This window comes from Aythya marila (assembly GCF_965140915.1).
Source record: "Aythya marila genome assembly, chromosome: 27".
In the NCBI taxonomy this organism is placed as follows: domain Eukaryota; kingdom Metazoa; phylum Chordata; class Aves; order Anseriformes; family Anatidae; genus Aythya; species Aythya marila.
Window position 1 is genome coordinate 617,466 of NC_139068.1, and position 142,316 is coordinate 759,781.

Below are 142,316 nucleotides of genomic sequence, written 5' to 3' on the forward strand. Positions count from 1 at the left end.
GATCTGGTGATTACAGCAAAGAGCAAACTGGGAGCTGGGGATGAAACCAGAGCTGGGAAACATTTAAGCTTTAATCTTGGAAACAGCTTCCTGATAGTAGATTTATGAGCATCAGGAATAGTCCCTTTGCAAAAGGCTAGAAGCTCTGTTGCATGGGGCTTTAAAAACAAGACTGAATAAGAGAGGAAGCAATAGACATGAGGAATGGATTTTGCTTTTACCAAAAGATGGATAGGACCCAGTGGATTGCTTCCAGCTCTGGCTGCTCTGCTCATACATAACCCAAAAACATCTCACACCTGCCTTCCATGACATTTGCCCATGTACACAATTAACCAGCAAAGGTTGTCAGAACATTACTGCACTGCTATGAAAGGCATCCAAACAAATGTCACCAGGCCAAATTTCTATCCCCACTCTCACCCACTGCAGCTGTAGAGGTAACATCTCAGGGCTGCTGCAGAACCTTGTTTTTCAGCTAATGCCTGGGTGTAGTAGCCAGAACCAAGGGCTTGACACATCCGATTTTTGTGTGGGAGCCCATGGAAGGTGTATTTTTGTTAATACAGGCATCTTGTTTGACTTGGACGTTGAAGTAGCTGAACTTTTTCTGACTTGGCTACTCTTGTATATATATCACACTTCCCTGTAATCAACCTTTCCTTTTTCCCCTGACTTGGCCTTTTCCTTTATGCTATTGGGTATTGGTTTGCTCCAAAGCTGCTCTAGTGCTGCTGCTGGATGTTAAGCCCAGCTCTGGCAACCAAAGCACTTGCTTGCCCACAGAAGTGGCCATTTGTTTCCCTGCCTGCTGACAGCCTCATCACCACCAGGACACAGCAAGGGGTGAAAGAGCTGAAGCAGCCAACAAGCAAAGCACATCCCTGTATTTAGCAGAGATCCTGACTTCTTCCACCTCAAGATGCTCAGCTACATGCAGCCAAGCCCTCATGGCACCACACACAAGTAATTGTGTTGCAGCACGGCATACAGCACAATGCACGTGCGGCTGGCTCCAACTGGATGCCCCACAGGCTGCCCCACAGGCTGCGGCAGCACTGGCCATGCCAGGGGCTTTGTGCTCCTCTCACAGCCTCTACCAGGGTCTGACAGAAAGCTTGCCTGAGGCTTAGTCTCATAAAGCCACTGCACCAGTACCCTGAGAGGAGATGAGATATGAAAGTCTGACCTCAGCGGAGTACTGCAAGTCAAAAGCACTCTGACTTCAGGCTTGCTGCCCCAAGAAAACATCAGTGAAATCACTTCATTAATCCCCAGGGCCTCATTTCCTTCCTTCCTTCCCTCAGCCAAGTTGAAGCTTAAAATAGTATTCTACATTCCTCATATTTCTCTCCAAAACTAATTAATATCCAATCAGCTAAAAGTCCCTCTCACAGCAGCTTGTCTCAGTCCTGCAACCTGCCCACCCCCAGCAACAGCCTCAGCAGAAGCACCCTACCAGGTTCCCAGATCCCCCCAAAAGACATTTCTGATGGAACATCTGGAGATAACTGCATTAAGGCAACAGAAAGCAGGAAAACACCCAAATTAAAGCCCCACGTGCAATTCTACCCCTGTCCTATGTGCATACACAACCCTTGCATGCCCATAAACACACTGCAGTAATCCTCCAACACCACAAGAACAGCTGTTTGTCACCAACTTCTAGCAGCCCCTGAAGGCAGAACCACAAGGTACCTTCTCCCTCCTCTGGTTGGTACCTGTGCTCCAGCAGAAAACAAACCATGCTCCTGCCAGCTCTCCTGGGCTCACAGCAAGGAAAAGGCAATTTCTTATTCTGACAAAAGGGTCCAGCAAGGCCCTTGGGCCAGTGCAGGGGAAAGAAAAGAAAATGGAGATGTTCCTGTCTTCATCTAGATTTCACAGATATTTCTCTCCCTTTTGGCAGCCAGGGCTAAGCACAAATCAATTGAGAAGGCTGCATGGATAACACATTACAGCTGCAAGAAAGGGATGGGAACCTGAGCTGGAAAGGAAGGGAAGCAAAGCCTCCTGCAGGAGAGCTCCCATGAAGCATCAAGCCCCACACTACAAAGTATTTCTTATTCAAAACCCAGGGGTACCATGTACACATCTGGAGGATTGCAGATGCTTCTTGCATGCAAGGAACACAGACCAAGAAAGGCTGTAACAAGTGCTGCAAACACACGGAAAGATACAGCAGCAACACAGGAGGGAGACATCATATGCGTGTAAGTCTCTCACTGAACAGAGGCTTTACACAATGGTTTATTTTTAAAGCCCCAACTTCCACCCCCAGACCAAACACAAGGGCAGAATCCGTACTCCAGCCAGTCTCTGGAGCACCAGCCATGCACACAGTTAGGGACAGCCTCCTCAGCACAAGTACCAGGAGCACAGAGCAGCACCACAGGCCTGTGCTGTTTTACGGTGGCTCCAGCCCATGGTGGAAGACAACCCAAATCCCCAGGGACAAAGTGGCCTTGTCTCACATTCCACTGTCATTTGCACAGCCCAACTGGTGCAGTATTTTTCACCTCTTCCCTCTGACAGCCACCCACAGGCAGCACACCCAGCACCTCCCCTGTGCCAGCCCCAAGACACGACGAGACCAGGGGCACCTCCTGCTCCTGCTCCGTTGCCATCACCAGCCCCATCCCTCAGGCCACAGCAGCAAGGTCTTACTCGGGGGCTGGGATGCAGAACAGAGAAATCCACAGCAGAGCTGGGAGAGACAGAGCGAGTGCAGAGGCCCTCTCAACACCCAAGGGGCCAGCACAGCGCCAACCTACAAGGCAGGCACAGAAGCCCCAGCAAGCCCAGAGCCTCCCACCAGCCCAAACCTAGCCCCTCGCAGAGAGCCGCAGCCTACCACCCCGCAGCAACCCGCCCAGCCCACCACAATAAAGGCACCCGGCCCCAGCCCGGCCTTTTATACCGACACCCGGTCACGTGACGTACGTCATCGCCGCGTGCGGCAACAAGATGGCGGCGGCGGCAGGGGTGGCTGCGGTGCAGGCGCGGTGGGTGCAGGGCTGGGGGTAGCGGCCCCGGGACTCCGTGAGGGCCCGGCTCGGGCCCTGGGGTCCTCTCGGTGGGGCGGGTTGGGAGCGGGCTGCGGCCCGAGGGGTCATCAGGGCTTCCCACCTCTGGTGCTGTTTTATGGAGTGTGGGAGCGGGACCGGGGACGGTTCGGGCTCCTCACGGGCTGTCTGGGGCTGCAGGTTCGTTGCCTCCAGGGAGCGGTTCCACGCCTACCTGAGGGCCAGCGGCGAGCATAGAGACGACGGAGAGGCTGAGGAGGAGGAGGAAGAGGAAGAGGCTGGCAGTGAGCAGAGTGAACCCCCTGCGAAACGAGGGAGGCTGAGCGAGCATGGCCTGGGTGCAGAGAGCCAAGAGGGTGTTGGGGAAGGGGAGAATGTGCCTGCGGAGAGGAAGCGAGCCCGGGGGCAGAACAAGAGCAGGCCGTGCATGAAGCCGAACCACTACGAGAAGAGCAGGCTGTGCCCATCAGTAACACAGGTACGAAGTGGGGTCCTGCTCAGCTTTGCCCATGGGGGTTTGTTTATTTTTGGGTCTTGGAGAATGCATTCTGGAGGATTGAAGGCAGAGATTGAAGCAAACTCCCAGCAGGAAGGCGCTGAGGCAGAACTGCTTCAGTTGACTTGTTGGGAGAATGTGTAACAGGGTGAGGCTGAACAGGACAAGGCAGCTTTTCCAAGGCCATAAAGCTAAAACATCTCCTCAAGTACTCAGTATGCCCCAGCATGTTCTGGAGAGCAGTTCATGGCATTCCCAACATCATCCACGGCCTGACAGATGTTCACTGCAGTTTTGTCCCCTCTCCAGCCTGGGGTGGACCCAGGCTCACGTCAGTGGTGGTAGAAGGTACAGGCATGCATGTGTGCAGGTGGAGGGCAGAGGTTTTAATCTCCCCTTTTACTATTTTCAGGGCTGTGCAGATAAGTGCTACTTTGGTCCACGGTGTCGCTTCCTTCATGACATCAGTGAATACATGGCCACGAAGCCGGCTGACCTAGGGCACAGCTGCGTGCTCTTTGAAACCTTTGGCAAGTGCATTTATGGCATCACCTGCCGCTTTGCCAAGGCCCACCTCGGGGATGGCTACCAAAACATCATCAACACAGACCTGACCAAGCAGTGGGAGGGGAAATCACTGGTGAGAAACAACCTCTCCAAGGACCTCCAGCACCAGCTGCGCAAGAAGAAATTTAGCTTCAAGAAGGCTGATGAGTACCTCCGCAGTCTGGCCAAGCCCCACAAAAACGGTGGGAAGGGAGGCAAAGCCCTGGGGTGCTCTGCAGAGCATCTGGAGGCGTCCAACTGCACAATGCCCCAGGAAGGCCTGGGAGACACCCCAGAATGTCTGGTGCTACCAGAGGAGGGAGGAGATCCCAAACAAGCTGCCTTGCAGAGTCCCATCCCCATAGAGGGTGAGGGGGAATGTCCCATCAAAACAGCTGGCTTGGTGACAGATGAAGATATTGTAAAGCTGCGGCCATGTGAGAAGAAGAAGGTGAGCAGTGAGAGTTTGGTCAAGGGCTGCTGTCTCTCATATCCCTGTCTAGTGGTTGAGATTGTCCTTAGGAAGACAGAAGAGACAGCTGGGTGAGAGGCAGGCAGAGGACAGAGCTGCTGTCCCCATGTTAATGTCATGAGAGGGGAAAGGAGTGGGCAGGTGAGCTGTTGGGACCATGGCAATGTTATTGGAAGGGTGAGAACTGAGATGAGATTCAGCCCCTTGAACGTGAAGGAGAGTAGGAGCTGAGCTCAGTGAGGGTGGAAATGATCTGCAGGGAAAGCTGGGGCTGGTAGATCTGCGTGTACTTCATGGTGCTCTCAGGCCCAGTATCACCTCCTTCCCCTCACCTCTGTCATGGTGTCTGTTAGCCAGTCTAGCATCCTGCTAAATCTCGAACTGCTTTGAGTTTTCTCCAAGCTGAGCAGTGAAAACAATTGAGCAGTTAAAGTTTCTGGTTCTTCTACTGAAATGTCAGGGAACAGTTGAGGTTCTTGAACAAAAACAGTGATTTTCTGGGTTTCCACTGAGTTTTTTTCAAGGCAGGTGATAAAATCACTGATTGGAATCTCCTCTGGTTTAACCACTGCTGGTTCAGCTCTGTTAACATGCTCCTCCATCCCTGGTTATTTTCCAGTTGGAAATCCAAGGCAAGCTCTACTTGGCTCCATTGACTACGGTAGGTAACTAAGTCAAAATTCGACTTCACCACATTTGGAACAGAGCAAATCTCCTGATTAACCTGTCTCTTTCAGTGTGGTAACCTCCCTTTCCGAAGGATATGCAAACGCTTTGGGGCAGACATCACCTGTGGAGAGATGGCTGTGTGCACAAACCTGCTTCAGGGCCAGTCCTCTGAGTGGGCTCTCCTGAAACGGCACCACACTGAAGACGTTTTTGGGGTGCAGGTAACTGCTGTCATCTTGATAGCCTGACAGATGATATTTCAGTTCTGAGGAGAAAAGTTGCTGCTTGAACTCATACAAACTGTCCCCCTTTGGTAGCTGGAGGGAGCGTTTCCAGACACAATGACCAAATGTGCAGAGCTCCTCAACCAGACAATTGATGTGGACTTTGTGGACATCAATGTTGGGTGTCCCATTGACCTGGTCTACAAGAAGGTAAGATGTTCTGCAGCACGTCCTGTTTCTGTCAATAGATACTTGTCTTTTGCCTCATCACCTGCTACCTTATCTGCTCCTGCCAGTTTGATCCAGACCTTCCAATTCACTTATGGACTCCAGTGAGGAGGCCCATAAGCTGTTCAAAGAGCAGAGGAGGATTGGCTGTCTCTTCTGTCTGGCAGCAGGCAGAAGCCAGGAGGGAAAAAGGTATCTTTGTTGTTGAAGCATCCCCTTCATCTGAGTCTGGAGAAGTTACAAGTTTTAGTTACATTTCCTAAGTGGAGGGCTGCTTCTTTGTGCAAGGAGACTCTGGTGCAAAGTCTTCACAGTGCCACCTTTCTTTCTCCAGGGAGGAGGCTGTGCTCTGATGACTCGGACCAACAAGTTTGAACAGATTGTCCGAGGGATGAACTTGGTGAGTCAGAGCACCTGCTATCAGCAGGAGAAAAGCTGGTAAAGCAACCTCCTGCCCCAGCCTGGCCTCACTCTGCCCTCTCTGCAGGTGCTGGATGTCCCACTGACCGTGAAGATACGGACAGGGGTACAAGAAAAGATTAATGTGGCTCATAAAATAATCCCCAAGCTCCGGGAGTGGGGAGCATCCATGGTGACGGTATGGGGTTACTTGCTGTGACATAAAGATTGTTGGCTGGTGTCTGGGAAGCTCTGCTTGCATATCAGCCTAGAGCACAATGTGGGGGTGACCTTACCTCTTCCCCACAGCTGACTAGCTCTTCCAAATATCTTTGATCATCTGTGTACTACCTTTTAGTGATTTCTTCTAGTAAGACAAATTCAAATGCTCATATATCTAGGACATTGTCCTCGATTGTCTTGAACCTTGTATCTATTACAAAAGGAGATGGCTGCTGCAGTGCTTTGAAACAGAAACTTCATTCAACTAAGCTACATTGTGGCAGGGCTGGGGACTCGCTTGCATGGGGATGAGTAGTTCCTACCCACAGTGAATATTCCGTTTCACTGCAAATTGTCACTTCTTGCTCTGGCTTGCAAATAGCCCAGTCACTACTCAGAAAGCTTCCAGCGCTTTCTCAGCCCTGCTAACCACTTCTGTAGCCCAGTCTGTTAGCAGCTGGCTGGACTGTACACCTAGAAGAATCCTTTACCCCATCCTGTTGGTGTTGCTTTTGTTGAAGCATATTCCTCCAGTGTCCGCGTCCTACTATACTTCCTTTGTGGCTTTTGGTGAGGTCTCTATAACTTCTTTCCCCAGCTTCATGGCCGGTCCAGGGAACAGCGGTACACAAGGGTTGCTGACTGGGACTACATAGCAGAATGTGCTAAAATAGCAAGCCCCATGCCTCTTTTTGGTAAGTGTTGCTGGTTTATTGGGTCTGAGATGTGCTGCAATATCTGGTTTGAAACATATTATTTTAAAAACACGCACAACAAAACACAGGCCCCCAAGGACATTCAGCCAGGGGGAAAGGTTGGAGTGTCCCTACCACTGCCCATGACTCCACAGAGGGAATGAAGTGTGTGAGTCTTGTGCGTTTCAGTTTTGCGGATGTGCTTGGGGCCAGAAGTGGTGAGGACTGAGCAAAGCAGGAGTGGAAGGGACAGGCAGGACACAAAACAACTTTTTAGCAGGTGCTTTCTCCTGTGGGCACCGTGGCACAGAGAGTCCTGGAGGGTAGGAGTCAGGAAGGAAGAAGAAGAGAGGAGAAGGCTCTGTTCCTCCTTGTAATGGGAACATTAATCAGAAACATTCCTGCAAGTCTCTAAACATGAGTCCTGGAGCCTCTTTGGACAGTGTGGCTCCTGGACACAGTGTCCGTTCTGAATTTTATCCCATGTCTGGATTATCTCATCTTGACTTGCCCTGGTGCATCGCTTTGACCTCTGGCTTCTCTCTCCCTTCTGCACAGGAAACGGTGATATTTTGTCTTTTGAAGATGCTAATCAAGCCATGCAGATGGGTGTTTCAGGAATTATGATTGCAAGGCAAGTGGCTGTACTTCTTCCCCTTTGCTTCTGGGCCCTGTTGATGCAGGAGTAAGAAATCAATTAAAAAATATCTAAACTAACACAAAACACGAGAAAAGTTTCCTCTTTGTGTAATTACTCTTTGAAACTTGGTACAGTCAGTGTATCTGTGGGAACTCATAGCAGCTTCCTGTTGAAATTGAAAGCTTTAAAGTAGCACTGGCTGGCAAATAAGAGCTGGAAAATCTTTTAAGTTGGTTGGCGTCTTCAGAAGCATCAGTCACAGGAATAACGATGCACATTTAATTTTGCTACAGAGGAGCGCTCATCAAACCATGGCTTTTTACTGAAATTAAGGAACAGAGACACTGGGATATTTCCTCCAGTGAGAGATTTGATATCCTTAAAGACTTCACCAACTATGGCCTTGAGCACTGGGGATCAGATACTCAGGGTGTTGAAAAGACCAGGAAGTTCCTGCTGGAATGGCTCTCATTTCTGTGCAGGTAATTGTGCCCAGCTGGGAGAATCTTTTCCACAGCAAGGCCACACCCTTTGAACAGCAGCACACAGTGTCATTAGCATTTATATTTCATTGTAGGTATATTCCAGTTGGATTATTAGAACACCTACCTCAGAAAATCAATGAGCGGCCACCTTACTACATTGGGAGAGACTATCTGGAGACGCTGATGGCAAGCCAAAATGTGGATGATTGGATTAAGATCAGGTAACAAAGCAATGCATTTCACTTAAATTGCTAGGTTGTGACATAGCAGAGCTCCACAAAGTCCCTGTGTCTGCATGCATCTGCCAAAGAGCAGTGATGACTCCTTCCCACAAGCTCAAGAGGCTATAAGAAATCAGCAAGGGTTAACTGGTGCTTTAATTGGAGGTTTTAAGCAAGCTTGGAGTTGCCATAAAGAGCTTTCAATCCCTGCGTCTGCCTCAGCAGCATTCAGTACCTGCTGCAAATCTAGAACAGCTGACCTCTCTCATGACACACTGTTCATCCTGGGACAATCGTAGGAACCAACAAAGGAGAGTGCAGTGATGGGATGGTCAGGCTTTCAGCTCTGTCTCTCTGCACTTTGTGCAGACAGTCCCGCTCGGCCAGGCTGCACAGATGCCAAACAGGAAAGCAGCCCCAATCCCCAGTTCAGAAGAACAGAGCATATCCCCCATTTTTCAGCATCTAATTTCTGAGTTTATGCAACAGAATGCAGGCAACTGCTTTTCCCCACATCTATGAGACCTCAGGTACTGGCTGGGAAGTGACTTAATAAGCTCACAGCCAGCTAAAATGAGAGCTCAGGCAGCACAGCCAGCTGCTATTTCCCATGTCATGGAAACAGATTAACAAAAATAGAGCATGGCTACAAGCTTCTCTATTTTTTGCTAATCCTCATCCATTTTGTTAGTATTGGGAACAGCTGCCTAAATGCAAATTACATTGAGTTTTAATCAGAATTTTAAAATGCCATTTTTCAAGCAGAACCTGCCCACACTAGGCTGTGCAAAACTTTGTAACCTGTGCTCTTTGCAGGGCCATGTAATAAACACAGCCATAAGAACTCACAATTTTGGATCAGATTAGGTTTATTTGTTAAAGCTCGCTTAGGAGCTGCTAAGGAGATTCTAACCCAAATCAGGAGTTCTCCAAGTCCTCTTTTGAGCTGTAGACTCACAGCTTCTCTCTATGCAATTATATGCCATGCTGGGATACTCTCTGCCGACATGTCTTATGGAAAGTTTTAGTGATGCTATGTTGAATGAGCATCCAGGAAATACATTAAGCCTCCTTGACTATACAGAAAATTACTCTGCACTGAAAACATAATGTGGGTTCCAAAGTGTGAAATAGTTGAAGTCTTAAGCTAGGATAACTCACAATAGCACTGGCTTACATCATTTTAGGATCCAACCTTAATGCTTTTTGGCACTAACAGAGTTTTGGCTCTGCACAAGCACAGCAAGAGGTGGGGAGGAGCTTTCAGAGGCTTGTGTTGATTCTAGGCATGTGGTTGCCAGCAGTGAGGCTGGCATTTGGATCACCAAACTTAGAAACCCATTTTGGCATTGACTCTCAGTGACTCCCCAGCAGCAAGGGCATTGCCAATACATGGAGCTTGCATCCCTCCCGTGCCGTGGTTCAGGTTAAAGCTCAGTGCTAGGGCAGTTGCATGCAGCAACACTTCACATTTTCAGGAAGGTAAAAGCTTGATTTGGATACGTGTGGCTGTAGTAACCATTGCTGTAGAGCCAGGGGGCCATGCAGGTGGGTAGCAGTGGCTCTGCTGTACTAACATTACTTTTTTTTTTTTTCCTTCAGTGAGCTGCTTCTGGGACCTGTTCCTACCAACTTTACCTTCCTGCCTAAACACAAGGCAAATTCCTACAGATAGGACTGATGAGGCTGTTTCCTATGGCATCAAGTCAAGGGAAAGCATTAATGTGGTGGGTGCTCAGCTACGCAAAGAAATGAAATAAAGTTTTATGTTTTTAGAAGTGTGGTGGCTTTCTTGCCCTGAGCATCATTGCCTGCCACAAGTTGCACAGCAGATGGCCTTGCACTTGTGTAGTCTTGCAGCCAGAGGTGCCTCACTGACAGAGCAATCTGTTTAATTAACAGGATACAGGCCAGAAGAGATCTTCAGCCTCCAGTTCACAGTGGGAGTTGTCCCAATCACCCCACTCCACATGCTCTTCACATTGTGGGAGCAAGAGGCCTCTGTTCCTACCAGGATATCCTTGGTAGTGCCAAATCCTTGTAGGGGGAAGGGTTGTACTGACACAATCCCTAGGGGTCCTGTAGATAACAAACAGACCCAGTGTCCCAGCATCTGATATTGTGCAGAGTTCTGTCCCTTCCTGGGAGCAGGCACAGGCACTTGCCATTTCTTGGATGTCAAGTGCCATGGGGAAGCATGGCGCCTCCAAGGGCTTTGCTGGGGGAGGGGGATGCAGAGCTGCTGTTTTTTCGTCAAAAACATTTCATCCTTTTTGTACAAAGGATGAATGAAAGCAGGGTGAGTGACACCGCATACATGACCTTCCCTAGCTCCCTCAAGGTCTTTCTCTAGGTTTGGATCACTTGAACGAACACAGCATGTGAAGGCTGCCAAGTAACAGAAAACAGCCACAAATGTACTCACTCTGTGGCATGAGGACTCACTCCATGGATGCAGCGTGTCAATGAGGGGCAGCCACAAGCCAGACAGCTCATGTCCATGACAGCTCAGCTGAAGCAGCTTGTTCCTTTTCCTCCTAAAAAGCCTGCAGCTCATGCAAGGTAGAGCCATGCACCACAACAGTGGGTATTTCTTTCATGCTCAAAGAACATAGCTGTTTGAATGAGCTTCCTGAGCAAGCAGTGCTGAGTGGTTTTCCTGGTGGTGATGAGCAATGTTCACATGCTGCCTGGCATCGTTCTGCCACCAAGGAGCTCTGGCAGAGCTGAGGTTCAGGGCTCACAGGGCAGCGGAGCAGGTGGGAAGGAGCATACAGACCCCATTAGCTTCCCCATGGGTGGGTACAGCCTCACTGGACAGAAGGAAACAGAATGGGACCTCCAAAAAATGTCTTTTGAAAAGCCACAGCTGCAAAATTTAAGCCAGGCAATCCTCACAAGGTGCCTTGAGCTGGGAGCACATGGGGAGCAGACACATTTAGGGGCAGTGGGTTCAAGGGCAGAGACAGGGTGGGAGGACAGGTTGCCTGTGGCTCAGCCCAGTGCTCCTGGGCAGCTTTCCAAGGCAACTCTTGCTCAGCTGACACTCACACACTGATGCCAAGGCTCGCACCAAAAGTCATTAAATTAATGACATCCCTGTCCCAGCCTACATGGGAAACCTGTGCACCCATGTGCCTGGTGGAGGCTCTGGGCACACTGGAGGGTGGAGGCTGGGCAAAGTGGCAACAACAGACTTCTTAACCCAATGTCGCTCTGTGCCAGGCAGCAAACATCCCCACCAGCTCCACAACATCCTGGAACCCTAGATGGGGCTCCACACACAGCCCCAGACACGCACAGCCCTGCAGTGGGTGCAGCACCTGCGGGACCCTCTCGGACGTGTCCCCAGCGCTGCCTGGCTCACCCTCAGCAGCCCACAGCCCCTGGCACAAAGGCTGTGACAACACCTTCGTTTGTCTTAGTTCTGCAGCAAAACTTTTGCTACTCGATAGGGGCTTCATCTGGGGCACACGGGTTCACAAGCACATTGAAAAGAAAAAAAGTGAGGAAAAAAAAAAAAAAAAAGGCAGCACACGAAGAGGGAATAAACAGCATCTTCAGAAATATCTTCTAAAAGAAAGAGAGTGGTTTCCATTTCACAGCCAGTTTACCAACAATCTTGAGCACCCGTGGGTTCGCACAGGCAACAACCCCCTCCAGCACACCCAGGCAGGGGAGGACCAAAGCTCTCGGCACCGCAGCCGGGCCGCCGCTGCACAAAAATCAGCAGCAAATGGCAAATGCAGGGAGAGGACACAGCGGCTGCAGGGCGCTGCTGCTGGGGACTTCACCAGCATTCCAGCAGCTGCAGACAGTGCGAGCGCTCCATCTCCCGGCCGCGCCGCGCCTGCACCCGCTGGGGGTGTCCCCAGATTGAGCTCTGCCGGGCCATGGGTGCCCTCTCCCCCGCTCCGTCCCCACGCCCCGGACCTTACCAGGCTGTTCCTGTCCCCAGCAGCCCCGCGCTGTCCCCACGCATCCCGCTGCAGACCCCAAAGGAGACTCACAGGTTGCTCCGGGCTGTATTTCATGAGGGCAACAAGCCCCAGGCTCTGCCCTATTAGCACCCTACAACTGCCTGCAGGTGTGGGGGCACCACGGCCCCGATTAACCCTTTCTCTCCTTGGGGAAGTTGGGGGGTGGGGTTGGAACACGGCAAGCCCTCACAGTCCTTCCTAGGAGACCCACAAACAGAAGCAGCCAGACCCTGAGTCGTAACCAGCCATGGCGCTGCCAGCCCCATGGCACCCACCCCGCGGCCACCAGCGCCCCCAGGCACCCTGGCCCCTTCAGCCATTCATCCTCACCCAAAACTTCTACCCTGCAGGTAGGGTCCGGCCCTGCAGCCCACAGATGCCCGATGGCAAACTTTGCATCCCTTCCTCCATCGCATCCTGCCCTCCTCCTCTTGCCCCCACCCTGGTTCGGGAGGTGACTGATGGTGGTTCCTTGTCTCTCTCTCTTCCAGGCTTGCCTAACCCCAGACTGGAGCACCCCTTCCAGGCACCCCCAGCTATGGTGGCACCCAGCATGCCCCGGGCCCCCCCTCCAGGTTTGGTGTCCCCGTGTCTCCAACAGTGTATGGGCTCAGCAAGCCCAGGGCAGCCTGGGGAGGGAGGAGAGGGGGATGTCCAAGGAGCATCCCCCCCCCATTCCCCAAGCTCCTACAGCTCCCACCTGACCCCGCAGGTCTCCAGATGGCTCCATGTGGCTGCTTCTTCGACCCCCGCGTCTTCCACATAGAGTGGACCACCACCAACCTCCCCTCACCAGCAACCTTCACGCTCATTGGCTCCGCTTCGCTGCCCAGCACTGCCCCACGGGGTCCCCAGAGCTGCGAGGCATCCCCAGCCTGGGTTCCCCCCCTGCAGCTCTTCATGCCCTATGACCCTCAGGGAAAGGTGGCGGTCCCTGCTCCCCCAGTGATGCCACCATCCTTCCCCAGCTTCCAGCACCTGGAGGGTCAGCTCCAGCAGATGAAACTCTCCAGCACAGCTGTCCCCATGGAGGCATCCATGGGTGGGGGCACCCCCCTGGGTAGCAATGACCCTGAGGACAGCAGCATCCCCCTGAATGGTGACAACCCTGCTGATGGTGACACAGCCCTGGGCAACTCCATCATTCCTCATACCCAAGCAATGGGACATGCCCCAGAGAGCCCCATGTCGCTGCCTGAAGAGGTGCTGCTGGAGGAGGCCATGAGGCTCTTTGACTGTTCTCTGGGGGCAGGGGAGTGCAGCCAGGACAGTCCCAGCAGTGTCCCTGTACCTGAGGACCCCAGTGACACCAACAGCTCCAACCCCTGCTATGATATCAGCTCGCTCTGGCTGCCCGAGGAGATGCTCTCCTCTGACTACAGCATCCCCGAGGCCTCCAATGCCATCCTGAGCATGGAGCACCTTGAGGAGATCAGGCTGAACCTGGAAGAGCCACAGTGGGACCTGCCACTACTGCTGTCACCACAGGACAACGCATTTCGTCCCAACACCAAGCTGGAAAAGCGAGGGAAAAAGCGGCGGAACAGATCATTGCCAAAAAAAGGCAGCAAGCCCAAAGCCTCCACAGCCAGTGCTGGGGTGGGAGGGCAGCACTAAAGCCATTGTAGGGGTGGGAGGGACTGGGATAAGGAGGAAGGGGATAAGGATGTAGTAGGGTAGCTTTTGTCTCTCCCCCCCAAAAAAAAAAAAGTTAATTATTCAGAACTTCATAGGACTCCATGCCTGTGGGGGTGGAGGAAATGCAGAGACAGCAGGAAATGGCAGAGGTACAAAATCAACACTGAGCCCCAAATGAGAGCCACCAAACCATCCCCAGGATGAAGCCATAACCACCAAGGCAGACAAATGTAGAAGGTGGACCTCCCAGTCCCTTTGGGAGGGGGGAGCTCTTTGGTGGGACAAGCCAGGACAGACAGGTACATGCAGGACTCACAAACACAGCCCCACATTGGAAGTAGCATCCCCAGTGCTGCACTGAGCCCCTGCAATGAGAACAGGGGAAAAAATAAATAAATAAATGCTGTACTGCCTTCACATTGAGCACAGCCAGTATCCTCTCTTGTAGGGGCAAGGGTCAATACAAAGCCCTTATAGACCTCAAGGTAATTCCCATTCTTGGGTCCCACCAGACTCAGCTCCAGAGCCTGGCTCATCCTCACTGCTGCAGGAAAATAACCCCAAATGACCCAAAGAATGGCAAGGGATGGAGTTGCTGGCAGGCAACTCCCTTCTTCCCTTGTCTGGCTGCACCTTGGACAGCCACAACACCAGGAAAGTAAGGAAAAAGACATCAAGGAAAAAACATCCTAAATAAATCACTGCCACAACCAGAAATTGCCTGGAAACTTCATCTCACTTTATTGAACATTTCACATCCGAGCTCCACAACCTTACACCAATGCATGCAACAGCACCTTCAGGAGGCAGCACTGTCCTGCCATGCTCATGCAGGAGCTCTCAGTGTCCCCATTGTCACTGGCCCCAGGGACATGGGGGGACCCAACATGACAGAATCCCGGCAGCACCACCCAGAGCTGGCCTGGGCCCTGGCAGGAGTGGTGGCTGCTGGCCTGAGCATGGCACTGGGTTCTTCTGGTGCTCAGTGTCTCAGCTCACACCCTGCTCTGCCCTGAGCATCCTCAGCCCCAAAACAGCTGCACTGCCACCGCCCACGGCTCTCTGGGCCACAAAGTTATTCTTCTTGACACAATAAGGAAAAACAAAACCAAAAATAATCCCCAAACCATAACACAAAGGAGTCTTAGTGCTTGAGGACAAGTTTTCCTCTCCCAATGCTTTTGTAGAAGCCCTTGGTGCCATCAGGCCCATGTGGCAGGCGAAGCACACCAGCACAGAGGCCGAGGGACTCTGATACCTGCTTCACAGCCAGGGGATTGCCAGGAGGTGATTTGGCATCCAGAGAGGGGCCAGGGGTTGTGCTGCCACCCCAGGGTGTCCACGCACCTACCCCGCTCCCCCAGCCAAAATCGAGGCCCTGGGAGCTCTCAGGGCTGGAGCCAAGGCCAAAGCAGCCACCAGTGCTCAGCTCTGTGGTTAGTGGAGGAAAGACCTTGCTGGCGAGGAGCGATCTGGCAAAGGTGTTGCCAAAGGAGCCAGGCTTGAAGCCACTGTGGCCATCAGGCCTGGAGGGCGTTGAGAGGAGAGGCAACGAGGCCTGGGCCGTGTCTGACTCCAGGGAGCTGCATAGCAAGGAGTCCTCAAGGCTGTAAGGGAACATCTCAGCCGCCGCTGCCTGTGCCTTCCATCCCAGCGTCTCCTCCACTGCCACTGCCTCCCTCTCAGTCACACTTTTCTTTGAGCCCTTCCCTGAGAGCCGTACCACCCGTATGCTTGCGGAGCCAGGGCGGCTCAGGTCCTCAAAGGCCCTGCGGGCACTCTCCAAGCTCTCGTACTCCACCAGTGCACAGCAGCGACTCAGCAGCTCGGGGAAGCGCACTGTGTATTTCCGTACATCTGAGGGCAGCTTCCTGCCCGGCCGCAGGATGCGGATGGAGGCGATTGCACCAAAGGGGCTGAACATCCTCGTGATGGTCTCGATGAAGTTCTTCTGGAGTGGCAGCAGCATACCCAGCTCCTGAGGCAGCGGGTCCCAAGCCAGAAGCAATTTGCTGGGGGGGATGCTCAGCAGGGACTCTGGGAGGGGGACCCGCCGCCTCACTTTGGTGCCCTCCTCATTCACTTCCAGCAGCTCCGAGAACTGTAGGGCGTAAAGTGTGAGCCGCCAGTCGCGTGTCAGGTACTTCACCTGTGGTGAAAAGGAGGCTGCTGCATTCCCTGGCAGTCCAGGCAGGCTGCAGCCCCCTCACCCCAAAGTCACAGCAGGGCAATGTCGCCCTTCACCCAACTACTGCTGGGGATTAGAGAAGATTCCCAAGGACCCCAGTAATAAGCCACAGCTCCCCTGTACTCCATGCCACCAGTGCTTCCTCACAGTGCTCTCATCCAACTAAGGCCTCCACGTGGAGGCTGCCTTCTGCCATAACCAGCCTACCTTCTTGAAGGACGTGAGCAACTTGATGCTGACAAAGCCCATCTTGTTCTTCTGGACGTGCTTCAGGAGGAAAGCATCCTTGGCGAGGTTCTCGTCAGAGAGGTAGAACTCTACCTGGGACACAATTCTCCGGACCAGCTGTGGGTCAGGGACAGAGTAGCTGCAGTCGAACAGGTCAGCACCCAAAGCATTGCTCACATCACAGAAGCTCCTGGGGGAGCAACAGGGACACGGGTGTGAATTGGTGGCCTTCAGGATGCACAGCACCGCCCTGTCCCAGCAGCAACAGCACAGGTGGCAAAGGTGCCAGGAAGGCCTAGGCCCATCGGCCTGGGAGCCACAAACCTAAACCCATCCCAGATAAGGGTCTTGGGATAAGCACAAAGCAAGACTAGGGCTCACCCCCCACACACACACACATCCCCATGGCCACACACCCACTGAAGCTCTTGAAGAAGTCATCCTGGCCGAGCAGGGCGAGTGAGCGGCTCCGAGATGGAAGGAGATGCAGCCCAGGGAAGGAATTTCTTTGCGCTGGCAGAGTGGTGCTGCAGCCAGGCTGGGAACCGAGCCCCAGGGCCACCACAGAACTACGCGATGACATGGTCCTTCATCTGGGACACCACACAGAAGGGTGGTGCTGGGGTGGTTTCTGGTCACAGGCAGCCCCAGGGCAGAGCACAGCCCCTGGGCGGCAGACCCAGCCAAGGGATGGGGGAGAGGGGGCAGCCCTGTGCCGTGCCCTTACCCGCTTGACACAGTAGAGGGGAAGAGTGGGAAGTCCTGGCACTACATCCTAGAGAGCTGCAGGCAGCAGACCCCCAGCCCTCCCACCTCCAAACTAAGGCTCCTAAAAGACAGAGGAGGAGGAGGGAGAAGAAAAGAAAAAAGAGAAAGAAAAACCCCTGGGGGGTTCTCAGGCTGCTGGTTTATAAAAGCAACTGACCAGAAGGGGCCCAGCAGTCAGGACCATGACTGGCTGAGCCCCACGAAGCGCCAGCTGAAGCATATCTGAGGGTTAAGCAGCTCCAGCTGAGCCCCATGAGCTCTGCAGGTGCTGGGATGGGGAGGCAGAAGAGGGGCAGGCAGGACCCCACTGCAAGAGGCATCTCAGCTCCAGCCTCAGTTTCCCTGTCTTGTGCAGGGACAGTAACAAACACGCACAAGGAGGGTTCAGCCCTGGGCAGTGCTCAAGCTCCTAGTGCTGCCAGGGTGACAGACAAAGGTCTTCTGCCTTTTACCCCATGCCAATGAGAGGAAGCAGAAAATCCCCTAAAAAGGGTTGAAGCCTGGGCCATGCAATCCCCAGGAGGAGTGACACCTTGGGGCAGGATGGCCCACGGCTTCAGTAAGAGGTGGGGAAGGAGGCTGGGGATGAAACTCATCCCTGTGGCTTAAGCCTTTGATAAGGGCTGCCCACCTCTTGATGGGGCCTGATCCAGCTGCACCTTAGCCCATCTGTCCAGAGGGAGAGGGAAGGGAGCGAGAAGAATGCAGGGAGCCTTCCCCTTCCTGAGGCATTAGAGCAGGAATGATCCCGTCCTTAATCACATCCCTGTTCCCCACCTCCTTTCAGTGATTAAAGAAGAAATGGGACAACCACAAGTATTGTACAGGCCTGAGCATTTCATATATGTTTATTGCTATTCAGGTTTAGTTGGGAATTTTGTGCACGTGGAGTTTAGGTGGTTATCCAGACTCCTTGCACGGTGCGGCACTGTTCCAGAGCATCTTGCTTGCATGTCCGTGGTGAGCAGGAGGTGGCTGGCTTCAGTCGGTAGGGGCTGCAAAGAAGAGCCAATGCACCAGCTGGAGTTTTCACACTCTGTGGGAGCAGGGGAGTATAAGACTTGGTTGCTCAGTTGTTTTTTTTGACCATTTGATCTCATCGGCAGGATCTGAAGTGCAGACACTGACCCAGGGAGTATTCATTGTCATTATTTACAAATATATCCAGCTTTCTCATTTGTCTCCTGCTACTTTGATATGAGACATTTACAGACAGACATCACCCTGACAGACAACAGCACAGGACAGTAAGAGGGAAAGATGTGCCACTGTACACACTTTCTTTTTACTTTCCAATAGCATTTTTTTTAAAGTGTCACAAGTACCTTAGTACCACTTTGAATGAGTAAATATTATATTTGGATAGAATATACTCTGATATGCAAATGTACACGAGGCCCCTGGAAAAGCTTACATCAAATGCTGTATAAAACATCATTACAAATAATTATAATAAAAGCTATTTATGACACAGCATTTATTCAGACAGGTTTGCCCTGGGGCTTTGTTTTTGCAGTTTGGCTTGATGACAGCCCCCCCACCAGCCCCACCATTAGCGACCACATGGACCTCATGGAATCAGAGCCCTGCCTCAGCCCTGCAGGAGCCAGTGCAGCAACAGCGTGGGAGCAGGAGAAGCGAAGCAGCAAGGGAAACGCCACTGTGGTGCTGAGCATGGTGCTGGCCAGGGCCCACAGAGAGCCCCTTGCTGCTGCAGGGCCAGGGCTGAGCACTGCAGGAAGCAGGCACACTGCCTGCCCTAAGGCACTGCGGTCGCACACCCCTCGCCCACTCCCTGGACACAGGCCCACTATTTTTGCAAGACTTCAAGCAAGAATTGTACAGAACCTGCTGGGAGCTCAGGGTGTGGGATCATCCCTTCTGCATGGGTACCCTGGTGAGGATGGGGATACCCCCATCTCATGGTCATGGGCATCAGAACCAGCTTTGTGGCCAGCTGCTGCGTCCTCAGAGTTCTTTGGTATCTTGAGTTGGCCTGACAGTGTCCCAGGATCATTCACAGATGGAACACACAGCTGGCAAGACACAGGTGCAGTGGGGAGTGCTCGTCCCATAGTCCCATAGTCCAGAGCATGTCGTGCACTGCTCAGCAGGGACCAGGTCACGGCACAGCCTGGAGTCCCACGGGTGGGTTCATGAGATGCACAGTATGTGTGTGCCCAGCACAAACGATTTGGCAAAGTCAGAGCCAGGACAGCATGTCTTGAAAGTCTGTAGGAGAAGGGTTAGGCATTTTTCCTTCGTCTTGGGCACTGATTGGTTCAATTTTGTATCACAGTGAAGTCTGAGAAGTGGGGAAGGAACCCAAACCACCTTCCCTGAAAGAGAAAGCCTCATGTGCCCCTCCATCATCCCCCCGTTTGGCTGGGCACAGCCTCTCCTCACCAGGCACATCCAATTCATCATGAACCATGTAGGCTTTCCACTCTCTTTAGCAGACTTTTACCTTCACTCTCCACTCAGCAGCCATGCTACTGCTGCTGCTGGCAGAGAGCAGGGGGCAGGCAGGCGTCCATCCCACGCACTCTTCGCACACGGATGAAGCACAGCCCCCTCCCACCGCCCACCCCGGCTCACCACCCACAGCCCTTCCTCAAACAGCAGTAAACATATAGAGAAACTAAGAGGCACTAGTAGCACAGACCCGGGGAGACTCAGGCTTGCAGATCAAACCTCGTCCAGCCAGAGAAAAGCCAAGTCCCCGTGTTAGATCTCCTGTAGCGAGTGGCCAGTGTCGCTGCGTTCTCGCTTCACAAGTGGCTCCCCCATGCTCCGGGAATCCGTGTCCACCTCACTGCCCAGATCACTGATGTCATCTGCAAAGGACAGGGCTCAGATTCAGAGCGGTCCCTAGGGACAAGAGGTCCTTTTTCCCAATGGAGTGGGGTGGAAGAGCAAGCACAAGGTTCCCCCTCCCACAGTGACTCAACCCCGGCCCCACAGGACTTCCCTCAAGGGAGAGGAGGTACCTTTGTCCAGCAGTGTTGGGGACATGGATGTGAGGTCACTGAACTGAAAGAGAAAGGTGTTACAAGTTAAGTGAGGATTATGGACGCCCAAGGCACCTGCTGGCATCTGTTTCCAAGCAATTCTAACAAACAATTTAAACACTCAGGAGAAACCACAAGCAGTGCCAGTGGCAAAAAGCAGAAACAAAAACAACCACTTATTTTGGGGATAAGTCTGCCGCTCTCATTTAAACCTCTGGGCAAATATACAACACAAAAATCCAGGACAGGGTCAAGTTCTTGGAAAAGGGCATAAGGAGAAAGTGTTCTGTCTCCCACGTCATGATCAAGTGCTGCCACAAACCCCTGGCCAGGGCACTGCACAAGGATGTTGCCACTTCTCCAGCTCTCTGCACATCAGGCAGCTGCTCAGATGTGCCAGTTTTCACCCGTCCTGGATTCTACCAGCACTCCAACTCCACACAGCTCTATGCAAAGTCCTTTCATTCATTCCAGGAAAGTGCTTTGGCTTGCAAGGCCACGGTACCAACTGATACCAGAGAGCTGGTGACATATTTGGTTCTGGAGATGTGTTGTCTCCCTCTGTGGTAAGGTCTGAAACTAAAGTACTGTAACAATAATGCTGGAAAGTCATGCAGCGTTGAGCAGCAGAAGGAACTGAAGACAGCAGGAATTTCGTGAGCAATGGAAATGGAAGAATGCAATTCAGTGTCTTTTGCTAGGAAGAATCAGCCTCCTCCTGGAGAACAGAAATACTGCAAATGTTTAATGAAGGAGAAGCAAAACCTAAGGGATGAAAGCCTCCCACAGCTAGGTCTTGCTGGAAGCTACTCTCTTGTTTTCATGTTTCTTTAATATCAATGAAGACAGAGGTTTTGCAGGGAATAGTGGGAACAGCAGGGATAGTGGGAATTCACATTCACATTCATTTCTTCTTTCCATGGAAAGAGGAAAACAGGATGAGCTTCAAGGAGCAAATGAGATCAGTTTTAATCTAACAGTAGTTTCTTTATTGCTTTCACGGGTTGACCTTTTAAATCTGGGCATTTCAGAATGAAAAGTTGAAAGCAGCTAGGCAGGACAGGACCTGTTTGCAAACCAGACACCATGCTTACTGTCTGACTTGTAACGAAAAAAATAGAAATAAAAATAAAAAACTGAAAAGCCAAACACCTATCATTTATTCCTCTTCTTCACATCAAAAATTGAGAGAGTGGCTGACTGTGCATGTAGCTCTGGGGTTTGCAGAGAGGTCTGAAGAAGTTACATGCACAGAGCCAATGAAAATTGTAGGGAAGGCAAATTTTGGACATTTTGCTTTTCGTTAGGTTTTGTGTTTGATGCGACTTAGCTATGGCAGGACCCCTAAAATCAGGGTTGGTACCCAAAGATTACAGAGAGAAGTGGGTAGGTCAATTTCCTCCCTCCTCCAGGCCTCTGAATCCCAGCTGATGCTCATCTGCCCCAAAAAGCATCAGCTCAGGTTTTACCAATCCATGAGAAAAGATGCTCAGGTAGCTGGATCCTTCTGCCAAGCACTCAAAATACCTCAGTAAATCCTTCAGCAAAGATGGTTATAAAACATGTTCAGGGCACAGTGCTGTTTGTGAACCAGTTATGCCCCTTTATGCACTGCTTAGTTTGGGTTTGTTACTAGGGAATAAACAATTCTCACCTCTCCCATTACGGCAATTGGCGTCTCCCCTGTTGCCTGGGCAACACGATGCTCTACCAGATAAAACATGTATTCATCATAGAGCAGGCGAATCAGGTGGAAGGAACCAAAGCTGGCAGCACTGCGCAAGGTGAGGTCACGGATCACCATGGAGCTGGAGAATGGACGGGAAACAAAATATTTGGGATGTGCTTTACACTTGCATCATGGCTGATGTGAAGTTTTTGACCCTGAGGGTACTATGGGACATGGTGCTCTATTTCTAAAGAGTATCAAAAGCACTTTAAGAAATAAGTTGATGGAGCATCCTATCCCCATCCCAAAAGGATACAGGTGACAACACTCCTGTCTGCACCAGGGCAGAGCAACAGTCAACCAGAGTTTCATGGGTGTAAAGAACTTGGCTTTGGCTTTTCAAGAAACATATTTACATGCTCTAGGCATGTAAATATGCCCTAGTGCCACAGAAATATCCCCAAAATGAGAAAGAAAATGTACCTATAGAAAGACCATTTCAACAGGAACTGCCTGGCTGCCTTTGGGAAGCTGGGACTGCCCTCATGATGCTTCAGGACTTGAGTAACGACATTATCCAACCAACTAGCCCACTGGTCCAGGGAGCTCTGCTGCTGCAGAGTGAGCTTGAAATCCTGCTCCAGCTTCTGTACCATGCCTTCCTCGCACTGGCATACCCATGAGGCTTGCTCCTGCTCGGGAAGAAGGGCTGACAGTCACTCATGCAAAGACTTCTATTCTACAGTTTTTGGTACTTCCCAGCCCAGGAATTTAACTTCATTTCTAGTAGGCAAGGACTCCAAACCAGCTCTAAAACGCATCTCCTCCAACCTGTCCTGATGTAGTGGGTTTACGTGGCAAGATTTTGGTAGCAGGGGGCCATAGGGGTGGCTGCTGTGAGAAGAATCCAGAAGCTGCCCCATGTTAGATAAGGGCCCTGCTGCTGACCAGAGTCAGGCCAATAAGTGATGTTGTTTGCACCTCTGTGAGAGCATATTTAAGAAAAGGAGGGAAAAAAAAAAAACAACTGCTGGGGAACAGCAGCTGGGAGAGAGAGAGGAGTGATGAACAGCCTTGCAGGCACCAAGGTCAGTGAGGAAGGAAGGAGAGAGGTGTTCCAGGTACCAGAGCAGAAGTCCCTTGCATCCTGTGGTGAGGACCACGGTGAAGCAGGTTGTCCCCCTGCAGCCCATGGAGTACCACAGTGAAGCGGGGTTCCACGCTGTAACCCATGGAGGAGACCATAGTGGAGCAGGTGACCCTGCACAGACAGAGGCTGCAGCCTGTGGAGGACCCCTGGCAGGAACAGATTCCAGGCCAGAACTGCAGCCTGTGGAGAGGAGCCCACGCAAGAGCAGGGGTTTGGGGTGAGCTGCTGCCCGTGGGGGACCCAGGTTGGAGCAGTTTTCTCCTGACGGATGGACCCCGTGGTATGGACCCATATCTAGACCAGTTCTTGAAGAGCTGCTGCCTGTGGGAAGCCCCTGCAGGATCAGTTCGAGAAAGACAGCATTCTGTGGGAGGGACCCCACAGTGCAGGGGAAGAGTGACCAAGAAGGAGCAGTGGAGACGAAGTGCTGTAGACTGACCACAGCTCCCATTCCCCCCCATTCCCCCATGTTGCTCAAGGGGAGAAGGTGAAAAAGGGCGGAGGGGGACAAGGTGTTTTTGTTTTCTTTCCGTTGTTTCTCACTTCTCTAGCTTGTTAGTAATAGACAATAAATCTTACTATCTCCCTACTCTGAGTCTGTTTTGCCCATCACGATAATTGTTGTGTGATCTCCCCATCCTTATCTCAACGCTTGAACCCTTTGTGTGGTATTTAATTCCCTTTCCCTTTGAGGAGGGGGAGTGAGAGAATGGCCATGGTGGAACTCGGCTGCCCACCCAACTAAAACCTCCACACCTGACCACAGTACAATATTATTATTAGAACTATATTATTGTTGGTAGTAACACTTATTACAGAAGTTTCTTAGTACTTTCTGCACTGTCTGCAATGAGATGGCAGACTTACCTGGACAAGTAACAGCAAAACCTTATGTTAAATTGTTTACCTAATTGCTTTTTTCATATTGGAAATAAGATGCTGTTTAGTAGCAAATGGCCTCATTAGAGAGTCCCAGTTCTTGGAAGCATGGCCTGGGAAAAGATACTGTAAGTTACCTGCACATTGGCAAAGTCAACCCGATTGAGATCACTGAGCATCTGGTTTATCTGGGAAGTGTTCTGCAGCACCGCACGAGCAGCCTGAGCCAGGTGGTTCAGGGATGTGTATCTCCGTAACGTCTGTGCAAAGGCACTAACTACCCCAACCTGCAGCAGAGCAGAGCACACAGGACACCATGACCAGGATGCTGTGGTTCTCAGGGACAAACTTTTCTCAACGCTGAGCTCAAGCATGCAGCACACATCAGCTGGCATAACCTGCACAGTCTCACCCACCCTGCTGTCTAACATGCAGACACGCACTCCCCAACAGCACTTTTGCAGTGTCTACTGCATCTTGAAAAACAGCCTCTGCATTTCTTTTTCTTTAAAACTAGAAGATTTCACATTCTGCGTCCCACATTGGTAAGCTAGGGACAGGCTACCAGAATCCATGGTGTTATGAGAGAGGGAGTAGGAGCCTTATATTCAATCTCTGCAATGCCATTCAGTCTGTGAGGTGTCCTGCACTTTCTAGTAGGAGATTATCATTCCAGTGCAAAGATTTTCTTCCAGAAAGCCTTGTCTGCAATTTCAGGGCATGGGGATGGCTCAATAGACAGAGCATCATTGGCCTCTGTTACAAAAGAATTGCCCCACCTCTCTCCCGCTCCTGGTTCAGAATTATTCATTACACTGTGTTAGTTTGGAGTACACGTAGCCAAACCCCAGTAGTGATTTCCAATCACTGTGGGAAAGCTCAACATGCACACACACTCAGTTCATCTCCCTGACCTGCAACATGCTCCTTCTGCTTACCTTTGTCTGGACAATCTTGGGGGGGAATTCACTCATTGCATTCATCAGCCACCCTTCCAAACTCTTGGCAAAATTACGGATCGCCTGTGTAAGTGTGCCTGCAAAGAAGTCTGCAGAGTTACAAAGGCTGTTCCACATTGTCTTTTATAAACCGCTTTTCTAGCTCAGGACTGCTGTGGAAAGCACAGCCACTGATTTGGTAGCTGCAATCTCAATCCAGCATCCTGGAAATCAGCCAGGTCCCAAAATGCAGTCATACAGTTCCTTTTCTTATTTGTGGCTCAGCTGAGCAGTTTCCAAATGTTGAGACATGCTCTTTAAAGACACGCATGTGCCCCAGCATGCAGACTGACTGCAGCAGCTCAGAGGGACATGGTTCTACAGAACTGCCCAGCCCAGCCTGTGGCCAAGCTGTGGTCTTGGGGAGGCTGACGCACACTCCTCAGTGAGCAGCCAAATCAGATGGAAAACCCTCCATACCCCACCACTAATCTCCCAAATGAAAGATGACCCCAAGTTTCCAGGAGGTGCAGTAGGGGACAACATGGTCCTATGTAAACAAAAATACTGTCTCCAAGGAAACATCTCACAAGGATTAGCCACGCTTACAACAGCTTGTGGTGCATTAAGTCTTTGATTTTACCTTGACTCATAGCCAAAGCAGGAGATGTGATATGCAATGAACCAAATGAACCTAGGAATTTCCAGGGGCCACAAAATACTGGCTATACAGAGCAATGCTGCAGAAGGTATAATGCTTTAGCCAAAAAACATTAGCTTGTATTCAAAACAAAAAAGTCTAAATTAGCTTCTACAATGGAAATCTTTGTGGCAAGTGGTAGCCAGCTAGCATGAGTCATGGACTGCTGTTCTCCAGACATCCGGTGACTCAGGAACAATCCAGCAAGGAGCCAGAGCTGAGCAGGAGGCAGGACTACCCATGTCCTCCCAGTCTCACTGCAGATACTCACTGGGCACCGGTCGGAGCACATCTGGGATGAGAATTTCCACCAGGGCCTGGTACAAGATGTGATCGCAGCTTCTCATCCACTTGAGGATATGTTCATATTTACACAGAGTGATCAGCTTATCTTTTGGGAGGGTTCCTTCGTGTTCTTCTTCACTGCATGAAAAAAGGAGGCAACATCAGAAGGCGGTTCTCCATGTGTTCACACTTCACCTGGATTTCTAATGTCAGTTTTCAGCAGGAAAAAAAAATCACATTTCTTTCAAAAGAAGATGTCGGACTGATCTTTGACTCTGCAAGGACCTCTCTGTCTATGCATTCAGACCTCTGACTGCAGTTTTACCTCAAATATGTATCTCCTTGTGCTTGGCCTCCCTTTGCTTCCTCCATCTTCAGTCTCACTTGCCTTTCACAGCACACGCATGTTGATGTGTTTCTGGCAACTGTCCTTCAGCACAGCTTCCTTAGCAATAGCTGCAGCTATTTGCAAACCCTTCACACCTTTCTCCTCTTCCCTCTGCTCTAAACTGCTCTGTTGCAAGGCTGACAAATGTTTGCAGCCAGTGCTGTTTGAGCAGATTAGCCATTGTTGATAGACACTACGAACAGCTTCAAGGTGTTTGGCACCTCTAAATGCAGAATGCTTTCATAAGGAAAAATAGTTGGGGTTGTGATGAGAACTGAGCAAATTGTCTCCAGCTGAATGAAGTCAATCGAGTCAGCATTAATTTCACTTTATAGATGTACAGAAACTTTTTATGCATGATTAAGGCAGAAGATACTTGGTTAAACAACAAGCAGAGGAAACTGAATCCTTAATGCACTGCCAGAGCACCAAGAGCTGCTGGAGCTATTAAGACACAACACTGGGAACTGGGAACTTGCAGGGAACTTTTCCCATGCATGACATCAAAAAAATTAAAGCCATCCTTTGACATGCTATAAGGAGGTACTTATATCCTCTGTCTGAGCAGTTTTAGTAAATGAACTAAACAGGCATATTCCTAGAACACTCACAGCCACCAAGCACCTGAACTTTCTGTTAAGTGGAACCAGGTACTGCATTTTATCATACTCAGCTTGGCACTTTGATAATACTTCATTTTTATGTTTGTATATATATAAAATGGGGGACAGAATGCTTTCTTTACCTATCTTGATTATTACTGGCATGCACAGCTACTAGAGCACACTGCCCTACCAAGACATGCTAGTTTAGACAGAGCTCTGAAGAAACACTGCCTCCAGTATCCACGTGAATCTACTCGTACCTAGCACAGCTCTCTGCTGTGTTGCCATATGCCTTGCAGATATACCCTTAAGTAAAAAGGTTTTTGAAACCATCAAACAGATAGCATCCGATGCACCAAAATACCCATCAGATAACATCTATTGAGAGCAACAGGGCCATATTCTAGAGATTATTATGGGGTATTGCCTTAATATTCAAACTTTTACCATTTTTCTTCTGAATATAAAACATCAGTATCTGAAATCTTTGTATAATTAGTGTAAGTGGAAAACATAATTTTTCAATACACATTTTAACAAGAAATCTTCACCTTTTCAATTCTACTTCCACTTATTTCCCTTCCCATCTCTTGGCAGCAGACTACCAAAGCATAAAGGAAGAAGAAGGCAGTTACAGTGAGCCAGACAAAAATACAAAGCCAGGATCAGAGTAGCTCAGTTTGTCATTATCTTCCTCAAGACATGAGACACTTAAAGATTTGGACAGCCACCCAAACAAGCAAGCCAGCCTAGTTTTCACTAAAACCTCAGTGTCTGAGATGTCATGCTACACAGATATTTAATGGCACAGAATTATAACTTTCTGTTCCTGTTGAACATTTACAAAAGCAGTATCCCATTCTCATTCATCTAAATTCTCCCTCTATTTTGGATCAGCATTTGTTACAGGAGGCATAAGGAATGTCATAGATGTACATCAACACAACAGATGCTTTCCTCTGAGGTCTTCACTTTGTATGGACACCACAATGTTAAACTTCTGACACTCTTTATAATGATTCTGCAAGGAAGAAAATATTTTCAAATCCTACAACGCATTCAAAATGTCTAGTGAAGCTGAAAACACTTCATGCATTTTTAAAAGATAAAATATCACAAAAAGTGCATCATTCAGAAATAATCAAAGTACCTGGATGGCAGGGCAGTAGAGCTATCACTAGATGGTGTTTTAGGACTCCAGAAGGATTGCCACAGTTTCTCAATGTAATGAAACTGAAGGTTCATTACAACATCCAAAGTTGCCTAACAACAAAGAACACATCTCATTAGCTGTTCTGTTAGCATCTTGTCACATAGTGTCAGCATAAATTTCATGTGCTGCCATTTAGATTAAATAATTTACAAGAAAAACAACTGGAAGTGCATTGTTTTAATAATCAACGTAACACAAAACAGGTCACAGAATGAAGAAACAACATTAAGTGCAATATCTGAGTTGCAATACCTAACAAATCACACATTCCTTGTGATGTTTGAGCTTTTTCTGACAGCAGGATGTGAGAAGAGCACATGAATAATGTCCCATATAATTTAATAAATCAATTAAAAATATTCAAAGTAATCACCTCGCAGTGGCGCCTGTAAAGAAGCTGCAGAGTCTTCACATCATTCATGGTGACCCCTTCTTGTAAGAGGACGTTGCCTAGATCAGGGGCTGGGAACTCAGGAAAGACATGGGTTACATCTGGGGAAAAAGATGGGAAAGATGTCCAAAATGAAGTGCACTCAGTTACGCAGGACTACAGTCAAGTACAAGATACTGCTGTCACTGGTGGCTGTCTTTCATGTTTCATCTGCTGATGAAACTGGTGAAATGAGACTGATATTCTAGTACTTCACTGGTTCATACCATTACAATGGGCAAAAAGTAAACAACTGCAGTCCATATATTCAGCGTGGAAAGGAGAATGGTTTCTTTCTCTTTGTAATAAAAGAAACAAGAATACATTGTCCTAATCTAATGTGCTTCCCATTATATTTTCTCCAAAGCCTGAAAAAGATTCTTTGGAAATTTGGGAGTACAATGGACAATACAACTGGACAGCTGATATATCAGGAGTGCTTTTATTTCAGATAACGCTTAGAACTGGAGATTTTGTATCTCTACTGGAGATTCGCTTAGAACTGGAGATTTTGTATCTCTACTGGAGATTATGGAAACATGTAGATCCATGACCAGCAAAACCACAAGCAGAACCTGTTTTCCAAGCAGAGGCTTGGTATGGATCTTCTGTAGTCAAATGAACATTGCAGCCTGCTCTCCTGGTGGGGAGATCAACAGAATCGTTCTGCTTTCCCTACCTGCCTGCTTTAACAAAGCTCTTCAGGACTCATGGCTTAGATATCTCTACTCCTTCCATCTAATTTATTTAAAATTGCTCTGAATACATTTTTGGAAGGAACTGACAGACCCGATGGCTCAAGGAAGAAGGCTTCCTGTGGGTACAGGAGTTAGCAAACAAACACAGCAAACATGACATTATAAGAGCATATTAGACTACTGTAGATTTTTTAGAAAAAGAAGAAACACAGGGCAGCCAGGGGGTCCTGGGAAAGGCCTTCCTTCCTTTTAGGATTATAACCCCAGACATGAGACACTGAATCCAGCAAAGCAGTCTCCTCACCTATGAACTGCTGATGATGCTGACTTTGAGCAGCAACCGACTGTTCCGGCGTAGTGTGCAGGTTGCTGTTGGATCCAGTTTCTGCCATGCCATCCATCTTCTGCACTGGTCTGTACCTACATTTAGAGCATGCCTTTGTATTTACACAGGCACAAGCAAACACATACACGCTACTTTCACAGTCATACTGTGAAAGACAGGGACACCTACAAAGTCATGATGCTGTAGAGTGCATATTTAAGAAGTTATATGCACTTATCATGTAATACATGAGGTTACAGTCAAGGCCAACATTTTGAGGGCAGATCATTTATATTACCAGCTCAAGACTGAGAATGAGAACCTCCTTTTGCAAAGTTCTCCCTGGGAGAGGATTAAAAGGGTTAAGAAGTTTACCCAAGGTGACAGAAAAAAAAAAAAAGAAAAAAAAAAAAAGAAAAAAAGAAAATGAGAAGCAGAGCTGGAGTGGGTGCCAGAGTACACACTCTGGAGCTGATTTTAGATTTGCTTTCTGTTTAGGAACTGAAGAAATGAATTCTTCTGCTCCTTCTTCACTTCAGCAAGAACCAGAAGTGTCAGCACTTCCAGGAGACGGTTCCAAATTCCTTCGCACGTTGTGTTTTTATTCAAGGTTGCTCAGACACAAGACTACCTGTCTAACTTGCACTGCTACACCAAAAAATAATAAAATAAAATAAAATAAAATAAAATAAAATAAAATAAAATAAAATAAAATAAAATAAAATAAAATAAAATAAAATAAAATAAAATAAAATAAAATAAAATAAGATAAGATAAAATAAGATAAAATAAGATAAAATAAGATAAAATAAAATAAACCAACACAAGCCACATGTCCTTTCCTCTGATGAGGAACAAATAACTCCAGAGCTGAAGTCTTAAACTACTGAGTCACGGGGATGCAGTGAAAAGCAGTACATACCATAGTAGTCTCTGCAGCAGCAGGCTGAATTCAAGCCACTGGCAAATAGAACAGGCAGATAAATGCAGTTTGGCAAGCCAGAATTTCCCTTTGACCCTTCCAGTACTCAGACTGGCCAGTACCTTTTTAACAACTCAGCTATGGGCTCTGGCACTTCAGCAGCACTCGGATTTTCCCCATCCCAATGTGCTCCCTCTAACACCAAGCACACCCAGCCCCAAGGGGCCAGGAGCTCCTACCTCTGCTTCTGGTGGATGGGCTGCTGCCTCATGGCCATGTACTGTGTGTCCTCCTGCAAGCGGTTCAGTGGAGACTCTGGCTTCAGACGGATCCCATAATAATGATATTTTGAGTTTCCCCTGCAAGTATCAGCGTTGAAATTGCTCAGTGCCAGCAGGTCAATGGGAGCAACACCACAGCCCTGCAATTTACTCTTGGGCTTGTTTTGACAATACACACACTTCTTACAGTGCACGTTTGTTTGCTGCCAAGCGTTGCTTCAATGGCTGAACTAATGAATGCCATCACCCCATGAAATTTAGAAGAACATGTCGCAAAGTTCAGTGACATCCACACTTAAAATCTGGCAAAGTTTGTTCCAAGTAACCAATGGTAACTAGAGAAGGACTGACAAGTGTTACAATACAAAGTATTATTAAACAGAATGACAGAGACCTCAAGGGACACTTTGCCCTTTGATTAGAGTTTAAGAACTTGCTTTCATATAAAAACAAAACTTCCATCTTATCTAGAGTTGGATGAAAAACAAGCCTGACCGAATGGTCAACTATAATAGGAAAGCCATCTCTCTGTTGCATGCACTTTTGCAGCAATGGCAAGAAGCTTTGATCTGCTTTTGTCTTGAGAGTTGCTCGTTTTTGCAGTTTTGTAAAAAAATGGAAGCTTTTTGTAAGCGAAAGTGGCTACACTTCTTTTTCCATTGCTGGTCCTTAAAGCTGCATTCCTCGGGAGAAATTCTTTCCATCCATCACATCAGACAGATGTGTCAAATCAAAGTTTCCCAACAAAATAGAATTTTTCAAGTCCACAATGGTGGACAGCTGTTTCCATATTTATGGAGGTGTATCGTACCTTTTCAAGCATCCACATTTTGAATTTTAAGTGTTTTTGTTGTTGTTGTTTATCAACAACTTTTCAAGGTTAACCAAAACCATTTAGTGATGGACTTTGGGATGCCATGGTCCAAAATTTTACAAAAAGAGTAAAATATAATAAACGCCTAATATTTATGCCACAGGAGATAGATATAAAAATAAGTTTAAAATTCTAAGAACTGGCCATCAGTTGCCTTACAAAAACAAAACAAAATAGGCACTACTAGATAATTTATAACAATATAGAATGATACTAAAGTAAGCAGCATTATCATAAGCTGAACTAAAACGCCCTGCAATTTCCACAGAGTGTTTTTCATTCCAATCTTTTATTCTATCTTTCAGTGAAATAAATTCTGAAATACCAGAATGCTGCTGGTCAGAAACTCCACTTTCTGACTATTTTTGTTTCCAAGTTCAATAATCTTTTAGGTCACAAAACAGAAGTTGCAGGATTCTAGGGCAGCTGTTGGGACTTTTAATTTTTCCTTCCTTGATAGGTCTAAAGAATTTTACTCCTCTGAAGAAATTACTTCAGAGCTCTTATACTTGAACCCATCTACAGAAATTCAAAGTTTCCCCTGCTCTTCCCATGACTGTTACCTCCCCATTCAAGCTGTGGAATGCTCCAGACACATCTGGTTTTGTTCTCCTCCTGAAAGCCTAGTCATTCAGGCTTGAATTTTATTATAAAAAGTTATACAATCAGAGCAATCACTGTTTCTCTAGTGTATTAGCTACTTTGTAAAATTAGAAGCTGGGATAAAATGCAGAGTCAGCTGTACGGGCTGTGCATATACTTTGGATGTTCCCTTGAAGGACACATGCCTTTGCAGCAAGTATACTTTCTTAAGTTTTCCTTTTTTTGTAACGCTATATGGAACTTTGATGTTTAAAACCAACAGTTGTCACAAGATTCAGCCTGCTGCTTTGTGAATTTCAGAAATAAGCTATCTAAATCTGTGCTGGGATGACTGCACACTTTGTCTGCATCATGGTTTTGGACACAGGTTCTCTTCCCACTTGTGACAGAGAACTTTCCTGGGAGGAACCGCTGCCCTGCAGCAGAACACTGGGCTCTGCAGCTGACAGTTGCAATCATGATCAAGAGGGACTTCATCTTTGTGAGACAGTAATGGAATGAGAAGCAGCCTGGGTTCAAATAAAATATTCTTAGACTCCTTTGGAAATGGGGTTAGATCAAATTCAGATGTGTGACTGGACAATGTGTTGTCACCAGAGCCCCAGAACATGTCTGAAATTAACTTTATTGTCAAACTTCTCATGCTGCTGATTCACGTTCAGAAAGTAGCTTTCCTTCACAGGACACAGAAATTACTTCTGTGCTTTAGAATAGCTTTTTTTTTTTTTTTTTTTTTTTCCACAACACAACGCTTGGTAATTTCTATACATCTCAGAAGAAAGACCTGTGCCTGTGAAATTACGCTTGGTAGATTTTCAGTGGATATGAGAGAAATTGCAGATTATGCAAGATCAGTGCAATGATTTTTTTTCTGCAAAATGTGAGGCCACAGGTTCTGTTATTGAAAGCAAACCACAGCTCCTGAAATTAGCAGCTGTATTAAATGTATGCTTTTAATTAACCCCTTCTACAGGGAGCAGTACAGTGCTCTGGCAGCCACATACACGGTAGGGGAAGGCAAGGTGCAGCTGAGTTCAGGAGCTTGCCACTCCTCACTTCTGACAACCCAGCCAGCATCCCTTGCCTGCTTGCACCTTGCTACCAGAAGCACATTGAGAATATCTCCAGCTCATCCACTGGCTGCAGGACAGCGTTTAAAACACTGCAAGATAACAATGGACTTGACTGGGGTCCCTGGAGCTTCCCAGCTCTTTCAGAAGTAATGGCACAAGCAGCAGGAAAGGGGAAGAAAGCTGCTTCCCTGTTCACCACTCCATACCAACCTGGTTCCCAGGCGGCGAGTCCTCAGCCCCATGAACACCGACCGGATGAGTTTTCCGAAGGAAGCGGCATTCACCGGGTCCAGTTTGTGCTCCTGGCAGTGCCGCAGGTAGTGGTTGTACAGAGAGCTCCTGGGAAGGCTAACGCCTTCCGCTGTCTCATAGTTGTCCAACAACCACTGGAGCTTTAGGCATGGAAGACATAAAGAAAGAAAGAATATGAGAAAGTCTAAAGAGGGCCAGAACAGGCTACATAAAACAACATGGATGCTTAATGTCAGGAGCACGTATCTGACATCAGGAGTTCAAGAGAACTTAACACTGTAGTTCATTCATATCAGTGATATTTATGCCAGCTACATTTTTAAAAGAGTAAAAGGACACTGACCAAAGCTAATAACCCAAACGAAATGTTATCAGATTTTGCACTAGCACAAAAATCTGCCTTCCATCACAGTGTCCATCTTGCACTTGGATTAACTCATGTGGGGCAAAAATAAATCTGTAAGAACTCATGTTTTCCAGGAATGAAGATTTTAAAATACTACCTAGGATGAATAAATTTTAGGAGAAACAAATATGCTGCAAAGGTTTTATTAATTTGAAGATTGGCATATTTGCAGCTGTTCCTCTACCAATAAATGGTTAACAAACGAAATTTGACAATCTGAGGGGATCCTACTTATTATTTTTAACAGAATTATGGTCTGAACTTCCTCTGACATTTCTGTTGATTAAAGTTTGCAATTAGATATAAATTATTTATATCCAGACAATCTGAGTGAGCAGGTCAGGCACAAAATGGCAGCACAGGAATTAAAATACAAAAAGACAAAAACCCAATCTCCTTTAATTGGCTAAACAACACTTTCAGTATCAATAACACAAGTGTTAATATTAAGTGAATTTTTGAAGGAACTAGATTTACAAATGGATTAAAATCAATAGCTTTGGTAGGAGTCCTTTCACTGTCAAGGATGTTTGGGATTAACATTTTTAAGACCTCTCTACATGCAGACCTCTACACATGCGTGCATGTACAGGAGGTGTAGCTCCAACGGATGCAGCTGTATTCACACCAGATTAGTGGCAAGATAAAGTCAGATTATGGATGTCAAAATATTGTCTGCATCATCTCCTTTCAACAAATAATTCAAGCATATATTGTAGTTAAGCATAAACTCAGAAATTGGTCTAGAAATCAGTGGCATTTAACCATATACATGGATGTAAAAGTTGGCCTGTGCTTAAATCCTTCCCACTCATACTGCAATATCTGGCTTTGTTCTATTAATTTTCCCTTGGTGAAACTTTAGGGTCCCAATTCACCACTATATACCTTGAGTTTTATATCAATAAATCTGTGAAAATACAACCCGTAACATGCAATGGCATCTCTGACACCTCACTCAGATGAGTTATTTTCAGTTTCTGTAGTTCACATCCAACTTTGCTCTCATACAAATCCTTTTGAGCTCTAAGCTATCAGCACCCACGGACAGACGTTCTGTGTATTTGTCATTCACATACTCAAATTTAAACTTCTGCTATGTCAAAGGAGCTGAATTCAAAGACATACAGTTAAAACTATTTTGTTCATGGTTTGGCTTTGATGCACAGTGTGCTGCAGTTGCAATGACCATGTCCATCATTTGTGGCGGGCCCTGGAGCCCCCAGAGCTGGAGGAAGAAAAACCTCTTGGTTGCTGCCCCCGTCCTGCTTCTCACCGAGCTGCACATCCCCTTCCCACCTTCCTCCAGTCACACATCCCCTAGGGGCTGCAATTCACAGCCGGATAGCTTTCTGAAATCCAAAGGCCATATCTCTAAGAGGTGGCGTTTGCTCGTATGGTGTCCCTTCATGCTCCTGTCTGCAGGAAGAGGCATTGCTGAGTGCCCCTGAAAGGTCACTCCGGAGCTCCACCCTGGGGCTCCAATGGACCCATCCATTAAGCTGCCTCTAACAAAAGCAAACCCCAGTGTTCATTACATAAAAGACCAGCAGGAGCTCTGTTTTTAATTAGTCTACATCCATGCTTGTTTTGGCCCATCTCCTGTGTTTAAAAAATTAATGATTAAGAAGGTTCATTGTTTTTAACCATTTGTTTTACTTTCCTATGGAAGATAATGAATGTGAAACAGTTATTTCTACTCTTCTAAACCTGTTCTAATTCCAAGCCTTAAAAATATATTGCATGTTACTATGGGAAATTCAGATATAGATTAAGCCCTCTCATTTAAATTTGATCCTGGACATTTTTACTCTAATCCTAGAATATTCCCTTCATCTTCCAGCATTCTTTTTTTCTGCAAGTGTCTTTTAAAATTCCTTTAAACATTACAGAGCTTGACAATACCAACTCTTGCTATTGAATTGGAATTTTATTTTGAAATGCACAAAAGGAATTAAAAAAGAAATCTGTCAGACTATAAATAATTTTCAAAACATGATTTTTGCTCTTCCTGCATTAATAATAACATACTGGGCACTTAAAATGAGAACATTAAATATTCTTCCCATTTGTATTCCTTGTTCTGTTTACTTTTTGAATTTTGCTTGGTTGTGACAATGACAAGATACTTGAAAGTTTCTGTTTATATTACGATCAGGTTCCAATAAAATCACTATGCAGCTGTATGCTGCTTTGTTTGTGTTATAAGCACTGCAGGGGAACATTTCCATTTTATTTTTACTTAGTCTTTATTTCTACTGAGTGTCTGTTTTGATTTAAAAAAACAAATCTTTAAAAAAAAACCTTGATCCGAGGAGGGCTCTTGAAGGGTGGAAGAAGGGATACAGAGGGCTGCTGGAGAAAGGAAGAAGGCCCAGGTTTTGAGAGGTTTTGTTACAGATACTTCTGTGAAACCCAACATAGCAATGAAGACACACGCTTGTGGTGCATGTGCGGGGGGCTTCATCTGGGGCTGGGAAGTCCCCCTGCCATCTGGCTTGGTCTGGACCCTGACCCACACCTCCTTTTTGCTCCCTCTCTCCCTTCTGCAACTGAAGTTCCTCAAAACCAATCATTTGTCTGAAACGTCTCTTTTCTAGACCCACCACCACCGGTCACTGCCTTTTGAACAGGTCGCTGAGCGCCGAGCCCAAGCCACCCTGGCAGGTGAGCTGGAGCTGCCATGCTCACCTCCTTCCTCCCCCTGCCGAGGGACAATCATTCCCTCTGCAGGCTCTTCCTCCTCTGCTGTCCAGTCTCCTTTCAGGTGTTTCCACCTAGACGCCATTTGGGGATAATATCCTTGCCTCACTAAAGTCAGGGGAGAAACTGCATTGGTAGTACTTGCCCCTTCCTGCCTAAGAGCCCAAAGATGTGTTCATTCATTTATTATTTTCACAAGCAGTGTGGAAAAAAATCATTTTCCTCCTCCTCCTGTGAATGCTAAGGATACCCAGGGCCCCAAGCAGGTACTCCAGTGCATCCACTCACTTCTCTATGTGCCTAGTTTAGGCACTCCTGTGAAAACTGCAGTCACCTTCCTTCAATTTCTTTGCATCATCTGCAAGCTCATAATTGGTGAAGAACCAATCCTCTGACCCAGCGCCTCTGGAGTACACTTGTAAGTAGAGCTTTTTCAGTAACAGTAATAGATTGACATAATTTCATTAAAAACATCGTGTGTCACTAGGGTATTAACAATGGCTTTGGCTTCTAAATCTGATATTTAAGTGCATTTAAATAACCTCTCAGAGTTTTTGAGGCTAAATTATTAAGAGTAGCTCCTTTTACCATGGACTTTGTATAACAGTGTTATGTAAAAAAAATCACTTTTGACTGAAATACCTTTACTTTCCCTTTTTAATTTTTTTAAACTAAGATTCCTGACATGAAACATCTGCTGATGGCAACAAAATAAACTATTATGCTAAGAATTCACAGATTAACAAAATGTGAAGTTTAAAATGAAGGGCAGAACACTTCATGGAAAATTCTGCTCCATAGCCACACACCTGTGAAGTAGCTTCTTTGCTTTAGAATTTGTAAGGGCACTTAGGCCTTACACCAAACTCTAAGCAGTGACCTGGGCAGAGAGACCTTATGTTCTTTACTTCTACCCTGCAGGACAAAGGTGGTGTAGATCTGATAGGAGGCTGGATCTGGCCCCAACTCCAGCCTGCCTAGCCTGTGGTCAGACAAAATCTGTTTTCTGTCTTCATTTTCTTTCCTTTGTCCTTTTCCTTTTTTTTAAACCTCCCTCAATACCATACCGCTACCTGCCCCGTCCTGTTCTGCTCTGCCCTTCTCTGCAATGTGATGAACAAGAAAAATCTGCAAAACGATGCTACCTGTAGCCAAATCTGTGTGGCACTCAGGGGCACAGCACAGGTGCATGAGCACAGCCACAGCCTAGGAAGGGAAGTATGCGCATGTACGCTCAGAACAGGAACTAAAAGCCTGGTGCTGCAGTTTTATATTTCCCCAGCTACAATGAGAAACCTTTGATTTCCAGAACTTGGAAATAAGGATCAAACTCATCCAGGAGCCCAGGCCTGAAGTTTGGCATCAGCTTAAGATAATCAGACCATTAGGTTCAATGTTCCTTTAATTTTCTCAGGTTATTTCTCTAGGGTTATTTCTCTAGGACAAACATACCCAAGAACGATAACATAATTGTTATCATAAGGATATATAGCATAAGGAAATTTGTTAGAATAAGGAAGTACCACTTTGTGCATTGTGAGTTATCGGAGCAGAACATGCTTCAGCCTAATCCAAAACACAATGAAGAAAAGGCAAATCCAATGACTTCAATAGGATTTGAATTAGACCCTTTAAATCTGACACAAGCATGTGCTCACCGTTAAGCATTACTGCGTGGGAGCCATAAACCACAATGCAGAAGTCCCTGATTAGGCCCAGTAGAATAGTGGCAACTTCACACAAAGCAGGGAAATTGTTGGCATAGTAAGAAAAGAGAGGTCTAGCAAATGGGTTTAGAAAGGTCTAGCAAATAGCATTGTAACAGTAATGGTCTTCCTGAGGCACAGAAAGAGGCAATAAAGGCATTCACTGTTTGGTATACAGTATTTAGGGGATATTTGTCATGATTCACTCCAAGTTATTGCTGTAGAATTGCAAGTTATTTTCCAGCCATCTTTAAATTCCACTGAAAGGAAAGAACTTCCTCAGATGTGTTGATCTAATTGCCAGCAATTTCCATTGCAAGGCAGAAGAAACAAATAAACATAGGGTAGAGGCAGTTAACACAATCCAGAGCATCTCATAAACATTAACATCATGGCAGTTTTTGCAAATTCTTGTTTTTTTGGGAATGGGCTGCTTCGGGCAGCACAGCTGAATCGTAGGTTTTTTTGAGTGACTCTTGTTATTGAATACACCAAACGGCTAGAAATAATGCTCCTACCAAAGCAGGAAAGAGGTTGTAAATTCTGTTTGCAACTTACATGGCTGTTGAGCAAACTGCTTTTGTGTGATGTAATCCCTTCATTTTTTTGTAGGTTTTCAATCGCCATTTCAAGCTAAAGAAAATATGCACAGGGGAAAAAAACAAAAAAAAAAAGGAAAAAAGAAAAAGAAAGGAAATCAGATAGTTAGCAACAGCCAAGATTTTATCTTTATTAATATTTGAATGATTAATGCTTTATATCAACAGGCTTGTGAAAAAGAGGCAAGTAGATGAGGCACAGTCCTTATGGGATGAAGCTGAAAAGGCGTTATTGTACAGCATGCAAACTAACAACACAGCAACAATCCCTGTTAGGGTGAAAGGGTGAGACTAGGGGACTTTTGATCTTCCACTATGTGTGTTGCCCATTATAAACAAGAAGCAGTTTTCCATCTCCTCTCCCCTTCATGCCTGGACCAAAACACCACCATACAGACATGTTGCAGCAGGTCAAAGCAGACTTGCTGCAGAGGAGGTGCATTTTACCCAGATCTTTTACGGAACACTGGGATGAATTAACTTTGGTTCTTATTACTTCTTAAAAATTTGGCAAAGAACTGAAGGCAACTAAATAAAACAGAGGCACCATGAGGGTTTACACCAGGAATGTGTAAGCTGGAATGGATAGATCTTTGCTACCAAGCAGAACTGCTATTGGGCTCATTTCCACTGATCTCAGAGCTTCTGCAGCTGGAATAACAGCGAGGCATTCTGACCTCTGAAGAGCCCTCTTGCTTTCCTCCAACCTCACTTAGCTTCTAACACAGCTCTTGCTGCTGCCCTGTGTTCAGACCCTCTCTTAGACCCTTCTTGGCTTGTCCTGTCTATTCCTGGGCCTCCCTCAGCAATCTCTGGCAAACTACGGCATAGAAGACTGGCAGTTTCTTGCAAGTTCTTGCTGCTTCCAGTGTATGTTCTCAAAACTGCATTACCTGTGACCTGTTAGCGTAGGCAGGACAAGGTGGCATGCTGTAAAACTTGCAATCAGTATCTATCTCTATCAAGTTTACTATCTGTCATCATTTAACATGCATTGTTGTGCACGTATCTATAGGTGCATGCACAAAACATCACATCTGCATGATCATCTGTCAGTGTATGCCCTCTTTCACATACAAGCTAGCTCCCTATACTCCAGTTTGCACTGACTTACAGCTTGGCAAAGACAAAGACAGAGAAAAAAACAGCCTTTTACAAAACCAAGCTCTATCAGAGAAGTGAGAGAACAGAAAAAATTGGATCTAACTTCTGAAGCAACATTGAACAACCCAACACAGTTTTTGCAATATCCATGTCTGAAGGCAACACCCTGCCCAAGCACCTCCAGCATAAAAAAAATGAGACAAAACTTTTTTATGCTGAGGGTGATGGAGCACTGGAACAGGCTGCCCAAGGGGTTGTGGGGTCTCCTTCTCTGGAGACATTCAAAACCTTCCTGGATGTGTTCCTGTGTGACATGATCTAAGTGTTCCTGCTCCAGCAGGGGAATTGGACTAGATGATCTTTCAAGGTCCCTTCCAATTGCTAATATTCTGTGATTCTGTGAAATCCCTTGGTTCTGCCCCAAAGTGGCATCATTGTGGCACCTATCAGGAATTTATCAGTGAGTCTAAAAAAGGGTCAGTCCAGGACTATGTTTCAGTGGGTTTTGAGAAAACTGTTCAGCATACCATGATGTACCATGAGGAACCAAAAGTCATCAGCACAGCCTGATTGCTGATGCAGCCTTCAGGAAATGAGTCAAGGTGTCAGAGGGAGACACCACTTCCTTCCTCTTCTGAAGGGGCAGAGACAGCTGAGCAGCACAGTGCCCATTGAGCAATGCCTCTTATGCAAGCACAGAAACAATACTTGTGTTTTTGGCATTTTGCTATTGTCCAATACAAATGGACACCTTACACGTGCAGGAACAAATATTAGAGGGGAAAGACTGGAAATTCATAAGCTGTCCTGCATGAAGCTGAGCTTTTTGACAAAGGAATATTTCAATAGCTGCCTGACTAGAAAGAGTGCTAAATTTCTTGACTGTGAAGTTCCTGAGGTATGTATCAGCCAAAATCACTGACAACATTTCACTGTTGAAATGTTGTCCAGCAACACTCAGTAAAGGAGAGCTGCTCTGTTCTCTTCCTACCATCCTAGGACACAGGGACAGACTGAAGTTGTGAGTCTGCCTAGAGGGATCCAGAAGGCATAAGACAAGATGACTTAAAGCTTGTTCATTCATTTTCCAGCCACAGCTGGACACATTGGCAACAACTCTCAGCTACTGCTCACTATCTGCTGAACAAACAAACAAACAAACAAACTGTCCAAGAAAAGAACTGGAGTGCACTGGGCTAGAGATCAAGTTACTGAGAGTCAAAAGGACCAGAAGGAAGACAGTTCTAAGTACCTACTTATGGGAGTTCTCAAGGATTTCCTCTCTTGGCCTAGCTTAAGCTTAGTTTAAATGAAGATTAATACTGGTCTGTTAGCACAGACCCTGAATGGAGCTGCATGATGTCCTGTTCCAGCCTATTTGATGGAGCAGAACATCGTTATTCCAGCAGATATGGACGATGCTGTTGTGCTGTTTTTTTTTTTTTTTAAGATTTATTTTAGTGTGTATACAGTCTTTACCAAACATCCCCCAGCCTCCTGAGGAAGCTCTAGCTCTTACCCCATTGCTAATTCTGAAGTGCTGCCTTGCTCCCACTCTCCTCTGAAGAAACATTCCTTGCTCTCCCCTTTGAGGTCTCAGTGTTGGCTCTGTCACAAGTGCTCAGCACCCTCCAAGACCTCTTGCTTCCCCATTCCTTGCAGCATCTCCATCACTGCTCTCACATTGCTGGTCACTTTGATATCCAACCCCAACATGACATGACTGAGGCCACATGCAAACAGTTCTTCCTTGTTTACATCTGCATGAGCTGTAATCTTCTTTCTCTCCACTGCTAAAGTTCATAATCCTGCCCCAAATACATTTTGCCTTGACTGTAGCCTCTCTGGCCTCTTCAATACCAAGTTTTCCTATTCTCTGTTTAAGCAAGGCACTGCAAATAAAAATAATGTTCCTACCCATTGACTTGATATAATCCTCACTTTCCACTACCGGTCCACCCATTATTATGTGAAATTCAAAGTAGCTATCATGGTTCTGAATGTTCCTGATAGCTCTGCTCTGTCTCCCGTCAACTCTGGTCTGTGCTGAAAGAACTGAAAGTCACAGATAGACACATCCCTATACTGTCTTCCAGACAAGCATCCATGCACTACTTAACCCTCTTAAGCCCCTCCACAAGAGCTACTGTCATTTGTAAAGTTCATTCCTACATGCAACAGAGTGAATTTATTTCAGACGCATTTTCTTAAAAGTCAGTTCCTACATTCTTTTTTTCTCGAATGGCTTATTTTATGTGATAGACAGCTACAAAATAAATCTGTTCATGGGACATTTCTACTGACACATATTCTACTTGGGCTTTTTACATCGTGCCTGTCACCATGGAAATAATAATAAAAAAGTTATGTTGTGCAGCTTTGCAAGATGTAGTCCCACGCAGGTGAGAAGATCAGCAGCTACTTCCTTCAAAATAACAAGCATGAGCACAATCAGAGGAAGGTCCAATGCTAGTTTTTAACTATGAATAATTAAAACACACACAATTCTCACACAAGAAATGAGCTCCTGCTAATCCAAATGAATCTGACATTTATTCCTATAGCTCCCGCCACACATTTCCTCTTTCACCCAGAGCTAAGGGCTTTACCCATAGACAGCTACTTCTTCCTAAGGCAGAACACATTCACTGCAGGATCAAAGACAACCTTTCCAGACACAAAGATTCAAAAACTTTAAAGTCTGTACTTTAAAACTCCATGGGACAACAAAGTAAGCCTTATTGGCCAGATTTTCAGGAGTAGTCAGTAGCAAACAGCCCCTATTTTTCTCCCTAAGTAGTGCTGTTCCTGTTTTAAAATCTAGCCGCATACACTCAGTCACACCTATATTGTATACAAGCATATACACACACAGGTCAGTCTGGAAAGGAAAGTGAACACTGTCCCAGAAGAACACAAGTTCCAACCCATTCTTGGCAGCAGTTGCTACTCAGACTGTAGATTCTCAGACAGAAGCCCTGATTGTTTCTAACTGCAAAAAGGCTATTTTAGGTTAATATTTTTACCCTTCTGAGTCCCATACAGTTGTGCTTCTAAACCCAGCACCTTGACTGATAGTCAGAAGGACATGATTAAAAAAATAAGAGCTTTAAAACATTTCTGTTTGATAAGTATTATCCATAAAATACATTTTTTATAATATATGGCAAAGACAGAATACACAATGGTGTAGGTCATATATAAAGGCTTTTCAGTCACTGTGCATTTGGAATGATCAGCTTGACATGTCTATAGTAATTATTCACTGGGTTAATAATGGACTTTTCAGGTCTCTTCATAATGAAGAATCTTTTTATATATTTCTTTGCTTTGGATAAGCCAAGCTTCATGTTCAGATGTTATACGTATTAGAAAATGTAAATATTGACAATTCTCTTGAATTGGAAAGCCAAAACATTCTGCTTGGAAAGAAAAGCAAAATCACCATGTTAAAATGTTATCTCCATGCTGCATAATTGCAGCATGTGAATGATCTGCTCAGAAAGTTTGACAAGCCTCTGCCCACTGGTAAGAGACATCCCAAATTCCTCCTGAAAAACATCAGTAGTACACCAGTGTCTATTCTCTTGCTTGCACTTGCATAACATGTTATACAGACATATACACAGTGCTAATGATTGGAGATTTTATTTTCTGAAGGCTTTTCAGTTCCCTTGGAACAATTCCGGGCCCCGAGCTGTGACATCTGCAGAGCTACATACCGTTGCTGGAGAGGAGCGTGAAGTATGTGACAGAGAATGTCTAGTGTTTTCCATCCCCCCATGAATGAGATAGGCTCCCGAGCTGGAGAGGATCGGACTTCCCCCAATGTCCATGGTGATGCCCACCATGTTGTGAGAGGGAATGGCTGTAGGAGAGGATGCCGCTGTAGTCACCTGAGCTCCACCTCCCTGTGGTTCGAAATAGGAAGCTGCACTGCTGGGGGCGTAAATCTGAGCTTCGGTGTTGTAGGAGTAGGCAGCTCGTCTATCAACGGAACAACAGAGTTAGGACGTGGAGCACAAGCTGATGGCGAGGAGCTTACAGATCTAATCTAACGGACAATGGCTTCTGCAATCTGGACCACATTTTAAAAAAGGCCTCGACTCCGCTGTCAGTGGAATTTGCACCACTGAAATTGAACTCTGCCATAAAAGTCAATTCTGACATTAGTCGATCCTGTGACAGCCCTGAAGCAAAGACCCGCAGCCACAGCCTGTCCCAGCAGTGTAAGTGCATGCAGAGCCCTGGAGTCATTTTGCAGCCATCTCACTCGACCTAAATGCAGAGGCTGAGAGCCTCCCAGCAGGCAGCAGAGGCAGCAGGACCCAACCAGGGACACAAAGGGGGTTGAAAGGATGTCTTACAAAGCCCCTTTCTTCCCATAGAAATTCTGCTTTGGTTCTTAAGGCTGCACCACACAGTGGGATGGGGAGAGGAAAGCACAGGACCGTTTCATATTAGGGAGAGCAGAATTCCCTGAAACACCTCTTCCATGAGGACATCACTTCCACCAAGGCTAGAGTCTGGCACCCACACACCCAATTCAGCACATAAAACAGTTCCTTCTCTTCCTCCTTTTAATGGCAGCCAGTGCCAGCAGCAGTGTTGGAGGGGAAGAAGCCAGGAAGGACCAAACTGCTCAGACCCAGCAGGGAGGGGAAATGGGCTCAGAACAGAGAACAAAAGACTCTTACATGGTTCCGTTGGTATAGACAGCTTCTCCTCCTTCCACATACTGGACCTGGGATGGATATACATGCTGCACAGATTGCACCTGAAACAAGCATCATAAGCCTGAGTTACAGATATGGAACAGGGGGAGAAATTACATATTACATCCTTAACTTTGAACCTTACCTTGACACTTAGGCTGTCTCTAAAAAAAAAAAAAAGAAATTAAAAAACCAACAATGAACAAATTTAAAAATAAAACATGTATGTCCCAACGGATGTCCCATAAAAGATCAAATTAAAATAAATAAATAAATAAATAAATAAATAAATAAATAAATAAATAAATAAATAAATAAATAAATAAGAAGTTGCTCCATGAACAGTGGAAACAATGGAGCTGGGTTTCCTCTGCACACATGTCTCAGGGCTGGTTCTCTGTTGACTAACCAGGGTGAGATCATGCTGCAGCCTTTCCTTTAGAGAGGAAGTTGGCAGTGTCCATCTGCATCCCAGCCCCTTCTTTTTGGTCTGGGAGGTATGTGGTTGCCCTTTGTCAAGTTTTTCTGAAACTGAGTACCCAAATAAAAAATTGCTAGAGGAAAAAGTCAAGAGAATTAGACTCACTGTCCACATGAGGCAGCACCACATATGCCTGGTTTCTTAGGAAACAAGGGCTGCAAAAGGCAAAGTTCAGATAAATAAAAACACTTGCATGGCTCTCTGCAACCCAACCTTCCTACAAAGCCACAAGTAGTCAAGTAGTATATTTGCTTATGTAATTAAAAAATAATCCCAAACACTTTGCCTCTAAAAAATTTTTATTGAGGATTATTGCTTTTTAAATGGCAATTAAAAGCATTCATCAAATCTTCAAACATATGCAAGACACCTACTACAGTAAAGGTTCTTTCCAAACCTTAAATATCTTGAGAGTTTCTTTTATTATCAGTCTGAGAAGGAGAGAGAGAGATGGAGAAATCTGCTCTCACAGTGACCTCCAGGTCTCTGGATGCACACAGCTGTTTAATTAACAGTATGGATTTTTCTTAGGAGATATTTGACAGTTTCAAATTCAGTGTGGGACATGGCAGACAGGGAGAGCCAGTCCTGCTGACCCAGAGTGGCTGTGTGGTGTCTCACTGCGGAGACATTACCTGTTGTGGAACCTGCTGAACTCTGGGAACAGAGATTTGCTGCATCTGCGCTCCTTTGGGAGCAGAGCCTGCTGCTTGGACCAAAACCCTCTGAAAGAAGAAAATACATTAACACACGCTTACTTCCAGTTTGTAGTTAGTCTGTAACACAGGTATTCCCTTTCAAACTTTCATGGAAAGCTTGCAGATACTCCAAAGGCAGCAGAACCCCTTCCTTAGTGCCCCTATGGCCCCCTATCCCTCCAACGTAACCTGTATCAACACCAGCATGAACTCAGATACCTGAACTGCGGAAAAGCAGAGAGCTGGATCCACATTTTCTGAATTTCTCCATGGAAAATAATAGAGCAACAGCAAACAGCTGATTGACAGGAGGCATTCAACAGGGGGAATTCAACAGGAGTTCAACAGGAGGTTCAGTCGCAGCCAGAAAAGAACCACTCCTCAAACGTTCACATTTTCCTCCTATGGCTGCAAAGATGCTTCTTTTGTTCCTGCTATACCAAAGCACAGTCTGTCTCCCGTGATATGAAATCACTCTCCAAGGTGCCACAGCCGTTACGGTTTTCACCAGCACCGAAGCCTGGGGGGTTCTGCATCTCCCTTTAGTGCCACCAAGGGCACAGACGTGCTTTGTGCTATCCTTGCCTTACACCTGACTTTCTGTTTGAGGCTGCACACAAGTCTTGAAGAGTGCAAAGCACCTTGCAGATCCAGTAAAACAAATGTGGAGACATAGTGGATGGAAATAAATGATTCAGTGAGGCCCGTGGGAACAGAGCCTAGGATACTGGCATGAAAGTAAGAAAGGAAACATTCAAGCCAAGTATCTGTAGGGCACTTTAAACTGATGAGAACCTTCTCCAAGGAAACAGTCATCCTCTGTGGCTTGAAACTTTAAAAATATCCAGCAGACTGGGCCAACAGAACAAACAGCTGCAAAACAATCCCACACGAATCCTAGAAGAGACCTTGACAATTAGTGGCTACCATATATATACTGATGATTTTTAGACCTCTGACAGCCTCCCAACATGTCCTTTGTAACAAGACAGAAGTTCTGTTCTAGCAGAATTACAAGATTATGACAATTGCCCAGATTTTTAGGCAGCTCCTAAATCACGGTCCCCAGGCTCACTTTCAGAAAGTCTGTATACTTTTGAGATCCTGTAGCTGAGCTAGTGCTAAGGACGCATACAGTTATGCCAGCCATCACTTTGCCTATTTTCTTCCCAAAAGAGGCATTAAAAGCCCTTTTTCAAGTCAGGTCTTGACAATGCCAACTGCATCAAAGTCTCAGTGAAAATTATTCCTTTCTCCTACTTTTCATCCTTTCTCTGTCATTGCTTTTACCAAACGACACATCTCTCTCCTTTGGCACAGCTGCCCAGCTCAGCTACTTTTGTAATTCATCACCACCTGCCTGGTTACTCCTACTAGCTTCTAATCAGAAAAAAAAAAAAATCATCCCCAACCTGTAAGATGAGGCCACCCTGTTCATACAGCCTTCTCTCACACTGAAAGGTGGACCAGTGATCAACAACACCAAAGGCTTCAGCCTCGCACCAGTCACGCTGCCTGTAGCTCATTCCTAGTATTTTCTTTGTTCTGCTGGTGGAATGGAAGGTTCTCTAGATGTTCCTCCTCTTCAGCTCTCTTCCAAGATCCTCTGGATCTTCCTTAATCCACAGAGTTCCATGTGGGACGCTGTGTCATAACAACAGCACCAGGAAAGGCTGGACAGAACTTCGGGAACTTCATAATCCAAAGCTGAAGGGTTTTCTTACCTTCTTGATCATTGTCACAGTCAAATTCACACTAAGACTGACAATCCCTAAGATACTTTATGCTACATATCATCACTACAATATAAACAGGAAACAACACCCAGGGAAATCAACGCTGGGAAGGCTGCTTTAAAGATGATAGCAGGCTGGCCAAACACATGCTGAGTGGCACGATGTGGATGTCCATGTCCCAGTGGACCAAAGGCTCCTACCAATTCACAAGTTTAAGTTGTTGTCTTCCATCGGGATCCAATGACAGCTACTTCTGCTCACTTGGGAGTTGGAGAAGGGTGTAGCTGGGCTACACCCACCCATCCTTTTATCCTTCCAGCTTCCTTAACTGCCACAGAAAGTTCTTTTGATAGTTCCCCAAATGCCATAAAAGGGAACCAGTTATGCTTAACACTTCCTGTTTTGCATTAGGTAGTTTTCATTCATCAGTTGAAGCTATCATTTCTCTCCTACCAGGAGACCTTCCAAGAGCATTGTATTCATGTAAATGAATCATGAATTTTCCCCCTCTCTTGAATTTAAAATGTCAGGATCCACCTATCAAAGGAAGAGGCTAGCATGAAGCTCCTCCACCCACTCTTGCCCCAGCACTCCCCCCCGCTCTCTTCTGTTGAGCTTGATGCCTTTTTGTTAGAGATGCCTTTAAGGACAGTTTTATTTTCTGCTGCTTTTACTGACACAACAAATAAGGACAGCAGGATATTACACTGAAGCAACCACCAAGCTGGCACAAAGACATTTCCTTAGGTAGATAATTTGAAAACACAAATCTCATGTTTTAAAGCTTGCGTGTTTGTAGGGCTAACCCAGGTAAATACCTATGGCCTCGATCAACACAATCTCCAGGCTCTTTCTCACCACTGCCTCAACAAGCGGATTATCAATCCCCTCCTCCCAAATAAAGCCTTTGATTCATATACTTCTACCAGTATAGCAGGGCTCTTCTCCATGGAAACAGCGCTACCAGCTGTGCATACGTTACCTGCTGCGAGGCTGGCACCGGCTGCACAACTGGAGCTTGGGCTGATGCAGAAGTGTGAAGCGCCACAGAAGCTGCTGGGTCTGATCCACCCTCTGAACTCTGCATGCTCACTGCTGGAGAGAGAAGAAGGAACATCAGCCAGGGAAAGCACAGCTCCACTCGCCCAACGCCGCCGGGAACCCAAGGAACCTGTGTCTAAAAGGAGCAAAATCCCAGTGGAAGATCCAGGGGAAACGCTAGGAAGGAAGGTAGCTACCTTCCTACTCAGAGGGCTCTTTTTAGTATTGGATCTAATTTTATTGCATTATTATATTAAGAAAAAAGAAAGTTGCACAATTGTTCCACAGAAAGGGGACGGAAGGAACAGAAAATGCTCTTCTAAATATAACAAAAAAGTAGCATTGGAAAAATATTGTGTCATAGTAAGGGATAAGTACAAATCTCTAAGAGTAAGAACATATTTTAAAAAACATTTATTCTCCCCCTCTGCTTTATCATGTTTAACTACTGCAGAATTTTTATTGAAACTAAGTACATGCCTGGGGCTTAGCTAATGCTTTTGGTTTGAAAGTGGGGTGGCGGGTTCAGCGGTATAATTGCAACCAGCAATCAAACATGAATAGAAAGAACAGTGGCTGAGTGCCGTTTGAAATCACCAAACCACCCCCACGAAGAAACACCCACGCCCTCCCCAGCTCCCATTAAGGTGCCAACCCTCCGGTTACCCCATCCCAGTGCCACTCGGCTGCCCCATCCTGGGGACAGGGGGACCCTGCAGGCACAGAGAGGGGCTGAGCCCCCATGGGGCCGCGTCCCAAGGGCAGCCATGGGTGCTTTGGTTTGGGTTTTTGATATGATATGGAAAGGTGGAAAAGTCTTTTTGCACAATTTCTTGGGAAAGTTGCTGTTTAAAACTATTTCAAGAATGTTTCTGCTGTCACTTCCGAACTATAAGATTCTGAAATACCCAGATTTTGAGCAGTGTCATTTCTCCTTTCTCAGACCTGTTGCTGTGTGCAACACAGCCTCACAGCAACAGTGTGAAATCCTTTCAGTTTTATTTTCCCCCTCCTTCCAGTATTTAAACTTCTCCCTCAACTTTGTGCAATTAAGAGGCAAAAGAGAAAATGAGAAACTGTGGGATGCTCTGGACAGTGCTTACCTGATAGCTCTTTGTGGTGCAATTGAACGGAGAGGGGAGGTGAAGGTACAAAAACATTACACATTTACTCTCCTTCAGCCATTGAAAGAAAAAAATCAGATTCTTCACAAAAGAGTTTTTAAGATTTTTTTCCAATTAGTGATGACCCCATATTCCCATGCTGCACATTAGAAATTAAAGCAATTACTTCCCTGACTTCACCCCAAGCCCACAGCTTGCAAGCAATTTTCTCTTCCACATCTTTCTACATCCAGGAGAAAGGGCAGATAAGGAGCTTGAGTGCTCCAGGTACAGCCACCGGATTAACTCCACAGCCCAGAAACAAGGGGAGGAAATGCAGCCCCTGCTCACAGCCCTGCCAAGCCCCAGGCCCCATACATAAGCTGTCCTTCAGGGACTTGCTTGTCTGCTTCGAGTCAGATCTTGGCAGTTCAGGTCTGCAGAAAGGTCTCTTAAAGTGTAGCTGTAAGCATCCCTTCCAAGTGTCCTTTCCTGATATTGTGAAATTACCACCCACCCATCTCTGCTGATAAACTTAGTCTTCTGGTTTCCCTCCATGATCAAAAGAGAGCAGAGAGAGGCAGAAAGGGTAGAATATGAATGGTCTGCTGCAAAAATAAATCACCAACGTTATTGTCAGATTAATTACAAAAGACAGGCTCTGTTACTGCTGACAACAAAGCTAGACACAAAGAACCCAATGAAACCTGCAGCTGGTACTTCCAGACAAGGTAGACAGACACCAAAGTACCGGGCCCCCTGAAGCACACGTACAAGACTTCTTATTATTTTGCTTATTAGTAGAATATCCTGGATAGAGAATAATTCATTTCCCACTAAGCCATCTTGTGCATCCTGAGAGCTGGAGGGACAGAAACGTGTATGTGATCTGCTAGTACTAATTTGTGCTTCTGAATCACTGGTAACATAAACAGGATTCCTGCACTGAGAAACCATGGCTACACAACTGTACCTGTGTCCCGGGCGTGCAGTACCAAGTGAGCCAGCACACCAGCCAGTATTGCTGAGCATGACTCAAGCTCAGCATCAGCTTTCAAGGAGGAAGTCTGGGGCCTTCCACCTTGTTTTTCACCTCCCACAGGTGAGGAAGTTTTACAGTGTTCTGGAAGAGACTCAGTGGCTCAGAAGCAAGCCTCATCCCTTCCCCAAAGCAGCAGCCCCAGGGGCTCAGTCCAGCACTGCATGTGTCCTGCTCCTGGCTGGAGGGTGCCATATCTCTCCCAGCTGCAGGGCTCAACCGGGATACTAAAGGTGTCTCATGGCTTCTGATAGCCGTTGACAGCATAACAGCTTGTCAGCCCCCTCGGTACCAGTGAGTTTGCACAAATGGAGGAACAAATCGGTACTAAACAAAGCCACCAGTGGGTCACAGAGAGGAGGAGCATCCCCAGCCAACTTTCTTAGCATCAGGGCTCCTCACAGGGAGCAAGAAGACAACTCAGTAATTTTTACTAGGGGACACAGCAGAAGGGATCTGACCTGGCATAAAAAATACAACTGCAGGGATCGGGGCCTTATTCAGATGCTTGCATTTCAGGTACAGACAAGTTCAAAACTCCAGTTGCTCAACCTGCTTGTGATGTCACGGGCAGCACCAAGTGCACTGCTGCGGAAGGCACTGCAGACATCTGAATTCCAGCTTGCATCATCACTGCATGAATCAGGCCGATAGCAAGGCTGCTGTGCTCTGGAAACCTTTTGTTTACACATAGCTATCTTGGTATCCAAGCAAACAGCAGCGACAGGAAAGGAAATACAGAAAAAGCTAATAACTTCTGGGTGCTATTTCTGGGTCTGCCACCAACTTGCTCTGTGACCTTGAACAGGATGCTTCCCCTTTCCTATGCTTCAATTTTCCCACTCCTAAAAAAGTGATCCTACTCCCCTACGTAAGGTATTTGTCAAGCACTGGTCTCAGAGAGCTGTCAAAGTCTGAACACATTTGAGAAAGACAAGTAGTAATGCTGCAAGGCTTGAGGGTTGATAAAGCTCCAACTGTTACTGTTTCATTCATAAATCTCGCCACCTTCATGTAAATAACCTTGCCTTTTTTAATCTATCCTGCCTAAACCAGCTCCAAAACACTGGAAAAACAGAGATAAGGGGAGCATTTCAAAATGTGTTCCATATTCTAGCTTACACTGAGAAGCGGGGAGCATCCAAAGGCTGCCACATGCCTTCCTCCTGCAGGTCGGCAGGGCCCTGGTGGGGAAGCCACACTCCCAAAAAAAAAGCTGCAGGATAGGGGCCAAGCAGCAGAGCCCACAGCAGCGTCCGCAGGGCACTCACAGCCCATGAGCTCCACGAGCCAGGGCTTGGCAAAACGCAGTGATTCAGAGGAACTGCAAGTATTTTTCCACGGAACACTTTAATATAAACTAGCGGCTCCTGAATGCTCAAACAAAAGAATTTCAGCGCTAAATGCTGGGACCTCAAATGCCTACTAACTGCTGCTGATTAGAGCCAGTGCAGGGAGTCTGCCCCAGAGAAAGTATGTGGTTTATTTTTCTGTTGTGCTCTGGTCCGCATTCAGCCGGACCCACAAACACACGGCTATCGTAGCCCTCCCAGGCACTTGGAGACTTAAAAAAAGAAATGATGCAAGTCCATGCTGGCCTGGGCCAGCCTTTGTGCTCAGCGTCTCAGTCTAGAAGCAAATGTCACCATTTGAAGTGCATCGACCCCCTTTATTTTATTTTATTTTATTTTATTTTATTTTATTTTATTTTATTTTATTTTATTTTATTTTATTTTATTTTATTTTATTTTATTTTATTTTATTTTATTTTATTTCATTTCATTTCATTTCATTTCATTTCATTTCATTTTTCGTAAGAGCAGCCTTACATAAGGCAGGAAGTTCCTGGGGGTGGGACTGGCACACTGCTTTGATTCTCACGGCTGAAAACAGTTTGTGAGAAGATTCATGTATGGTATTTAGGTCTTGTATTTACATATTCTGAAATTTTTAAAGTGAAAATGTAAAACACATGAGATAGCCTACACCAGCAAACAGTGAATGCCTTTTTTGAATCCAGAATAATTGTTCAATCATACTAGTGTTGCTTTCAAAACACTAGAACTGCTTCTGTTTCACCAAATTACTTGCTCATTTGAAGGTAAAAAAACATATCATGAACTATTTTTTGGTAGGGAAAAATTGAATTTGCTTTTCAAAGCATATTTTATCATCCTTTGATCTCATTTAAACTTTTTAAATTCCTTTATTCCATCTTTTTTTTTTTTTGACAGAATTTTTGAAACAGAAAGCAATACTGGGAATTACTAAGGAAAAGGAAAATATCTTGGATGAGTTTGTTGTTGTTTTTAATAAAAATAGTTGATAATTCTACCTCCAGGACAAGGTTTCTCAGCCATTTATTTTTAAGCTTTACAGTAAACCTTGGTGGATATTACCTCTGCTGGGCAATTCCACTGACCCTCTATTTGCCATTTGGAAATGGGCTCAACAGCTCTCAAAGGGGATTTCTGGAATTTAAATGTGGGGCACAAAAATACATCAGGAAAATAACTGCGCTGAAGTCCAGGAATCAATGATAAACCAAACATTTGAAGACTGAAGAAAGTACTTCATGCCTTTCATTTCAAATTAAGATAGAAAGGTGGGAAATGTTTATTTTTCCAGGTAAACCTGCTATAATTATGCCTTCCTTTTTTATTTCTGATGGTGTCTATTCTTTAAACAGGAAGCAAATGCCAATACAATTAGCTCTCCAGCTAAAATGAGGCATCCTGAACTTTTAATCATTACCTGCACACGTTGTCAGACACATCCTATAGCATATAAAAACTGAGGCTAGAATACATGCGGCTGTGGGGAAAGAGAGGAGCTTGGTCCCATCGAGCTGCATGGATACAAAGATGGTACGGATGAATGTCCAGAACTGCAGGAAAAAAAAAAGAGCTGTCTGTGATTGCTACCGGCATTTTATAGTAAACTTCACCCTAAATTAATGCAGTAGGTAACCGTTGTGTCTCTTTAACATTACCACAAGTTAATGAGATCCGGTACACCCAACAGCCAGGAGGCTCAACTGTGCACAGTTTGTGCTCCGAGGTTCCTTTTTATTCAGGGGACTTCAGGCTGACCAGGTGGTAAAATAATCAGGGAATCACATACAGTCACATTTCTGTATACAAGGTCATGATACAGCTCTGAGTTTTGTAAAGAGATCTCATGATACTTGCTATTTTACCAAGAACCCCAGTCTTTTGAAAAAAGTGGTAATAGGAAGGTTGTAGTTTAATCTGAAAAAATGAACTATTTCTCATCCATAACACTGAGACTTGCTGGAGCTAAATTCAAATCCAATTTTTTTTGTTTGTTTGTTTGTTTGTTTGTTTTCTGTTTGCTTGGTTTTGTACATTTTTTGCATATTTGAAAGGAAAGTTTACAATTTAAAATAGTTATTTGGTTTCTGGAACCTTTTTGAAGCCAGCTTGGAGCTTAAATAAATAGGAAAAGCAGAATGACAATAATGGAATTCAGACTAAATAAAAGTGCTATTTAACCACCATGTGCTATACAAGCTCTAAATGGTATTTTGTCCCTTGTGTATTGACAAACTTAGTCAAGTTTAGAAAAAGGAACTAGGGTTTCTACATTTAATATATTGACTACTCAGAACCCTCAATACTCTCAAAAGTGATCAAAAATAATAAAAGGAATGAGAGGAACAGCAGATTTTTACTTTCTTTTCTAACAGATGCACGCAATCCATTGACTTTATCCACCACTCTCTATGCCACATCTATTTTATTCAAGAAGGTTTTCTTTAGTATTTTCCATTTCATTCAACATTTTGGCATAGACTCTATTTAATAATTTGCCCTGAAAAGGATTAATTGTGTTTTAGCTGCAGCACAGAAAGGAAGTGTCTGTATTTGGAAAAAAGTTTTTTTATATTATGTGAATAAAAATGCATTCGCATGAATTATACCACCACGGAACAAATATTTGTATTAAAACCAGCTTACTTCCTGCCTCCACATGCATCTTTAATTCCTGCTGTGCCTGTCTCCAAAGCATGATACCTCCAAGAAATAACAGGTGTTTCCCTGAAATTCCTATCAGTAAAATAGTTGTTTTTTTTTCCCATTGCCCATAAAACCCAGAAGTCAGAGGGGCCCATATGCAGAAACAGAAGGCTGCTGCCATACAGCTCTGAGCTGAGACAAAGGCCAAGCATGCTCCCACGTCTGCGCCCTGTATCCCACCTTGGGAAAAGAGGATTTCAGCGCACCCATCGGTGAAACCAGAAGAAACTCATGACCTTCAGGTAGCTGAACCAGGGAACCTGCTCTAGCAGCACCCACGTTCAGGATTACAGTTACAGTGTCCTTCAGACAATACAGTGGAGTCTTGGAGAGCAAAGCTTCTGCCATGTATCAGGGGCGTCACACATATCAGGTACGTATGGCTGCTTAGCACCTGAACCTAATCCTTATCCAAAATGTTATATATCTGGCAACCATGATACGCCAGACAGACAGGAGCTGGCACCTGAGCAAGCTCATCTAAAGGGTGTCCTGAACCACGTCATAACCTTTAGCCTTTTAATAAGCAGTGGTAAGTGGAGGGGATAGAAGGGGGGAAGCAAATATGACAAGGAACTTGATAATAAGCTGATTCTGGAGAGACTGCTTATTAAATTGCTTCAAAATGATATAAACAGAGAAGGCACCAGAGCCTTCCAGTGATTAGGTTAAATTAATTTAAAACAGAAGCAAACACTGCTTGTCTAAGAGCTTTAAGTTACCTGGAAACACAGATAAACCCAAAACACGGGTTTCGAGGGCAGCAGGCAGTATAGCTGTTTTTTTCAGAAACATGGTCCTCATGGAAAAACACAAATTTGGAAACAGCTTTTATTAGCAGTAGTTAATAATATACTGAAATACAAATATACACTCAGTCTTTAACTGGATTTAATGGAATCAAGTCATGTAATATATATATATGCACACATACATATGTAACTTGTGTGTAACAGCAGCTCAGTAATCTTTGCTGTTTCTTTAAAAGTAACTTTCATGGAGGCAGGAGAGAGCTAGGAATGTATCTGTGCTGGCTGTCTAATCGGAGCCATCTGAGGCCGAACAGCAGAAGCTGCAATGGTTTAACATAGCTGGCAGCAGCGTGACGACAAATCCCATGTGTGCAGATTGCAGACCTGAACATGGGCACAGTAACTTCGTGAACCTCCCTCCCATACACAAACCAGCCTCGTTTTCTTTTTAGCTTAACAATTCAAACACTCTCCAAGCGCCAAAAGCAGGACTTGATTCCTTCAGACCTGAACACATCCCTTCTGGCGTGTGGTAATACAAGGACCAGCACACTGCCCGTTTACTGCTGTGCTGCTTTGCACCCGTGGCATCCTGATAGCCTTACCTACAAGAGCCCCAGTGGTTTGGTGTCAAGAAAAAGTTCAACAGCTTCCAGATTTTTAGACTGGCACAGCCGGGTCAACAAGTGCTTGAAAATCCTTGTTTGCATCCTATTAGCTAGCTAATTGACTTCAGAAAAGTTTTGTTACAGCCATGGCAAATAACACTGCCCAGGAAACAACTTCTAGAGATGTGCTGAGCAGTCAGGATGCTTTCACATCTAGAAAGAGGAAAAAACAGTCATACACTACACTCTGTTCCACTTGCAGGCCTTTCGGGCACCACACACATTGGCGCTATGTGGTGAAAGCAAGCCCTGGTTCTGAGCTCAAATGAATCATCTTCCCATATTTTTACGCATACACTGTAGGGTTTCCCAGCACTGTGATTCAACAGGGGAAATGCGATGTGTTAGGCAAAACCCTGGCACAAAAGCACTTGAGAGCTTCCTTACCAGGACAAACCCTCGAGGTGCAGTCATGCACTGAACCAGAGCACCTGGCAGCATGGCCCCAGCAGGCTGCAGCCCCCAGCACTACCCCAGGTACCCGAACACACCTCAGCCTTCCCCAGTGGGATAAGGGGCTGCGCCATGACGCTGGACACTCAATGGTGCTTTGGCAAGGCCCACTTGCACAGCCTGTCCCATGGCAGGAGACTGGAATATGGAATGTCCCTTATTTTACATTAACTCCTAGGGAACAGCAGAATCTAAAGCCGTATGTTCATCAGGCCTCATTTTTTACTTGTTTAGACTAGCCAATCCTTTCAATGGTCTCAAGGCTAGCTGCCCTTTTGACAATTCCCATGTGAAGCAGGCAAGTTGCTGCAGAATTTCTTTTAGATGTGGGACGGCGGCAGCAGCTGTTTCCACCATGCCCATCTGGTAAACGGCAAATGCAGAAGTAACCACTGCCAGTGCAGCTCCACGTGCTGTTATTTATTTATATAGCACCATTTCCAAGTGTTGTGGTGGTTAACAGTTAAGCAGAACAAGCCACAAACATAAACTGTGGCTGGCCATTCAGAAACAAGACAACTTCAAATCAGATTTTAAAGCAGCAGCTAATCGCAGGGGAAAGACTTCATCACGAGGTGCATGAAAATACAGTGCGAGGCAGGGAAAGGAGCAGTCAGGAGCATTACAACTGCTGCAGGTTTGTACCTGGTGGTTTGAGAAGCTAGAAAGGAGTCGGGGCAAGGAACGGAACAAGAAGTGTTCCAGTGTTTTGCTCAAATGCCTGCACAAGCCCTGTCTGCACCATCCTTCCAGCTATGCCTGAGATGCTCCTCCAGGCTGTGCCACCTGCTCGGGGACTGGTGACTGGTGCTACTGGTGCAGGAACACCACAGCACTCTAGGGATCTCAAGGGGGTCTTGCCCTCTGTGCAGTGGCTCACGCCACAGCAAAACCTCCCACGGGGCAAAAAGGACACAAGGCTGTCAAAGAGTCTCTGGGGCCAGCTTTTCTCATGAGTTTGGGATTCGCTTGCCAATGGTACTATGGTACTCCTTTTGAACATAGAGTAAAAAAATTCACATTGCCTGTGTGTGTTCGCAAGTGTGCTCATCCAGGGGTCACAGGCTGGCGACGGGTTGCAAGCTGCAGCTGCCAGCTCTGTCCCTGCACTGCTAGGTGCGTGCTGCAGCAAGCGCTGGGACAGAAGAGGCAGCCTTCCAGAGCAGTGTACTGCTGCCAGTGGAACCAGGAAATGAGCTGTGTTTTCTTCTGTGAAGGTTTAATGTTCACACAGCTATTGGTAACTGGTACTGCAGACTGAACGTGACCCCAGACAAAAGTCACAAAGTGTCTAAAAGCCACACAATTATTCCTGGAAAGGCTAAGAAATGGGAAGGCTGCTTCAGATTCCCTAGAAAAGCAGCTTGGGAACATGCACTTGAACACTGTGCACTTGGAGAAAGGCACAGCTGTATTTTTGGTGCGGACAGGAATAGGACAGATGCATTCTAGATGGATGGGAGAAGATAAAGGCTTCAAACATGTGCCAGTCTGACAGCTCACGCTTTGCAGCAGTTGTGTCCAGATAGAAAAAGAACTGTTACCGAACAAGAATGAACGGATTTATAACTCCTCTCGGGATAAGGAATTCCTGGAGACAGTGCTTTTGGCCAGGAGAGGAGAGCGGGTGGCTTTCCGACAGCCACCTCAGCCCACGGAGCCTTCAGGCTCTGCTCTGGCCAGCAGAGGGGCAGACACAGATGGCCCCGCTCCGTTTCTCCCATCCTCCGAGCAGCAGCGTGAAGCTCGGCTCTAAATGCACGTCCTCAGCGCTGCACTGACAGCCCAAGATCATGCCAAGTCTATCAAGCCGAGTGGGACGACTGGAGTCGTTTCAAATCCTGTAACCACCGGGTGGCAGAGAGGGGTGGGAAGCAAGACAGTCAGCTTTAGCCCTAATTCCGAGCACTTTCAGGTGCTACGTGGGGGAAAACGTGGCCTCATCCAGGCTCTGTGCGAGTATCAGCAGGCCCAACGGCGTGGGCCGGCAAGCAAAGGGGCCCGCGGCCGGGCGGAAGGCGCCTGCAGATGTTGGGTGACGAAGCAGGGCCAGGCGCTCTGGCGCGCGCGGCTGCGATGTTTGGGGAGCAACAAGGGTTGCTAGAGGAGACGGAGCCCGCTCCCGCGTCCAGGGTGCGTTGCTGAGCAACGCGGGGAACACTTCCCAAACCAAACAATGCCAGGCCCACAGGTCCCCAGCGCGCAACGCCAGGGCGAAAGCACACTAAATATGTCAGCGGGTATTTTCAGAAGCCTGGGGAGGATCGACAAATAATGCTCTTTGCTATAGTAACTGAGTGTGGAAGGGGGGGCTCAGGGGCCTCGTGTGCATTAGGTGCTCGATTGTTTTGTTGTTTTTTTTTTATTTTTTTATTTTTTTTCCAAAGTAAACGGATTTAGAGCTGTTTAAAACAAACATCCAGGAAAGGAACTGAAAGGAACTGAAAATTTTTAAAATTTTATTTCTTCCAAATAACAAATATATTTTTCTTAATTTTATTTTTTTCAAATAACATCTTTTCCAAATGTTATTAACCTCTTTTAGAAAGGGTAACAAGCAGCCCTCCCCGGGGCTCGCTGCCCAGGGAAGCCCGGCACAGGCACCCCATGGACACAGCTACCCAGACAGACAAACCCCAGCAGTTCTCTGGCTTTTTTTTTTTTATTTTCCTCCACTTATTTGTAGAGTACTAAAAATTTCCCAGGAGAACTGGTGATCCCTTTCAAGGGGGATGCAGCTGGCTTAGGGCAGGTTTGCTCTTTCTTGTGGTACCTGGGGGTCCTGAGCTCCCTAGGATGTCAGCACTGGGAGTCAGCTCTGGTTTGATGGAAAATAGAAACTCACCTGAAAGATTTTTCTTCTCATTCCATGAGCATGGGAAACTAATTTAAATTAATTACTTCCCATTTTTTAAATTACAATTTGAGGCAACTAATCACAAGCAAAAATTCAAAACCACATGATTTTAAGGGAGAGCTTGCACCCTATAGAAATAGAGACTTTTGTTGGGCTGGTGGAAACGAGTCATTGTCCTGAGCACAGTGGTATGATCTAAAACACAAAAGTTCTGCTGTGCTTGCTAATCACCATTAAGGACATGCGCTGCTGTCATAGTCTCCCAAATTCAATAGGAACAGAATTGAGGCAGAATTTGTCCCTCCTACTTTTAAATTTAAGCCTGGGCACGGGCATCCCATCAGCTCACCTTCACAGTAATTAGTGCTAAACCATATCACTGCAGTAAGTGCAGGGTGCTGTCAGTGTCACTTGTGCCAATTTCTCTGGTCTTTATCTCCTACCAGCACAGTCCAGGGCACTGCAGCAGGCCCACTCACTTCTCAGAGGCTGATGGCACGAAAAGCAGAAATCACCCATCCATTGGATTTAGTAAGTGTTCTAGTACTGAGGACTTTTTTATAAGGTCTTCTGGAAATTCTGTTCTTTATTGCAGGACTTGATTTTCAAACAATGGCTGATCTCAGCCGCCAAAGCACTCCTCAGTCTTCTAGCAGGTGACTGCATTTATCATTTATCTCCTTCTCAGACGCAGTCACAGGCCTCCTGCTCTCCAGAAGGGAAGGTCCTGGAACATTTTGGAGCATTTTGGAGCAGGGTGGTGATCTTGTGCTCATGATGCTCAGAGTGGCATTCAACAGAGAGCAGCAGCTCATGCAAGAGCCAGGAGCTGAGCACAGCTTGGCACCTTAAAAATGACAACTGAAAACTAAGAAACATCAGTACTTGAAGCATCTCCCCAGCAAAGCAACAGAATGCACATCATTTGCAGCGATTTGAGGTGAAATGGTAGCATTTACACTCATTACAGAAAGATAATTCAAACTCCTTGACACTATCCTCTTCCTTATCTATTGCCTTATGGTAGACTTCAGTCTCCAAACTGCATGAGATATGGTTAAAACATGCCTTAATGTTGTGACCTTTGGCCAAGTAAAGGACTTCCACGGATGATTCTGGCTAAGAGGAACATCTCTGCCACATTAGGGCAAGCAGAGATGACCACAACCAACCTCCTGATTCCTCCAGTCCCATTGAAATGCCAGTGAGGCATGCCAGAATCCGCTGTCTAGACCCTGCTGCCCCTCGGTCTTTCCACCAAAATTACCAGAACGAGCTCTTGGCTGGCGTTAGCCCAGGTCCTATCAAATCAGAGCGCAAGAGGTTCGCTGCCATGAAAGAACCACTGTTCTTACTCCTTATTAAGATGAGCAAACTAAGTCCAAGACTTTCCTCTTTCCACTCATTTCTGCTAAGTGCCCCTGTTCTTGCCTTTAATATGCTAAAAAGTTACTCTGGGATGCGGAAAATACATTAACATTGAAAGCTGACACCTCTCTTATCGTGAGTGGGGGGTGTTACAGCTTCAGTTTCGGGAGTCCTGTTACTCCCACTGAGCTGTACCTGCCAGGAAGAAGCTTCAGGCTTTCTAACTTTTACTTAAAACATCACAAAGAACCCAATTTCACTACTTAAACAGTCAGCCTTCCTAATTTTTATCTCCTAGTGGTTTTTAATACAGCCTTATAGTCCTGGAGATTTCTGGCCTTGTGTAGGAGGGGGGGTTATTCACAACCATGTACTAGCTGAACTTCCTTTCCTATCCCCCAAAGTATCCTACTTTTGCTTTCCAGCAAATACAACCCACATCCACTTCTTGTGATGCTGGAAGAGTAAAGTGTGACTGCAGATGCTATTTCCAGTCTATAGAGCATTTACTGCCTGTGCTGAGCAGTATATTGAGGAGACTATGAAATTCTAACAATCTACAGACTGCTGGAGATACAGTCTTAAATAGAAGGAAAAAGTCGCTTTGAGAGGTTTTTGCCCATTCCATCTCCAGAAACCATACAAAACTTTAACACCTCCCCTTTAGCTAACGCTTTCCAAGTAACACTTGAAAAACTGAAAAGGAAAAACAGATGGGGGTGGGGGAGCAGCCAGTGATGATCTGACAGAGCTAAAATATCCATTAGTGGTAAATTCCACCACCTCCTCCCCCTCCAAAAACCCCAGTGCACGGGTCGGATTCCACCAGCGAGCTGAGAACCCAGCTCCAGCCACCCTCACCCAGAGAGGTCTTTTGATTCTCCTGCTTGTCTTGGCGGCTGCTAGGCAACCTGCGCAGCAGTGCTGCTCATATGCATTAAGTATTAACTATTATTTCACTCCTTCCCGCTTTTCCTACAAAAAGGCAGCAACCTCAGTTCACAGCAGACCGTTCTCACCCCGAAGCCGACGCTGGCTGAGCTCAGCTGGAAACTGAGGCAGAGCCATGGGGGGGTTGAGGACACCCAGGTTACTCAGCCCCACAGGACGCTCTCGATGCAGGAGCTTTGGGCTTCACGGGGTTTCCAGCACCCAGCACTAGCCCCCTACCCTGAATGCCCTCGTTTTTGGTGTGCCAGAATATGCAGCTACCCTCTGGGGGTAATGGCCTCTCCGTGCAGGGACTCCCAAACACTTGTTTCAGTTTTGTGCCCAGAGTGAAGGGGGGCAAACATCCCTGCTGCTCCTGCTGCACAGAAGTGCTGTGAAAGAAGAGATTCATGTTAAAACATGGAAAGATGTCCATCCTTCAGGGCTCGTAGCTTTCCATGTGATGAAAAAGCCCTCATTGTACCAAGACAAGGCTGTAAAGCAGGGGAGGCAGAAGCAATGCAGTTGCCCTGTCCAAGTGAAGGCTACGGTAGAACTTGACAGACAACAAGGAGACCTGACCCTGAACCAGTTCTGCTACCATTTGGCAAGCATCATCTCATCTCCACCTCCACAAAAGGCAACTCTTCTGGAGACTTCAGTAGGTATTTTGCTTGGAAAAAAAAAAAAAAAAAAAAATCAAAACTGTGACAGGACAAAAGAAGGTAGGTAGCAGTTGCCTGTGTTCAGAAGTGGCAGGGGAAGATGCTTCAGGTCAGCAAAAAGCTTGGGAGGCCTACTGCTCAAAGTCAACCATACAGCTTGTCATCATAGCACGGCTTGGGTTGGAAGGGACCTCATTCATCACTCAGTTCTAACCCCCCCCAGGGATACTAACCACAAGATCTGGTTGCCCAGGGCCCCATCTAACCTGGCCTTGAACACCTCCAGGGATGGGACATCCACAACCTCTCTGGGCAACCTGTTCCAGTGCCTCACCACCACCCACACAGCTTCACAGTGAACAGAAAGCATCGATATAACAAAAATAGGGTACCAGCTCCTGGAGGACACGATAACATGAGAGGCACTCTCCAAATTACCTGGCAATTTGGATTTAAGCATCTTGTATCTGAAGAGCAAAAAAGTGTGAACAGTCTTAGGGCAAGAATATTTTATGCCAATAAGTAAGCCATCAAAAACCAAGCAGTAGTAAGATAAAAAGTCTTGTCTAAGTTTCTTTCATCCCTCTCTACTAGGATACCTTCCAAGTCCAAACAGAATCACAAGACCATGCCTCTATCAATAACTAGCCCAGTTCCTCCCTTCCTTCCCCAAAGCACACATGCATGTGCACGCAGGAGAAACAGGGCTGCTAGAAACCAGGGAACTGCAGCTCCTGAACCAACAGCAGTGTTACTTTCACTGAGTTTTCCCCAGCTGTGGTAAATATTTTAAGTGCTCTGTGTGTATGTCCAGCTTGATCAGCAGTGCAGTAAGAGGATCTAGAAGGCTGGCATTTGAAGAGAGCCTCGGCATACACTCTGCCGAGGAATTGTACCCCTCTGGGGGGGCTGCCCCCCACCACGCAACGCCAAGATCAACACATCCTGCTTCTGAGAGCTCAGTCCCAAATTTAGCGATGCTCCTGGATCAGGAGCAGTTGCCAGAACAACCCGTCATAGCAGAGGAAGGTGCTGCTAAGGACAACGACATCTCAGGAAGAGTGAATGCCAACAAATTTTCACCTGCAAGGCGAGGGCATGGCAAGGAGCAGCCTGCACGCTGCTGCTGCTGCCCTGGAACCAGAGCACTCTTCAAGCTCAGTGACATTTCTGAGTGATTACCAAACCTTAAGATCTATTATGATGTTAATTTGCTGGCTAGATTTGCAGGGAAGTGTAATTAGATGTTGTGTAGCTGCGATACAAACTGGGAGGAATGCTAGGAATGCCCGAGTTTACGAACTGGGCAGCAGCCGGATGGAGCAGAGCCCACGCAGGGACGGTGAGGAGCCCATGCACACCTCCAGCACCTCCAGAGCGGAGGAAGGATCCTGGGCGCAGGGTCTGCTCTCCACCCCGCTCCCTGGGTGCACAAAGGCCCCACTGCAGCCACAACACCAGAGGTGAGCAAGGCGAGGAGGGCATCAGGTGTGCTGAGCTTTACATCCTTGCTCTCCTTCCCCCATGGGTACCACCCCATCTCCTACTTCACATTTCCTCATTCCAAACTGTTATAAATGAAGTCTCAACTCACTTTGAATTTAGTAATATAAAAGAATATTTATAAAAAGTATAAAAGCTGTAAAAGGCAAGTAAACAGCGCTGGGTGTGTGGAGAGTCTACACTCCACCAACAAACACGCACACATGAACATCAAACATTCTAAACATATAGAACATTGCTTTTACATACTAAACCCGCGTATGCCTATACATACGTACAATCAGGAAAGGTAACAAACAATCCTTTAAGTTCCATGACTTAAAAGTCTCCATTTTCCATTCCTTTTGAACAATATGTCTCGCTTTAAGTTGTAAAGCAACTCGGTCTTCGGGCCTTACGTATCCTATTCTTCCTGGATCGAAGGAAAACACATCCATCTCCTTTTCAAGGCCAATGAGGCCTTGGTCAAAAGGCATGTTCAGGCCAACAGGGGGCGAAACAGCAAAAGCCTTCGATGGCTGTAGCAGCAGAGGGGCCCATGGCGTAGCAGTCGGATCAGTAAAGGAGCCCGCAGCTCCCTCACTACCTGGCAAGCCACACGTGTCTGACTGTGGCCCCACATGGCTCTGTAAGGCCTCAGATATTGCTCGCCAGGTGCCAAACAATCCCACCGCAAACTTGTCGTTTTTAGTAGCAGAATCCCACACCTTGACCTCCGTTTGGTCCCATATTTCAGGATCATAAACTGATTGTTAATAAAGGGAATATGCTGTAAGGTTAACCAGGGCAGTCTTTGTTCCTCAGGACGTATGATTCCCCATAATGCGCAACTGCTTACCAGCGAGGGGCAGTTGTGTGCGCGGCTCCGCTTCTCTCAGCTTGAGCTTCTCTCCAGCTCCGGTGCGCCCATTTCCAGTGACTTTCTGTACGAGCTTCTTTGGGTGGCTTGCTGAGTTTGGCCAAACCTATCTTCATGAGGAGATCAATGTGCCTGTTCCCGTCCTGGTCTCCGTTCTGCTAGCCGGTCCCTATTCATTCCTTTTTCATTCCTGCTTTCATTCATTCCTGCTTCTTTATTGATGACGTGACTTCATCACATCGTGTTGCTTTTTTTTTTTTTTTTTTTTTTAATCTTGAGGGCAGGCTCCCCTCTTATACCCTTCTCTCCACAGCAGTTCTTTTCAAAACAACTTTTAATTGGTCAAACAACTTTGAATGTAACAACAGCAAACACCCAGAAACATCCATGCCTTAATGGCTGGAGAACAGCAACTGGAGACTGCATGGTGTCTCCTGAATCACCCTTCTTTGTTCCCTCTAAACTCTTTACAGTCCTGATGGCCTCATCGTTAAGAGTATGATGTTATTATCAACCACGGGGCTTGCCGACCCCCATGGCCACAGTCCAACATCTCACCCTTCTTTATTAATATCAACCATCTTCTCGACACAAATTACCACTCCATATATAACAAAACCAAGAAAGTAGGATCTGCCTTAACCGAGAGCATCCTACCGATTTATGTCACTAGCCTCATTCAGGTTTTCAGGCTAGATGTTTTAATAGAAGCCAGACAGAAAATGTTTGTTTTTCAAATTATGAGACATTTTCAGGGCTGGGGTGGCACTTGTAAGCAACAACAGTGGCCTGCAGCAGAGGATGACAAAACCTTTTAAAGCTAAAACAAATTTCTTTACATACAATGACTGCCCATTTCACAATTAAGAGACGCAATAATGGCTTTTTTTAAAGAAAAAATTCTAATGTCACAGCACATTTGGAACCACAAGCAGCCGTTATTTCATTTCTGAAACATACCTATTAAAAGGGCTGCCAGATTTGATATAAATTTTCCTCCATAAAATGAACTGATTAAATGAAAATTAAATTGGAGTCCCTATAGCTCTGTAACAGTAAACTTCATGTAACAGTTTTGCAATTTGCAGATGGAAGCATGGAATAGTTTATTCATTTGGAGTCTAATGCAAGTAACTAATTACTCTGCAAAATAATATTCTTTAAACTATCAATAGCATCTAAATTAGGCAAGGGTGGAAAAACACATCTATCTCCTCTAGAAAGGAAAGCTGTCAGCTCTGAGAGCAGAGTAACTACCCTCCTAAGGCCAAAGAATCAGCATAGCAAAAAAAAAAAAAAAAAAAAAAAAAAGTTTTCTAGGAATACTTTTTCAGTCAAAAATACTAACAGCACTGTACAAAGGAGAAAAAAAAAAAAAAAAAAAAAAAAGGTAAAAAAGCAGAGTGAGAAACAATACCATAAGCATCACCATCTTCTCCTGGAAGAATGCATGGTGCGTTGGATCGACCTGACAAAGGCAAGTTACTGCCCGCAAGACACAGTGGTTGGGACATCTCCTTGTTCTTATTTAATGGATGTTTCAAATGGTGACAGCCTGCTGTGCTTGTTTGCTCAGGCTCAGTTTAAGTGGTGAGAGATGCCCAGAGTTGGCTGAGGGTCCCTCCTGTGCCACCAAACGTCCACGTGCACCTCACCAGCAGCCACCTAACCAAGCGCCAGAATGTTCTTGGTCCCCTGTCAGGAAGCCCCCCAAATTTTTATTCGTAAAACAAAGGAATGAGATGGCCATTGTGGGGGAGGAATCAGGGCTCCTGAAGGAAGGTGGAGCTCCCTTGGCTAGCCAGATGTTTACAAATTCACACAAAGAGCCTAGTTAACAGTTCAAGGATTAATGAAACTTGTTATTGTTGTAAGCAAGGTCATCCTCCCTTGCAGACATCACAGTTTAGGAGACTTGTGTATCAAAACTTGATAAAGCAGGAGTAGCTCCTTTCCTCCTGAAACAATACGGGAGGTGCAAAGATGCTGTCTGAGCTGTAGCACCTGGAAACCAAAGCCTACAGAAGCACAAGCTGAACAGTGAGGTCTGAAGCATCTTCCAGAGCTGCCTGAAGTGAGTGACCCATGCTGTTTTTGCTCTTGTTTTTTGCTTAAAAAAAAAAAAAAAAAAAAAAAATAGTGGCAGAAAATAGTGAATTGCTCTGAGTACTCAGTGGCAAATCTCCCCCTGTTCTACTGCAAGGAACAATGAAGATTTGTCATTAAATGGAGAAGGAGATCAGTTTGAGACATTAGGAGTCAAGATCCTGCTCCTCTGTGGGGGCTGGTAAGCTTTCAATGGATTTTTTCAGTAGGAGAGATTGCACAGGTGGCTTGATTAAATCACCTCAGACTGATTCTCCTGTCTAAGCTGTGCAGCTTAAAAAGCGTCAGAGGGATCAGTCAGCATTCACATCTTCCAGTGGTATTGAGCATTTACTTTTTTTCTTTTTAAATTATGAATCGTTTAGCTATTGACCCATTACTGCTCTCCACCATTTTTTCTATCATTAACTGAATTGCATAAAACCAGTCTTTAAAAAAGCAAACCAGAAGGTATGTGATAACACTAATCTCCCCATATTCTTCCTATTTGCAGCTTTCATCCCCAACAAGACAAAGATGGAAAAAAAAAAAAAAAAAGAAAGAAAAAAAAAACACACTTAGAAACACTTAGAAAAGGCAGAGAGGACAGGTTGAGGAGCATTAACTGTGGATGGTTTTTAGCACTGACAGATGAAACTAATTTATTCTGTTACTCAAAGCATGGGGCTGGGGTTTCTACAACATCCATACTTGACCCTTTCATACTCCCTGACTCGTAGGTCTCTCATGAGCTATGATACCACGGTATTTACAAGACAAACGTGCTTCAAACAACTTGAAACATTTTCAAAAAGCTTGCAATACCTCTTGGAGAGCCTCGGTGAGGCAGGTAGCCAGTAAGGACCATTGCACTGCCAATTTCAAAAGCAGGATGATTTGCGCCCTTAAAAAGGCAATTAACCTGTTGTGGTTCATTTATTTATTGAGAAGAGATTCGGGTGGTGAAGAGAGGGAAGAGTTTCTTTGCTGCAGCCAGATGGAATTCCAAATCTAGACAGTTTAGTCAGTGAGCTAAGGGGAAGATGTCAAAACATGCTTTCCATTAATGCAATAGCAGAAAACACCACTGGTTTCAGATACCATACACAAACAATTACTGTTCTGCTAACAGAATCCATGCCAATACGAGGGATTTTATACCCATAGTTAGTTTAAACTAACAGCAACAGAGTTGTAAGTCAGCAATATGGTATTTTATTCTGAAATATTTGCTCGGGATACTACTTGACATCAGACTTCAGTCAAAATAAACTTTAGTAAGTGTTATGTTACATGATCCCATCTGCCTATTTCAAAGGCAAAAAAAAAAAAAAAGTAGATTTTGTTAATTCTGAATTTCCAGGTTCAGCCTTCTGAAACAGGAAGCCCAGCTTCTGTTCTTGTTTAGCATGATTAAATCAGAACTGAATGGATTTATTAGTTCAGTGCTATAGGTCAGAGAAATACATCCAATAAAGATATTAACAGCATATATATATTTAAATCAAGTATGACGATTTTCTTTGTGGAGTTCTACTTACTGTAGCTGGAGGGAAAAAAAGACACCAATGTCTCTCTACATCTGCACTTAAACTGCTGAAGCAAAAAGCACTCCAGTAGAACTAATGCAAACTGTAATGCACATTGATTTACTTTTTTTCCTCCAACAATAGCTACACACCAAATAAGTTAGCTAACTGAACGGCCAACATTGACATGAAGCTTTTGAGGGCTCTTTCAAAGGCACAATTCAAATAACTCAAAAGAATACCACAAGCAGTTTGTCTGAAGTTCACAAAAGACGTTGTTGTGTCTGTCTTAGATACAATTGCAGCAATGATGCTTGAAGCCATTTGCAAAGAACAACAAAATCATGTCTGCAGCCTTGATCTCCAGTTCTGCGAGAGCACAGACACGTGTCCCAGCAAGAGCTTTGTTTGTGCTTCTGCAGTAAGAAAACACTCACTGTTGTTGCAAACTCACGAAAAGGCACCAACACAGAGATTAGTTCAATTTCCAAAGGAGGTTTTCAACACACTGTTTTCTCAGAGGAATAGCACAGTCAGTGCATTGTACCCAGCCGACTAAGATTTCTGCGGGGCAGAAAGTAGGGCAGACTTTAAACTAAAATCCTTTGTTATTACATTGTTAGACCCACCTATTACTGCGTACCTTCTGTAACTGATCCTGAATTTTCCATTCATCAGCACATGCTACTGCTGATTTGGGAGAAGATGATGCTTCCAGGAAAAGACAGTAGGCTCAACTCTTTTCTGAATTTTCTGGTACAAGCTACTAATTTTAATAGACCTAAGAAAAAAGGTATGAAAATTATTTCATAAAGGCAACAGGCTACCAGTTCTTACCATCTCTCAATTCACTATGAGCCTAGGATGGCTACAAGCCAGTAGTGTAAAGTAGAAATACATCCATACACAATTTACTTTTCTCCAGCAGAAGCATCACGTAACGTTCAGGCTAATCACACAATTCAATCCTCATATATGAAGAAAACAGTTAGAAACTGGGAAGATGCATTCACACCACAAAACATTTTGTCATCCAACATCAGAATGTAAGTTCACCAAGTAGCTGCCAAAATTAAAGCTATGACAAAAATTCCTTAATAATAGACTAATAAGAGACTCATCACCAAAGTATTAGGTAATTCTTCAGGGAACATGAATAAGAATTGCAATGTATGATGTATTGATTTAGTTATTTCGTGGTACTTAGGAAAAGAGCTTGAGTTTTAAGGACAAAAGGTTAGAGTACAGCTGTAAAAATTCAATCCCCAACATAAATCATCTCTTGAAATGTGCAAAGAGAGGGAGTTTCACAGAAACTCTCATGTTTCGCATCAGATACTGCAAACTGAGCAGCATATACCAGAGTTTTAGCTTTTCTGTAGATCATGCTCACAAATATTTCTAAGTTTACTTTTTGAATGCACTCTACAAAATATGCTCACTTGGATTATAAAACAAACTGGAGAATCATAATACTAGAGTCACTTGAGGAAAAACTTGCCCAATCACTCTGCTCTCCAGAAACACCTCTCAAATTAAGGAATTTCTAAGTTCTCTCCTGTCCTGCCCTCTGAGTTTTCAAGACTGAAACATGGCTCTAAGTGTGGTTTCAGCATCTTTACCAGATAGAACCCTGCAACATCTCCAGCCCTCTGACAAGGGAAGAACAAAGTGGGGAGTTGCAGCTTCCAAGCAGGTGCTTCTTGTGGACAGCAGCTCCCATGCAGACAAGGGGAGACAAAAAGGCAGCAATGGCACCAAGCACTTCTCGAAGGAGGACACGGAGCAGCCACAGCCGGGTGAGGTCACTCCTCTGTTCTCAGTGTCCTCATGGCAAAGGCAAGGGTTTCTGCACAAAATATCCTGAAAGGGCATGAAGCAAAGCAATAATGGCACCATCGAAACAATGCATGTTTGTTTGATTTTGATCAGCAACTAAAGCAGCTATCATTTGAGGATTTCAAAGCACTCAACAAATAAATATTAATTCTTTCAAGACAATTCATCTCAACTTTCTGGCTCCCAGAAAAACACAGGTGTTGAATTTTTTCCCTAATGCAAAATGGAAATGAAAGCAGAGCAATTGAAGCAGAGTTTCCCACACAGACTCAGCAGCCGCAGTAGATGAAGAGCTGGTAGCAGCAGCCGGGAGCTGCTTGATCAGAGATGAAATTCATGCCCCACAGCACAGGAAGCCCCAGGGGGCACAGGGCTCCCGTGGAAAGCCATCGAGGACCAAGTCTCGAGGCAAGGAGATGCATCAGAAACATGGAAGCAGCACCCTTCAGTGTAGCTTATTTTGGAGCTATGCTATATTATAATTTATACATGTTTGTATACATATTTTTAAATAGATCTCCACACATAGACATACAAATATAGCTCGCTCCAGTGTCTGAATGAACACATGGAGAGATTTTGTTAACAGACATGCCCTCAGTTTGATATTAAAGTGTTTCCTTTCAGTCCTCATTAAGGTAGAGACGATTAGCACTTTTTACACACGAGCTATGAAGACCTGTGGAACTAAAGTCAAAGCACACTTCCCTGCAGGGCAACAGTAGCGGATTTAAAAACTCCTAAACATTATAGTAAGGTACAGAGTGTTTTTCCAGGTGTTTGCAGCCAGGAAACATGCAGAGAACTAACGGGTCCTCAGCTTGCATTTGAGAGACTTACCCCACTGCCCTGTAACCTGGGGCAGCAGACGATGGAACGAGCAGAAGGGCATTGCCTGGCCCTCACTCTAGTGTCCCCAGGGGAGCATTAAGAACCAGAAATACCGGCTCCCAAAAAATCAACTCCAAAACCAGGGTCTGCAGTTTATTAAGCACCGACACCACAGCTCCTTTGTCTGTGTTTCCACCCCATGGGTAAGGGAGGGCATTTGCTCTTGGCGGAGCAGATATCTGGCAGGGTTCTGTGTCTCAGCGACCCTAAAGATCCTCCACATTCTGCAGGCCAGCACTTGAAGACACATTGGGCTTTTCCCTGGTAACCAAAAGCTATGGCTACAGCCGTTCCCCCAACAAGCAGAAGGATTACGCAGCAGGCAGCAGATGAGGCACAGCACTGGAATGTCTTGGACAGGGGCTGCAGCAGGAGGTTGCTGCGACCAGAGCATGCTGCCAGCACGAAATCCTTAACCCCCATCTTTTCATAAAACAATCATTCTTCTGCTTGTATCAGCACTTAGGAGCAGAGACCAACCCCGCTGCACCTCTTGCAGCACTCCAGACAATGTATTCGCAGTTTATACTGGGGTTCCTGGCACTATAGCAGCTCAAACACTAATGATTTTTAATTGATATTAGAGAAGAAATCTGAAAGAAGCTACATTTCTTTAGTGCTTCTACCTTGAGCCAGATTACGTTGTAGGCCAACTCTGAGGTTTACCTGGATACTGAAATTCTGAGAACACAGTTTATTAGACGCTACAGAAATGTTGAATCCACTTTTTTTATTATTATTTAGAAAAAAAAAAAGTGTTTTCTTTAAGTTCTATGGAACAGCTAGATTGGGAAGAATGAAAATGTCAAAACCAGCAGTGGCAATAATCAAAAAGCACTTTTGGTGACCCTGTATAACTTGAAAGAGAAATTATCTGTCTTTGAACTCCTTACCTTACACAATTGTCTCGTGTTTGCAGCATACCAGACAATACTCCAAAATGTCAATGCACGTGTGTCAGTGCTGCAAGCAGAAGCCCCGACCACCCAGCGGCTCCTATCTGATAAATGTTATCTGGTCAAGGTGTTGGGCGCAATCTCATGGAAGATACAGGAGACGTTTTCCCTCGAGGAGGAACATTACTCCAAAAGACCTCTGGGCTAAGCCACAAGCAGGAACAACCTCTACTTATACGATGCCCAGCTGCAGTCATGGTGCTGCAAGTTGTTAGCCTCAGCAAGTGAAGGTAACAGAAGTGGCGCCTAGAACATGGAGGGCAAATTTTGCACTTACAGTTTTATGGAAGGTTATTAATAGAGAGAAAGCTGCATTCTGAGTTCAAACAACCATGGAGGACAGGTCACTCTTTCTTCAAAAGTTTTAAGGCCTGGGTGAAAGATTTCACTTCTCTGGTGAGTGCAAGTCTTCTGAACAATGCCAAGCATCTACCACATTAAAAGGAATAAATACTTGCTAGGAAGAGGTAAGCTCTGAAGATCAACTGGGTGACCAGAAGCCAATATTTCCCTTATGATCTGTATTATGAAAGAAAGATTTCTTCCCATGATTGGTCATTTAAGGTCATGACTATTTGAAAAGATCCACATTTCATGTTCTTCTGGGGGATGAGGGCAGAAGGTTAAACATCACATAAAATATTTTGTTTAAATGCAAAGACTGAAGATAAATTAGAGGGAACTGGTCCATTTGCACTTACCCACATCTGCCCCAGTGTTTCACATCCCAAAGCTGGATTTCATATTGAGTTTTGGCTGTACCTTCCAGACCACTCAGGGTGGGAGAGAAAAGAAGAGAAAGAAGAAAGATATCCTAGCACAGAGCAGGGAGGTTACACTCAGAATGTTACTAAACTCTTGCCTTCTCTTTTACAGTTGGGCTATTACCTGTCTCCATGAGGTTCCTTTTTCTAAAGCATGTTGCACTCCCAGCATCCAAGATACCCTCCAAAAGGGATTAGAAGAAATAAAATAACTAATGCAATTCCTCAAACAAGTTGGATGCTTGACCAGCTGTATGTGTTTAGTCAGAAACTATGCTGAATAATTGCAGAGTTGTCATGGCAGCAATGGGATCTTAAGCTAATACTAAAGAACAACCTAAAAATGACTAACCAGAGGGAAGATGGAGGAAATCGCTCGTTACTCTTTGGTTGCTTGCTTATAATCATTCCACCTGCACTTTTTCCTTTTTCCCCTCTTTTCTGGATGTTTATTGTCAGTCTTCGCTAATGACATCTCCAAAAGAAGGAGCACCCTTAATTAGGTGCTCAGTTCACAGGGGGCCTCCACTTGCATTAACCTCGAAGACCCACCAGCCACATGATCCGAGTGCTTCACAGGCAATACTCCTGAACCACATAGGATTGGTGTTGATTTCACCCTAGCACTTCCAGACAAGCTGGGCACTTAAAAAAACACAGCTCTGGAGAGCCAGCCGAGGAGACATGGATTTGCAGCACGCCTGCCAGTGCACAGACACATGTTCAGCTCCAACAGAAAGGGAAAAACACTCACTCCAAAGGTGCACAGGAGAAACTGTAACCGTGAATCTCTAAAAGAGAAGAGGAAAATACAGTTTCCCTCAGCAAACACCGCTGTTTGTGACGCCAGGAGCCACCGCTGCTGTTGCCTCGCAGAAGATGGAAAAAAAAAAAAAAAAAAAAAAAAAACCTCTCAGCATGGATGCAGCAAGCAACAGAAAGCTGTGCAGCAGCCGGGCCAGCAGGTCAGCCCCCGGGCAGGGGCGCCTACAGAAGCATCCCTGTCTCCTGGTTTTGCTTTGCTTCTGCTCATGACTGGCAGGGAGTCTCTCCGCTTCCCCTGAAAGCATGGGGAAGGTGTCAGGCATTGGCCCTTCCTCCCCTCTGATGATTCCTACCTGTCTTCCAGTATTTTCTGTGTAAGGACTAGAAGCTTTGTAAAGAACAGGTAGCCCAAAGAAGTTGGGCTAAGTTATCGCTGAGCCACAGAAGGCAGGGACATACTGATCTTCATGGCGTGCTGTCATTTGTCCTCATGCAGGCCAGCAGCCCTGCATACGAAGGAAGAGAAGAACCACCTCGAACAGAAGGAACGATTCGTGGAGACTGGACACTTACAACACCAACCATCAAAACGACATGTTGGTGCAGGGTATGGCCAGTTGGTACAATTTTTCCTCCCATGCTGAGGATTTCCTTCAGCAAAGTATTGATTTGGGACAAGGAAAGAAATAAGCTGATTCTTTTTTGTATTTGCTTATATAAAGTCCTCGCTGGCACAGCATCCTGTAACACCTGTTTCTTTGAAAGCAACTGCAACCTTCAGTTGCTAATCTCATTCAAAGCCCTGTCACTATGACACTTTCATACTATGCTGAGACTTCTAAGCCATTTGTTAAACTCAGAAAAAGAAATTCTTAATTTCTTAGTAGAAATCTCATTTTGAAAAAATATAACCAGCAATTGCCTTTAAATTACTTTTGAAATGCCTTCATTTGGCACTTCTACAGCTCTTAAATCCTGTAGAACACCAGATTAACAAAAACAAAACCAGTCATAAAGTTTGGGAAGAGGCTCGCTCCTCTTGCACTTCAGAATTCTTGTAAACGTAGTGCTGGACAGAAGCTGCCGTACCCCTTGGGTCATAAGCAAGCACGAAGGTTATTGGAAGAAGAAGACTTTCAGTCATTGACATGAAACCACATGTCTACACGCAGCCAAATGTTATTCTAAAAAGTTGGCTGAAATATGCAAATTTTAACTTTTCTAGTCCTTGCTTTAGCTGGGTGAATCACAAAGACAGCAATCCTTCATAAAAAGATGACCCAAAGCTGAAGGTGTCGGTTCTTCTCCCTTGATTCCCTGACTGGAAGTGGTTTGTGTACAATGTGCATTGAGTAACTGCCTCTATGCTTTCTGCAATGCAAAAAGTGATTAACTGCAGGTAGTGCCCTGTACAAGAGGATTCCTCTTTGTTCAGTGTATTAAGAAGTACGTGGCTTGTGCTGAAGATTGTTCTTGTTGTCCATTTGCATATAGTTGGCATAATTCACATGCTAGTTAGGCAGAGATGGCCTGACAGAAGGAAGCCAGCACATTCTTAGATAATAAGGCGGGTTTGTGAACATTTGAACGCAGGGATAGAGATCAGCCAGCACAAACAAACCAAGGCACCTCCTCTCAGGGCACAGCTCACAGGAAGAAGCCCCATGTGTGCTCCAAGTCCCAGCAGCACAGCCCCGGAGTTGGGGGCTGCATGCCTGTGCTCTTCTCCCAGGGCACACAGTCAGGACGCGGCGTTGCTCCAGCTGGCTGCCGGCCCAGCCATAACCGTGCTGGTGTTTGTTGCATGGGATAGACTGGGGGGGGGACGGGGACAGATGATGGTTTAAATAGAAGCTCTGGCCCAGAAGGTGGGTGTTAAGATAAGCCTGTTGAATCAGCACTGCCCTCCCCGTTCTGTGACTCTGCACACCACGAATGCGCTTCAATTTCAAGTGCTAAAACCGAACAAGGGAAACAGGCAAGGATGCAATACATGGGCTTTGGTTATAGGCTCATATTAAAAGCAAAACCATGTTCTGATTAAACTTAACAGCTGTCTATGCTCCGAGGTGTTACAAGAACGAGACTATTTAAAGACAATGACTGGCGCCATCTATTTTACTTTGACAGAGCTAGGAAAAGCAACGCTTATTAACCGTTGACTGAAGCTCTAAATTGATGTCATCTCTGAAGACATTTTTGTCACAAAAAGGTAGAGAAATAACAAGTGCAGAAGTAACTTTTAGTGGCAATGAATACACTTAACTGAAAAAGCATAAGAGCTGGTCCTGTTGGAGCAGGTCCAGAGGAGGCCATGGGGATGCTTAGGGGCTGGATCACCCCTGCTGTGAGGACAGGATGAAGAGAGAAGGCTCTGGGGGAGACCTCACAGCAGCCTGCCAGCACCTAAAGGGGCTGCAGGAGAGATGGGGAGGGACTCTGTGTCATGGGGTATAGGGATAGAACAAGGGAGGGTGCCTTGAAATGAAAAGAGGGGAGATTTAGATGAGATAGAAGGAAGAAATTCTTCCCCCTGAGGGCGGTGAGGCCCTGGCTGAGGCTGCCCCGAGGAGCTGTGGGTGCCCCATCCCTGGCAGTGCCCAAGGCCAGGCTGGATGGGGCTGGGGGCAGCGTGGGCTGCTGGGGAGGTCATGTCCATGGCAGGGGTGGGACAGGGTGGGCTTTGAGGTCCCTTCCAACCATTCTGTCATTCCTAATTTAGCAACAGAGACAAAGGATACACAACAGCTGTTGACGTCATTGGAGGCAATACCTGTTCATGTCTTCATGAATTACAGCCCAAAATTACAATTTCCTATTTACACAGGCAAAAGGATAGAGTAAGTGTATTTCAGATGTACGCACAGATACACATGTAACACGTGATTTAATACTGACTCTGAGGACCTTGCTAAGCCTCAGGCCTTGGCACAGGAGCCCCTTTCCCTTCCTTCCCCTCTGCAGGCGACTCAACAGGGCATGTTGTGCCAAGCCACCTCACAACGATAAGCCTCAATCTACACACCTGACATACAAATTTAAGTGACAAACACACAAAATACTCTTTGAGAAGGCAGATCACAGGGTAAGGCTGCAGCCCAGCCTTGGGATTTTGCGCTCCATATTGGGCCTTTCCACAGGGAACAGAGCTGGAAGGCAGGGCCCCAGCACAGGGACATGGTACTATGAGAGGAATTCATGAGATGCAAATGGCACAGCAGGGAAATGCAAAGCAGGGACTGCCTGTGGGAGTCCCATATGAAATTTGACAGACCTGGCTCTTGCATTCCTCTGTAGCACTGGATGCTCTTTATCACCACCTCTGAATTCATTGGTATTGTTCCCATTTTGCAGAAAGCAAGTAGGGACAAAGAAATTCCAGCTGTCAACCCTCACTTGCTTTTGCGTGTTTTCAGCCGTCAGGCCAAGATCTTGCAAATACACGAGAATTCCAGCTTCCCTTTGAAAAGATGAGCATTTTTAAACACTGCTGCTACAGGTACAGCTTTGAGAACCTGAGCTCTAAAGACTTAAACCAAAAAACAGAGCACACCCACAACATTATACACCAAAAGGCAAACGCAAAATGCCCCCACAGAATTCAAACAAATCTCAGGTCCCTTGGTACAGCAATACCGAGATGGCAAGAACCATCTTTTTCTTTTTCTTCTTTTTAGATACGATTTCCAAAATGAAATAGGGGGTACCACTGTGGGATCCACCACACGCCAGCCCTGCTGTCAGGCATCCACCACCACAATTTGGTCCCATGAGCACGGTTTTTCCTCACCTGCCTTTGGCCATCTGGAGGTCAGACATCTCACTTTGCCTATCCTAGGCTTCCTCAAAGAGAGGGACAGGTGCCTTGGCCTTGGCCAACCCAAGCCATCTTCAAGCAGACAACCATGAGAAAAGCCTTCTGAGATGCCTCCCCCACACACCAGCAGCCTTTCACTAGGCAAAGAACTTGAAAATAGTTCTTGAAAACCCAAGACCGGAGCAAATTCAACTTAAACCAACTGAAGCAAAGCCCATCAGAAAGTCTGAGTGGAGGCACAGAATGAACCCCAGTTTCAGAGGAGACAAAGTTTTATGTTTTGGCTGAAGTTGTTTCCCCTCCCAGACCAGGGATTGCGAATTCTCAAATGATTTGTAGCAGATAGAAAGTTGGAAAGCTTGGGCAGAAACAGATGAGAAAAGCCTTGACTAACATCTCTGAAACTGGTTCAAAAGCAACCCCCCTCCAAAAAAAAAAAAAAAAAAAAAGGATTAGTTTTGTATCTAAGTCAAAGAACGGAAAGATTTGGTCAAACTGCAGGAACTCCTTGCTTGAGACAGGCACCAGCCCAGCGCAACAGGGGAAGCGGCCGGGGTGGCAGCGTGCTTGTCTCCCGGGAACCGAGGCCCCGCGTCCGGAGGAGGGCAGGAGCCGGAGGTCGGGCTCGGTTCTCTCCCGGCCGAACACCGGGGCTGGCACCAGGGGGATTTTTTGGGGGGAAGAAAAGCGGTGAAACGGCTGCGAGTTGGGACCGCCCGAGCGCAGCGAAGGCTCCGCGCCGACTCCTCCGAGGCAGCCGGGACCGGGGAGAGACAGCGGGACACCGGGGGGGGAGCACCGGGGGGAGACCGGGGAGAGACCGGAGAGCACCGGAGGGAACAGGGGGGAGCCCGGGGAGAGACCGGAGGGAACCGGGGAGCACCGTGGGGAGACCGGGGGGCACCGGGGTGTGCTGGGGAGGCACCGGGAGCCACAGCGGGGCCTCCTCCCGGAACTTCCCCGAGCCGCCCTGCCTGTTCCCTGCTCCTCCCTGGGGACCCTCTGGGGACCGACCCCCGCGGCCCCGCGGGTCGCTGCCAGCGTGCGGACCGGGGATCCCCACAGCCGCCCCCCAGCCCCCGCAGCGATGCCCTAGCCCCCCACCCCCCCCCATCACACCCTAACCCGCTCCGCTCCCCCCTTACCGGCGGGACACCCCCACTCGGGGCCTGTCCGGCCCGGTCCTCCCCGCGGCCCCGCTCACCTCGTGCCCTCCCCGCCGGGCTCCGCCGCCCTCGGGCCGCCGGGGCTGCGCGGCGCTGCCGTTGGCAGGGAACAGTCGCCAGGGCTACGGTCACTATGGCGCCTCGCGCCAGGTCTCGAGGCAACTGTTGCTACCCTCCTCCCCCCCCCCCCCCCCCCAGCACGTCACAGCCCAACCCCGCCCGCGGAGGGAGGGGGGGGCAGGGAGGGGTACACAGAACGGTACCGCCCATTGGTTGGCGGAGAGGCCTGTCGGTCAAAGGAAAGGCGGGGATTTTATGGGGATTGGCCAATGGGAAGGGGGAGGGGGAGGGGCAGAGAGTTGGCGCGCGCTTTAGGTCTGCGGGGGGGAGGGGAGGGGAGGGGAGGACGAGATGGGGGTGCTGGGGTGATGGAGACAAAGTGGGGGCACTGGGGACGAGATGGGGGTACTGGGGACAGGATGAGGGCAGTGGGGTGCTGGGGACGAGATGGGGGTGCTGGGGACGAGATGAGGGGAGGAGTGAGGCTTGTGCAGGGTTGAGGCAAGTGGGTGAGAGTGGACAAAAGGGGGGACACAGGTGACTGAGGACAACTGGTGCGAAGAGATGCCAGTGGAGTGACAGGGCTGAGGTGGCAGGGAGAAGGAGGTGCGCGGGGGTGACAGGGAGAAGTTGGGGGCATTGGGGTGGTGGGGACAAGATGGGAATGAGGCAATGGGGACAAGCTGGAGGAGGAGGTAGTGAGGATGATGTGAGTTTAAGGCGAGTGGGGGCAAATGGATTGAGATGGTGGGGAGAAGAGTGGAGACAAAGAGGGGACACTGACATGACGGGGACAAAATGAGGCTGAGGTGATAGGCAAGATGGGCACTGAAGTGATTGCGGACAGTGGTTGTGAAGGAGGTTGGTGGGTGACAGGGACAAGATGGGGCTGAGATGACTGGTTGTCCTAACCAGGGCTAAGAGAGGCCAGTGGAGTGACAGGACTGAGGTGGCAGGGACAAGATGGGGGCGAGGTGGTGGGGACACATAGGGCACTGAGGTGACTGAGGACAGAGGAGGTGGGATGAGGCAGCGAGGGGCTGAGAGCAGCGAGGACGCCTTGGATGGGGACGGTGAGAGATGGGTGATGGAGAAGGGAGGTGCAGGGGGAGGAAAGGGACCCTGAGAGGGGCTGGTGGAGCAGGGGTGAGGTGTGACAGGGACCAGTGGGCACAAGAGGAGGTGAGAGCTCAGGTTGGAGGCAGTGGTCAGTGAAGGGCTCTTCTGGAGGAAGGGGCCTGTTGAAGAGGGTCTGGGGGTGGGCACAGGCCCGTCTCTGTCATGTCAGGGCAGTAGCAAAGGTCCTCTGCCTCATGCATGGCCGTGGGGACATGTGAGGAAGGTGAGTGGCGAGGACAGCATGAGGACTTGTGTGGCATGAAGTACGGATAGCTCATGGTTTGAATCGTGGTTGTGTCTTGACGCCTCACACAAATCAGTGAGCCTGTGAGCTCCACATTCTTTATTAAATAACAACAACAACAAAGTTATTTTTCCTATATTAAATATTAAAAAGTTCCTGTTGGCTCATGGGTAACTGGCAAAAATCTCTGGAAGCAGACTCCTCTACTAGCTGCATTTCTGTTTCCTTGCCCCTTTCCACCCAGCGACATTTGCATGTAAACAGGTTCTTTGTTTCCGAAGAGTTCGTTAGCTTCTGCTGCTTGTTTCTCCAACTAATAATTCTCCATGACATCAAAACCGTTCCCATAGAGACCGATCATGAAGTCACAAACAACAAACAGAGGATTAGAGACTGGAGTGGTGTACAGGCAGCTGATGTAGACAGGGATCAGGAATCCTGTTTTAATGCAAATTCTTTATGAATAAAAGCAAATTGTTGTGCAGCATCACTGCATGCAGTAACACAGCTTCCACTTCTCACTCCAGAACCGGCTGCACTTCTGCTGAGGGTGGAATAACAGACGGAGTGTTTGAACTTACACTTGGGGGATGTAGTGGATAAGAGTAGGAGCAGTATAAATTGTCACACAACACTGAGTTATCTGATTTAACAACAAATGTTTCTTGATGGAGTGTTAGTCACTGGTTTTAGGGAACCAGCTAAGAAACAGTCTACAAAATGCTTGGCTCTAACTCTTTCCTGCTGTAGCAGGAATTTTCTGGTGAGCCAAGTCAGCGCATGGAGCCAGAGAGGGTATTGAGGAGACATCTACTGGCTGAAGTGAACTGAGGAACAGCTAATTGGGTCTGTGTTGAGTAGGTAAATTTATAGAATCCTGAGTGCTCGGATATATATTTGCATGTGACTGGCATTGCAGGGCTTTGGGATACTACACTAGGGGAAAACACCTACCACACCAGTAGCTGTGCAAGGTTGGAAGATGAAACTGATATTTTTACATTGTTGGTGGTGAGGGAAACAAAACCTTAACTACAGTCTGTGGATGCAGAGAATTGCAAAAGCCGCAGCTACCTCACTTCTACTCTATCTTCCGATGAATGAATGTCTCCTCTACATTAATAGGTGTTATCAGCAAGAATAACCGCTTTGTATTCCTGGAAACAATTCAGCCTGGAAATGCAGCAGAATTTATCAGGTGGGGTTTTGATAAAATCCCTTCCTAGCGTGAAGCACAGAGGAGAAAAATGAGAGAGACTCAAAAGAGTTTGCTATATGAAGAAGGGTATGTGTAGCCTTAGGCTTATATTTTAATCTTGACATGAAGTTCTTGCCTCTGGCACAGTGGCAGGTGTCCTGAATGCATAGACTAAAATCTGTCCATGATGGTGAGCTTTATTCCTTCATCTTGGGGGAGGAAAAAGACTGTTTGGTAGTGCACATCACAAATTCTGTCCCTCCTGGGTGGTAGTGGTCCTCTGGATAGAGATTCCTATAAAAGCTAATCATTGTGTGCAAACTTTTCCAGGTAGTTAAACCAACTCCCTAGGAAACAAATATTGACTAGTTGTAAGAACCCCAGCTCCCACTAACCCATCTCGTCCCAGTCAATTTGCAAAGAGAGCCAAATTCTCTGGTTTTCTGTCATTTCATGCAGGCTGAGTTTTGTGTCTGTCCCTGAGAAAGAGGTCGAAGGAAACACTGATATCACTACTAATGTGAAGCTTTTAATCATTGTCACCTTGCATTGTAATAAGCAACAACTTTAATTGTATTTGAAAATTTAAATGGTTCCATTTTTCAAAACCTAAAAGGTTTCTCTTGGCAACAAAAGGAGGATGATGAGGATGATGATACTGGCTATGACTTTGTTGTTAAGTATAGTTTTGCTCCTAAAGAATAAATTATTAACGAAGGCAGAGATTTAAAAAGAAGTAGGGATGTTTCCTGCCACTTGTTGAAGGTAACTGCAGCTGGAGCACACGTCAACCTAACTGCTTCAGAGCTGGCCCGGTCCACACAGCGTTCACTCAGTTCTGCATCCCAGGCACTTTTTCCAGTCTAAAAGTCCAAGGGGTCTGGTACAGACCTGAGGTGGCCATAAGTCTTATTTTATTCACAGGAGCTTTTAAGAGGAGAGGGAGGCACTCTGCTCCCCACTTCCTATCCTGTTTATTTTAATTCTGGCAGTAAGTCCTGCATAATGAAAAGTGATATGTGTAAAGTTGGTCAGTCTCTGTTCTCTGAATGGTTCTGGAAAGCAGGTGCTGCCAAGGAAAGCAGCATTTTTAATAAAGCTTTATGGAAAACGTTTTTTTTTTGTTGTTTTTTTTTTTTTTGTTTTTTTGTTTTTTGTTTTTTTTTTTTTTCCTTAGCAAAACCCAGCAGAATCTCATTTTCAATGCATTTTTCAATGGCTTAGAAAAATCCCCAGCAGGTATTTCAACAGGAATGAAGAGAATCACCATATTGACATGGAACAAAGAGGTTTTATGAAGAAGTTTGCTGTAACGTTTTTTGAAAAGTATGTCACAACCTAAGCCAAGGAAGTGTGTGGAATTTGTACCCATGGAGATTCCAATAACACAGTCAGCTTCAAACCCACAGGATTATTTGTTTTCTTACCTAACTTACCAGGAAAAGGGTTACTGGAAAAGGGTGAGAGAGAAAGAGAGAGTGAGGTAATGTAAATCAGAGACTAGATATTGGAGGAACGAGCAAGGCTTGCTGATTAAAATTTGATCTGTCCACAGATTTGGGGTTAGTTTTGAGGAGGTTGCCATGAGTTATACAGGAAAAATTCCCAGAACTGAGTCGTATGTGTGAGCTCCAGAGACATGCTGGATAAAATGTTCAGAAATTCCAAAGAAAAATTAGTCTTTTAATGGATTGTAGTCCTTAAGCCAAGGTTATTTAAAAATAGAAAAGTTCACATGAAGGTGTCATTGGTTAATAACAGTGAAATAGAAAATAGAGATGGGAATAGTTTATGAGAAGTCATTTAATACACATAAACATCACCAAAGGCAGGACATACTTTACTCTTGTTTTACCTGACAGGTTTTTTAACCTTACCTACTCTTAAGGTTTCTTAATGGTGGTGAGCCCAATCTTTCCTTAGCCATGGTATTTAAACTTTAACTGTCTTTACAGCTGGGCAGGTTCCCCTCCTGATCTCTAGTCTAAATCTCACTTGTTGTAGTTCAAGTTCCTCCCCATTGTTCTGTTCACACTGGAAATGGGAACCATTTATATCTTTTTCTTTATAGCACCTTCCAATGTGTCTGAAGATTGCTCTCTTTTCTCCCCCAAATCTCTTGTTTTCTAAATTAAAAAAAATATATATATATTTTCTGTAAGAAAAATCCAGCTCTCTCCTACAGAAGTGCTATGTAAGTAGATGTTTTTCATCCTGCAGTTATGTGGTCACTTATTCCAGCATAAGCACAGTGCTATGCATTTGGTCGTGTTGAATTGAATCAGGCTTATTTCAGATCATTGCTCAAATTTATTAAGAGCTTAATGAAATCCTTCACAAGCGCACACAGTCCTTCACAGTCCAGCACTGCCTGCAACATGGTGTCACTGATCTGTTATTGCTTTAGTTTTAGGGCAGGATTGTTCTCTGCTTTGCCTCTTGCGTGGCATCTGTGCCTCCGCAAAACAAACGTAAACCATGTTCTGAAATACTCCTACGGTTTTAGAAGTGTCAATTATTATATGAACTCCTGCCAGAAATATCCTGAAATGCTTTCTAATGTCCAGACTACAACCTTTGATAAAGTACCTGAAACCCTGGAAGTCATCCAGCTCCCATCTGGGAACCTGGGTGGTAATCACAGGGTTGTTATTTTTAATTAGGACCTGTCTGTCATTTGTTGTGTCGAGCTGGTCACTGGAATTAATTTTTCCTCATTTCTTGCACCTGCTGCATAAGCCAAATCTCCAAGCTTTCAGTTCAGCCTGTGTAGCACCAGGGTGGATCTGGTAGAAGCAGTCTGCTTTTAAGGAAGCTGTTGGGAAAGAAAGCAAAAAAAATGAGGCCAGTTTGCGAGGTGCTGTGCTTGCTGCAGTTATAATAGCTCCTACCCACAGGAGGGCAGCTGTAACACAGTTAAATCCCGTTTCATAATCACTGCTCAGAGGACCTGTCTGAATTGGTTTGACTAAAAAGAAAGTTTAACAAAAAAATAGACTTACCTGCAAGGGGAATGGGATCCTTTGAAATTTCATGCTTATATGTGAAAAAAATTTAGTTTTGGTGGCTGATAATGAAACTTTAAATTAAATTATTGCCTTGAATTGTTTTGCCGATAAAATGAAAACTTTCTCAGAAGACTAAAAACAAAGCAAAAAAAATTTTTTTGCCTTTTTTTTTTTTTTTTTTCCCCCTTAAAAAATGTTTGCCTGTGTTCAGCCGGTTCTCATGAAGAGAATCCTTGTTTTTATATAGGCACCAACCCACACAGCACCTTACTGTCTGAAAGCTTTCTGTGTCAAGTTCACCCCTGTCAATGTCAGATTTTACTGCTGAGTGATCTCAGTGCATCTGATGTTAAATACAAGGTGTCTTGAACTGGTGGCTCCTTCTGTCCGTTTTATCAAAGCATAAACAGCATCATCCAATGCAAACTAAGAATCATAGAATATCCCAAGTTGGAAGGGACCCATAAGGATCATCGAGTCCAACTCCTGACACTGCACAGGTCTACCCAAAACTTTAGACCACATGACTTAAGTGCACAGTCCAAACACTTCTTAAATTCAGACAGGCTTGGTGCAGTGACTACTTCCCTGGGGACTGTCTGAACAGAGATAATAGATTTATTTATTTTTTTTTAATACATTAGTGATTTAGTGATAAAATTTAAACTAACAATGATTTTCAATTGTTATGCAGATGGGATATGTTCTATTTTTGTAGGCAGGTTGCTGCTCAGAAGGGACACTTGAGAACAGAGTATATCTGTATACCAGCTACTCCCAAGAAAACCCCTTGTAACAACTAACAGCAAACTGAAACAGTGGCTTTTCCTGCACGGAGCTGCCACATCTGTCAAGCACTGCAGCACATTGGATGAGTGCCCGCTAAAATCATAGCCCTAGGAATGTTGTCTTCTACCTCATACATTTCTAAATGTGCTGCTGGTCTGATCACAACTTTCTTCAGTGCCTTTGGCTGGATTTAAAAGGAGCAATCTGTTGACCGTTGCTGTTCCAAGGCCATACTGGAATTTCCCAATGGCACCATAGAGTACGTCCTCTTCTGCTAACACACTCTGCCTTCACATTTCTGCAGCAGTAAAATGAATTCAGGGCTGCAATTATTCTAACGTTACAGGCACAGTCCCGTCATGTAAGCACAGCAGAGCATTGCTGCTTTCCTTTCAGCCTCATCTAAATTTAGAGAGAACAGGCAAGTCCTGGAGATGAAACAAAGGGCATTCAGCCCTTCTCTTGCCCTTCTTGCGTCTCCTTTGGGTGGCAGCAAGTGTCACAACAGCCTGCAGCAAAATGCAGAGTGCAGCAAAGCAGGAGGCAGTGCGAAGTGCCTGGTATACCTGTTCGCATTGTGATCTGCTTGGAGTGAGGACGTCGTTCTGAATGACTGCAAGCCTCAAGAAATGCAGGCTTCATGTCTCACTGCTTGAGCCTGTGGACTTGGGCTGTACTCTTTGAGTAGGTTACTAGTCTCAACTTTGTGTCTTCACCCTAATAGTTGCTTTTTTTCAGCACAGCTAGAAAACCAAGTGCTCTCTGACTACATAAATTTCCTTTTTGTACAATTAAAGGACTAAGCATTTATCCAGGGTTTATCTGCTTAGTTTTATCTGGGGTTTTATCTGCTTGGGTTGGCCATAGCTGTCTAGAATTTTTTTGGGAAAAAAACCACTGTGTACTGTCATGGAAAAAGCAGCGCATACAGCCATGGCAAATGTGGGTGTATGTGCAACATCCAGCAGGGAGCAGCGCCTCCTCGGCTTGCAGGAACTAGGAGAGGATGTGTCCACAACTTCGATGTTACCAAAGACTGTCATATTGATATAAGTAAATCAATATAGCTTGTGTCAACACAGCTTCTCTATGGAGGCAATGTTTGTGTAATAACTCAATGCCTGAGCAGTCCTGGCACAAGATTTCAATGGAACAGAGAAGTTCCCTTCTGTAAAATACAGAAATTCCTTTCTGTTGCATTGAGTTTAAATTACTCTCCCTGCTTCTCACATAATCACAGGCAGGTCAGGAGGGAGAAACCAGCAGCCCTGGGAAGGAATGGCGTACAGGGTCGCTGAGCAAAGGGCATGGGGTGATATGACAGGGATGGAACATAAAATCAACAAAACAGGGCATAGGTATGGTTACCTCCAGCACCTGCAGGTAAGGAAGGAAGTGCCTAAAAGGCACTTACATAGAGAAATTCCCCAAATTCCTTCTAGAAAGTCAACATGCTGGGGTGCCTGTACAGAAATGCAGGAAACATGGGAAATAATTGAGGTGAGTTAGAGATGTGTGTGGTTGCAAGGCCACAGCCTTGCTGGGATCACAGAGGTGTGTGGGATGGCTCCCATGGCTGCAGTGGTGCAATGGAGAGCTACAGGCTTTGTAGGAGGGATAGGCTGGGAAGCAGGGCATAAGCAGTCCAGGTAGTTTCTGGAGTGTGTTGACAACTTCCTCACCCAGGAGACAGAGGAATCAACAAGGAAAGGTGCTCTGTTAGAGGCTGAGGCCTATGAGGATATAGTTTATATTTCCGTGTTTAGTCAGTGCAGCAGTGTTCACTGTGACTGTAGAAAAAGAAACCCCAAGAACAAAACAGAAAAATTCCTACCCCCAAGCTGTTACTACTGTTGTTTCTAAAAATGCCTTGCTTTAATGCAGCTATGCTGGCAAAATAATTAATAATAATAATAATAATAAATGTCTGGGCTTTTACTTTTTTCTTTTTTTTTTTTTTAACTTTTTTTTTTTCTTTTTTTTTTTTCCTAGCTTAATATTAGTAATGGACAACTTCTGGTTGAAGATGTTATACCTGCATCAGTTTGTTGTATCCTAACAGGCAGGGTTATTTTTCCCACCTCTCTCCTGGCAGAATAACGTGTGATTGCTGCCCAGTCTACAGCTGTGCAAAACCAGTCATTAATCCAAACCACCTCCTTCTGTGTTTTACACTAAGTTTATATGCTTTCCCGAAACAGATGCGCTGCTGGAAAGATTACTGCCATAAATTTGCATTGCCTTCTCATGTATTTTGGAGATGAATGTTACCAGTTGTGAAGTTGAGAAATGATCACCAAAACTATTATCAGACAAAATCAGCTGCCTTAATTTAGACAAGCTAGTTAAACTATTTAAACCATATCAGTTGCTTTTGTCTGGAATGATATAACAAACATTTATGCACCAGCAAATCAACAGGACTAAGAGCCAGCAGCTGTGCAACAGTGGGTAGTGGCCTGGTCTGAGCTCTTTGCTCCTTGACCTGATGGGTCCCAAAGAGGTGTGATCTGCTCTCGTGTAAGTGGGAAGGGTTGTTGAGTTTCTGTGGTGGTGGCCTGCTGAAAGGATAGCAGCAAGTGACTTCAGTTGTACATAAATCAGGTGTAGCTGACTCTTTAAGGCTTTGGCAAACAAGCTGTAGTGAACTTTGTTGTATCCATCCTCCTCATTTTTCTATTCCACCTCTCCAAAAGCTCTCATCTGTGCAGCAGTGCCAATAGAAAGGTATGGCTGCTTTTTTGCACTGCTACTCCATGTGCAGCCTGGATTTGTAGCCCAGACTGGCAGCAAAGTGAGTCTGAGCTATGATGCTGTGAACTGCAGCACCTCAGATAAAAGGGGGCAATGAGAAGTAAGAACTGTTCCAGCTGCTATAGAATGATTTCGTGGATTAGACCACTGAGGGGGAGTTTTCTCCAATTAAAAAAAAAAAAAAAAATGTTGTTGGGAATTGTGCTGCTGTAGCTTTTTAGGCCCAGCTAGCTACCCTTTAAGGAGGACCAACATTAGGGCAGAGAATGAAAGGCTGTTCTCACTTGATGTAGTGTAACTTGCTTGTTGGGGTTGAATTATTCTGAAAACCAAGCCATGGTAGGACAACTGTTTCCCATCTGCTTATCCTGTGAATATTTCGGGTCACTTCTTCCCTCCTGAGTTGTGAAAAAGTTGAAATTTAGAAACTAAATATTAACCAGAAAGATTCAACTTGTTTATATGGGTAAGTTAGGGTTTTTTGTTTGTTTGTTTTACTAGAGGGAGTTTGTTTTTTAAAAAATAAATTTAAAAAATTACTAAGTAGCCCTATGGATTATTAACATTTAAGACTATTATAGAGGCATAGGTCTTGCATTATACTCCAAGTAAGGTCAATTCATCATCAGCAGTTTTTCTTGTTCATGTTGCCTCAAAGCACACAGTATGATATCTGGTCTCTGCTGTAATCAAGTGAGAGAGCGTGTTTCTGTGTCTTACAGTAATCACGCTTTAATCCTTTTTCTTGGTTACAACACTGTTTAAATGGTAACGACAGATGAGGTGCAGCCTTGTTCTGCTTTGGACTAGACATGCCTGGTAAACATTGTGATACCATTGCAACAAAGTCCCTTGACTGGGTAATCATGAAGCAAGCCTGCTGTTTTTATCCTACAGTAGCGAGAAAGAAGATGTAATTCTTTACTGAAGTTCCTGAAACGCAGCTGCTTTTTTTTTTTTTTTTTTTTTTTCACTCCCCTGAAATGCTGGAAACATCTCCACTCTTCTGCACTTAACTTCTGATGCATTTACTTTTGCATTAAATCCTCTTGAAAAAGTGGAATCACCAGTGGTGGGCACAAATAACATCCTAATATTAATTTTGAGTGTTCAGTGGACATAGACAAGATTTCTAGAGAGAAGTGATGTCAAGCATCAAATGAAATGACTATATAGGCTAGAAATTCTAATCTTGCGCTGCCTTTCACACTTCATAAATGTGTATGCAATATGCTATTGTTTATGTGTTGTATAAAACAGTGGACAGCTTTAACCTATACCGTATTGCTTCATAGGCCCACTAGAGTGAGGGTTTTAATTAGTATTAAATAACAAAAAGGTATTTGAGGTATACTGTTTGCTACAGTTTTATTTATGAGAACAGAACTGTAGAAGGGTCACCTTGCAGACTGGCTTTACTGAATCAGCTAAAGAAAGGACATATCACCTGGTGTCCTGCTGAAGACTCTGTGACTCTGTTGAAGCTATGTTGATTGGTGACAGTTTTGGGTATGGATCCACACCTTATTTTGGGATTTTAGTGAGTTTTATTTTATTTTTTCCTCCAGAGAGGCCTACGTCTATTTGCTGTAGACCCTTTTCAAATGACCAGGAAAATGCTACAAGTCGTTGGTGGGAAAGATGACATGAGTTGTTGAGTTCAGAAATGCTGGTGCTATAAACAAACTCTTCTGGCTCCCTCACTTCCTTGTGACTGCTTATTTACTGCCTTATTTTCTCAGTGCATTCATTTTTCCCACGTCGCCCTTCTTGTGGAAATTGATGAAATGGTGCATTGGCTGCTCACCACTCCCCCCCCATCCCCCGTGTTATCTTTGAAGTCATTAACCTGAGGTGCAACTAGACTTTGGGTTAAGTCACTTGCTACAAGTTACCCTGGAGTTGGAAATTACTGAACTTTATTGGAGGAATGCTAGCCCAGAATAGTTTACAGATCCAATGCCAGGGATGAACTGGGAGGGTGATGAAAATGATAAGTTGTGTAAACTGTCTTAGGTCATGTAAGTGGGCAGATACGACTTATTCCTTATGGGGAATGATTTAGCTAAGTAAGGAGCTTATTTCCACCCTCTCTGTGTTTACAGCTGTATTAAGAGATGTTTCTTTGGTTAGAATAGGAAAGAATCTGCAAACTGAATTTATTGCATTCTTCCAGGAAGCAGAATGACTTTCTGTAGGTCACAGGAAACAGGTTTGTAACCAAAGCTGGGTGACCTGACATGCACGAACGTGAAGTACCGGTGGCCTGGTCTGCGTTTATCCTGGACTTCGTTAAGGCTTTTATCTTACCTCTCTCATCTTGTGAGAGACACCTCTGTCCTTGTTGGCGTCACACTCCATCTTAGTTGATCCTGTATTATTAACAGAACTTGAGGCTTCTTAACTTGCAGCCATCTCCTCTCCTCCCACAATCTTCTGGTGTCACTTTTAAGAGCAACACAGTAATGGAAAGGCTAGTTCAAAGGGAAACAGTTTGCTGTGTTGTGTTTGTTTTATTATTATTATTATTTTTTTATTATTATTATTATTTTTTTAATATTTCTTGAATACCCTGTATTTACCTGGTGTCTTCTAGAAGCTTGTTCCACAGTCAGACTGCAGCCAAGAACTCCTCCTCTTTCCCTCATGATCTCTCATGCTTTGGGATCTGTTTTGGGCAGGACACCAGATGTGATACTTCTTCAATCTGTGTCAAACTAAAATTAGAACTCCTTGCTAGCATTTCACAGCTTCATTAATTTGGAAAAATCTGTATATGCTCTAATGTGGACAGATCATTTAAACAATTAATTTAAATTGTTAGGTCTGCTTTACTTATAATTCATATACAATTCATCCTGAATTTTCATGGCGTGAAAACTCAGTGAGATCAGGCTTGTGCTGGTGATCTAATGAAGTGCTGCCTGCAAAAAGCTTCCAGCCTGGCCTAGCCAGCCAGTGCAGAAGTTCGCCTTGGGTGAGTGATTCTGCACTGCTCAGGCTTCCTTCCAGCATTCCTTGGGCCAACCTGCTTTGGTTGCCTGGGAAAATGAGAACCCTGGGACTTGCTTGAGTTAATGAATTGTATATAGAGAGCCAGCAAAGGTGATACTTGACAAAGGGTGCAGTTGCCCTGGTGAGTTCACTACCCCAGGAGTTCAAGCTCAACTACTTCATCTTTATTTAGAAAAGGCTAGGGCAGTCAGCACTAACAGTTCGTGTACACAAGAGCTTGATCCTGTGTACAAGGGAGGAGCTGACCCTCAACAAGCAGCCAGGATGGTCACTCTCCTCCTCATGACAGATGCGTGAGCACCACCTGTGTTTCTGCATCATGTGCTTTGCTCTCCCCTGGTCCTTTGCCAGCAAGCAGCGTGGTCCCCTTTGGCCCCGGGACTGATGAGGGTTTTGCAGACACACTGACATCTACCTCGGTAGTGTTGCAACCTTGCTCTGATAAACAAGAAAAAAAAAAAAACACTTGCCTAAGGTCACTTGTTGGCTCAGGGCATTACCAAAAATAGAACTGGCTGCTCCTGCCCCATCAGTTAACTGTGCCAGTTCAGTGGCTGTGCCACTGAATCTTTTTTTGGGTCTTTGAGAACAATCTGCCCCTCGTGGGCACAGAAGGTGCTACCTAATGACTGGGGCATGACTGGGGTGGGAGGGTTAGCGGTCCTCTAAGCTCACTGATCATGCCAACTCCCCAGATACCATCTGTGTCCTTGCTTTCCAGAGTAAATCCACGTGTGGATTGAAACACGGCCATGTGAGGGCTTGGCCAGGCCACGCGTGGAGCAGATGAGTTTGCAGGGACAGGGAGAGGAACAGCCCCTGGGCCTTGTGATGTGGGGCTCCAGGCCTGGCTTGGCAGCAGCAGCACCACTCCCCGGTTGCAGCCCCAGCTGTGTCCCTGCTCTGCTGGCAGGAGCCCAGCCGCATCCTCCCCACCCTGTAGTAGTGGGAATGGCTTTGCAGGGAAGGAAAGGGGGTAGGGGAAAAAAAAAAAAGGCAGTTTAGAGGAATTTGGGGCTCCGCAGGCCAGCAGCAGCAGCGATTAACGCGGGGGTGCAGCCCGGCCGCAATGAAACTCCGGGCGTTAGCATCTGCCAAACGACCCGGCCGCTGATTTTTTAGTGACCAAAAAAAAAAAAAAAAAAAGGATACAAAGCTGGGCCCGGGAGGGAGCCCCCGCTTCGCCCCACTCTCCTTTTCCAGCTCCGGGGGGCACGGAGCCCTGGGTGCTCCCCCCCCCCCGTTTTTCACCCGCCCCCCGGCTCTGAGCCCCGGGGGCTCGATGACCGCAGGTGACCCCGGGAGGAAGGGGGCGTGGCCTCGTCGCTCTTGGCCACGCCCCCTCCAGTCCCGCGCGCTCTTAAAGGGCCCCGCGTGGCGGCGCGCGGAAGCCGTGGCGGGGGGAGTCTCGCGCGCGCGCTCCCGCTCCTGAGGTAACGGCGCGTGCGCGGGGCGGGCCAGGGGAGCGCGCGCGGCGTGCGTGAGGGGAGCGGGGGGTGGGGGAGGGGCGGGCGGCTGCCACCAGGGGGATCTTGAGGAGGCTCTGGGGGCTCTCGCTGTGGAGACGCCCAGAGCCCGCATGGGTGCCCCTGCTGGCCGCGGAGGCTGGCTCCGTCTCCAGAGGTTCCTCCAGCCTCAGCCGTGACCTGGTGCCGTGTCGGTAGCAGCGGTGCCGTCAGGTCCGGGTCTGGCTGGCCCTGAACAGCAGTGAAATAAAGCCCTGGATGTGGTGGGGGCTGGCAGGGGCGCGCCTGCCGCGTCTCTGAACGCGTTCCTGTGCCTCATTTCTATGCTTCTTGTGTGTGTGTGAGGGAATTTCCCTTCACAGCCTGCTGCGTGCAGATCACGCAGGAAAATTAATAGCAGTTTAGGAAAGAGGAACTCAGAAAGCGGCCCTCTGGTGAGTCACACTGGGGAATTCACCGATAATAACCCGGCATTCTGGAGGAGCAAGCTGCGTAAAACTCAGAGCCACCAGTTATGTGCTGGCTCATGTGGCAGATGGTTCATGCGCCCTGGGCTCTGCCCTGCGCCGAGCCCTCTGGCCATGTGGTGCTGGCACATGCCGGCCCTCTTCTGCGGGCAGGAAAGCCTTGGGTCCAGCTGCCAGAAGGATTTTCCATAGCTAAACCTATTTACTGAAGGTCTTGCTATGGACAGCTTTATTAACCTGAAATTCAGCTCTCTGAAGGCACTGCAGTAGAGTCGTTGAGAGTCTGCATTGTGTGCTCACCCTGCAGGGGCTGGGGTTTATTTCCCCTGTGTTCTTCTTGCAGCACTTCACCACGCTGGCCTGTGGTCAGCAGGGTTGTCCTGGAGAAAACTTACTGTGCTTAGAAGTTTATAATGCAGCCTTTTTAAAAACAAAATTTATCTAGGAGAGGAAAAGCAGGTTGCTCAGCTGCTATTTCCTCACTTAATAAATCTTCAGGGAAAACAAAAAGTTCAAGTTTCAGTTTGGGTGGAAATCTGGAGAGGGAGGGAGATAATGCAGCTGTCTCCTCAAGCTGATCTGCGCAACAAAAACTGGACAGGATCAGAAGTGCTGCCAGTATGAGCACAAGAAAAATAAAACAGTAACCGGGAGCAAAGGGGGCCTGTGCTAGCAAATGTTAGGGTGACTGATGAACACATGCATGTACTGGGCAATCTTAACTTGAACTGCTGGTTTTGAGGCTCTGTGTGTGTTTTGAGTGAAGGCACGTTCAGACTGTTATAAACAAAATGTTCACCTCTGTAGCTTTGGCTGTCACAAGTGTGCCTGCAGTCCAGCTCTGCAGCGCTTTCATATCCTTAGATAGTTCATATCCTTCCAGCCCTTGTAGGATACAGCTCGCCCTCCAAGCAGAAGGTGGTTTGCAGTCAGACGACTTAAGCTTTCACACAGCTGTAATTACAAGGGCGGTTTCTTTCACCAGGCTTTTGTTTGGGTGTGTGTTCCTCATGTTTCTACCAACTGTGGCATGTTAGGGCGCTATTTCCCTTAGGAATAGCGTGTGGCAAGAGAGGATCGTTCCTGATCCCACTCACCCGCCTATCGAGCTACCATGAAAGTCAAGTCAGGCTCTTGTGAGCGCCTGTGTGTCTTCCCTGTCTTCCAGCAGCTTGTGTAATGCAGCTGGGGACGTGACAAAGCATTGCGAGATGAAGGGCTGTTGCTACATTGCTTAACAGAGCTGATCAGAGTCTATGTAGTGGCAATTGGTTTGTTTCTAACCGAAATTTGTTACAGAAAATGAACTGCTGTCTTGGGATCCCTGTGACCTGCGTTCACAAAGAAAACTTGCACAGCTAGGTTGGACTTCAGCTTTCTGCTTTGTGTTCTTATGTTTCATGGCACAAGTGTCCTTGGGACAAGTGTCCAAAAATTCCGCTACTGCTTGTACGTGCTGGTGCAACTGTTCTCTCAGTGTTGGGGGCCACATGTCAATGACATGTGGATTCTCCTTGAAAAACCCCGTCTGCTGGGCATGGTGGAGGCAATGATACCCTTGTGCATCTCCCAGGACCTGCTGGCTGTGCAGCCTCATGTCTGTACTGTGTGTGCCATATCCAGCTTGCTTGTGGATCCAGCAGGGACACCCTGTCCTTGGGGTCACCCCTGGGATGTGCACTGCAGTGGGGTCAGGCCCCGTGGCTGCTGGTTCCAGTAAGGTCTTTCTCCTCTCAGGACTCCCCAAGAGATGGAGGGGTGGTGATGCTGCCACTGGCTGGCTCCACACCATCTGCAAAACGACATGCTCTTCTAGATGTGGGTTTGAGCTCCTCCAGGCTAGGGAGGGGACAAAACCCACTCTACCATGGCCTAGGTGACTGCTGCTAGCAGTAGGCTACTCCGTATAGATAATGCACCTTTTCTCGTGGCTGTCTTATCAAAAGAACAAAATTAACTGCTCTGGTGTTGTAGTCTAGTATGGGGGCATTGGGCAACGTCTGCCACGAACCTCAGAGATTTAGAGATGGGTTTTGAAGATGTGCTTCTCTCAGCTGCGTGTGAATTGAACTATTTTTGCATTCTGAATCGTAGCCTGTAGCAAGCAGAGCACAAATCGAGCACCATCGCGTCCTTGCATAGATGAGGAATCGGGAGGAGGGGATGTGCTTTTTTGGGATAGAAGGAGGCTTGTGTGCTGGGAATTGTGGCTGGCCATGCCTTCACCCACTGCTGTTGGGGGCAGGACGCTGCACAGGCACATCCTCTTCCAGCCCCAGCTTAGCTAATGTCAGATTCATCAGATAAAGGGCTCTTTCCTTTTGTTAATATCTGTCATCATTCAGCCAGATGTGCTTCTCACATTGCCTGCTTTAAATTGCTCTGTCTAACGTCGGTATGAAATAGTGTGCTAAAACCCTCTTTTTAAAAAGATGAAGGATAATAGGATTCATCTCCAGTCAGTTAGAAATTCATTGAAGCAATTAAAGCTCTGCCTATCAAGTGATGAGCATCAAAGGCTGTTGAATATAAACCTTACATAAAATCAGCGTTGCTTTCAGGATTAGAAAATGCTTCGTTTGGGTGACGAAACCCTGTAGCAACAAAGTGCAGAAACCCCCGCTGAAAGCAGCGTAGGAGCTGCTGAGAGCACAGCGGCTGCCGAGTGCTGATTTTTACCAGAACAGTTTTTTAGGTCCCCAGGGAGTGGGCGTGCAGCGGGGGCTGTACCCCAACAGCTGCTCTGGGGATGCCGTGGAGAGCCAAAGGAACCCCAATGCTCCCACACCCCAAGAGCCGAGCATGGCAGGCAGGCGCAGAGAAAGAGCTTCCGCATTAGGCGGCAGTGTGGGGTGACTGGCTGCTTCCAATTGCGAGGCAGAGAGCACATGACATAAGATGCTCCAGATCTGCCTCGTGGGCGCTAGTTTAAAAATAAAGGATATTACACGTCGTTGCTCGTCCGGAGAGGCTGCGGGAGGAGAGGCTGCACAAAGGCGAGGCAATGCATTGTAAGGCTACACCGGAGCCCTGCGGTGGGTGGTTTGGGGGAGGTCTGAAAGCTAAGCCTTAACGTTCGGGGCAAAAGAGTGCAAATATAAACGTTAATCTCGTGGTGCTTTTTCAAAACTGTAATTGTCAAGCGCATTTTCAGGTGTGAGAATGGATGAATAATCTTAATTCTGATCAGGCTTTTCATACAAGCCAAGCTTAATGTGAAGGGTACTTCATCCACTTACAGAATTTACTGTATTTCACACAAATACATCAGTCTTGAGTTATATCTGCTTTGGAATTGTCTTTGTCAGATAGCTGCATCAATGAAAGCTGATTTCACTGTAGTATTTGATTCTATTTTAATTTTAAACTGTCTTTACAGGGACAATGCTGTGTGAATCAGATGTACGTATGGCACTTACAGAACCTGTCCCCACAACTTATCTTAATGTGGATGCTCAAGAAAACTGCAAGGTGTCATTGGATGATGCACCGGTCAACTCTTCAGCTAGGTTTGTCTAATTTAAGATTTTATTTTTTTCTGTGGTGACCTGCATACATAGGATATAGCTCATATTCTAGCATGTTTACTTAGATTAATTGGGACATTAAGATTTTTAGAAGAAATTTTGAACATTTTTTTTTCTAATTCCAAAATCCAAAAGCTGAATCTATAATCTCACTGATCAAATATGTGAAATACCTAGCAAGTACTACATGTGTTGGGAAGCATCACTGCACTGTAAACAGGAGGTGTGCCTCATTAGGGGACTGCTTGTGTGCAGTACCTGTGCTGATTTTTATCAATCTAGGCAACCTGATTGGCTGTAAATCTAAATAACCTCATAATAAATAGTAGGTTGGTAGCTAAGGGTCTAAATCTCACCACAGTGTAATGGGATATAGCTGTCAGACTTCCAAGACACTCTTTACCTAATTTTTGGGGGCTAAGTTGGAATTATATGTAGTAAGAAGAAGAAAAAAAATATGACTCGATTCCCTGTAACGGAAATAGCTGCATGGGTTTTTGCTCATATTACTGAGTCACTTCCGCACTTTGTCCACAAAAGCAGTTGGAGAAATGATGCAGAACTACTGCAACTGGGGGTTAATTTGTGTAGGAAAATGCTCTCAGTAACAGTGAGGAAATACATAGTAGAGAAGATCTTGTAATCCTTTTTGGAGAAAAGAAGAAAGCTGATTTACATACCTCTGGTTTGTAGTTTGCAGGTTAGATAGAAGTGATTCTGCTTTTGGACAGTACACAGGAGTAGCCAAGTCAAAGCTCCCTGCCTTAAATCCTATCCTATGTGCAAAGCCATGAGTTGATTACCCCCTAAGAAGTTCAGAGGAAATGTAAAAGGGAGGGAAGCAACTTACCTCTTAGACAGAAATTCACAAGGTGCTGTGTGTCTTGCCTTTGATCCAGTAGAATGGGAAGAAAGTATGAAGCTTGGGTGGCACTATGCCGGCGATAGGCTGAAGGGTTTGTGTGGGACCAGGTGGGTCCTGCTTAGTGACAGCAGAGTTGGCAGGCCATCTTTCTGTGAGGGAGCTGCACCATTAGACAGGACTTGGCCACCCAGTCCATGATGTCTGTGATGTCACGGGCACGCAGCCCCTTCTAGAAGACCACTGAGGAATCAGACCTTGGAAGAAACTTCACACCAGAAGCTGCAGTGAAGGAAGAGTGAATACCTAGTGCTGACATGAAGAAACAAATGCTTCCATGACGGCCTTGAGCAGAGGACCCATCTCAGGGCTGTTTGGCAAGGCAAGATGGAGCTTTAGTTTCTCTGGAGTATGATCTTGGGTAGCGTAATGCTTGGGCCGTGGTGCTAAGATGATGGTGCAAGTGCAGTTTGCCCAGGGTGGAGGAACAAATGTCTGCTTGTAGCATGGAGGTATGATACGTCATTCTGTGGGCAGAGCACAGAGACTCGAATACGAAATCTCACAAGGTCTGGCTTCCAACTCATGGCCTGAAGTGGGATGTGTGACTTAATTATTCCATATCCTCATCACTTATGGCTTTGAGAAAGTCTGTTTTGGAAAAGGACAGAGGAAGAGCACTGTTCTACAAATGCAGGCGGGAAGTGTTTTAATGGCTCTTGCAAGACTGAAAGTAAAAAGGGCAACCACAGATACCACAGTGCAAACTCCTTGTGAGGAGCACAGCTGAGGTAGATAGAGGGATGTGTCTGAAGAGTGCCTGTTCAATTTCTGCACAAACATCTGGCGCAAGCCTGATGTACTAACTTCATTAGGAATACCTAAAAACAGGATTTCCTGTTAAATCAATTTCCTGCTCTTAGTTGGCCTTGCTTTCTGCAGGAAATCTCTATGGGTTTTTCCCCAGGGTCACTGTGGTGATGCCTGTGCTGCACGGGAACACGGCCTTGGGGCGTTGCCGCCTTTCTTAGGTTCGCACAGCACAGATCAGAGAAAAGCACCAGATCTGCGTGCCCCTATCTGTCCCCACCTCTCTGACTGCTGTAGTCTGTTTCAGGCACGCAGAGCAGACCTGTGGCATTAAATTATCACTGCATCGTGGATGTTATGTTCATAGATTTTTCTGCAGCTAGTCTTACAGTTAGAGCGACGTACACATGTTCAAAAGCAGTGCAGGCAAAGACCACACACTTGCCAAGGTGGGCGTGTTTCATTGGTGTCTGAGCTAGTAAAATTAATAAAGCCGGCTAGTAAACATCAGAAACCACTCATCTTTGCTTGACTTGCAAGGCTTAATGTAATTAAGTGATGGGGTGAGTATGGCTAAGACATTCTTCATCCAGTGTGCTAAAGTCTATCCAGTGCTAATTACTTCTGCCTTGCAGAGTTGTTGAGGTCTACAACACTGAGACAGTTGAAGATACTAAGACAGAGGGATCTCAGATGGACAAGCTTGGTTTCAAATGTAAGTAGAGAGAATGTTTAGTTACTGTTATGTGCATAAAACTATTATTTAAATGAGAGTAATTTACAAAACCATAACATTGGAAGAGGGAATTCAAATGGCAGGGTAGTCTGTCCAGAAGTCTCTAGAACATAGGCTTTAAAGCACTGGTGTGCTCCAAGGAGTAAAATAGTTAGTATCACTGATTAATGCATATCTACCAGGTAATCATGTACTACTTATTTTAATAATAAATAAATAAGTGGCAGGAAGATTTAGGTCAGAAGGGGAGGTAAACAGAAAACATTAACGAAAACTTTGAATGTGCTTTAGAGGCTTCATCTCTTAGTCTTGTTCTAAAATAGTGGGGGAAAGGGGTGGGGAGGGAGCTGTTGGCATTTGCTTTTACTTCAATACTTGTATTTATATTTCTGTTATGGCAGAAAGCAATTTCTAAACATGAGATGTTGAATATTTTTCTTTCAATCTAGCCTCTTCACCTCCTCCCTTGAGTGTGTGGACAACACAACGAGATGGAGAAGTCAGACTGAGGATGGATGAGCAGGGCATAGGCAGCGAGGCACCAAAGACTGTTCATGATCTATTCCAGGAAGCTACTAGTAAATATGGTGACTATTATGCTCTTGCATCCAAGAAAGGTGGCCAGTGGATAAAGCTAACTTACAATATGTACTATGATGAGTGCTGTAAAGCAGCCAAAAGCTTTCTGAAGGTGAGCTTTTGTTGAATTATACTACATGTTCATGGTCAGCAGTTTAACTGCTGAAATGGCTGGAGTCAGCTGTATCTTATACTTACAAATGATATGTTGATGAGTTGTAAAGTGTCAGGGAAAGTGGCTAACCTACCAGAACGCTGCACCGCCATCCAGTGGGACCTCGACAGGCTGGAGAATTGGGCGGGGAGGAACTTAATGATGTATAATGTAGAGTCCTGCATCTGCACAAGAGCAACCCCAAACACCAGGATAAGTTGGGCACTGCCCTGCTGGAGAGCAGTGAAGGGGAGAGGCACCTGAGGGTCATGGTGGACAGCTGGATGACCATGAGCCAGCACTATGCCCTTGTGGCCAAGAAAGCCGATGGCATCCTGGGGTGTATCAGAAGGGGGGTGGTTAGTAGGTCAAGAGAGGTTCTTCTTTCCCTCTACTCTGCCCTGGTGAGACCACATCTAGAATATTGTGTCCAGTTCTGGGTCCCTCAGATCCAGAAGGACAGGGAACTGCTTGAGAGAGTCCAACACAAAGCCATGAGGATGATGAAGGGAGTGGAGCATCTCCCTTATGGAGAAAGGCTGAGGGAGCTTGGGCTCTTTAGCTTGGAGAAGAGGAGACTGAGGGGTGACCTTATTAATGTTTATAAATACGTAAAGGGCGATTGTCAGGAGGATGGAGCCAGGCTCTTCTCAGTGACATCCAATGGTAGAACAAGGGGGGAACGGGTGCAAGCTGAAACATAGGAGGTTCTGCTTAATTTAAGCAGAGACATGAGACAACTTTTTCATGGTGAGGGTGACAGAGCACTGGAACAGGCTGCCCAGGGGGGTTGTGGAGTCTCTTTCTCCAGAGACTTTCAAAACCCACCTGGATGCGTTCCTGTGTGACCTGATCCAGGTGTTCCTGCTCCGGCAAGGGGATTGGACTAAATGATCTTTCAAGGTCCGTTCCAATCCCTAATATTCTGTGATTCTGTGAATTACTTGAACATGCCATGAACATCTTGTTAATTACTACAGTATTTTTGTTTGAATTTCATACAAATTGCTTCCACATTCAAGTAAACAAAAAATATTTAGGAAAACCTTTAAGGAGGTGTATTTGAGACATGGCAAACCTGGACAAAACCCCTCATAAGGCTTGTAAATTTTCATCTTTCCAGGAAAAACCTCAAAAGAACGCTTATGAATCCAACTTAAATGACCAAACTGGCTGAGCCATGTACTTGTACAGCTGGGTGTTAAGACGGATTGAGAGAAAGAAAACATTACGTGTTCTTCCTGTTATCATCAGAATTAGATTATCATCTTATTTCCTATAGTTAAGGACACTCTTTTGTTTGTTTTTCCCTTCCACTCATACTGTGGGATCTTCCAGTATACATACTTCCATTGTCTCTGGTGCAAAACCAGAGAACAGCTGAAGCAGATTGAAAGGCTTGGACTTCAGCAGCTGGATTTTCATAGCCTCTGTTAACTCTAAGTTAACTCTAAGCATTCTTCAAAGGACAAACAAGATTGCTGTAATCTCATCTCTTGTTTACAGCTGGGACTAGAGCGTTTCCATGGAGTGTGCCTCTTGGGATTTAATTCTCCAGAGTGGTTTATTGCTGATATTGGAGCTATCTTTGCAGGGTAAGAGTGTTGTCTCTTGACATGCATTTTGCTCTAGCCTTCAGATAGTAATTTCATTATTCATGTGAGAGGGTGTTTTTGGTTTAAAACAAAACAAGTGCTGCTTATATTTGAATGTAATGAGGGTAGCTAGAACCTAAACTCTCTTTACTTAATAATGAATAAGACAAAAAAAACATAGCTAGAAAAAGCACATTCTCTCTTAAAATGAACAGCAGGTTAAACCAAAAACATGCTTATTTGCATTTTGGTTAAAATATTATATTGGAAAAGGTTAGAGTATCAAAATCCAGTGCTGTGATAGCTGTCTTCCATCTGACCCACTTTGGCCCGTTACACTGTTCTGACATTACCTATGACCAGAAATGAGCCTTTGCTCTTGGAACTAAGCTTTCCACTTACTGTTGTTGCTTTATGGGATGTTCTGCCTATGGTTTTTCCTCTGTTAAAGTTTGCAATGGTATGACTTTTTTTCCTGCCAGCAGCTAATTCTGTGTTTTTCTTTTTGTTTTCTTCTTCTGTAGTGGTCTTGCCGTTGGTATCTACACTACAAACTCTCCTGAGGCCTGTCATTATGTAGCAGAGAACAGCAGTGCTAACATTGTGGTTGTGGAAAACCATAAACAGATGCAGAAAATCTTAGAAGTAAATACACTTGTTAAATGACTGGAAGCTTTGTGTCCTGTTGATAGATACGGGAGGGTAAAGCTACCTGAGGGAAATGCTGGATCTGAAAGCAGAGGTGAACCGATCGAGCCTGCTTGGTGTGTTTGCTGTTCAAACCCAATGAGTGATCACTTGTGCTAAATCTCATTAAAGTTGAAAGGTGGTTCCGCAGAGTAGCAAAGCCTTGAGCTTGAAGTATGACAAGCCAAAATGAAAAAATAATAATCCCCTAGGTCAGCAGGCAACATCCCAGTCCAAATGATTACTGTCTCTTTTGAGGCTTCCCTCTTCTCTTTCAGTAAGCCAGATGAAATTCTCTTAGCTTTACTTCAAATGGCAAGTAGCAGTTGCATGTTAAGTGGTGGGTAATTTAGGCTTAAAAAGAAAATGTGGGATTTGCTCCTTCTCATGGATCTCTCTTCTTAACACAGGTTCAGCATAAACTACCTCATTTGAAAGCTATTGTCCAATATGGGGAAGAACTAAGAGAGAAGAGACCAAATCTGTATTCTGTAAGTAATGGGCATCTTACTGGCTTTATGAATAACAGCTGTGTTTAGCTGACGGCTTCAAGCAACCATCACCTTCTACACGACTGTCATAAATAGCGCAAGTTTATGTTGATTACAGTGAAGGAACAGTTTCCTATCTGAAGTGGTAGATGTACACTGTTGTTCAAACCTTGATAAATCCATATTGTAAGGGAAGGTTGCTAGCATGCTGACCTCTCTTAGGCAGCTTCAGGTCCCATAGTTACTCCTGCTTGGCACTCCCAGTGAATGCCAGGGTCGCCTACAGAGCTGGGAAGCTTCTTCAAGGTAGATCTGTCTCCTTTTCTGTTCCTTGCCGTGCCTTTTGTGACAGACAGAAAATACGGTGGGACTGTCAGTTTCTGTTGCAGGTTTGGACATTGAAAACAGTTCCCTTCTCTTCATGTATAGTGAAGGGTTTAATTTAATTCGTCACCAATGGTGTGTAAAGTGGTCAAGTTCTTCTCTTTTTTATACAGTGGAGAGAGTTCATGGACCTTGGCAAAGATGTTTCAGACGCTCAGCTCCATGAAATCATTGACTCACTGAAGCCTAACCAGTGCTGTACGCTAATATATACCTCAGGGACAACTGGACAGCCAAAGGGAGTAATGCTCAGTCATGACAACGTAAGTATCTCTTTGTGTAGATGCCCATTCCAAGAACTGTGACCTTAGGTAGGTGCTGAGGGACTGCAGAGATCAGCTGAAGAACATGCCTGATCTGAAGATCACAGGAAGCTGTTGGCTCTTTTCATGAGCTGCACGTTCTGTGTTGTATCTGCTCAGAAGGGCTGCCACTTAATACAGAGCTGTGTTCTTGTTAACAGTTGACGTGGACATCATTAGCAGCAGGACGTTCCATAAAGCTGGCAGAAGCTACAGAAAAGCAAGAACTGGTGGTCAGCTATCTGCCTCTCAGTCATGTTGCTGCGCAGATGACGGATATTTGGTTATCAATTACGTTTGGAGCACAAGTTTTCTTTGCTCAGCCAGATGCATTAAAGGTAAAAACGTAAGACAATAAAAAACTTATGCTTGTCCACCTGCTTGTGGCTAGGGGTGTGCACTTTAAAACAAACCTTGCTGACTTAACACAGCCTTCAGAATCATGAGATAACTTAGTTTATTTGTCCAGTGACAGACTTCTATTTAAGGGTCTGTTGGCTTGAAGAATGTGGCCAGTCTGACCTTTGCCTTTTGACTCTGTGTTACAAGCCAGGATGATGAGCTGACCAAGCACTGCACAACTAGGAGCTTCTTGGTGACTCACCTGACACCAGTTCTCTGCCCTGATAGCTTGGTTGAGCAACAGCTTTGTATTTGCTCTGTCCATATTGCAAAATGCCACCACCATTAAGTCTGTGTCCTGGAAAGAGAATGACTCGTCCTGATGCTGTGTCAGCATGGACACTGAGAGTATCGACCCTTGCTGTCTTGTCAAAACCACTGTTGAGCGTGAATGCTTCTGGGGCTCTTTTTTCTTGTGAAACATGGCAGGAAGAAAACTGGTATTGCCCAGTGCTGCTTTGTTTGCACTCAGCAGCAGCAACACTTCAGTTGAAAATGAGCAATTCCTCAAAATTAAGAGCAGTTGTAGGTCTTAGCTAGTGACCAGTGCTGACCTGGTATCTGTACAAAATCTCTTTTGAATGCCTTATAAAATTCTGTTCCACGCAGGGCACCTTAGTAGACACCCTGCGGGAGGTGAGGCCAACTGCGTTTTTGGGAGTTCCTCGCGTCTGGGAAAAAATGGAAGAAAGAATGAAATCTGTTGGTGCAAAATCATCAATGCTCAAAAGAAAAGTGGCATCATGGGCCAAGGAAGTTGGGTTACAGACAAACCTGAAGTGGATGAATGGGTAATTAAAAGCTACACTTAAGGGGTGTTATGAATGTTAGAGCTTTAGCATTGGATCAGTAATTATATTGCACATGAAAGTCCTGACTCGTGGACATTAAAAGCCAAAAGTAGTGCTGGGGCCAGAGGATGGGCAGCAAGGGCTGGAGGCAGGAGTCATTTGTATTTATCAATTTTGCTGAATAAGCCAAAATAGGAGATGGATGAAAGAGGATGGGAAGGAGTTTTACTTTCTGACTGAGGTCTTGTAACAACGTTTCTTCCACAGGTATTCTGAAGTCCCAGTGAACTTCCGCTTAGCCAGGCACCTGGTATACAAGAAGGTTCGAAAGGCCATTGGGCTGGATCGCTGCACAAAGTGCTACTCAGGAGCCGCTCCAATTACCAGAGAGACACTGGAATTCTTTTTAAGTCTGAACATTCCTGTGTATGAACTGTATGGCATGAGCGAAAGCTCTGGGCCTCACACAGTCTCTCTACCTCACGCGTTCAAGTTTACCAGGTAAATAATTATCTGTGAGTGGAGCACAGCTGACTGGGAGGAACAGAGTTGCTTTAAGGTTTCAGGTGCATCTGGCTTGCTTGGCTTACCTGATGCAACTCAGCCCCAGTCTTGCAGCCAGTAAGAAGTTGCTAGGGAGCCAGTTCCTCTGGCCCAAGTATTGCAGATGATGAGATCTGCCAAGGGCACCAGCAGTGTTACTTAAATTTAACTTGGCCTGGATTCTCTATGAACAGAGGAGGAAACAAGGGATTTATCATAGAATCATAGAATATCCCGAGTTGGAAGGGACCCATAAGGATCATCAAGTCCAACTCCTGGCACCGCACAGGTCTGCCCAAAAGTTTGGACCACGTGACTAAGTGCACAGTCCAATCACTTCTTAAATTCAGACAGGCTTGGTGCAGTGACTACGTCCCTGGGGAGACTGTTCCAGTGTGCAACTACCTCTCAGTGAAGAACCTCTTCCTGATGTCCAGCCTAAACTTGCTCTGCCTCAGCTTAACACCATTCCTGTGGGTCCTATCACTGGTGTTTACAGGGAATAGGTCACCTATCTCTCCACTTCCCCTCACGAGAAAGCTGTAGACTGCGATGGGGTCCCCCCTCAGCCTCCTCTTTCCATTTATGGGAAGAAATAATCAGTAACTAATGTAGGTTAGAGTTTACCTTACTGCATTTATTCATTTGACATTAAGACTACTCTGTTACTTTGAACAGCTTGTTCAGTCTTCATCAGTATTCAAGGTGAATACTACCATCAGTAAAAGTTAGCTACCAAGAACATAAATCTTCTAACTCAAAGCTCAGGAGCTTGAGAGCAATAGATGGAAAGCATGGGTGTGAACACTGATTTCTGCAGTAACAATTTCCTGTAGTTTCTTACATGTAAGCAGATGTCTTAAGTTTTAAAGTTCCCTGCTGAAGCAGTTGTAATGAAAGCCTGCCTGGCTTGGTTCAGACACTTCAGATTGAGTGTGTATTGCTACAATCTCACTCTTAAATTCAGTACCTGAGCAGCAAAAATAATTTTAAAAAATACCTTGGGTTTGTGTTGTCTTTGTTTAAGCTGTGGAAAGGAAATGACAGGCTGCCGGACACTGATCCATAAGCCAGATGAAGATGGCAATGGGGAGATCTGTTTCTCAGGAAGGCACATCTTCATGGGCTACTTGAACATGGAAGAGAAAACCAAAGAGGCAATTGATGAAGATGGGTGGCTGCATTCAGGTGACCTTGGCAAGTGTGATAAAGATGGATTCCTTTACATCACTGGCAGAATTAAAGGTAATGCAGCCTATCGCTTGCTTATTTTGAGGTTGCACAGTACTAGGATATGATACGTCAGACCTTGGTAGTTGTGTGGTTGTGGCTTGCACAGAAGATACTACTTCTAGATACTACTTCTGAAGTTTTTCATATGAATATGGCTACAATGTGTGCTGCCACTAAGCATGTGACAAGGCACGTGATGGGAGAAGGCGGCTGACCACTGAAACCAGTGTGTGTTTGCAGAGTGAGGAAGAAATCCTCTGATTTCAGAGGCAGTAGTTAGTGCTTCGTTGACTTGTGCTGGACCTGCCTGGGTCCAGCTGTGTGTACTACCAGCTCCCTCTGGTTTCAGCTAGCTTTGCTAGTTAACCTGTATGGGAAAACAATAGCTTATTGCTGTTGTGAAAATGGCTTGCAGCAACGCAGCTCTTGGGACACTGCTCTGACCAACACCAAACAAATCTAATTTCATGCAAGACTCCAATCATTAAAAAGAGATAAATGGTCATGCAAAGGGGCTGCTTTAAGAAATCTGTAAGATTTCAGCTTATCTCTACTCTATAACATGCTGTGTGTGGCTTTAAAAACTCTGCTTTGCCTCAGCAAATTTTTAACTCAAATTTCTGAACAATGTGGTTAACAACTTGAATTCCCTAGAGCCTAAGATGGCTGTGGTATGGTACTGAGGTGCTCATACTCCAAACCCCATATTCTCCAGCTGCAAACATTTGTGGAGGATTAAAGCAACTTTTGTAATGCTGTGTACTTGCACACCTTAGTTTCATCTCTCCTCACCTGGCTGGAGTCTTTCTGGTTTGCTTTCTTCCCTGGATATTGGGATACAGACTCATTATTTGATCTGTGTAGCCACAAAGGTGCTATAAAATCATTTCAGATTGTGAAGGAAGGAAGGGGGGAGCTGTAAGCATTAATCAAGATTTGACTCTTTTCCAGAGCTCATCATCACAGCAGGAGGTGAGAACATTCCTCCCGTTCCAATTGAGGATGCTGTAAAAGAGGCCATTCCCATCATTAGCAATGCAATGTTGGTTGGAGACAAAGCAAAATTCCTCGCTATGCTTCTAACACTAAAGGTGGGTTTGATTCTGCCTATTTAATGGACAAAAGGGTGGGCATCTACCAGGGTTGGGGCTGAGAAGACATAGAGACTATTTTGCATGCATCTAATACCGTGAGGAAGATGATTGTTATGTGTTCTACGATGATTGCTGGAGCCTAGAGGCATCTTGCAGCATGACTTGTAGCTGAGCTGCAAACACCACTTGTAACTGTACAAAAAAATGAGCACTTGCCATCTGATCAGACAGTAAGGTTCTGTTGTTTGGAGCAACTGCTTATCTCTGTATGGTATCGGACAGAAAGCAGAAAGAAATGGTACTAAAAGACACAGAAGTCAGACTGAAACAAGAAACCTTCTGCTTTTCTTACCCATATTTCAGTATCTCCCAGAGATGTCTGGACAGTAATGAGGTGTCCATGACTTCTTTTTAAGATGCTGGCTTTAAACTCCACAGTGACACATGTTGGCCTTTACTGACTCTTCTGCCTAGGACCAGAGAGCCCTTGCAGGCCAGTGGCTTCTCAGGTCAGTGGTAATTGCTCATTAGTGAGACTCTGACAGCCACCCTCCTTGCCTTTGTGCACGAAATGCTGTGACAGGCTCTGGAGCTGGTGCTGCATGAATCAGGTGCTGCCTCTGTCATCTTCCAGCAGCCAGTGGTGCTGCTGTGGAGTGTAGAGAAGTAAAGCTCTGGCCTCAGAGGCAGGATCCTGCCATATCCTCTCCTAATTTGGGAGAGCACAGGAAGAATTTGGATGAGGAGTTCTATACCCTGCTTGCACTTTGATATTGATGTGGCTATTGAGTATGTGGAGCTCTGGAGGTGTTTCATCTGCACATTGCCTTAAATTTTCATTTGAAGCAGTGGTTTGCATAAAGCATGTAAGAAGTGGTTGATCTAATTGGACAGCTGGTACTGGATGTGGGTGGGGAAAGTGACATGGCAGCTTCCTATGGCCATAAGGTTTAGTACTGCGAAGGGAATCAAGTGTTTAGTAATATAAAATGACTTTTCTTGCAGTGCAACATAGATGTAGAAAGTGGGGAGCCAGGAGATGACCTCACTCCAGAAGCTATTGAATTCTGCCAAAAACTGGGCAGCAAGGCTACAAAAGTCTCTGAAATCATAAGCAGCAAAGACAAGGCTATCTATGCAGCTATCCAGAAGGGAATTTCAGCAGTCAACGAGAGAGCTGTCTCAAATGCTCAGAAAGTCCAGAAGTGGGTCATTCTGGAGAAGGACTTCTCTCTCTTTGGTGGAGAGCTTGGTGAGTAGTGTGCAGGGCACTGGGGCTTACCCTGTGAACCTCCAGCCCTTGCTTGCTGTGGCTGGAACACATCGGAGTGCCAGGGAAGGTAGAATGGGTTATTCGGGACTTCCTGACCCTGCCTGGTGGTACTTAGCTCAGCAGTCCTTACTCTTGGGATTGTATTGCCGGTTGCAGGGTGGTTGTGCTGTTTCTGTTCATGGGGGAAAGGGAGGTGTTTTTAATCACAAAGAGCAATTTAGGAGTCGATGTGTGTGCACATGCTCTGAATCCTCCTCCAGGCTTGCTTCAATCTAATATCGATTTATGCTCAAAATGACGCCTGCTGTAGCACTGCCACCATTGCAGCCCCATGTTGTGTCTTTTCCACAGGCCCAACAATGAAACTGAAGAGACCAGTGGTGGCACAGAAGTATAAAGACCAAATCGATCAGTTTTATATGGATACACCGACCACAACAGAGAACGATCTTAGGCGGTAGCATGACAGCTTTGTGACGTGGTAGAAACTTTCCCTGTTGTGCGAGTGTGCTGTCAGCCTGGGCTTCCCATGAAGGAATCAGTGGGTTCACTTGAAATAAATGAGGTTTGGCTATCATGCAGACTCCCTAAATTGCTTAGCTGTACATTTTTTGGCCTCCTTACTGCAGTAAGTATGATTGTGCCCAGTTTCCTATGTGTATATTCAAATGCTGAGATATTCTTGAATATCTGCTTTGCATTTGTCTTTTCCTTTTTTTATAAGGGCAGTGCATTTACCTTATAAGTTCATAGTGTGTTGTCTTAACCAAAGTTTTCTTTTCCTGAGCTGAATGTAAAACAATCAGGAACTGCATTTTTCCAGCTACGTGGGGAAGGCAAATTCTTTTTATAGTGATATACTTCTTTTTTTCCCTTGATGCATGTTTAATTGCATGCTGGTGACATCTGAATTATTTTAAATCTCTTTACCAACAAACTATCTTCTGTCAAACAAGGCAAATTCTGTATGACTACACACCCTGGCTAAGTCTGTATGTGGAACCTGGGATTTACTGGGTTTGTCTGTGCAATATTTTGAATGTTTCAGTGTCTTGAGTTATTATGAAACCATAAATGATAATGCAAGAGTAGTATACATGGACTGTATTCTGAAAGCATTCCACAAAGGGATTATTTGAAAAGCTGTGTGTGTGTGTAACCTAACTGTAAGCTTACAATCATAGAGATGTTGTTTAGCGCATCCCGAAACATACGCAACTCCAGAGCTGTCAGGCTGGGTTGCAGAAGCAGGATCTGTACACATGTGGAGTGGAGCCTGCAGAGGGCGCTGAATTGCTAGAGGGCCGATCAGTCCTCCAGACGGATCTGCCATTCCAGCCACTGTAAAGGCCCACCACAGCGAGGTCATTAGAAGCCTCCATCAAAGCTGTGCAGAAGCATACATTAACAATAGCTCCTGAAGGCCATGGGTGGTTCTGCAAAGCGTATTGCTGTCTACCCCCTGCCTGGATGGACTTCAGTCACCTTAGCAAATGGAGGATAGCTTGTAAAATCGCTTATTTCAAACTAGAAATCATTACAAGTGGAACAGTTGTACTCTGGTTCTGGATATTGTTTCCCTGGACAAAGGAGGACTAGCCAGAGATGTCAGGTGCTTTGATTGGAAGTGGCATGCAGGGGAGAAGCAACTACACTATTAAATAATGCAAACAGCTCAAGCAAGCTGCAAGGCCCTGGCTCTGTACCTGCAGCACCGGTATCAAAACCTTGCTGTGGGGGGCAGTAACAGATGGCAGAGCAGGGAGATTTTTTAGGGCTTGATCTGGAATCGCTACCCCAGCAAGCAGCTCAGTGAACTTGTGCATTGAGCCCATACCTCCATGCAAGTGCACAATTGGCCCAACAGTCCCTCTTGTGCAACTGTAGTCTTAGCTGTGTGAGTCTGCAATGTCTTGACTTTCAGAGAAATGCCTAATAAATAAACGCTGCAGGTTGTGTCTCAATGCTTCAGTGTTTTTTGCAAAACAATGCTCAGAGATCAAGGTCTATGGTGTCGGGGGGGGGGGGAGCAACAAAAGGCAACTCTCGCTTATCACAGCTGGCTTTATAAGAACCCTTCTCTGTAAGTACTGAGCTCAAAGACACTGCCCTCAGCAGGAGAGAGAGGAGAGCAACAAAATACAGAGGCTGCAGAAGGGGAATTTGTCATAGCAAGACAGCAGAGGAAGGTCCAAGCTGGAACTCTGCCTCGCTGAGCTGTTTGTGACAGACTGAAGGCACCACAGCGCTCTGGCTGCTGCCAGGTGGGGGATGACATCAAGGTGTACAGTTGCCCGCTGCACCCAGGAGCTGCTGCCCTGCAGCAGAGCCTCCACTGCACAGCCCTCATTTGTGCCCAGGAGGGCCCCATGCCTGCACTGCTGCTTTCAGCCCCCAGCAAGAACAGCTTCTGTTTTGACAGACAACATTTAGGTAATAAGATGCTAGGGGGAAGCCTTCTGTCCACAGAGAAGCAAAACAATGAATAAAACAACAAAAAAAATGAAGTTTTACTTTTCCATCTTACTTTATTTCACTTTTTCTAGAAAATTCCTCCATAGTTCCACAAATTTAACAAAAAGGTTTAAAATTCAGGACAAACAATCCTGTAATGTATTACAAACATGATTTTTTTTTTTTTAATCTTGAAGTTAGTCTTGGGCCAGCTGAATTTCTTACAGCCAAGTGAAGAATTCATTTCCCAACACAACTTTTAAAATCCTCAAGTGACAAGGTATTTAATACCTTGATTCTAGGCAGAAATACAATTAAAAATTATCTAGAAGTTGAAGTACTTATATTTTCTTTAGGAGTGCAAACTCATCTCTTCAGTTTTTGATGGCTATTTCATGCCCCCATGTAAGCAACACCAATCATTTCTCATCTTTTTAGAAGTAATACTCATACCAGGTGTACAAGGGCTGTCTCTAGTATCAGCATGCCAAGCAGCGTGTGGCAGGCAGCTGGGCTAGTGCAGAGACAGTCCAAGTACACTGACCGTGCTCTAGTGCATTCGAGAATGTGACAGCTGAGGCTTGCAGAACCTGAGTGACTTGGGTCTCTGCTCACAGGGAATGGGATGGGGCAAGCTCCAGAGGGGACGTTTAAACCTCTCACCATCAAATACTCTCAAGATCTGACAAAAACTTGTTTCTGGATTGTTGCATCAATTTCTTTGCTAGTTCTGATGCTTCCACCACACACAGCAGTATAAGAACTGGTGGCAAAAATCATTGCACTTCCATGTATTCAGCCTGACCACAGCATAGCCAGTCTCATCACCAACATATCCAATATTCCTTAGCTGGTGTTCTGGGAGCCAGCCAGCCTTACTATCCTTTTTTTTTTTTTTTTTCCTCATCTTAATACTAAATGTCAGTAATCAAAGCCTCAAGGCTTAATACATACCAGACCAAGACAACAGAAAAACACTCCTGACCCCTCTTTTGCCCTTTAATACAAAGGCCAAGGACAAAGGAAAAGCTGCGTCCTGATCTTACCTCCAACACGATTCAATTCAAAGCAACTCTGAACAACTCTGAAAGCCTTCAGACTAGTCAGCACTAGTTCATGCCTTCAGTAACAAGATGAAGGACACAGAAAAGTAACAGAGTTCTGCCCATTTTCCTTGGAAAAATCATTGTGGCTAGAAGTCAATTTTGGATTTTTTTTTTTCCTTTTTTAAATAATGCAAGCTACTACACATCCTCGAAGACCTGAAGCAATGCTGACAGCAGCACTGCCCCCTCCTTCCTATTGTACAATAATCCATCCATGCTCTCAAGAGTGACACAAGAACAAACACTTTATCCACAAATACCTGTACACGGCATGTTCAGAACAGCATTCAGCCAGCCTATAGAGAATCTACACAGGAAACTCGTTCATATGTAACTAGAAGGGGACACAAGATGAGGCCCAAATTTGACAAATCTTGGTTTGCAGTCATTCCTCCTGTGGTCCCCAATGCTACCACACACCCCAAAAAACAACAACTCTGTAGAACAACTATGTACTTGCAAGAAACCTTTTAGTAACAAATCAGCATGTGCACACAATGGAGAACTATTGCTGGGGAACAATCCTATTTCGGGTTTTCAAGGAGATTATAAACAGTCTAAAAAAATCCATGTGTAAAATACTTCTTATAAAAACAAAATTCCCATCAATGCTCATTAGACTTCACGAATAAAGTCGGTTCCAGGACAGGACGATGCCACAGCCTTGGGCAGGAGCCCCATGCGCTTCCAGGAACACTTGCCCACGTGTGTTCTTGGACTAGCTGGCAGCGGTGACGACTCAGATTTTAACATGTGAAGGGGGCAGAAGGGTGGTGGCACCTCAAGTCCCTTGTGGTTACTCTGGAGGCTACTGATAGTCCCAGGAGAAAAGCTGCCAGGGTGGGCAACACGGACACAACAGCTGTGGGAGTTAATTACCCCAGTGAAGAGAGGACCAAAGACCTAGGGAGATCTCATGCTTGGGCTAGCCACCAGCACTGTTATGCAGCTTCGGAGACAGGGAGTGTCACCAACCCTTTGCGGCAGGAGGCACCACGTGCCAGGGGCTTTGCCACGTGCCTAGGGAGCCCAGCGTGGGGCTGTGGCAGCTGAGCAAGACTCACTTCCTCCATGCCACAGACCCAGCAGGGACCACGAGCAGTTCACGCATACCCACCACACCTGGCACCACAAACAGGCGAATCCATGAATGCTCATGGACTGCAGCTGCTGTCCTCCTGCACACGGCATTCGATGCCAACCAACGCCATCACAGCTCCTCCTCTTCCTGCCATCCTCCACCTTCTCAATGTACGTTTGTACACAGGGTTTCTATCCAGGCTTGGCATTGTTCATCAGGAAAAAAACAGCTGAGATCACTGTTGTGACAGGGCACGCACCTGGCATGAGCTTGATTATTTATATATATATATATACACACACACACATATATATATGCATATATATGTATATACACACACACACGAGACACATGAAAGATGGTACAAAGAAAATTAATGGGAATCGGGTCAACATGACCCAACTCAAACAAGCTTATCATCATATTGCCACTTAAGTTGATTAGTTGCAACATTTCCATGATAAAGAAAAGGGTAACCCAAAACAAGGGATTGCAATTTCATGATGGAGAAGGGACAGCAAACCTGGGAACAATGCAACTCCCCAGTTCCTACACAGGGCTTTTACAGACACAGGAGATGCGTTCATGAGCAGAGGGCTCCTCAGAACTGCTGCTCTCCTCCTCACTGCCAGCAGCCACTTAACATTTGGCAAAAGCTTACACACTGATTGGAAGAAAGAAGCAATTCTTCAAAAATAAAAAATACTGGATTTAGGGAACAGGAGTGTAATACCGTTTTGATAAGAGCTACATGACTTTCCCCACACCCAACCAGCATACAGACAACACCTGAAGCCCATGCTAGTTTGACTAGAAATTGATGAAAGATTCTGGATTAGTGTTTACTGTTTCCTGCCATTTCTTGAGCAGGTGCGAGGTGGGGGGAGAGGGAGGAGGAAACAAACCTGATTTCACTTGGTTGTTACATCAGTGTTTTCCAGGTGCGTCCCAAAATAAAATTCTCCCTTGTTTTGGTTTTCCCAAAGTACAGCCACTACTATAGGGGCCACTGTAGGAGATTCCTCTTTGAGAACATAGAACAAAACCAATCACATATTTTGGCAAAGTTATTAAACACTGACAAATGAAAAAGACAACAGGTGAGTCCCTTCCAGAGCACAAAATGCTTTGAAGATCGCTGTTCAGCTTTCATACACTAAAAATTGTCCACAAGAGGCATTTTAACAAACAAGTCAAATCTTATTAAGCGCCCTTCCCCTGCCATAGCCATTAAAAAACATAACAGAAAAACACACCCTTAAAATCGTAAGACCCAACTAGGCCCTTCTTATACATACAGTACATACATATATATAATATATATATAAAATATACAGCTTACAGTTTTGTAGTCCTATTAGAGTTAAAGCAGACTGAAAGGAGTGAGACTTTGTTTAGGAGCTCAGATCAACAAACAAGATGTCTCAAAACCTCAGCGGGAGACAGCAGATTCAAGAGGCCTCTTCAAAGAGCACAAACAGTCTCTCCAGGAAGCTGAAACAGAGTAAGGTCCTGTGTGTGGAGCGATGCCCTGCAGGAGCTGGGAACCAAATTACAGCAGTGCTCTGTACCAAACTGCAGCAGAACTTGCAAGTGATCAAAGCTGGAATCTGTCCACTTTTCCCCACAACAGACCAACAATACCCCTAGGAAGCCTCCTCCGCCATCAGCCTCTCGGTTAGCTTTGTAAAAGCCAATCCTGCTTACACATCATGAATGCTTCATCACAGAGCTGGAGGAAATCGGACTTGCTAGAGCTCCGCAGGCAGGCTGGTCCCAAGATTTAGTGAAGAAAACATCATCCACACTTCTTAAGCTCTCAGAGACGCCTGAAAATCTGTTCTTAAAACACAGTTTCTTGAAGTAAAACCAGAAGTGTTGCGCTGCAGCTAGGTGCAGCGTGTCTTTTGCTCTACTCAGGACCTGTGCCCAAGTGGACTTATGAAGCTATGGAGGACAGACTCAGCAATATGGGTGCTTGTTTGAAGCCTACAAGAAAGTGCAGCTGGCTGTGCATTCATAGAGCATGGCTGTTCTCTAAGGCAGTGCTTCGGGTGAATCAAGAGAATAAGAAGGCCTAGTTCCATGGGTTCGTTTCCTGGTACCAATAAACGGGATTTCTGGTTTCAAAAGCAGCCTGCTTCTAAGGCCAAGCGTCATGTTGCTACTGCTTCCAAGTAGCTCTGCAGCTTACGGACGGTTGTCTCATCCAAGGAGAAGAGGTCAAAGTCAAAGGTTGTGTTGGTAACATTAAAATGCCCGGTTTCCTCAATAAGATTTACAATCTGTACAGAAAGGAGACAAGCAACGACATAGAGAGAGAGCCCATCAGATTAAGTACACTGGAAGGGCCAGCAGATACAAAGCAACCCATCCAGTCCTTCTCTTATCCCTTTAAAAAAGCCTCAGGGACATGTCTCTCTTGCAAGAAGAAAATCTCCCAGAAAAGCAAACCAGCTCCTCCTGCACTCCTGACTAGCTCCGTCTGGAAGGTGACCTGGGAACATGCTTCCTTTTCAATTACACTGAGATTGCCCAGCTTTGAGACAGCTAGCAGGATGACAAGAGGAAAAGATGGACTCTTCTGTACCTTTTCCAATAAAAACATTGCATGCACACCTGATTTTTTTCTATGTATCTGCTTTCGAAGTAAACCAGACCCTCTCATGAGGAGAGGCAAGTGAAAGGTCACAGGGGTCTGCCTGAGACCCTTGGACACCAAGTTTACCAGAGTACAACGGCCTGCCAGAAAGCTGACAAATGATCTCTACCTGCTGTAGCACATTGCGCTCTCGTAGTGCCATTAGTCGCCTGTGAAGCTCCACTAATTCATCAGTGTAGGCCTGTAAGGGAGGCATGAACAGAAACAGTGACATACATGGCATGTTTGTATGGCTGCCAGTGACTTTCCTAGCAAGGATCAGAGGAACACAAGGCCCTTTCACAGATGTTCTTATTCTCAATTTTACCTCCCCCCCACCTTTTTTTTTTATTTTATTGCCTCCTCTCTGAAGTATTGGGAGACTACAGATTTCATGGAAATACAGATGGCCTGAATACCAACAACTAGGCTATTAAATGACACCGATAAATAAGCATCTGCCTCCAGCTTTAAGACATGATCAAAACCTTTGAGCTCACCTGTAACCAGCTTTAAGACACTGCCAAAAACTTTGAGCTTAGAGGACCTCAACAAGGTGAAATCCTTCAGCTAGGTCAACTTCAGAGCAAGTTCTTCATCAGCAGGCTGTACTAATAACTACCCATTACCTGAAGACACCTGCACCAATGCTCCGTGATCAACACCCTAGCAATCTGAGCACCTATTTGTGTTTAGGTAAAAAAAAAAATAATTATTTGAGAGCGCTCTGTTCCCAGTTAGTTTTACACACACACCCCACAGTGGGAAATGCAGGATTATTTACAAGCTCAGTATCATTTTAATTGTTCATATACACGGGGTTGTTTGGTTGTTTTTGTGTCAGTGGTTTTGTTTTTTAATTTAAGCAGCCAACAAGGCAAGTTCCTGGCACACTATTGCTCACAGGGGATAGACTCTTAATCTCTAAAGCTGTCCCAGAGTTGTTCATGTTCGTATCAGCAAAGCTGAACTCATTTATGTAATTGTACCAAGGCAAAAAAAATATAGCGAAACATACTCCTCCTTAGCACACAGAAAAAAGCATTTTTCCCCAAACACCTAAATAGTATTGAATGCTATACATTCTGGCAAAGCTAATATCTTTTATAAAAACACTGACAGTTGTAAAAACTGGTGATAATTTCAGGCATTCTCTCTCTTCAATGGCTCTCAAGTGTCCCATTCTATCTGTATTAAGAAGTCTAATAAAAGGTACCATTTCCTACAAACCTCTTCTCAGATAAGCCATCTCAGCTATGTTTAACAGTATTCAGTGGCAGAAAATTTTGTAGCCAGCAGGAAACTCAGATGCAAGTATCTCCAAGATCACACTTAAACCTAACATTAAGCAATTAACCTGTGATCTGTTATCCTGTTGAAAATGTCTTAAAACAGGAAAGGATGAGAGCTACAGATTGATTCTGTGATTAGAAAGAAGTATTAAGCTCCCACTTAATTGCTTGATGAGAAAAATCAAAGGGGGGGAAACTTTCTGGACAACTTGGGATTTGACTATTTGCTTGCAAGTCAGACATTCTTTAGGAGAACATACGCTGCTTGACTCTCCCTGGAGGCAAGAAAAGAAGGGAGTTTCACTGAACAAAGGTTTCAACTATAGGCAAAATAGAGCCTTGAAAAAATCCTTAATTTGTAAGATCAAAGACAGATTAAAACTGCCTTTTAATGAAGAAGCACTCACCACTGCAGCAGTGGCCACATCAATGGTTCAAAGGGCAAGCATAAAACAATTTTAATATTTTGCACATGGAAAAGACCTGGGGGTCTATCTAATATACACAATTTCTTTAGCGTTACTCTCCAAAGTCTATCCTTTCAGCATCTGTTTTTCATTATACTCAAGCCATTAACCTGCCAAGGCAGAATAATCTGAACATGCTAGGCTGGCTCAAATTATTTTATACACAGAAATGTTAGTGAACATCCAACAGTTCCATGATATGCAAATTCTCAAACATACCTTGTCGTACGTTCCCTTCTTCAGGATCTTTTCTGGCTTGTTACAAGACTCTGGGCTTTTTCTTCCAGATGCCTGAGGGTAAAACGAATCAACATCAGGGACCAAAAGTAGTTCAGACAAAATGATGGCTTAATGGTTTGGATACACAGCACTGAATCAGGAGAAATTACCTCTCTGATGAAGAAAGTGAAATAGAGAAGCATCAGTGCAAACCAGAACTAGCATCATGGATTGAACATGATGCAGGAACCAGCACTGGTGGAAAGCAATTTTGCACGGGCACATAGGATTCAATACCTTATTATTTGCTGCAGGCAGTTTCTGACCAGGAGGCGGCTCTCGACTTGGCAGGCAAGAGTCCGCACTGTTATCACTGTCGCTGTCACTAAGGCTCAGTCTGGAAAACAAGGAGCACAGAATTAGCGTCAACAAGCAATGGGAAAAGTATCTAACTGTGTACGGTTCGGTTGACAGCTAAGTGAAGCAGAAATGATGCCCGCTCTTTCTGTTCTTTATTACAGTCTACCAAATTGTCTGTGAGACAAAGTCTATCTGTAATTCCCAAGAATTTTCTTTTTCCACACCTGACATCACCTTTGCCATCTTCCATTTCCCGGGCAGGCAAAAGAGACAGCTTTAGTTTACACGTTACAGCTAGCAGTTCAGCTCTCCCATACTCACACTCCCTTTGAATAACCAAGTACCACCTGATTTTTGCAAATGGCAACTGCATTTTGTGGGTTCAAAAACATTCAAAACAGAGTATTTGCTCAAGAGAGGCTTGTTAACATCTCCATGGAGCACCCAAGCAACAAAAAACGTATCTATTTAGTGTTTCTGCTATGTCGTGACATTTGAGATTTCAAAGAATCGCAGAACAGCTGAGGCTGGAAGGGACCTCTCAAGATTATCTAGACCAACCCCCCTGCCGAGTAGGATCACCTAGAGCATTACGTAGATCACCTAGATTTCCTCTTTATTCTCATGCCATACAGATGAAAGTATCCTACTTTTGATGAGTTTGAAAAAAAAATATTTATTACCTATCCCCTTAAAGGTTAAAATAAATAAATAAAATTACTCTTTAAAATCTCTCAGTTCCTGTTTAGCTGATAATGACAGAGTGCAACAGATTTTTTTGGTGAACACAAGCACTACGTAAAATTTGCAGCTGCTATCTAGGCCAAGCATTTGGTTTCAAATACTCAGCCTAAGACTCCAGATTTTGGCTGCATCAGTGTTTCCTGAGGGGAGAAGGATGAAATTCAACTATTTCCATTGACTAAAGCAGGAAACAGCTGTTAACCAAGTCCCATAGGAGTCAAGTAACCAACTGCCTGCATGCACCATCAGTGAAGACACAGCAAGAAGAGCACACATGCCGACAGCTTCCACAACGCATCTCTAATCTCTGCAGATCAAAGCTGTCACACACCATTCAGCCCACCAGAGATCTAAAGATGACAATTAGGTGATTGTTTTAAGGGGTTCAGTCACCAACACCTGCAAGCTCAACACACACCACTTTCCAGTAGCTCCCTCTCTTTCAGCTCCAGTGATTTCTCCTTATCCAATTCTGTTCTCACCCTGCTGCTTTCATTGACACATCTGCTCATTCGCTTCTTCTCTCCCGCCTTCCTCTCATGCACAGCCCTGTTACTTTGATTCCTCCAAACAGAGGGCATGCAAAAATACCAAACATGGAGGGCAAAGAGACAGCAAACATCTTTCTTCGTGATTTGGTACCACCTGGAATCCCGGCTGACTGGGTTTGCTTTGACTGCTGCCTCTTCTCCAGAGGAGCTGTCATCATCATCCGACTCCTCTGACTGCAGATCTTCCACCATGGAGCGCAGCGGGCCTAGGATCAGAGGGGAGAAAGCAGATCAGTACTGGTCTAGGACACATGGCAGAACTCCATCTGAACTCCCTGATCTACACTGGATTAGTTATCCTTAAGATCAATCAAGATTTCTTGGGAAGAATACCCTGGTATTTTTGCTTTGCACAGAGAAGTTGCCAAAAGAACACGTTCTAATCTCAAAACTCAAGCAGAATTGACAAACATCCCTATTTCTGTAAAGCACTCTGTTCCACCATAACCCTCCCACTCTTCTGCAATGAAAAAAAAAGGACATGTTCTTCATGTATTTGGGGACTATTTTAAATGTCACTCAATAGACCGTATCTGTAGTAATACTGCACTTGTTAGGGTTAGAACACTTATTATTGCTACAGTATCTCTCTTTGGATTATCAGTGGAGAAATCAGAGAAAGACAACCTGTTATGTACTAGCCAAATGATGAATGCCACATTTCTAATTTTTAGTAAAACATATATGGCATTGAAGGAAAAATTCTGATGATGCTATAAGATTAGGCAGCAACACACATTTATAAGCTGCGATAGAAACCAAAGTCAACAGGGAGAAATCCAAATCCAGAGAGATACCCTAGTCATAAACTAATTGCCCAAACCAGAAACGTACTTGTTCATAACTACACTATGACATTATTGCCTTTTCTTGCTGAAACATCACAGCTTCAACACACAGTTCCATAAAAGAAAGTGTATTAGCCTTGTATATGGCACTGCGGAAACAGATCTAATTCTCATGAGCCTTTTAATATTATGCAAGGAAGACTTTAACAAATTTTATTTCTCGCAACACACCTTGACTGTGGTTCTGAGATGGCTCGAAATCAGAGTCAGAGCTGGAGTCGGAGCTGGAGCTGGAGTTGGAAGGGCTGGACTGGACAGACTTAACCCCCCATAAAAGGGAAAAAAAAAAAAAAAAAAAAAGAAAAAATCTTAACCCTTCTAATCCGGAGAATCAGCACAGAGCACAAAGCACAGCAAGACAGAAACATTTGAGCACTCTAAAACACCATACATCACTGAATGCAATTCTCAGAGTTGCATCAAATACACAAAGGCAAGGTAAATAAAAACATTTGTGAAAACTTCAGTGCACCGTAGCCCAGCACACTTGGGTAGCAGCATCAAAAGGTCCCAACAAAATCCTTCATGCCAGTAGTTTCAAATAATCTCAGTGACAAAAAAACAGCACCTGAAAAATGCCAAAGTGAAAAAAAAACACCTTACTGTGAGATGCAAAAGATGACTGGCATGCAACCCAGCACAATTGTCAATGCTTTCTTTTAAAAAAGTTAGCTTTTTCCAGACCTGTACATATTTTAACCCACCGACATTCTCTGATCATTTCTTACTCATCATTAGATGTGGAAAAGATACCTGTCCTACTGAACTCATCTAACTCCAAAACTTAAAGATATCCCAACTTTTGAGTATGCCCTCAAAACAGTTATTTCTACTGTGATGTTAGTGATCCACTGGACTGTTTCCAGTTTCTTCTGAAAACCTAACAAAAACCAGCTAAACTCTTGTGAAACCAGCTCCACTGGCAGTAGTGTGCAGTAAATGTTTGATTAAAAAAAAAAAAAAAAAAAAGTTAGAAACTACTGCTCCTAATGACATCCAGAAGCCAAGATTTAGTGCTCTGTAAGTTTTTGAGCACAAGATCAGCTGTTGCACAGCTTTGGCATGCTTTAGCGCACTGCCACGAGGTGGCAGTGAAAGCAAATCAACTATTTCCTCCCTGACAGCAGGAGTGACTTACAATCATCTCCCAGGTTTTTACTCTCTCAGTGGAACCTAGTTTAAAGATTCTTGATGTACTGTAACAGCACAGTTTTGTTTGCTTGTTTTTAAGTAATTCCCTGGAAATGTAGCATTTCAATTCCACTCCTGAGAATGCACCTACTATTTCTGCTATCGAATCCTGATGCTAGAAAACAAAAAAAAACACCTCACATTGCCACTGATCAACAAGCTTTGTTACAGAAGATGTTAATACTGCAAGAGCAATACTGTCAACAGGTAAAGAGGCATGTCTGCAGCTTTGGGCATTAATTGGTGAAAGCTGTAGGATTTTCATCTCAATACTGCCCTCCTCCCCTATAGTTTATCACTAAAGATTAGAGTTGCATTTATTCAACTCCTACAAAAGGAAAAGGGGTGGACGCAGGATGTCAAAAATAGGTATTATTACCCTTGCAAATTATTCAGTAGCAAAGCAGAATAATTTAGCAACGCCAATATCCATGTGCTGCACTCTGCAGCATATGTGTTTGTCTAGTAAAATTACAGCAAAGTAAAGGGCAATGTTTTCAAGATGAGAGAGCACAGCTCCTGTTTCTTTCTCAGATTCCATCTTACCATCATTCATTCCTGATAATCTAGCAGGTGTTCCCTAAAAAAACTTAACAGGGCTTGAGAAGCAGAAGCCAGAAGTTGTAAAGTCCCCCCCTCTTCTCTTTTTGCCATTGACTGTATTGGCTATTTCAACCAGCTAGCAGGCATCCCGCCAGACGGGCTCCGCATGCTTGGGCTGCCGTTACTGTCACCGTGATATGACAAAGGCATACGCTAACAAAGGAAAAAAGAGATCCAACCCTCACATCTCAGCCTCTCCCTTTTGTCAGCACTAGCATTTAGGCAGCCAAGCATGAGGCCAGATCAGGGAACTGGTCTTGATGGAAAAAAGAATACACAAAAAGGAACAACTAACTTTCAGCATTGGAGCTGAAATGGAAGGAGGAACTCCTCCAGCCCACTGCAAAGTCACACGAGCTCTCATGCCAGCAGCACAAATGAGAGCAAGACCGTTCCTTTCAACAGCAGCCTGCAAAGATGTCAACTCAAAGCAATCGTGGCGCTGCAGCCTCAGAGCATGTTGCACAATACGTTGGCTTCAGCAGGAAAGCTGATTTAAGAGTTTCCGGGCCCCGGTCCACCTCCAGCTGCTCATTCACTTTAGTGATGTGGCTTACCACACAGAGCCACAAACAGCTGTACCAATACAAACGATGGAGTAGCAAACTGCAGTGTTGGGAGCAGAAAGACCCTCCCAGGATGGAAAAGGAACTCGGTCTTCTCTGCTGACGCCAATGCATTATGCAGTTATATCCCTAAGCTTCAAATTCCACAGAAACCTAAGCTGAGCTGACAGAAAGCTGCCACAGTTCCCCCTCCGTCACACTGAGTATTCCCATCCTCCTCCTGGGCAGGCACTCAAATAGCTCTGTAAGGCATCCAACAGACACCAGAGCTGGTGCAAGAGAGGACACAGAAGCATACAAAGCTTGGTGGGGGCAAGACAGGCCTGCAGCAGACACCGTGGAACCACAACCACAGTTGGTGGTTTCACAGCACAGTCTTAACAATGCTATCAGCTTACAGCTGCATGGCAAGTCCCAAGGGACAGACACCTAAGAAATAAGGAGCTACAAGCCATTCAGGCCTTAGAGAGCAGCAGAAAAGAGAAGCTTGTAGCGAGGTGTACAGAGATGAGGGGCTGATGCACTTCAGGTACAAGGTTTAAAGTGGAGAGGAGCTGGTTCTTTTTAATCTACAAGCTTCACGCTCAATCAGTCTGGAAAAATCTTTGCAGAGTAACTTAAATTAGCATCTCCCTAATAAACTCTTCTATTAGGAATCTTCTGCAAAAGCCCTTTCTGAAATAAACACATCAATACTTACTGTATTGTGGTGCTGATTAAATCGCTGTCCCTAGGAAATTCACTCTAGTAAAACAAATCATTCTAAAAGCAGACAGTAGTACGCAGTTCAAAAACTCATGTGACCTTATCCTGTGAAACCTATTAGAAGACATATAGCTTCTTCAGAGTAAACAAAATATGCAAGAAAAGTAGTCAGTTTGGGTTGGGTTGTGCCTTTCAACTCCTTTTTTTGCCTTCTTTGGGTAAACAATTTTCAGAAGATAGAGGGTGAGAAATGTTCTTACTTGTAAAGAGGAAAAAGATATTTAGACAGCTTTTAAAAATAGTAGTAGAATAACAATTTGGTTTGTTTTACAACACAATTTAGATTTAATGGCACGTGGTTGTATTTTGAGCCTTAGCCAATAACATTTCTCACAGGCTGTCAGGCATAGAGTTATTTACATTTATATATTTCTGAAAAAAAAAATCCCTAAAGTTATTCACTCAATTTCTGAATTAAGACCAGGTTCAAAAACATTATATTATAAGTAGGTAGAAAGTCTGTATACACTTACTATACTCTTGCTCTATCAATGTTGTTGTAGGGAATGAATGAGATACCATAACCTTAAACTCCAACATTTAGATAACCGTGCTTGCAGATAAACCTGCACAGCACTGCATATCTGAACCAGGTAAGCCAGGCAGCTGCAGTGATTAATAATGACCAAATTTTCAAACAGTAGTTTGTCTGAGATACAGCCCAGACAAGCGTGTGCCAATCTGATTCTTGGTCTTGTCTGAGGGAATAATTCTGACTGTCTTTTCATGCAAGGATTTAAGCATCGTGATTTTAAAAATCTGGTAAAGGACCAATCCCTACTCACCTCTGACTTGAAAGAAGTTTCGTCTTCTGAATTTGACTCCTCCATTTCCACAGGCTTTTTGATCTCCTTGGCCTCACTCTCAGATTTTACCTTTTCCACTTTGGCATTCATCTTCTCCTTAGTTGGTTTCTTCTCTGGATATGAGGAAGATGAGGTTCTGGGAGATGTCCCCAGAATATTTTTTACCCCTTTGGAGCTACTCTTTTTTTGTTTTTTGGCACTAGGCTTTGGTGACTCCACATTGGAGGGCCTTTTGCTGGAAGACTTTAATTCCGGCTGCGGCCCACCCTTTGGAGAAGTATTCTCCAGTTTGGTCTCCTTCACGGCCAGTTTTGGTTCCTTGAAAGCAGCTTTTGGAGGTGCTTTCTCCTCCTTAGGCAGTTTGTTCTCAGTGGGTTTTCTGGAGGAGTCCTTCAAAGGCTTGTTTTGTTCTCTTTCAAGGTCTTTGGAGGAGTTTTTGCTCTCAGAGTCTTTTCTTGGCCTCTCTCTGTGCTCCTTGGTTACTTTGTGTGGCTTGGATGCCTTGCTGCTTTCTTTGTTTGCATCCTAAGTATTAGTAACAGAAACATGCGAGCTAGGTATGAAATTGAAACTCTACACAGAATTGAGAAAAAAAAAAACTCATATCACACTGAAGCACCTTGTTTCTTGTAGACTTACACCCACCATTGCAAAATGTACTCATCTACCTCCAAGGCAGACATCTAGATTTCCCTACAGTTGATGGACAGAAATTGACAGTACGCACTTCAACATCTACCATAGGACAGGAAGAAACACGTTTCACAAACACCTGTTCCTTCCCATGGCTTATAAAGGGAGGCTACGTATTTAATTCAGATTAAATCTGCAGGGTTAACATCTGAAGCCAGATAAGAAGAAACCCATTCATGTAGTGTTTGTTATACAAAGTCATACTTCACACCAAGTTTGAGGAAAAAACAGTCAAATTTCTTTGATATCTTTTTTACATTAAACACATCCACAGCAAATACAAGCTATGGTCACAGCCTAACTTTAAACTCACCACGTCAATTACATGGCAACTTAAAAATACTCAATCCCCCCACAACTGCAAGAGAGCCAGAGCCTCTGATACTTGCAGGCATTTCATCAACTTTAATCACAGATTTAAACAGCAGACACTGGAGTATGAACTGGACATGCTGAGATGCAAACACACACACACCTCTGAGGGCAATCTGGGGGACGAGATGCAGGTGACTTACTGTCTCTTTAGCTACCAGCAATTTTCACCAGAGCTTGTGTCAGAGCCCTTTATTCCTCTTTTGTCTTCTGTTTTCTAATGCTTAATTCCTGACCAAAATTAAATCAGCCACTAATAGTTATGGCATCCTTATTCCGTTTCATGTCAACATCAGAAGACATGACTGAAGTGCCTGAAGTGTTTAGAGCCTTGAAGAAAATGAGTATTGGAATTGTATTACACCATAAAATGTATTGCTATTAATATTTGTGACTGTTCAGACTGATAAAGAATATGTAATCTGCTTCAAAGCGCATTGCCCATGGATTGCTTCTCCTATGTAAAATTACAGAAAAGTAGCTTTATTACACAAGTAAAAAAGAAAACTTAAGCTTCTTCTGAAGTCTCAAGAACTAGATACTGCTGAGGCAAACATCAAATCTTGAAATCACTAGCTTGACCAAATGCAGCATATTTTATGCTTTTTCCACCACTATGCCAAGTAGTCCTAAAGACAGAGGAAGTGCTGACTCTCTACTTAGCCTTGCTGCTAAGAAACTGAAATCCCACAGGAATTAGAGCACAGCTTTACATAACAGTGAAAGATCCACACAATTCATCTTCAGCATTAAGGACAAGTCAAAACAATCAGAGAGGACTCGATACAACTTTATCTGCTAATACAGATAAATCTTCATGTTCAGCAGGAAGATACGGTTCACCAATAATTCTCAGTCTTGGGCATTTAATTTTCTTTCAAAAGATCTTTGTAGATAAGCTTACCAAATCATGAAAATGCTTCCTAAATTTAGAGGGCAAGTAAATTATTGATGCAGTTAACATTATAAGTTCCACAATATTAGCTGGTTTGGAACTGTGGGTGCATATTTAGGTACATATTTCCAAAGCAGTCTTCACTGCATTACTCTGGTATAAAATAAGATTAAAAAGAAAAAAAAAAAAAAAAGAACAACTAATTCTTACCCTGACAATTCTTATTTCAAGCTTAAACAGGATGACAATTTCTGTCTCTGATGACTCCACCTCCTTGTATTTACTAGGAAATGGACAGTCTTACTTAGGAAAAAATGGCACAGGAAAGGAGGCCAATGTAGACTTCCTAAAGACTGAACTACAGAGTAGAAGGACAAAGTTTTCAGAATTAGAAGTAGCCAGAACAAGCTCTTATTCATAGAGTTGTAAGAGACTTCTTCACCTCAAAATGATGAAAAAGCAGGTTACACTGACCTTTGACCCGTGGGATGGTTTGTTCTTCTTAGGATCAGAGAAGGCAGAGAGTGGTATTGTGGGTAACATAGGATAATCGGGACTTGGCCTTGAAACTGTTTCTGCTCCTTCTGGCATTACCATCACCTAGTAACAGAGAGGGAAAAAACTATGTATGAGAAAAGGTGAACATACTATTAACACATGATTATACTAAGTCACTTGCCCAGTTAACACACTAATTCATCTTTTAGATTATTTTTTCCCCACCTTAAAGGCCATAACAATTATTGTCTAGACAATTCCAGTTAAGATGCTCAGTCTCAAGGCAACTCCTGAAATACTGAACATGAAAACCACAACAATTCAAAGGAATGTGCAGCATTAAGTACCTTTCCTAAAGGGACCTCCAATATTCTGAGTAAAAGCAGGCAACAGAGCTCTGGACAAAAACCCGTGTTCTGCTGCAAATGCTCTTACTTTGCAAACAGATACCAAGGGAAATCTGGAAGGAATGAGCAAGACTTCACTTGTTCAGGAAAAAAAAAAAAAAAAAAGAAAAAAGTAGACCTTGGGTATCTCCCTTGACAAGATCTTAAGAAGTGCTGACTTCTATGAAACAGCTTTCCTTCTTACCTCCCATATATTCTGTCAGAGTAACCCTATGGAAAAGTTCCACCAAATGTGATTCACCATTGAAACAATTTAATACTTAAGGAACACAATAATGAGATATTAAAATCCTAGAGTGTAAATGATTTTCCAGCCATCCTATGGCTGAAAATAAGCACCACCTTCTTCATACCCAACACAGAAAAGCACTGGCATTCTGAGGAAAATCTGGACAAATCTGCTTGGAATACTTACTACACTTGAGATTTATTATTGACAAACTTCACTGTTTTTTTTTTGTTTGTTTTTTAATAAATTGTTCAGGTTAGAAATGTTTTTCGGAAGAAAGTTTTGCCAGCAGTCAAGACCATTTTGAATAAAGTCCTTAAAGAAAACAGAATTATGCATTACTATATATGGGGTGTCTCAGAGTCATGACAACCTCTGGTTAAAAACTTTATGCACTACACGGCCCTTACTAATTGACCTACATCTTGTAGTTACTTAAGGATAATTTCTTTAGTCTATCACTGCGTATTAATTTCCCAGAAGTAACAGTTTATCCAACAACTATGTGTAGTAACCCATAACCTTATCATGGCTTCAAGAATACAGCTTTTTCCTCCCACACCCATTTTTACTCTGAATTCTATAACACTTTTCCTTACTTTTTAATTAGCTAGGCCACAAGGATCCAAACCCAGGTTTAGAGGACATTTACTGACCAACAAATGCTATCTGCTGATCTTTCCTGTGACAAAGATTAGTAAGGAATACACTGGAAGCCTCTCCCTTTTCTACACAGATAGAGCTCATGACACTAGGAACGTCAACAATAACTGAGTGCCTGATGGACATCATCTAACACCCATAGATCTCCATTTCCAGAGTGGCTTTACTGCTTGGATGTTAGAAGTGATATTCAAATTGAAAATAAAGTACCACCAATCACAAATGATTCATTCTGCTTCTAGTGCTGCTCCATAACCAGAAATAAAACCTGGTAGAGGTCTTTAAGTGAACATAGAAAACTATAGCTTACTTGGTTGCAGGTAAAAAGAAACCTCAGAACAAACCTAAATCACACAATTTTTAACAGAAAGTCTTCAGATCTCCAGTTCCTCTGGCACTTACCCCTCCAGCCCTAATAAGTTTGCGTCTGAATTCCTTCGTCGGGTTGTTGAAAGTCAGCTTCTCACAACGAAGGTGGTTCACTGGTGGATTTCCCTCCAAATTCAAAAACAGGTCATATGTGAAACAAACCTTTTTCGGCTCCTCCTAAAAACAAGACAGACTTTGGGAAAAAGGAAGAAGTTTGGCAAGCACCCTAAGTCAGAGAATGCAGAGAGTCGCTCCTGAGAATCCCAAATAAACCATCAAATAAGTGTTGCATTCACAGTTTTTAATCAAGAGATCAAAGAGCTTTCCAAAGCTGGAAAATAAGCTATTTGTCCCTAAAACACACACAGTTAACATACCTCTCACCAGAAACTCAGGCATGTCTTTTTACTGCAAAAGAAATGCACAGAGAAGAATACTGACTGACAATTATCTGTTTAAAAGCATTCACATAATCCCTGGAAAGCAAATTCACAATCTTTATCCACTATTTTGCTTTCACTAAAATTCAGATCTCATCTTCTCTGGGAAGCAACTGAACTAATCAATGTTATGAAAAACAAAATCCTTTATTTAGGGAGGACAACTTCTGAACTCACAGGATCTCTGTGGGTACTGAGAAAAGATTAACCACAATTATAAAAGGATGACTCATTTTGTAAAATCCTTTTCAATATGCATATTGCAGGAGTTGAATGGGAAGATATCCTAAGCTTTTGAACTTTCCAAGGACGCTTTCACTGAAGAAATCCAGAGTTTGTATGCATGTTGGGGATCGTTCGCGCCTCACTGGTTCTGTTCCACCTGCTGCAGAAGCACAGCAAACACTAAGCATTTGCTGTACAGAAGACTGGAAATCCCTTCCTTCCCACCACTGCCCCCAAATTGCAAGTATTTCATAATATTTCTGTATTGCAAAATATTGACACTCTATTTCCTAGTGCTTTCTTGCATTCTGCATTTCAGTATGAAAACTCCAAAGTGGCAAAACAGACTCCCCTGTTACAGTACCTTCAGTGTTTACATGAATGCATCCCATATGCCTCATTCAATGCGCAACATCAAGCAGCTGCACAGCAGTCTTTTCCACAATTCATATCCATCAGCTCGATTTCCTGGTGTAGTTGCATTGTTGTATGGGAACAGATGCCGCAGGCTTCCAGCCCAAGCCATTAGATTTGCTGAAAATAGGTTGAAGCGTCAAACAGCTTCAGACCACACCAATTCCTGCTGTTTGCTTGGGGGATGCCAGCATCACTAAATAAGCCATTGCTTGTACCAGCTATACTCCTAATAATAAAGTGTTGTAAGCACACCTGGTTTACATCAAAATCAGTACCATAAGCCCACCTGGGAGTTAAGGTCTTGCATCCTAACTTTCCAAACAGGGGAAGGCAGACATCTAAGCAGCCACATACAATAGAGAAGTCTCATATTAACAAATAAGAGCATGCTACCAACACAAGGGTCTTCAGAATGTCTCTTGGAAAAGTCCTGAAGAATCCACTTGTACTTGAAAGTGTTCAGTGTCTGCTAAAACATATGAATGGGAAGAAGAAAATATACTTGCCAAATACATTGCCTTGTCATTTTCTTCTTTGCTACAAGGACTGTTCTCATTAACTGAATCATTAGAGAGCTCTGCATGTGCATGCTTACACTGGAGTCAAAACAGCAGCTGTAGAGGGTCCCTCAAAGTCTAATAAACTTAAATGAAGGATGACTAGAAATTCAAATGTTGCCTAAGAATTGTTTCTAAAACGTGTTCCTAGTTTACGACATGGAATTGATCTTGGATACATTAGCAAAAGCAGGCTTTAGTCAAAGGCTGTTATGGCACATTATTAGAACTCCACTGTGTCATTTGCCTGTTTGCTTTCAGAGCAATAGGAATAGAAGATTAATTCCCCTTTTGTCTTAGGTATTCCATTTTTTATACAGGCTCTAAAGTATCAGAGAACTTCCCAAATACATATCAGACCTCTATGATGAATTTCCACTTATTGCAGAATTAAGACACTTTTTAAATGTGACTTTCTCCAACTCTGAGATCTCGACCCTTCTGGGAAGCAAGCCCTAGCCAAGTACCATGATCATTAAAATATCCTTTGTATCGTCTCAGGACATCAGAAGCCCCCCATCCAAGTGAATAGTTAAGATTACAGCACTCCTAGAAGTACAAAAGTCTCAAAGCTAGAAGCTGCAAATAAACATTCTTTACTGCCTTCGCTGACTGCTAATGATTACAGGTCAAGGCACTCCAAAGCTTAACCCATCCGGACTTCCGTCAAAGGTTCTCCCCTTTAAACAACCATTAAGAGTGGAGGAGGAAAAAAAAAAAAAGAAAAAGAAGAAAGCCAAAGAAAATATCCCTCAATTGACTTGGGCCCACACATCCTCTAACTCTAAACAGAATGCCACAATCAATCTGCAGTGTCACACTTCAAAATCTTTTTGAGTAAGATGCTGGGATCCACAAATACTCCAGGCAGTTTGTTTTCCTGCTGCAGCAACACTTTCTATGCTCCTGCTTGAGCATTATCTGAATAGAAGAGCCAAGCTTTTTACCCTTACACAATTCTACATTCTCATGTTCAATCCTTGTTGTTAAGTAAAACTAAGAAGAGGAGAAACATAGTTACTGTGGATATTTCGCTGCCTTCTGAGACCATAAGCTTTTCTAAAGGGCCTTACTTCCAAGAAAGGCTTTAGAAAGGACGTGAATTTATAATTAGCAGATACTACTGCCTTTCAGATTAAAATTCAATGGTCATTTTTGTCAAATGGTTAACCTGGCATGGAATGTCTGAGTAAGGACACCCTGAACCTCAGTCCATATCTGCTCGTTAAATCTCAGATGCAAGGGAAGAAAAGAGAAGCGTGTAGTGCTGAGTGAGGGCCCAGCCATATTTGCAGCCGCTGTAAGTTTCCCTCCATCCACTGAATTCCGCCTGCTGCAGCGCCGATCTCCAAACCTGAGCACATTGTCCTTTATTTTTACTGTTTTCCAGCTTCCTGTCTGCACTGACTGCCGGTGCGGTTATGAATACTGGAGCAGCTTTAGTTTTCTTCCGAGTTCTGAAGTAAAGGGTTAAAGTTCTTTTGGCACTTTTCATAAGAGCAGGAATTTTTCAAAGTCTTTTGTTAAAATTTCCTTGTCCTGTTTTTAAGGCAGGGTGTGCCCTTTGCCACTTCACACAAATCAAAAGAATTTCACTGGTAGCGTGCACATAAAGCTCATAAATCACTTTTAGAAAGCCATAAAACAAAATTATCTACAAAAATCTAGCACACCAAGGAAGCAGCCTCATGGTTATTCAATAACCATAACATCTAACAGGACTTCCCTTTTGCCACAGATCCAGCCTGACAGAGTCATTTATCTGTATCCAGTTCATAACGTCTGTATAAATGAACCCCCAGCCTGCACAACCCGTCTGACTAGTCTTCCCTCCCACTTTAGGGCAGGACATTTAAAAGTGAATAGAGCAATATACATTTTTAAAGCAAGTCCCCAGCCTTACCTTGCGCTCTGCTGGCAAGGCCATCCTTATTTTATTAAGCCCTGTAAAACCTCACAAAAGATAAGAGGTCAGCTTTTTGGAACTGTCCCCCATTCGAAGCCAATTGCTTTCTTTGAAAATCAGAAAATGTACTCACTGCTCAAATACAAGTATTCAATAATCTACCAGCTCTTACAAATCCAAGATATGATGCTGGCACAGCTAGGAAGGCTGCTGGGTTTGACAATGCCTCCTTGCCAGGCACTACAACCTCTCCAGCGCAGGAAGAGCCATGTCGATGTGCCAAACACTGGCTACAGACACAGCACGGGTGCTTTCGCCAGGACGGGTGGAAGAATGGATGAACTGATAACACCCATCATTTTAGGATGGAATATTTAAAAAGATGCATCACTCAGCTGCACAGAAGGAAGTGCTTCAGGTTTGGTACGTAAGGTGATATGGACCTAAAAGATGGTAGCAAACAAATGCTTGCGCTCAAAGCGCTGACAGTGACCAGTTTTACTCCTTCCACAACTTACAGCAATCACAAACAGCAACAGGCGAAATTGACTCCTCTTTTCCTCAAACCTGCACAGACCCTGCCCCCATAACACAGGGATTTGAAGAAAATCAAGCACTTTGCCTAAATACAGCCACTTCGGCAGCCTTCCTCAGGAGAACCGGACCAGCTAACACCTTTCTGATGGCACAGCCCTGATCCTCATTTGTCTGGCCATATCTGAGCTCATACACAACATCTCCACTGAGCTCCTACTCTGAAAAACAGAATCAAGTAATTTTTCCCTTCCATATTTTACGTGCATTTTACATAGCACTTCTCTGAATATTGCAGAATGGGGGAAGCATACATGTTTTTATTCTGAATGAAACTGGAAGAAACAGATTTCTCTGCCGTCCTCACGTGCCTCCCTTTTCACTACTAAAAAAACCCTAAGTTACATGTATTCCATTAGGTAAATGTTGGAAGCATCCTGCAATGGGAAGGTAGTCTGTAACAGGCTTTAACACATCTCATCCACATTGCATTAGAATAGTCTGCCTTACATTAGAACAACATGAAAGCACAGAGAAGACCTAATTTAATTAGGATGCAAAAACGTAACAGTGACTGAGTACCAAAGTCATGCCTATGCTACAGCCTCCTGATTAGAATGTACACTACTATGAGAGATGTATTTGGAGACAACAACGCCGTGAAAAAAATCTCAAGATCGTTGAAATTGGGTAGGGAAAAGAAAAGGAGAAGAGTATCAGAAAAACAGCAACGTGTTTATTGTACCCAGCTTGTATTGATTCAAGCACCAGAAGCCACTAACAGCAGCCCTCACTACACAAAGAAACACACGGATTTAAAAATAGGAATAACATACTAACATTTCAGTCCAAAAATTCGCAAGTGATCTAGTATCACTAGTCAACCCTGCTTTCAAAAATAACATTTAACCTGCTACGGTCCTGCCATTTATTTTCCACGTTGAGCTGCAGAGGCTCGAGCTGGCAACCAACACCAGAGCAGATAGAAGACTGGACAGCCTCTAGAAGCAACTGGGACTCTCTAAAAGAGCCAAATACACACATACTCAAGGTTCAGAGCAATATTTAAGTATTTTCTGCAATTCAGATGGCAAGACTGAGAAAACACCTACTTAATAAGGAACTAAAATACAGCACAGAAAGGACAAACACATATCAACACGGCCTAACCATATTTGTACAGGAGGAGAACAGGCTCTTGCACCTTTTCTAATCCTCTGCTGATACTTCCCTGTCTGACAGAAAGGCATCAAAAAGCTCCAGCAGGGCCAAGAGCACTGACTCTCCTACTCCTAACAGGCAAAGTAGTATTCTAGCACAGAGGAGAGTTAATGGGCAATTTTATGCAAACTTGCCTAAAGAAAATCCCTGATGAAGTTCACTAAAAACATTCTTAATCCAATCTTAGTAAAAGTTTCTTAGCAGTGAGTATGCCCCTGTTTCTTTAGCCAAAGCAAAGAGTACACTGGCTCTGACAATTACTATTTATCATCCCAGTAACAAATTAGAATGGTGAAAGGAAACAGATAAGAAAGGCGGCTTAAACTGCAGAAAAAAAGTTTCAGCCAACCATGACAAAGATCAACCTTCAAAGATTACTTCATTCCCTCTTTAAATCCTTTTTCTTCTCACCTTTACAAAGCTAAACGTGCATCGATAAACAAATCCCAAAACCTTTACAGCTCTTGTTTCAGCTGAGAAGACACACTTCACTCATCAACAAAAACGTGCTAGAATGTAGGGAGCATATGGCCCGTGAGAACCACCTGACTCGTCCTGTCTGGTCACCGATAAAACACTGCATCTTCTATCTAATCCCAGAACCAATCCATAATATCTACTCGAAAAGACTTAGTCAAGGATAAGTCCCAAATGCTGTGATCAATTCAGAACAATATATGCTCTCCACACAACAGCTGATCCCCACCAGTATCAACAGGTTTACAGAGATCAGAGTGAACATATGGCCTTTAAGTAGTAAGTACTTATTTATATGGTGCTTTAATGTCACTTTCTTCAATGAAGGAGAAAATGAACTGTATTCCAAGTCTTTGCCATTTCTCCTTCTCTTTCCCAAACATTTTAATTTCTACTTCATCCCAGTCTTTGCAGCAGTATTTACCGCGTAGTTTCCTTCAACCCCGCTCAATGAAAATAATCACACAACTCTTTGTATTTCAGGTCAGTAGCAGCACTGTGCAGTAGCTGTTGGATGAAACCAATTCTTCACATTGGGCAGCTTCTGAACATCCAGTAATTACAAGTACTGAGCTTAACTTCCAAATGGGCAGAGAATATAACATTTGCTGACATAGCGATGGAAAAATTACTATAAAGAAGTAACAGCAAACTTCAAGTAACTTCAGTATAGCTTCCATATTTCAACCTCCTGGCTGAACCCAGAAACATTTCTCTGGACAAACGATGTGCTGGGAGACCAAAGCTATCACATTCTCCCTCAGCCACTGCCTGCCCCTGTCTAATACTGGGACTACTGACAAAATTAATTAGATGATTGATTAATTAAAAGCGGAAGATAAATTCTCCACAATACTTGCATGTGAGAAATAGGGCAAAGATTTGTAGTTTCAAGGATAAATTTACAACTAAAACTATTTTCCTACCTACTTTTCACATTTCTGAAGACCAAAATGCCAAAAGCAAACTGCCTTCCCTCAAATTAACTGCTGCTTCCATTGTTTCCACTACAACAGAGGCCACCTATTTCCCTTATTTATAAAAGCCACCATATCCCTATTGCTAGAAAGAACAACTATGCCATCATGTGTTTATAGAAACAATGAGAAGTGATGACCCCAGCATGTGTGAAACCAAGTTATACTCAGAAAAGCTGCCAGTTCCATATTCTATGAGGAGTGTATGAATACAGGGAACAGAGAGAAAAAAGCACACAAATGCAGACAGTCAATACAAACAAGTGCACCTACAGGAAGATGCCGGAGAGGCAGAAATGAGAGAGAAGGATCTGAGGACATGTGAAAGGCAAAGCCACGGGAGACCCACAGGAAAAGGGCAAGTGTGAGAAAAGGCTGGGTGAAAAAAGGAAGGGGAAAAAGGTAAGAGTAGAAACAAAGCATATCTCACCCATCGCAATCATTAGAGGTTCCCACTGCAAACAGCACAGAAATGCTCATGGTTTTTGGTCAAGAATGGAAAGGTAGTTTTTGAACCTGAATTGAGCCAATGTACAAACTACTTTTAAGCTTTCAAGATGTGTTTTTGTTCTTCTTGTTCTGCTGTGGGTTTTGTTGTTGTTGTTGTTTTTGCTTTTTTTTTTTTTTTTTTAATTCACGTCAGTTTTCAGTACTTGTCAGAAAAGCTGCTTCTATCAAAAACTTCCATCCCCTTCCATGCCTTTAACTGCCATTTCCCTTCACATCCTTTTGGCTTACCCCACCCACCCAAAAGAAAGTAGCAGGCAAAAGATTCTTGTAGTAGGTGCTCAGTCTCATCATTTAGCTTGTTACAAACTCAGACTCGAAGTGGGGCAAAAGCAACATAGTAGACTAAAAAAAACCCTCTTGATTATTCACAAATAACACCACCAGAGAGTGTACTGTGCTAGATTAGGGCAAGAAGAAAATAATAGAAACATCTGCAGGAGTAACACTGGGAAAGATACTGAAGCTAAATAGAATTATTATAAATATCTGCTGTATGCATAACCCAGGGCTTGTTCTAGAGGGTTGAGGGGATGGGAGTACATTAAGCCACTGGAAGGTGGCTTAATATTCACATTTTAGTTTATCGAGATTCCCTTGCAGGAATAATAACCAGAACAGTTTTTTTTTTTGTTGTCGTTTTTGTTTTTTTGGAATGTAGTAATCAAAACCAGAAAGATAAAGTATCTATGCTTAACAAAACAATTTAACTGAAACTGAGTTAATACAAATGTAAGTGGCCAAATCCCTGTTTTCATAACCTTCTTCAAGTCATGTAGCGTGTGACCTCTGTGGTAAGACTTAAAGCAAGTAATAAATCCCAAATTTTAACTTTCAAACATGTGTTGGCAATACATCATAAGATTTAAAATATTTAATGTTTTCTTTTTTTTTGGAAGAGTACTGAAGCAGGACAACAATATTTTTAACAGAGCTGTAAATAACTCTTCTCTATATGCAAATCGTTGTCTTGGGCCAATAAGTTTTATACCTGCACAGTTATTTTAATAAAAATTGCAAAGAAAAAAAATCCAGTTTTAAATATATTGCCAGTCAACAACATTTAAAAGTGTTTATAAAATCAGCGTTTTACATTGATTTACTTCCATATTTGCATGAAACACTTTAAACTGTTTTACTGTTATCTATGCTGGAGAAGCTTGCCACAAGTGGTACAATCTCTGTTCAGAATCTCTAGGACCATTGCGTTGTCCTGATATTACCTTTCTATACAATTCCATTTCTGCCAAAAGCTTTCTTTTGAAGTCTGGCAAGAGCTTCCAACTCCCAGTTAAATTCTATTTATTAGAGTAATAAAAAACACACACATAAAACAGTCACATAATTTAGAGTCTTTCTGTCAGGCAGTTTCAGTCTCTGGCACATCTCAAAACAATTAGAAGACCAGAAATCAGATTCTACCTTATTTTTGAAGTACACTTCAATAGGCATAATGAACCCTGCGTAGCCAGACTCCTCCACTTTGTATGGGGGCTCCTTGCACACTGAAAAGAGAATATACAAATGTTAATTTTGAATATAATGCAATTTAACCTGAGCTGAAAATGAGTTGCAAGATGAGAAGTGTGTCTCCGACAACTCAAGACTCATTTAAAGCATTGACCTTTATGAGGAAAAAAAAAAAAAAAGCAAAACAAGATGGTGGTCATGGACTTAGTTAGGAAAACGAAAATCTGTTCTTAGCTCCTCCCATAGAAAGGAAACATAAAACACACTCTGTGCCAGAGTCTCTGTGAGATTCTTCCCCCTCTCCTTTTTGTGGTGATACAATTAGAGTTCTGTGCTGTTCCACAACAATGCCAGTTAAAGCTGTCTTGCAAAAAAATGCAAGAACTCAAAAGGGGAGAACTTGCACAGCGTACAGAGGTAAAACTGACTTTGATGCCAACGTTTATTCATCAAAACCCCACAATGTGCAAGCACATTTTTTTTTTTTCCCCCTTGAAAAGTTCTCCTGCAATGCTTAATCTTCATAATTACATAATACCCATACTATATGCTGCTTCACCCAAACCTCATAACAAACCTGAAGGGCAAGGAAAGGCAGCTATTTGCTTCACATGTAAGTAAACGGAGAACGGTGAAACACTTTGCCGCTAGGGTCACAGTGCTGCCTGCTGCAGATATGTCGACTGCAAAAGTTAATCACTTCTAAGAAATTAACCTATGTGCTTCCTGTCCCAGTTCCTCCTGTTCTACTACCTGTTGTATCGGTGTGTTACTGAATCCTTCCTGTCCTCTATCACTGTGTTTCAGCACCGTGATAGCCAGCTCAAAGGATTCTCGGAGCATTTGGCCGTGGCACAGATATACAGAACAGCTGCCAGGAGAAACACGAGACCAGCACAGATATTCTCCCTCTCAGGAACCGGATGCACTTGCATACAATTCATGTGCTACAATGTATGTAAATGAAGTCAATAAATCAGTTAGGGGAATTCAGTGCAAGTGTTTTTACTTTCTCAAAAAAATTCCAAGTAATCAATATGATTAAGAAACAGTACCTTAAACCTAAAAAACACAGAAATTCTTTTTCTTTAATGTTAATGTTCTCTTAATTTTTCTTTAATATTAACCCTGGCTCTAAGCACTTTTATCATCATACAGGTTCTAGTAAGCCACACTGAAAATTCAACTGTGAAAAAAAGAGTGGATCTGAAAATAATCAAAATCCCTAGACTTGCTTTAATTTGAATTTCATATAAACTCCCTACAGTCGGGGGGGGGGGGGGGGGGGGGGGAAGCACAAAACCCAAGAACTGTGCCAATATGGCACCAGGAATCTTAAGTTTATTTGCCAAGCAGTCTTTGTTCCTTTGCTGCCCTTTTCTAACAAATTCAAATTACTATACAAGCAACCAGCCAGCAGCACAAGCCTACCAGTAGATTTTGCTTCAAGTAAGAGAGAATCATTTGAAGAAGCCCTTCAAACAGATCTAGAAATAGTATGCATATGCCCCACAATTTATGTACAATCCACCATTTGGTCAAAAGCATACTAGCTTTATAAGAAAGCTTAAGAAAGCATTTAAAATCTAGGAAAGCTTCCAGTTCAGTACGGCACTGCCTTATCATACATCAGTTTTACAGCATCAGTTTGAAGAAGATATTAACATCCACACCAGATTCACATCCTTGTGAGCTGAATACCACTCAGGTGTTTTCCACCGTGGACTCTCACAAATAACCAACACAGTAAGTAGTGCTAAGACATCCTGCATAACCAGCAGTCTTCCAAAAAAGTACTTCAGAGAACGCCCATTCCCAAGTAATTTATAGTGGTACTCCTAGGCAGTCAGCACTCCTGGTAACACTACATAACAACACTGCAGATGCAGTTAACACAATCTTAAATAGATTTAAGTCCCTGCTGCTGCCAAGAAGGGCAATTCCTGCTCCTCCACCTCAACCACACGTTCCAGCCGCCCCAAGCAAACAATAAGGTTCACGGTGCTGCACAGTCAGGAAGAGCAAAGAATTGATCCAGCACAAAGACATTAAAATTCTGATGTTCTCCCCAGCTGGATCAGCCCCCCAGCCTTGCTGATTGCACAGCACTTACCACAAATACATTACAGAACGTCCTGAGTTGGAAGGGACCCCCAAGGTTCATCAAGTCCAACTCCTGGCTCTACACAGGACCACCCCAAAATCAGACCATGTCTGCAAGAGGTATCCAAACGCTTCTTGAATTCTGACAGCCCAGTGCTATGCCCACTGCCCTGGACAGCCTGTCCCAATGCCCAACCACCCTCTGGGTGCAGAACCTTTTCCTAACACCCAGCCTGACCCCCCCCCCCGTCCCAGCTCCGTGCCGTTCCCTCGGGTCCTGTCACTGTCCCCAGAGAGCAGAGCTCAGTGCCTACTCCTCCACTCCCCTCGTGAGAAAGCTGCAGTCTGTCGTGAGGCCTCCCCTCAGCCTCCTCTTCCCTGGGCTGAACAAACCAAGGGATATCAGCTACCCCTCACACATCTTCCCCTCCAGACACTTCACCATCTTTGTTGCCCTCCCCTGGGCACAAAGTGTGCACACACACCCGTGCAGCTGGAGTGTCCTGAGGCAGAGACCCCCCTTTGGCTGCAGTGAATTCCATTGCCTTAAATACCCATGCCGGAACCCTGCAGAAAACCTCACAGCTACTTAGGGACCGATGCAGAAGTTTACTTACTTCTAATACACTAGCCCTGTAAATACACTAGCCCTGTAGGAAGGCCACTCATCCATTGTATTCTTCCAGCTTTTGTTGGCCAGTATTAACAAACCACTCCCCCTTCGTCTTTTATACCATGAATCACCTGTCACTGTCTGGAGGACCTGCATATACTAATGCTTACAGAAGAGAAAGCATCTCACCTCCAAACCTTTCATCAGAAGAAAGGTCCCGTTCTCCCTGCCCTTCCTCAAACAAAGGTGGAAAGGTTAAGACAAATGCACGCAATGTACATTTTGTTCTTCAAGAGGAGATTTTACAAAAACCTGATGGAACAAGACAACCCACACTGCACAGTGCTGTTTCACACAGAAGACCCAATAACCCATCTTCAAACCTTGACTCACCTCGCTTGGGTTTTGGGAAGCTCTCATGTAGGCGGAAGACCACCCTTTCCACAAAGTGCTGGATGTCACACTGCTCCGGGCCACGGACAAACACCATCCAGTCATGAGTGAACCCTTCGGTGGTGGGCTTTTTCCGCAGTTGGGCTCTGTGCCCCAGCTCCAATTTGACTTGAACCGTGCACTGTTTGAGGACAGAGGTAAGACCATAAGCAAAATGGAACAGATTACGTGGGATGGCTAATGCTGAGCCCCACAGAGAGAAGACACTAGATAAGCACAGGGGAAGAATACAACAGCCTCCACCAAGAGATTAGTCTCATTCTGAAGACTGGTGTTGGCAACCAGAAAAGGTACCAAAAATAGTTCCTAGCACCACTTCATACCTATTTATCCCCTAATATTAACACTGCAGAGAAAGCAGCTGTAGAAGAGGAATAGGTTTATCTACCTCACTTATCAAATACATTGTCGGCAAAGTCTAATTGCAGAATTTTTATTCCTAGAAAGTGTCAGAGAGAGAACTTGATGTTCGCAGCTTACAGAATTCACAGTGCTAACAGAAAACTAATCTTAAAACAGGAAAAATCAAGTCACAAATTGGTGGCTTTTGATATTGTCAGGAATGTGTAATTCAGTAGAACACAGCTACAATCCTTCATTCTTCTAAATACATTTTATTAACACACTTTCACAAAGTCAATGTATATTATGTCTGCACAATATCCGATACTAAAATGACCTAATTCTGATTTGCAGGCTCAAATCATACTCTAATCAGAGAAGAACAGAAGCAGGAAAGGTGTATTCAGTGTCTAAGAATTTTGTTTTGTTTTTTTAAATCCTATTAAATGTCTTAAAAAACAGATTAAATTAAATTGTGATTATGCACACATTTTTGGTGACTTCACAGTCAGAAAAAAGCAAATGAATTAAAAAGATGTAACAGAGGAAAAAGCAAGTAAGATTCAGACACAAGTTACAGCAAACAAATCTTAGGGCACGATTTCTAGATGATGGAATCACACCTAACGTATCTGACTCCTTACTGGGTTAATTTTGTGCACACACATTATACAAACTAGACCAGCAGCACAGCCATCTCAAACTAAACAACCAAATTCAGCTTCAGTAACTGGAAGTTTATTAAAAATGGGGGAGCGGAGAGGGCTGGTTTTTAATCCTTACATCCTTCTTCACCTCAGACTTGAAAATAATGCCTTGTTCTTTCTGGCAGTTCCCAATTAGGAGAGGCAACATTATTTGTCATTATCCGTAACACAAGTGGACGCAGACCCAACCTGAGGGCATGACGTTAAACAATGAATAAAAACCGAAAGCTTCCCAAGCTCCAGCCAAATGCTTAGGGAAAGTATTACCCTTATTTCCTCACTGAGAAACTGCAAGAGAAAACACAACCATGATTAATGCTCAAAAACCATTTTCCATGTCCAGCCTGACATTTTATCAGAGTATGATTTTCAGAGTATGGTTAATACTTTCTGAAAAAGCTCAAGTCACTTAATCGCTGTATGCTTTTTTCTTGGTAGAAGGATCACAGAGTACCAGGCATCAAAGCCTGATCTCCCAAATTATAGTCCAGTGCTAATTTCAACTATAAACCTTAGCACGGCCTTTCAAGCAATTATCTTTACAGTAAAATAGCCCCAGCCACCGTCCAACACATCAACACTAACACTTAGGGACAAACTCATCTAATCAATTGCTTCACCTGTTTTAGTGAAACATTCCTTTAGATTTCCTTCCTCTGCAAGTCCTCGTGGCAGGCCATTTTCCCTCTTTTGTGCGTTAGGGTTCATCTACACTGGCTCCATCTCACTCCTGCACTAAAACCAACGCTGCATGGCCGCCTGTTCTTCCATACCACGTTACGGACTAAGAAAAAGGCAAGGTGTTTGGCTCAAAGTGCCACAATCTTTCCCAGGGTGTAAGTGCAGAGACAGTCTGCCAGCAGTCTGGGCTCACCTTGGAGGGTGCTCATGGGCACGCTTTTTTTGGGAATATCCCACTGCTCAGGTAGGCATTTGCATCAACTGATCCAGTCTGTTCTGCAGCCTCACGTTATCAATTACATCATTACCCTTTAAATTTTGCTACTGTTGCCAGTTACTAGCCCTCTCCGGAGAAGTGCAAATGGCTGTCACTCTGCAGAATTTGCCTTTCTAGTTGAAACGGCTGAGAAATTTTAGCTGAGAAACAGATGGGACTATGTGGAAGAGAACAAAATTAAACATTAAAAAAAAAAAAAAAAAAAAAAAAAGAACTGTTTAGCTGAGAGTGAAAGTTGTACTTGCTATACTTCTCACATATCGGTCCAATTAACAATCTCTACGAATTAAGCCAGAAGTTGAAACACATTTGAAAATAAGATCTCCCAACATAACAAACATCTGAAG

The 142,316-nt window shown here is 44.7% G+C and overlaps 5 protein-coding genes across 20 annotated transcripts in view; 2 read left to right on the forward strand and 3 right to left on the reverse strand.

Moving 5' to 3' along the window:
* Positions 1-3,115: 3,115 nt before the first annotated feature.
* DUS3L (dihydrouridine synthase 3 like) lies at positions 3,116-10,095 on the forward strand. 2 transcript variants are annotated; one of them, XR_014319089.1, is made up of 12 exons: positions 3,116-3,504; positions 3,935-4,519; positions 5,160-5,201; positions 5,278-5,430; positions 5,527-5,643; positions 5,996-6,061; positions 6,149-6,259; positions 6,881-6,977; positions 7,536-7,611; positions 7,911-8,099; positions 8,176-8,323; positions 9,926-9,944. XR_014319089.1 is itself a non-coding variant. In XM_082779727.1 (12 exons), the coding sequence occupies exons 1-12, from the start codon at positions 3,145-3,147 to the stop codon at positions 9,996-9,998; spliced, it is 1,998 nt and encodes a 665-aa protein (XP_082635853.1). In that variant the 5' UTR covers positions 3,116-3,144; the 3' UTR covers positions 9,999-10,095. The 2 variants fall into 2 exon arrangements, 1 of the variants encoding a protein (XP_082635853.1); XM_082779727.1 differs by having other exon boundaries at positions 8,195-8,323; positions 9,926-10,095.
* Positions 10,096-15,085: 4,990 nt separating this feature from the next.
* LOC309887867 (la-related protein 6-like) lies at positions 15,086-16,940 on the reverse strand (the record flags this gene model as incomplete). The annotated part of the gene is made up of 3 exons (XM_082779896.1): positions 15,086-16,090; positions 16,337-16,547; positions 16,774-16,940. The coding sequence occupies 3 exons, from the start codon at positions 16,938-16,940 to the stop codon at positions 15,086-15,088; spliced, it is 1,383 nt and encodes a 460-aa protein (XP_082636022.1).
* A 2,773-nt stretch (positions 16,941-19,713) lies between these two features.
* On the reverse strand, positions 19,714-78,823 carry RFX2 (regulatory factor X2). Of its 12 annotated transcripts, none has more exons than XM_082779868.1 (18): positions 78,698-78,823; positions 48,552-48,664; positions 45,771-45,860; positions 44,637-44,716; positions 43,662-43,926; positions 38,795-38,869; positions 33,380-33,561; positions 30,578-30,697; positions 29,396-29,511; positions 28,337-28,455; positions 27,901-28,013; positions 25,744-25,895; positions 24,773-24,870; positions 23,972-24,121; positions 22,289-22,497; positions 21,791-21,944; positions 20,116-20,158; positions 19,714-19,962 (listed from the first exon to the last, which is right to left on the reverse strand). In XM_082779868.1, the coding sequence occupies exons 2-18, from the start codon at positions 48,654-48,656 to the stop codon at positions 19,853-19,855; spliced, it is 2,181 nt and encodes a 726-aa protein (XP_082635994.1). In that variant the 5' UTR covers positions 48,657-48,664; positions 78,698-78,823; the 3' UTR covers positions 19,714-19,852. The 12 variants fall into 12 exon arrangements, 11 of the variants coding, with proteins under 11 accessions (XP_082635994.1, XP_082635991.1, XP_082635992.1 ...); XM_082779865.1 differs by having other exon boundaries at positions 24,773-24,882; XM_082779866.1 differs by having other exon boundaries at positions 24,773-24,882; positions 48,552-48,661; positions 78,698-78,761.
* A 13,419-nt stretch (positions 78,824-92,242) lies between these two features.
* On the forward strand, positions 92,243-111,931 carry ACSBG2 (acyl-CoA synthetase bubblegum family member 2). 3 transcript variants are annotated; one of them, XM_082780049.1, is made up of 15 exons: positions 92,243-92,279; positions 96,159-96,288; positions 98,614-98,693; positions 99,164-99,405; positions 100,954-101,042; positions 101,567-101,687; positions 102,140-102,220; positions 102,718-102,867; positions 103,068-103,244; positions 103,918-104,099; positions 104,367-104,600; positions 105,670-105,887; positions 106,827-106,966; positions 107,975-108,221; positions 108,594-111,931. In XM_082780049.1, exons 2-15 carry the CDS (start codon positions 96,164-96,166, stop codon positions 108,701-108,703), a joined length of 2,196 nt encoding a protein of 731 aa, XP_082636175.1. In that variant the 5' UTR covers positions 92,243-92,279; positions 96,159-96,163; the 3' UTR covers positions 108,704-111,931. The 3 variants fall into 3 exon arrangements, with proteins under 3 accessions (XP_082636175.1, XP_082636176.1, XP_082636174.1); XM_082780050.1 differs by lacking the exon at positions 92,243-92,279 and adding an exon at positions 92,393-92,746; XM_082780048.1 differs by lacking the exon at positions 92,243-92,279 and adding an exon at positions 95,676-95,790.
* A 146-nt stretch (positions 111,932-112,077) lies between these two features.
* Positions 112,078-142,316, reverse strand: part of MLLT1 (MLLT1 super elongation complex subunit) — a 31,333-nt gene continuing 1,094 nt past the window's right edge. The window contains exons 2-12 of one of the 2 annotated variants that reach the window (XM_082780051.1): positions 139,903-140,083; positions 136,746-136,828; positions 128,096-128,239; positions 126,371-126,496; positions 123,916-124,461; positions 120,177-120,264; positions 119,252-119,363; positions 117,800-117,899; positions 117,503-117,574; positions 115,655-115,726; positions 112,078-115,168 (exon numbers count right to left, since the gene is read on the reverse strand). In XM_082780051.1, the coding sequence (XP_082636177.1) occupies positions 115,040-115,168; positions 115,655-115,726; positions 117,503-117,574; positions 117,800-117,899; positions 119,252-119,363; positions 120,177-120,264; positions 123,916-124,461; positions 126,371-126,496; positions 128,096-128,239; positions 136,746-136,828; positions 139,903-140,083 (1,653 nt within the window). In that variant the 3' untranslated portion in view covers positions 112,078-115,039. The remainder of the gene's footprint in view (positions 115,169-115,654; positions 115,727-117,502; positions 117,575-117,799; positions 117,900-119,251; positions 119,364-120,176; positions 120,265-123,915; positions 124,462-126,370; positions 126,497-128,095; positions 128,240-136,745; positions 136,829-139,902; positions 140,084-142,316) is intronic. The other variant, XM_082780052.1, reaches the window with a different exon arrangement.

Bases quoted from the DNA above. Each gene is read 5' to 3' on its own strand.
- RFX2 (XM_082779862.1), bottom strand. From the start codon at position 47,359: ATGAGCTACAGGCAGCGTGACTGGTGCGAGGCTGAAGCCTTTGGTGTT. The intron at 30,698-33,379 runs GTTGGTATGGAG...TGATACTTGCAG, and splicing joins ACTCGCCGCCTGGGAACCAG to GGGAAACTCAAAATATCATT. The intron at 22,498-23,971 runs GTAACTTACAGT...CTTCCCGAGCAG, and splicing joins TTGACTTTGCCAATGTGCAG to GAGCAAGCCTCATGGGTATG.
- DUS3L (XM_082779727.1), top strand. From the start codon at position 3,145: ATGGAGTGTGGGAGCGGGACCGGGGACGGTTCGGGCTCCTCACGGGCT. The intron at 4,520-5,159 runs GTGAGCAGTGAG...GTTATTTTCCAG, and splicing joins GGCCATGTGAGAAGAAGAAG to TTGGAAATCCAAGGCAAGCT. The intron at 5,202-5,277 runs GTAGGTAACTAA...TGTCTCTTTCAG, and splicing joins ACTTGGCTCCATTGACTACG to TGTGGTAACCTCCCTTTCCG.
- ACSBG2 (XM_082780048.1), top strand. The intron at 99,406-100,953 runs GTGAGCTTTTGT...TCTTGTTTACAG, and splicing joins CAGCCAAAAGCTTTCTGAAG to CTGGGACTAGAGCGTTTCCA. The intron at 101,688-102,139 runs GTAAATACACTT...TTCTTAACACAG, and splicing joins AGATGCAGAAAATCTTAGAA to GTTCAGCATAAACTACCTCA.